At 40.3% G+C, this 144179-nt stretch overlaps 2 protein-coding genes across 2 annotated transcripts; one reads left to right on the top strand and one right to left on the bottom strand.

Annotated features, from left to right (window-relative positions):
• Positions 1 to 3317: 3317 nt before the first annotated feature.
• Positions 3318 to 18049, bottom strand: pdk2a (pyruvate dehydrogenase kinase 2a). The gene is made up of 11 exons (XM_063003077.1): positions 17858 to 18049; positions 12158 to 12299; positions 10928 to 10999; positions 10626 to 10810; positions 10167 to 10256; positions 8809 to 8886; positions 8481 to 8557; positions 8302 to 8400; positions 7362 to 7469; positions 6216 to 6329; positions 3318 to 5492 (listed from the first exon to the last, which is right to left on the bottom strand). The coding sequence occupies exons 1-11, from the start codon at positions 17973 to 17975 to the stop codon at positions 5349 to 5351; spliced, it is 1227 nt and encodes a 408-aa protein (XP_062859147.1). The 5' UTR covers positions 17976 to 18049; the 3' UTR covers positions 3318 to 5348.
• Positions 18050 to 25290: 7241 nt separating this feature from the next.
• tbkbp1 (TBK1 binding protein 1) lies at positions 25291 to 133660 on the top strand. Its single transcript, XM_063003763.1, has 10 exons — positions 25291 to 25620; positions 83718 to 83954; positions 96450 to 96575; positions 98569 to 98673; positions 101640 to 101787; positions 113424 to 113626; positions 116868 to 116929; positions 127526 to 127641; positions 130015 to 130817; positions 133337 to 133660. Exons 2-10 carry the CDS (start codon positions 83739 to 83741, stop codon positions 133466 to 133468), a joined length of 1911 nt encoding a protein of 636 aa, XP_062859833.1. The 5' UTR covers positions 25291 to 25620; positions 83718 to 83738; the 3' UTR covers positions 133469 to 133660.
• The last annotated feature ends 10519 nt before the right edge of the window (positions 133661 to 144179 follow it).

Here is a 144179-nt window from a genome sequence, read left to right as displayed (position 1 = left end):
CTTCTGCCGCTGTTTCTGGTTCAAAAGTGGCTTGACCTGGGGAATGCGGCACCTGTAGCCCATTTCCTGCATACGCCTGTGCACGGTGGCTCTGGATGTTTCTACTCCAGACTCAGTCCACTGCTTCCGCAGGTCCCCCAAGGTCTGGAATCGGCCCTTCTCCACAATTTTCCTCAGGGTCCGGTCACCTCTTCTCGTTGTGCAGCGTTTTCTGCCACACTTTTTCCTTCCCACAGACTTCCCACTGAGGTGCCTTGATACAGCACTCTGGGAACAGCCTATTCGTTCAGAAATTTCTTTCTGTGTCTTACCCTCTTGCTTGAGGGTGTCAATGATGGCCTTCTGGACAGCAGTCAGGTCGGCAGTCTTACCCATGATTGCAGTTTTGAGTAATGAACCAGGCTGGGAGTTTTTAAAAGCCTCAGGAATCTTTTGCAGGTGTTTAGAGTTAATTCGTTGATTCAGATGATTAGGTTAATAGCTCGTTTAGAGAACCTTTTCATGATATGCTAATTTTTTGAGATAGGAATTTTGGGTTTTCATGAGCTGTATGCCAAAATCATCAGTATTAAAACAATAAAAGACCTGAAATATTTCAGTTGGTGTGCAATGAATCTAAAATATATGAAAGTTTAATTTGTATCATTACATTATGGAAAATAATGAACTTTATCACAATATGCTAATTTTTTGAGAAGGACCTGTAGATCACCAGGGTATACACTATATGATGTCCAGTACTTGATGTCCTGAAATATGAGCTAAAGCACTTCATTGATTTCTCTTAAATGGTCAGTTCAGGAGTTAATCATGCAACACGTCATTAAACTGCAATTACTGAGAACTATTTATTGACCTTTGTTCTCTGTCTCTCTTCATAGACCTCTCATTTGGAAGGACTATCGCTTTTTCTTGTCTATTTTAGGAGTCCTAGTCAATGTATTTTTCCATCCAGTCACTGTAAGGCATCACGTTCTCTTTAATTCCTGTTACCCTTTTTGAACAAAGTTGTTTACTGGTGGAGACTACAACCTTTGCCTTACTGGGCAAACGTCCAGCATGTGACACTTTGAAATACAATTAGGCCTACCTCAGTACTCTAAGATATGGTGTATCAGTATTCATCTCTACCTAGATACTAGACCCCAATTTCCCCCATCCACCAAGAGTCAATAAACAAATAAACAATACAATAATTGTGTGCAAGCTTTTAACTATTTTGTGTTCATACTGTGAACCCTTCCCCTACCCCACAGCGGTAAAAACACATGCTGGAACCAGAGCTGGGATCTCGAATACATCGTAAAGAATCTCAGCTCTGCCTGCCGGCTAGGCCGAGCGGCCACATGAACAATGATTGGCCTGTTGTTCAGATATGGGCGGGACTAAGGATGGGGTCTCTCTCTCATGACTGGTGCAATTACGATCTCTGCTGGCTGATTGATGGCGCCTGCACAGAGATGGGAAAAGAGTGCTGTCAGGGTGTGTCTCTCCATAGACAGTGCTGAGCTGCACTGCACTCGTAGGTGATAAGATGCATACGGCATGCTGCCCACGGGTCGGAGGGGACGTGGGTTAGCTTTGTTATCCTCAATCAGAGCAGGGATCGGCATTGGTGGAGAGGAAGCATGACGCAGTCGGGCAATTGGACACGCTAAAAGGGAGAAAAAGGGGAGAAAATGCATAAAGAAAAAAAAAATTATTACAGATTTGTTTGTTTGTTTATCAGGATTTTAACGTCATGTTTTACACTTTGGTTACATTCATGACAGGAACGGTAGTTACTCATTACACAAGGTTCATCAGTTCACAAGGTTATATCGAACACAGTCCTGGACAATTTAGTATCTCCAATTCACCTCACTTGCACGTCTTTGGACTGTGGGAGGAAACCAGAGCTCCCAGAGGAAATCCACACGGACATGGGGAGAACATGCAAACTCCACACAGAAAGGACCCGGACCGCCCCACTTGGGGATCGAACCCAGGACCTTCTTGCTGTGAGGCGACATTGCTTAGCCACCATGCCGACCAAAATTACAGAACTGGGAATAAATTAAACCAGAAATGATTGAAAACACAGTGTGTATCACTGTTGCCTCACAGCAAGAATGTCCTGGGTTTGATTCCCAGGTGGATTCCCAGGCCCTTCTTGCTGTGAGGTGACAGTACTATCCTGTCATCCAAGTACTGACTGAGCCAGACCCTGCTTAGCTTCTGCGATCGGATGAGACCAGGCGTTCTCAGGAAGGTTTGGCCTTAAGGCACAGTATATTCCAAACTAAATATAAACAATAACAAAAAGTACATATTTGTATTGTCATTATGTCTGATAGTTTTTATAGTTTGATAGTTTTTAGTAGAATCTAAATGAATTGTTTGTAAGAATCCATAAAAAAAAAACAATGACTGGTCATCCAACTGTAAAATACTTAAGTTTAAACAGACAAATGTTTGTTGGTAATCATATGTTGATCTGTTTATAAAAACCCTTAGACACATTAGAATATAAAGTACAGTAAATTGCTGTTAAAAAGGCAAAAAAGCTGAATATCTGGAGAACAACATGCCCCCAGTCTGGATTTCCCCAATTAAAATAATCTGAAAGCACGACTGCTTTATCATTACATGTAATCAAGGGCGGCACGGTGGCTCGGTGGGTAGCACTTGCCTCACAGCAAGAAGGTCTGGGTCCTTTCTGTGTGGAGTTTGCATGTTCTCTCCGTGTCTGCGTGGGTTTCCTCCGGGTGCTCCGGTTTCCTCCCACAGTTCAGACATGCAAGTGAGGTGAATTGGAGACACTAAATTGTCCAAGACTGTGTTCGATATAACCTTGTGAACTGATGAACCTTGTGTAATGAGTGACTACCGTTCCTGTCATGAAAGTGACCAGTGTGTAAACATGATGTTAAAATCCTAATAAACAAACAAACCATGTAATCAATGGTAACATGATGGCTGGAGGGTGATAACACAGTATTTGACGTTCAGGCAAATGTAATCAATAAGGAAAATATGAAGGATCTTCATATATTTTATATTTTTGTTGGAAATGGTGAGGATGGGAGTAGTAATTGGTCATGTCTGAAAGACGCTTATAGTCCGGATTAAGCACCATCTGATTTCCACCTTTTTGGATGCTCAGAGAAGCTTTAAGGGGAAGATTTTCATGCGATGATGTGAAAGCAGCGGTGCAAAACATTTTTGCTGATGGCATTAAAAAGTTGGTACAATGCTGGGAAAAATGCATCTAAAAGGTGAATACAGTAGTGCTTAAACTTATGAAGAAGCAGGAAATAAATTGACCAGGCAAAAGATGCAATGAAATGTCATGTTTATTTCCATTATATTTTCATTTCTCAGATACAATGGAATTATATTTTATTACAAAATAGAACTCTCAGTCAACTTAAAAGTGTATACAAAATCAACCTGTATACAAAATCTAAACAGATGTAAAATGCACAACAAATCACACTTAAGGGTTTAAGATAATAATCAATGTTTCACACAATCACTTAAGTGTTTAAAAAGAAATCTTTTACTGGCCAAAAGTATGTTTAAATATAACATACAATAATTAAAAACATTAACTCATGAGAATTAGGCACAAGCATGAGAAAAATGTAATACCTTCTTATTAAATCACACATGTGATTCATGAATACTGAGGTTATCAGTTCTGGTCTGTGTATGTGGTCCTCCTCTATACTTAAATATAACTATTTGTTTTTTTTGGACATTTTTTTCATCCATCCTTTCATCTTAGTCTAATAAGATCCAGTTTTGGCATGTTTTTGTAGATATACTGTACTTCCTACCTAATATTACAATTAACAGGTACTAAAAATAACTGGAGAAAATAATATAAAAAATTATTACATACATTTTTGTGTACTAATTATTCTCCATTCTCAACCGTGTCAAGTTCAGAGCTCAAACACTGGTTTGGCACGCAATAATTGCAGGGCGTAAAGACATTCTTAGAAGTCCTACAAAAGACACTTTTGTTTGAAAGTTTTACAAGTAGGGTGGCACAGTGTGTAGCACTGTCGCCTCACAGCAAAAAGGTCCTGGGTTCGATCCCCAGGCGGGGCGGGGCGGTCCGGGTCCTTTCTGTGTGGAGTTTGCATGTTCTCCCCGTGTCTGCGTGGGTTTCCTCCGGAGGCTCCGGTGTCCTCCCACAGTCCAAAAATGCCCTATAGGTAAATGGGCGAGTGTATGTGTGTGTGTCTGCCCTGCGATGGACTGGTGCCCCGTCCAGGGTGTTACTGTGTGCCTTGCGCCCACTGAAAAAGCTGGGATAGGCTCCAGCACCCAACCCCCCCCCCACGACTCTGATTGGATAAGGGGTTAAAAAAGTGGGTGTGCGAGTCTGAAATTTGTTTTCGCAAAAGCGACACACAAGGAAAATGTCTGGTCCCGCATGACTAGTCCTGTTCAGACCTTTGGAACAAAACTGTGTTGCAGGATAAACGATGTATTATTACTTCATTATTTTAAACACTGTTTAGCTATAATCTATTTTCCTATAGTCTCTTTCAAGCTGCATGTAAATCTGTGCAAACGGTATTAAATTAGTACCTGCCGTTTACACACACACACACACACTTTTCCTAACTCATCCCTCTGCACACGCCCGTCTTTAATCAAGCTGCTTGAATACACCCCGACACTAATGTGTTATTTTGCTAATCTTCTGCACTCTTGGTTAGTAAAGCAGTTTGCACATTTTGGTGGATGTTATTAAGTTTGCATGTGCTTTCACCAAATTGAACCCACTAGCAGATCAGGGTCTGCATGAATGCAAGTCTGAATCAAGCAGTTGTAATGAATTCAAGTTCTTCTAATATACGTTCATAGACTGCCTTTGTATATTTTGTCTATTACCCAGGCGGTTTGTCTGTTAGGGCCTTTCTGTCTGCACCTTGAAATTTTCCCCTTTCAGATGTTACACACAGACTTCACCATCCAAACGGGCATCGTTTCACCCTCCGTCTGCGCGCTAACATATCTAGCAGCCCAAGCTTTCCCACACTTGTACTATGGCATAGCACCTTCTATTAAAGAGGCTCGTAAATTTCTTAACCTGGCCTCCTTTGCTGGCACTCTCACTAATGCATGCTCATTTTACAGATAACGCTGTGGCATAAATCAAAAACTGTTTATGTGTCATTATGATCTTGAAACAAAGCCATGGCATGCAGAAACTAAATCTATGAGAGACGATCTACTGCCGCTCGGTGAGTGTCTGGCTACGGGCAGACACTGTATTGCTCTCTCTGGTCCCAATGTGAGCAGACCAGTGCGTAAACTGGCTGTTACTGGAGTCAGGAGACTCTGACCGTTCATTTGCCCAGCCGGAACACTGCCAGGTCCAGCGGCTCTTTGCTGGGGACGCACCAGTCGTCTGCCTCCAGGCTCATCTTGTAGTTGCGCAGGGCTGTTTTGTTATATACTGGAAGCCTCTCCACAGAGTCGGTGGATAAAGCCTGCGGAAAACACACATTTTAAGGTGAAGTTGCACATGATGTTCTTTTTGGGAGAGCTACCTCAGGGTTCTGAACGTTTGTTTCCCTGCAAAAGGTACATTGGCACCTCTGAATTCCCTCTAGGCCTCAGTAAGTAAATGTGTGAGTGTTTCATGCCCTGTGATTGGCACCCTTTCCAGGGTGTATAGCTGCCCTGACCTGTTTCTTCAGAGCACTGAACCTACCGTGTGCCTGACCAGGATTAAACAGTTTGTATAAATAATTTATTACTATGATTATTTAAAAAATATTTAAATACACAGCGAGCCCACAGCATCAAATTTCCATTGGCAGATTTTGGTTAGATGTGCTCAAGTGACACGGTATTTAAAAACTCCAGCAGCTCTGCTGTGTCTGACCATGTCATTGTTACTGCAGTGCTGAGAATGATCCACCACCCAAATAATACCTACTCTGTGGTGGTCCAGTATGCAGAGAAACAGATGGACTACAGTCGGTAATTGTAGAATTTCAAAGTGCTTCTTTATGGTAAGTGGAGCTGATAAAATGGACAGTGAGTGTAGAAATAAGGGGGTGGTTTTAATGTTATGGCTGATCAGAGTAAATCATCCACTAAATGCTGTAAATCTCCATGTCTATGTTTACTATCTATTTACACCAGTCACCAGTGTGAGACAAGGCTAAACTCTGCCTATGTCATTTATAAAATAAAGATTCATGTACCTTAAGATGAATGACTGCATCAGTGCCATAGCCCTCCATAGAGTAGAGCTGGAGGTCTCCCTGGAAATACTTTGCATAGAGACGAGAGATTGGCAGCCCGTAACCGAAGCCAGCCTGTTGACAAAAGAAAAGGCGTTGAGTGCCATGGAGCACGTAGTAAAACAATGTGCACTGTAAATAACAGTGAGCAGAGTGTTGAGTGTGAACATTAGGTCTGTCGTTTATCATACAGATTCTACAACCTGTTTGTACTGCTTCACGCCAGGGTTCAGACCAGCTGTGCTTGATCTGTCAATCTTTTAGCATTGACTTCTCTGTGTGACCAAGTTTGGCTGGTAGGGGGAGCCCGGGACATAAGCACTGAGAATCACAGGACTGACAATTACCCTTGTGTCATGAGCGCTGTTTGGTCAGGTGTATTTTTTCTTACATATCGCGGCTTCTCAGCGCATTAGCTGGCATCCTACTTTCTCTTGAAGCTGTGATACCAAATCGCGGGGTTTGCTCTGGTTTTCGCTGACACATTGTCAGCATTCTGTTGTTTTCTTAAGGCTTCGTGAGAGGAAAACACTGGGAAAGTGGAATGCCCCAGTTAAGACTTGACAAAAACCACAAAAGGATTGGTAGAGGGTCCCGGGTGGTGCAGAAAGTTTCCATTCTGCCCTGCTTTTCGAGAACTTGGCTTGTGTAAGGGGGGTGTAAGTCCAGTTCTCATTACTAGGCTATCCCTGTTCTATCACCGTTCTCCGCAGCGGGTTGCGGATATTGTCTTTTGTTCGATTATTTCTATGTTACTTTGTATTTATTTCCCCATTTAGTAGGACAGTGGTAGCCTAGTGGGTAAAGCTTCAATCAAAAGGTTAAGAGATTGAATCCTGGCTCTGCCATGCTGCCACTGATGGGCCCTTGAGAAAGGCCCTTTTCTCCAGGGGCGCCGAACAATGGCTAATCCTGTGCTCTGACCCCAGCCTCCAAACAAGCTGGGATATACAAAGAAATTTCATTGTACTGTACACATGTACATATACTGTATGTACATATGACAAATAAAGGCTTGTAATTGAAAACTTGTAATTCTCTGTAGGGGTTCTATTTTCTTCTCTAATAAACGTAATACAAAAAGCTTTGAACTGAAGCCAGTCTTACCAGAGGAGCTCGCTGCTGGCCAAGCTGAGGAGTTGGAGCCGTTGAATACATATAGCTGTAAAGATTCTCCAGCTTCCTAAAGGGCACGCCCCCACCTCTGTCACTCATCTGTAAATACAAGGAAGAACATATTGGATTAAATAACAGCAGGTGTGTGGATCAGAAGTATAGTCGTATGTGAAGAACTTAGTTTAGATTTAGTGGGTCAGTAGAATTCTGAATGACAGATAGTATCTAAGAACATCAACCAAAGTCTATTGAGTCTATTACTGATTAATAAAGGTGTGGACTGGACACCAACACTGTATTGTGTTTAGATTAAGCATTATGCAAACCTGATATACACTTTACAGCCAAAAAGCTTGTTGGACATCCCATTACAAAAGCATAGGCATCAATATGGAGTTGATCCCTCAACCACCTGTTCCCCTGGGAAGGCTTTTCTCAAGAATTATGAACTTCCTAATTATGGTCCTGACAGTAATGATTAAGGAAGTTTGGGGCCTGTAGCTACACTAAAGTTTCAAAAGTATGTGGACACTTAACCATGGTGAGGTTGGACTTCCAATGTTAAAGCCATTAATTTGTATTAATGTGGAACCCCACACCAGCCCCCATTATGATTTTGCAGATTGCCTGTGGAAATTTGTACCCATTTGTTAAGGTTATGCACTGATATTTGATGAGAACGTTTGGCTCATACTGAATGTACCAATGTACCACCAGTTGGATGGTCTGTGAATAGGACGCTTGTTTTTCCATGCCCATAAGATCAGAGCACAGACACGCTGTAACGTACCCATCATCCCCATAATTTATTTAATATAATTGATTTGATACACCTGCTAGAAACGGAAGTGGATACAGCTTCAATTCTGATTCTCTTGCCATATTATGAACTCCTACAGAGCATTACATATAACAAATGATATCAACCAACCTTGATAGTGAGGTCCTCTCCGCCAATAGCAAGCATTACTTCAATAGGTGGCAGACTGGCGCTTTCATTATGGTTCTCAATGGTTGCCCGCATTGCATTCTAAGGAAAGAGAAACATTGTCGTCAAAATTGTTCCTTTTTTTGGTTTTAAAAGATGGCATGAGATAGGATAATGCTCACCTTAAATAACTCAAACAGAATATGGTAGAGATGAGAAGGCACATACACAATACTGATAGGCTCATTGCTGATGTTGACTGCATGACAAACAGAAAAAAGTAATATGTAATTATTTAACTTGTGTTTTTTTACTGACAAAATATTAATTTCATTGATATCAAGAGTCAATACAGTTCTGGTCAGTCTGTTATATTCAGTGTGTGCGTCATCTCCTGATTAGCAGAACTTGAGTAAACATGAACTGTAGAACTTTGACTTGTTTTGTACTCTGCTGAGAACTGTTATGTAATTTATTTATGAAATCAGCACATTGTAATCTCACACTCACTGTTGAGCTCTTGCAGCACCAAGTCGGGGGAACTGAGGTAATACTGGTCACAGAGCATCTTGGCACTCTCGAAGGCATCTAGATTTCAAAAACAATGAATGAATAGATTTAATGGAGTATTTTTTTTCTGTAAGCGAATTATTAGAAAAGGTCAGAAGTTCACATCCACAAATTATTTAAAATTATATACTGGAAATGGCTGATCATATGGATAAGAAAATGCAGGAACTGGGATCCATAGTGATTTACAGCTTGCTTAACTCTGTACAAGGTCACCCATATCCCAGTAGCTTTTAATTTACGGCCAATCTGTAATTAATATGACCATCCGGGCAAATTTGCTCTCAATATGAACTGTCAGTTGGGGTTTTCTTACCACACTTAAGTAAGAGACCATCATTTAATGTACTAACAACTGTCACTGCTGCAAAGGTAAATAAAATAAGGGTCTAAATAAACCACATTACTATTATTATTATTAACCAAATGTGTAATTTAAGTCGTTATCCTGTCATATATATCTTTTAAAAACCCATAATGAAGGAAACTGAAATATCCAAATGTGTCCCAATCATTAAACAGAGGAAGAAATAGCTACATAAATCAAATTCCAATTCTATTTTCCACCCAATCATCTTTTGGTTGGTGGACTACTCTCAGTCCAGCAGTGACGTGTTTAAAAACTCCACTCATACCAGCACAACACACACTAACACACCACCACCATGTCAGTGTCACTGCAGTGCTGGGAATAATCCACCACCCAAATAATACCTGCTCTGTGGGGGTCCTGAGCATTGAAGAACAGCATGAAAGGGAGCTAACAATGTATGTAGAGAAACAGATGGACTACAGTCAGTAATTGCAGAACTACAAAGTGCTTCTATATGGTAAGTGGAGCTGATAAAATGGACAGTGAGTGTAGAAACAATGTGGTTTTAATGTTATGGCTGATTGGTGTATTTCCCATTTGACCAGCCAGCAGAAGTAGCAACAATAAGGATGCCCCTCAACCACCCTTCCCCATTAGACACTGCCTGTCTGTGTCTGTATTAGCACAAGGTCAACAACACAGCGGAAGTTTAAAATTAAAAAAAGAAATTAAAAGGCCGAGGGAGACACATTTCCTCCTAGCAGGAACTTGTGGGATAGCCTTATGTGCCCTGCGCTTCACCCCATGTAAAGTACTAAGTCCCACTGGCTGTCTTCCAGTAACATTCATTGTTTTCCTACAGCTGGGTTCTATTCACTTATGTAACTATTAATTAAACAGCACACTGACTCATAATAAGAACATTTTAAACTCCTGACATAAGCCTTATTTAGAACCACATGACAGGAACAAAAATACACTATACCTTTTACAACATCAGCCACTTTGCAGTGAGGATCAATACAGCCGATAGTGTTGGGATGAACAGGATTTGTGGTGCCATCAAATATTAGAGCTGTAAGAAAAGAATGACATTTAAACGATTATATGAAACAGTTCTGATAATGACCCCCCATTTAATGCCTCATCTATTTTAAAATATGCAGTTTTACATTCTTAGCACAATTCATTTGGGGCCAACACACTGGGCAAGAAGGCAGAACCTATACAGTAAAACATGCTAATCACCACACAAACAGTATTCTAGCATGAATCAAATATTTAAATGAGCCCAAAGCTTCATACTCATAATTCGGATGATATAAAAAACAGCCTTTTTATCCTAAGAAGCTTGACGATTGTATTTTAATGTATCAAGAGAATACAAAACTAATGTAACAAATATATAATAAGATGCCTCCTGTGTGGTAGATCTGCTACTTACTGTGCTGGTTGATAAGCATCCGTATGGATATTCTACTCATGTAGAAACGATCTAAAAAGTACTGGATGTTCTGATTAGTAAGGGGGTCCTGACCGAAAACTTCTTTGTACTCAATCACACCCTGGGCCATCGTAGGTACAACGTCATTGTGTCTGTTCCTGATATTAACCAGTGCTTCTACAAACCTGAGGGTTAGAAGACATAAGATTGAAGACAATAAATAACATTCAAACCATGAATGAATAATGAGGGCTTGTTAGGTTTTAACTAGGATTAGATTTATTTAATAACACTTTACTTACTTTTCTAGAACTCTGTGATCTTCAGGACTTTTCTCCAGAAACTCAAGGATCTCTATCAAACTCTGAACATACCTGAGAATCAAGAAATGTTTATTTTAAACTAAGACCTTAAAAAAGGCAAAAGCAAGCACTGTATACTCCTCTATATACTGTATCTCATTCATGAAGAGAACGGGACCCTTATGAGACCCCCTGATCAGATGTAATTTGGGTGGTGGACCTTTCTCAAACATGGTGGTGTTGAGGTAGTGTGTGTTGTACTGGTATAAATGCATTTATGCCTTCTGGTCAATAGTCCAACAAACATACTGTTGTTAACACTGGTTGTAAACATACAGTTAAAGTTAAATTGTGCATTAAACTGATACTGTTTGTTATTCATTTTGGTTTCCTTGCCAGCACTGACCTTAAGATGCTTAAAATCCACACAACACTGCTGTACCTGATACACTACCATGATATTACCATGTACGTGTCATCGCAGTGCTTAGAATGGCCCACCACCTGAATAACATTTGGTCAGTGATGTTCCTATATATGGTTCTTTCCATGGATAGATGGATGGGTAACAAAGTATGACAGGAACAATGTTTACAGAGCAACAGATGGACTACAATGTGCAACTATATGGTAAGTGGAGCTGATAAAATGGACAGTGTGTAGAAACAAGTAGGTGGTTTTAATGTTATTGCTGATCAGTGTATGTAATTTTAATGTATTTAGAATGTTTATTTTGCTTATTCCGTCTCAGTATGTACCTTGCACCCTCAAAAGAAAGCATATCAGATCAAATACAACCGTTATTACAATTTTATATATTGTCACATTTTATAAAGTTATTGTATTGCTGCATATATGCCGAAAATGACAAAACATTGTAATAAGGACAAAATAAGTTGAAAGTGGAAAGCCTATAAATAGTTTTAAAATACATCCTGATGAGTGAGCTTTAGAAAAGGCATAAACAAGGATTCGCATAAGCAATAAAACCCTGTTGGAGGAGTTTCACAGTCCAACCCTCACAAACTACACAAAAGTAGGGCAAAGTTCACCCTCATGACATCACACGGCACTCACGCTGACACTGTTTGGCTCGGTTTCAGACAGAGCGGTGGACAGTTTACTACTTGTGTTAAACCTGTTCTACAGTATATATAACCCCAACGTCTGCAACGTCAGACCTAACAGAACTCTCATTAATGTTGTGATCTGGCGTGTTTTCTGACTTACCAGCTATGAACCATCTGAACAGATGGAGTGGTTAGTAATCTGTCGGGGAGTAAGTTGATCTCCTTCATGATGTTGGACAGACGCACAGGCAGCTCTTGCCTCAAGAAGACAAAGGAAGTTTTCTCACACGCATTGGTGGAACCTGGTTCATAACAACATAGGATTTAATAACAACAAGGTTAAGCAATGCTCTTTTCTCTCAGCAGATTAAACACATGGAGGAGTTCGGCTGGTATGGCTGCTCAATATGGAAAGAGCAATATATAGATAGCAGTTTTACTGCTACACATGGCAATGGGCACGTATCCAATGTTGACAAATCAACACTGAACATAATAATGTGACATGTAAACACAGGATCATGTGATACAACATCCAAAACAACATCCAAGTTGGGTCAGGGTAGCCACAGTTTACATCAATATAACAAGGCAATGGTAAGATTTAATCATACAGCCCTAACTAAATGGGTATTCTAATTATACGGATCCAATCTTTGATCATCCTGACCCCGTGTTTTAGGAAACTGTTGTTCAGTAAATTCTCCAGACTTAAACTGTATTGAAAACATATTAAAATGGTGTTTTATGAATTATATATGTTTAAACTATATATGCATAAAAGTCACTGCATAGAATCTAAATGACTGATTGATTTGAATAGTTATTTTCATTTTGCATTCTCAGAGTACTCAGAGTTTACCGATATCTTTCAGCCTGGCATGATAGTTTGCAGTATGGGAAAATTGTTACTCACAGCGTCACTGTTCAATAAATATTTACTTTAAATTAACTAGCTAGTAAATTAGACAAACTAATCAATGAACTAACTACCATATTTACCCAAAGTACACAATCTTCGATACAATATTAAACAAAGAAAAACCTTATATTGGGGCAAATTACATAATTACGATGCATTATGAGAATCACTGACCATTCTTGCCACCTTTTACTGCCAGTCTGTACAGTGTTTGCCAGCATTAAATAAATTTATCAGGGTGTCACAGCTGGTGGAATGGGTGCTGCACAGTACAGTGGGTAATGGGGACTTGGGTTTGATTTTGCATGGGTTTTTACCCATTTTTTATTTACTAGGATTTTAACCTCATGTTTTACACACTTTGGTTACATTCATGACAGAAATGGTAGTTTCATCAGTTCGCAAGTTTAATGTCAAACACAGTCATGGACAATTTTGTATCTCCAATTCACCTCACTTGGACGTCTGTGGACTGTGGGAGGAAACCGGAGCACCCGGAGGGAACCCACGCAGACATGGGGAGAACATGTCTGCATCTCTACAGCGGACAAGAAGAGACTGAACAAACTCATTAAGAGGGCCGGCTCTGTCCTGGGGAGCCCCTTAGACCCAGTGCAGGTGGTGGGAGACAGGAGGATGTTAGCCAAGATGGCATCCATGCTGGAGAACGAATCCCACCCCATGCATGAGACTCTGGCAGCACTGGGTAGCTCCTTCAGTAACAGGCTGCTTCACCCCAAATGTGTGAAAGAGCGGTATCGCAGGTCCTTCCTTCCTGCTGCTGTTAGACTGTATAACCAGCACTGTTCCAGAAAGATCACACACACTTTAAATCATTCATAACAATGTGCAACTTTCCCCATGTGAAATTATTACAGTGCAATATTTTTTCCCAAGTGCAATTATTTGTAATTATTTTTAGTTATTCTGACTTTTTTATTATTATTATTATTGTTACACATTGTACTTCTTATTGTCTATATTTTTTTACTGAGTGCTTTACTATCCGTTTGCTGCTGCAACAATGTGAATTTCCCCACTGTGGGACTAATAAAGGATTATCTTATCTTATCTTATCTAACATGCAAACTCCACACAGAAAGGACCCAGGGCCTTCTTGCTGTGAAGCGACAGTGCTACCCACTGAGCCACCGTGCTGCTCCACTGTGTCTGTGTGGGTTTATATCCAAGCACTCTTAGATAGTGAAAAGGCTGCTTTACATGCTTTACATTTTAGTTATGCTGTAATAATTAGAGCTGCCGGAGTCTAAAACTCTGTGTAAAACTGATATTTTTCTCAACTCGCATTTTACATATTTAACTACAGTTTCTGTTGTTTTACCCCGAGATCCTTCTGATGGAAACCTGTTTACCTGCGCCAGGTTAAGGAATGAAGTCGAGACTGCCGTGCCAACAACGCTGCTCCTGCCGGATGTGTCGGATCCTGGCGCGTTTGCACCAAGAATGTCAAGAACTCACTACAGACTTTATTACAGACTGGACTGAATAATAACTCTATTATTATTTATTTATTTATTATTGCTAGTTATAACTTTTAGTTCATTTGAATTCTGTTTGTATGATTTGTGTAAATCTTATTCATTTAAAGTATTCTCCAGACCACCCAAGGAGGACGGGTCCCTGCTGAGTCTGGTTCCTCTCAAGATTTCTTCCTGTAATTTTCAGGGAGTTTTTCCTTGCCACAGTCGCCCTCGGCTTGCTCAACAGGGGTTTTTGTATCTGTTGGTCCTGGATTTTGTGAAGTTGCTTTGAGACAATGTCTATTGTAAAAAGCACTATATAAATAAATTTGACTTGACTTGACATTGTCTCTGGTTGTAAATATTTGTAGTCCTGTGATGAACTCTCACCTTGTACAGTGTTTTCCAGCATTAAAATATATATTACATTTTCAGCATTTAGCAGACGCTTTTATCCAAAGCGACTTACAGGTATGATTGAACACAATTTTGAGCAATTGAGGGTTAAGGGCCTTGCTCAGGGGCCCAACAGTGTTGGGGCTTGAACCGGCAACCTTTTGATTACTAGTCCAGTACCTTAACCACTGAGCCATCACTGCCCTATATATCAGGGTATCACAGCTGGTGGAGTGGGTGCTGCCCAGTACAATGATTTTGCACGGGTTTTCCCACTTTTAAAAGCATACACATGATAAATTGACAGTGAGTGAATGAATAAGTGAATTAATGAGTGAATGTTTGTAACCCTGTGATGATTGGCACTCTGACCAGGTTGTACAGTGTATCACAAAAGTGAGTACACCCCTCACAATTCTGCAGATATTTAAGTATATCTTTTCATGGGACAACACTGACAAAATGACACTTTGACACAATGAAAAGTAGTCTGTGTGCAGCTTATATAACAGTGTAAATTTATTCTTCCCTCAAAATAACTCAATATACAGCCATTAATGTCTAAACCACCGGCAACAAAAGTGAGTACACCCCTAAGAGACTACACCCCTAAATGTCCAAATTGAGCACTGCTTGTCATTTTCCCTCCAAAATGTCATGTGATTTGTTAGTGTTACTAGGTCTCAGGTGTGCATAGGGAGCAGGTGTGTTCAATTTAGTAGTACAGCTCTCACACTCTCTCATACTGGTCACTGAAAGTTCCAACATGGCACCTCATGGCAAAGAACTCTCTGAGGATCTTAAAAGACGAATTGTTGCGCTACATGAAGATGGCCAAGGCTACAAGAAGATTGCCAACACCCTGAAACTGAGCTACAGCACAGTGGCCAAGATCATCCAGCGTTTCAAAAGAGCAGGGTCCACTCAGAACAGAGCTCGCGTTGGTCGTCCAAAGAAGCTGAGTGCACGTGCTCAGCGTCACATCCAACTGCTGTCTTTGAAAGATAGGCGCAGGAGTGCTGTCAGCATTGCTGCAGAGATTGAAAAGGTGGGGGGTCAGCCTGTCAGTGCTCAGACCATACGCCGCACACTACATCAAATTGGTCTGCATGGCTGTCACCCCAGAAGGAAGCCTCTTCTGAAGTCTCTACACAAGAAAGCCCGCAAACAGTTTGCTGAAGACATGTCAACAAAGGACATGGATTACTGGAACCATGTCCTATGGTCTGATGAGACCAAGATTAATTTGTTTGGTTCAGATGGTCTCAAGCATGTGTGGCGGCAATCAGGTGAGGAGTACAAAGATAAGTGTGTCATGCCTACAGTCAAGCATGGTGGTGGGAATGCCATGGTCTGGGGCTGCATGAGTGCAGCAGGTGTTGGGGAGTTACATTTAATTGAGGGACACATGAACTCCAATATGTACTGTGAAATACTGAAGCAGAGCATGATCCCCTCCCTCCGGAAACTGGGTCGCAGGGCAGTGTTCCAGCATGATAATGACCCCAAACACACCTCTAAGACGACCACTGCTTTATTGAAGAGGCTGAGGGTAAAGGTGATGGACTGGCCAAGCATGTCGCCAGACCTAAACCCAATAGAACATCTTTGGGGCATCCTCAAGCGGAAGGTGGAGGAGCGCAAAGTCTCAAATATCCGCCAGCTCCGTGATGTCGTCATGGAGGAGTGGAAAAGCATTCCAGTGGCAACCTGTGAAGCTCTGGTAAACTCCATGCCCAGGAGAGTTAAGGCAGTTCTGGGAAATAATGGTGGCCACACAAAATATTGACACTTCAGGAACTTTCACTAAGGGGTGTACTCACTTTTGTTGCCGGTGGTTTAGACATTAATGGCTGTATATTGAGTTATTTTGAGGGAAGAATAAATTTACACTGTTATATAAGCTGCACACAGACTACTTTTCATTGTGTCAAAGTGTCATTTTGTCAGTGTTGTCCCATGAAAAGATATACTTAAATATCTGCAGAAATGTGAGGGGTGTACTCACTTTTGTGATACACTGTATTCCTGCCTTGTGCACCAGTGTTTCTGGTTAGCACCCTGACCATAGTGGTGTGGATGAAATGAATGGATGAATAAACAAATCTAATGAATCGTATAAATCAAGAACCTCACGCTAATAGATCTAAAGGCATACAACACAAATATTAGGAGATATCAGTAGTGCAAAGTGCAGCGATTTTAACCCTTTGATGCACAAGCTAAGCAAACCCCTTCTAACGCACAACATGGGTGGAAAATGACCCATATTCATCCATTCAAGAATATTTTCATATGCACATTAGTCAGTTATTCATGTATTTACTGTCTTAGCTAATAAAAGCTATCTATACTAGAATATGTAAACAGCTAGCAAGCAAATAGTATTGGACATATTTAAGATTCAAGGGCCTAATCTTTCAAAAGATCAGTAAATATGTTTTTGACTACAAACACTTACAAATGTCAGTAGTTTCTGTCAAATTCCATAGTAAATATAAAAGGGTCATTTTTGACCCATGTTGTGCATTAGAAGGGTAGTGATACAAAAATGATTTTTATTAAAAAAGCAAAAAATATAAAACTGAAACAAGGATTTGTGATGATCAAAAACAAGTTAATTGAGGAATTCATGGAAGCTTGAATGACAAAATTAATTTATTGCAAAGATATAGAAAATAAAAACTCAGTTGGGTCACTTTTGAAAGGGTTAAGCGATATATCGTTCAGCTGTACGTGACGGTGTAGCCAACATGATGCAATCCTGCAGCGTATGGCCTGAATGAACCTGTGATCGTGGAAGTGTGGAGTTATTCACGTCTCTATAACTAAATTATTGTGGAATCATAATATTTAAAACAATGGGTACATTCACAACGCACATATGGACGATTTATATGCTATGAATGTATGTGTTTCTTTCATTTATTTCTCATCTTGCAACGCGGTGCGGATGTATTGCATCGATGCAGTGCATGTTATTCCTAGCTGCATTACATATCCATGGCTTCTGTCCACACTTTACAGTAAAAGCTACATTTTAAAAGCATGTTTTACTCACCGAAATCCAGAAATTGCTTCATGGATAGAGGAGACGGAGAGAATTTGGAGAAGTGCTCGATGTGATTAGGAACGCTGGCCAGAGCCGCATTCTTCATGATAAACCTGACGAACTTCATTGTGAATCTGTAATCAGTCTTCAGTTATGATCTGAGATGTATTGAATCTCTCAGTGTTTATAAACAGCGTGACAGGACACAGTGTTCAGTACTCCGGACCACCCGCTCTGTTCACCCCAAAAATGGCTAGAACCTGATCAAACCCGCAGCCAATCACAGCTCTCGGTTTGAAGTTCAAAGCCAGCGCGGTCCAATCAGACAGTAGGGCGGGATTTGTTCTAAAGAACGTTCATGAGAGGGGCTGTCATGCGTTTGAACATCATGCAACGCACGTAGTAGGTACACTGTGATCCATCTCCATGTAAACATCAGGTGTAAACTTACCATTATAAAACGGATAGTTCCGGTCCTAAAATCTGATTGGCTGAGCCGCGTTCGAAGCATACCTGTCAAGTTTTGGATTTAAAAATAAGGGAAATTTTCCGCCGTGCGCTTCGAGCCGTCCCACCAGCCCAACCGAGGTTCAGTATCCCTTACATTTTAAGACAGGTTTACAAGAAATCTAAAATAACCACCTGTGAACCACTTACAAACTACAATTAGATGATCAGAATCTGATAAGCCTACCTTTGTTGACACTGAAATGCTGTGGACATTCCTACATATGTAATTCTTATAATACAGCCTAAATGAAAACACAAAAGGGAATTGAAGCACATTTATTTATTTTACATATTTTCAGCATATATACACATTGCTTGGCTTAAAGTGAAACACATTTTATTTTCTTCTCCTCTTTAGAAAGGTAAATTCGATGTCCCATTTCTCTAGATATTTACATGCAGTCTTTACTTTTTTGGCAGGAATGCCCTCTCTCTCCTTGCATCCATCCATCTCTCCCTGTTCCAGGTTTGTTCCCGCTGTCCTAACCTCACGAGAACTGCCACTTGCAGCAGCGAGGTTAGTGACATTTCAGTTTGGAGAGGCACAGGAATGTTTTTTAAAATTATAATATAATACGGGAAATTTACGGGAAAATACTAATACGGGAGGACGGCGGGAAAGAGGGGTAAAATACGGTAGTTTCCCGGACAAAACGGGAGACTTGACAGGTATGGTTCGAAGCCGTTGTAAAATCTCCGATAAATAGCACACCTAGGACCACCTCACATCATTCCATATTAATACGCCACTGAATAGAAAAAGTTAATGTTATTTTCGCCCTCATGTTGCCTAGCCTGTTGAGACCGTGCATTACTGTTATGATTTTAGCACGGGGAAAGAAGTTTTAGGCACTCCGCTTCGCGACGTGCCAAAAACGTCATCCCCGTGCTAAAATCACAGTTATAAAACGGATAGTTCCGGTCCTAAAATCTGATTGGCTGAGCCGCGTTCGAAGCCGTTGTACACCTAGGACCACCTCACATCATTCCATATTAATACGCCACTGAAAAGAAAAAGTTAATGTTATTTTCGCCCTCGTGTTGCCTAGCAACACTGTTAATCGAACTACCTGGCGTCGCGGAAGAATGCTTTATTGTAAGTTTATACACAATAAATACATTTATGAATTAAACATTGTTGTATTTCTTGTATTTTATGTTGACCGCTGTTTTATAAAAGCAATAAGCCACTCGAGACCGTGCGTTACTGCTATGATTTTAGCACGGGGAAAGAAGTTTTAGGCACTCCACTTCGCGTCGTGCCAAAAACGTCATCCCCGTGCTAAAATCCCAGTAACGCACGGCCTCTCGTGGCTTATTGCTTTATTGCAGACTGTGTAACACGGGTCAGCACAGTGTATCCAGCTCCATATAAATGTCAGGTGTAAACTTACCACTGCAGTCTGTGTAACACGGGTCAGCACAGAGTAATCCAGCTCCGTATAACATCAGGTGTAAAGTTACCATTGCAGACTGTGTAACACAGGTCAGCACAGTGTAAACTTACCTTTTCAGACTGTGTAACACTGATAGGCACAGTATGATCCAGCACCATATAAACATCAGGTGTAAACTTACCATTGCAGACTGTGTAACACAGGTCAGCACAGTGTAATCCAGCTCCGTATAAACATCATGTGTAAACTTACCATTGCAGACTGTGTAACACAGGTCAGCACAGTATAAACTTACCTTTTCAGACTGTGTAACACTGATAGGCACAGTATGATCCAGCACCATATAAACATAAGGTGTAAAGTTACCATTACAGACTGTGAAACACAGGTCAGCACAGTGTAATCCAGCTCCGTATAAACATCAGGTGTAAAGTTACCATTGCAGACTGTGAAACACAGGTCAGCACAGTGTAATCCAGCTCTGTATAAACATCAGGTGTAAAGTTACCATTGCAGACTGTAAAACACAGGTCAGCACAGTGTAATCCAGCTCCGTATAAACATCAGGTGTTAATTTACTACTGCAGTCTGTGTAACACGGGTCAGCACAGTGTAATGCAGCTCCGTATAAACATCAGGTGTAAAGTTACCATTGCAGACTGTGAAACACAGGTCAGCACAGTATAATCCAGCTCCACATAAACATCAGATGTAAAGTTACCATTGCAGCTGTGTAACACAGGTCAGCACAGTGTAATCCAGCTCTGTATAAACATCAGGTGTTAATTTACCATTGCAAATTGTGTAACACGGGTCAGCACAGAGTAATCCAGCTCCATATAACATCAGGTGTAAACTTACCATTGCAGACTGTGAAACACAGGTCAGCACAGTATAATCCAGCTCCGTATAAACATCAGGTGTAAATTTACCATTGCAGCTGTGTAACACAGGTCAGCACAGTGTAATCCAGCTCCATATAAACATCAGGTGTAAACTTACCATTGCAGTCTGTGTAACACAGGTCAGCACAGTATAATCCAGCTCCACATAAACATCAGATGTAAAGTTACCATTGCAGCTGTGTAACACAGGTCAGCACAGTGTAATCCAGCTCCGTATAACATCAGGTGTAAATTTACCATTGCAGACTGTGAAACACAGGTCACCACAGTATAATCCAGCTCCACATAAACATCAGATGTAAAGTTACCATTGCAGCTGTGTAACACAGGTCAGCACAGTGTAATCCAGCTCCATATAAACATCAGGTGTAAACTTACCATTGCAGTCTGTTTAACACAGGTCAGCACAGTGTAATCCAGCTCTGTATAAACATCAGGTGTAAACTTACCATTGCAGTCTGTGTAACACAGGTCAGCACAGTGTAATCCATCTCCGTATAAACATCAGGTGGTAATTTACCAATGCAGTGTGTTTAACACTGGTCAGCATAGTGTAATCCAGCTCCATATACACATCAGGTGTAAATTTACCATTGCAGTCTGGTAGTTGGGCTTGAGCAATATATAAAATAAAAGCAATATATAACAAAAAAAAACATAAAGAATAAATATGTATAAATTTTAATCTTACTGACTTTGCCGACAGGACAGTAGTAGCCTAGTGGGTAGGGCTTTGGGCTATCAACTGGAAGATTGGTGGTTCAAATCCAGGCTCTGCTATGCAGCCACTATCGGGTCCTTGAGCAAGGCCCTTAACCCCGTGTGCTCCAGGGGCACCATACAATGGCTGACCCTGCAAAGAAAGAATTTAATTGTACTGTACACCTGTATATGTATTTATGACAAATAAAGTATATCTATCTTCTAAACCAGCAAAATGACAAAATGACCTCTTAAACCAGCATGGATACTTAGCTGAGAATTTAAAGAAACACCATCTTCACATGATCTGGAGTACTTCATATTTCAAGGAAACGGTCCTCATTTCTTTGGACCTATTGGCTACATTTAATATTGTGAATCTTTAATTTAATCCCTATGCTCTTGATGGTTTTCTTCATGGCTACAAGATCGATCATACCAGGAGAGGTCAGCACATCACAGATTTTTAAATGATTTTCACTGGAGTCAGTCCATGGTTCAATCCTGTTTTCAGATAATACCACACTAGGCCTAAGTCATTAGATCACATGACCTCTTGGGCCTATTCGACTTACTTCCATCCAGCAGCAAAAAATCTTATCAGTCTGTTTGTGCCTTTTGTAGGTTTTTTTTTTTTAGGACAAATCGGTTGTGTTGTACCTTCCAACAAAGAACTTCTCTATGCTGGACCTTTTAACCAGCGACCTTTTCTCTATCACTGTAGTTTGTAGAGCTTAGTATGTTGGTTCGACAATGGAGAACTGCCTCAGATGCCTCTGCAGATCAGTGCAGCTTTTCCGACTACATAAATAGTCAGATTTTCATATAGATCTTGTAGTGTTTCTTTGTCTTAGGGACACACACTTTATTAGCCTTATTTTTTTGCTATTTTTAAAGTTGAATACAAATAGCAGATAAAGATTAAATTAAAACTTACAGGGGAAAAAATAAAAGTACATTCAACACAGAACAATTAGATCACAATAAAATGAATAAAAAGCTGCCTGTCATTTTGAATTAATACATAAAAACTGGTAAAACTGGCCTTTCCCCCCAAAAACAATAGAAACCTTTTCTACTGTATTACTGAATGACCTATGTTTTCAGTTTTACTGTGGAGAGCAAAATTTTCCTCGTAATAGACCAAATCCATTCTTATATAAGTGCGTGCTCACTATGAGGCAGGTCAACTGAAGATAATTCATGCTCTCGCTGAGCAATCATCCAAGCATAACAGCCTGTATTGCTTACAGTCAGGTCTTAGATCAACTGTTCAGATGCTGGTACTTAAGAGAAAGAAGTTCTGTAGTTAATGTGAGTCTTTGTATATTAACGGTTGTATTACAGAAGCAACAGACTGATATTTATATAAGGGTGGCACAGTAGCTCAGTGGGTAGCACTGTAACTTCACAGCAGGAAGGTCCTAGGTTTGATTCCCAGATGAAGCGTTCTGGGTCTTTTCTGAGTGGATTTCCATGTGGATTTCCTCTGGGAGCTCTAGTTTCTTCCCACAGTCCAAAGACATGCAGTCAGGATAACTGGAGATTCTAAATAAGGATACTGTCCAGGGTGTTTCTGTGTGCCTTGCGCCCATTGAGAGCGACCCTGATTAGGATAAGCGGTTTAAAAAGTGAGTGAGTGAATGATATTTAAATATCCTAAATGGAAATATATACAAATACCCTAAATGCTACTGCAAGCTTTTGTTTCTAAGGCACTATGCTTATTTGTTATGCCTGTAGTCTTGATACCTTATTATTTGATTTTATTCTGTAGTAGCAGTGGCAGTAGTAGTTAAAGAAGTAGTATTAGCACCCCTATGTGGTCAATGTAGGATCAACACTCTTACCAACAATCACCACTTGCTCAGTTGCTCAGATTTAAAACAACATTATTTAATCAGATTATCGGGTGGCACAGTGGCCATTGGCTATGTCTAAGGGGGTTTGCTAAAGCCCTGCAATTGAATGGCGCCCTGTCCAGGCTATTCCACTGTGCTCCCGATGAAACTGGATCCGCCATGGTCAGCAGTAGCTAGAAATTAAATTAAATAACATGAAAAAATAAAATAAAATGTATATGATTATCCTCATTGTTACTATTATTATTCAGCTTACATGAGTTTAAAAATAAAAATAAAAAAGAATAATAATTAACAGGCACATACAGTACATTGAAACTTGTATGCGAACGCCCCCTTGTGGAGGGAATAAAATGTGTTGCCTGGGTCGCGTAAAAAATCATGGACAAAATGTGTGTTGCTTGAAAAAAAGTTTAAAAATACCCCTGGACTACCACACTAACCCCACAAAGTTCTAGCCCACAGGACACGACATACATATTAATTCTACTTGATAGAAAAAGCTGATTAAGTCCAGTACATTAAAATTTTAGTGAACCCTTTCTTTGAATTTCTTTTTTGGCCAAGCATCTTAAATTCTAGACTCATCAAAACTACTGTCACTTTAATTTCACTGTATCTACCAAAGCCTGTTGTGTTTCTGCCCTATACCTAAAGTCCTGGGTGCCGCTAGACCCACTGAACCCTGTCTAGGAGGAAGAAGTTATGAATGATTGAAAACATGCTCACATTTACATGAACTGCTTCATCCTGGCGAGAGCTTAGCTGGAAACACTAAGCTCAAGGCAGAAAGACCTTGGACATTAAGTCAGTCCATCTCAGGGCAACATACACTAAATCATTCACTTATCTATTCACATAGCACATAATCCACCTTTTGCTTGATTTTTTTTTAAACAGTGGGAAAACCTTGCAGAACTCTGTGACCTATATCAAGGATCAAACCAAATCTCACCTCGCTTCCCAAATGCATGCAGAAGGTCGAGTCAAGTCAAGTCAAATATATTTGTATAACGCCTTTTACAAAGAATATTGTCTCAAAGCAATTTTACAGAATCCAGGACCAACAGACCAAAAACCCCTGGTGAGCAAGCCGAGGGCAACAGTGGCAAGGAAAAACTCCCTTAAAAATACAGAAGGAAACCTTAAGAGGAAGCAGACTCAGCAGGGACCCCCATTCTTCTTGGGTGGCCTGGAGGATAATTTGAATAAATAGGATTTACACAAATCATACATACACAAAATTAAATTAAACAAAATGTTATAACTAGTAAACAAAGTAAACAATTGACGTTCTTCATTATTCAGTCCAGTCTGTGATAAAGTCAGTAAAGAGTTCTTGACATTTTTAATGTAAGCATGCCAGGTGTCCGTCACATCTAGCAGGAGCAGCATTTTTGACACAGCAGTCACGACCCAGTCTTCTACCTCAGGTTGATGTGTGTTGCCATTTAATGTATTGCTACTAGTGCAGCATGTAGTCCTGCCTTGCTTTTAATGTTTCTTGGTGGTACTGAACCCACTGTGATAATGACCATGTAAAAATTAATAAATAGGGAACTATTTTTGTTAAAGATAGGCGGATGTATGGAACAGTGAGAAGCTGTGGAGCAGGCAGTGTTAGCACTGGGAGTGTTGAGTTTGATTATTTCCTCCCACCTCCAGGAAACATGCAGAAGGTGGACTGGCTACTCTACGTTGCCCATATGTGTTATAGTTGGTAAGTTAATGGATGAGTGAGATGTCTTGCGACGGACTGGCACCTTGTGTAGGGTGAATTGGTGGATGATAAGGCAGGATTGTGTGTAATCTTTCCTCGTTGTGTAGCCCAGCGCAGGAACGCGCAACTAAACCGAACACACACTCGCGGGCGCGCACACACTATCATCACTAACAGCAGCATCAGCAGCAGGAATCAAACCCAGAGCTACCACGGGGTTCCTTCCCCCCACCTAAGACCTGGGGCCTGAACACCGATCGATGGCACACTGTGAGTATTTCAGGCTTTTCTGATGCTCCTCTGATTGCGGCTGCTTCTAGGTTTGATCAGAGCTGCATCACCAGCATCATCAGCATCACCAGCATCACCATGATCATGTGCGCACAGGAGCGTTACAGCGGCAGCCAGCGGCACAGCACAGCCATGTTGAACACACCGCGCTACTAAACCACCACGCCAATCATCAGAATCATCAGATCAGATCACATCCATGTTTTTAGATGCACGGAGAACTGTGGGGATTTTGAACTGTTAGATTGATCTGTTGGCTTGGATTGAATCCGACGCATCCATCCACTAAAAGCAACCGCGAACGGTTTGAGTATCAGCAGCAGTTCAGCTCAGTACTTCAGCCGATGGAATAAACTGCACGCAATGGAGATCACCCCATCTGAAGGTAAAATCTCGTCGTAATACGACATGATTATCTATCATTAGATCTATCAGTTGATCCTGGTGATGAAGCAGTGTGTGGGTTGTAAGAGGAGAATTCTACATGGCTGGTTTGATTTGTATTGCGCAAGTTTCTCATCAGCGTCCCAAACATCATCTAACATTTTGTGTTATATTGTATACAAACAGGGTTAAACAAACTACTTAAAAATGACTATCTTCTACAAATGGTTTTATTTAAGTTTTGTGTGCTTTACATTCTGTTCAATGTACACGTTTATTTTGTATTTGGATCATTTTTTATTTATTGAAAGCATTATGCGAAATTTTATTCATCTTGATCATTATTTTGGTCAAAATATTAGGACCATCCAAAATAACAATTGGTAGTTATTCAAAGTACATGTTACATGCAAAAGATATGATCAGGCGTAAACACTTAAATGCCTTTGATGAGCCAAATTTGTATGGCCAGAAGACTGCATTGAAGCATCTCTGAAACAGATGCTTGGCCGGGAAGAGTGCCCACCAACAGTGGTTTGTGCCACTCAACCATCAACAGGTTGTTGGGGGACCAAGACTTCCCAGAAGACATAAAGCCTATGTTGTCTAGTTCAGACTAACAGAAGGGTTATTGTGGCTCAAATTACAGATTTTAATACTGGTGATGAGGTGAATGGACAGTTGTAGCCTAGGGTTAAGGTACTGGACTAGTAATCAGAAGGTTGCTGGTTCAAGCCCCACCACTGCCAGGTTTCCACTGTTGGGTCTTTGAGAAAGGCTCTTAACCCTCAATTGCTTAGACTGTATACTGTAAGTCGCTTTGGATAAAAGCATCTGCTAAATGCTGAAAATGTAAATGAATGTGTCACATCAAATAGTGTATGGGACTGCTTCGTTGCAGATCAGTTGTCAAAGTTTGTTTTTTATTTTATTTCTTTTTCATCAAATGCTTTATCCTGGAATCCTGATCAAGCAGAGCATGAACACACAAAAACTGATATCTGTTATTCACAGAAGTATTCAGACTCATTGCTTTGGCACTCAAATGAGATGTGTCTAGAACTTCAATTGAAGTGCACCTGGGTCTATAAAACAAAGTCATAAAGTCTAAAGAACTGTCTGTGGATGTCCATGATCATATTGTGTTAAATAATACATGAGCAAGGATACAAGGCTTACAAGAACAATATACTGTACAAGGCTTTGAGTGTTCCCATGACCACAGTGGCTTCAATACTTGTGCATTGGAAGCTTGGCACATGCTTGAATCTTTAGAGAGTTGTCCTGATAAGTTGGACATTGAGTGAGAAGGGCTTTAAAAGATCTCCAAAGTTCTGTGCAGAGGTGCAAAGTGTTAAATGGACACCCATTTATGCAGGACTCCATAAAACAGACCTTTATAGTACAAGACAGAAGCCACTGATCTCCTGTTCCTGTACGTAAATGAATGTATAAAGATAGGTGGATGTATGGCACAGTGGAAAGCTGGCAGTGTTAGTAATGGGAGTCCTGGATTTGATCATTTCCTCCCACCTTCTAGAAACATGCAGAACTGGCTACTCTACGTTGTTCCTAGGTGTTATAGTTGGTAAGTTAATGGATGAGTGAGTGATGTCTTGTGACGGATTGGCACCTTGTGTAGGGTGAATTCCAGTGTAAATTAATGAATGAGGGTGGTTGATGTTAAATTAGACCTTTATAGTAGAATACAAGAGAGAAGCCACTGTTAACTAAAATGCATATGACTTTCCACCTAGTTTGCTACCCTAAGCATGTAAAGATCATGAGGTAAAAGATTTTCTGGCTAAGCTTCTAAGCTTGATTGAATCTGCTATGAATAATGCCACAAACTACCCATATCCAAGTGTGCGTTTCCAAGAAGACTTGAAGCTGTAATTGCTGCCAAGTATTGAGTAAAGGGTCTAAGTACTTTTGTAAATTAGAGGTTTTTGACTAAAAAACCTCTAGAAGCATGTTTAACTTTTCATTATGGTTAAATTCACAGTACATGCACAACACAAGTTGTTTTAATAGACAAATCTCCTGTTCCTGTACTTTATTATACACTGATCAGCCATAACATTAAAACCACCTCCTTGTTTCTACACTCACTGTCCACTTACCATATAGAAGCACTTTGTAGTTCTACAATTACTGACTGTAGTCCATCTGTTTCTCTGCATGCTTTGTTAGCCTGCTTTCACCCTGTTCTTCAATGGTCAGGACCCCCACAGAGCAGGTATTATTTAGGTGGTGGATCATTCTCAGCACTGCAATGACAATGACACGGTGGTGGTGTGTTAGTGTGAGTTGTGCTGGTATGAATGTATCAGACACAGCAGCGCTGCTGGAGTTTTTAAATACTACTCAAATGTCCACTCACTGTCCACTCTATTAGACACTCCTAGTTGGTCCACCTTGTAGATGTAAAGTCAGAGACGATCGCTCATCTATTGCTGCTGTTTGAGTTGGTCATCATGTAGACCTTAATCAGTGGTCACAAGACGCTACCCACGGGGCGCTGTTGGCTGGATATATTTTTGGTTGGTGGACTATTCTCAGTCCAGCAGTGGCATTGCTGTGTCTTATCCACTCATACCAGCACAACACACACTAACACACCACCACCATGTCAGTGTCACTGCAGTGCTGAGAATGATCCACCACCCAAATAATACCTGCTCTGTAGTGGTCCTGGGAGAGTCCTGACCATTGAAGATAGCATAAAAGGGGGCTAACAAAGCATGCAGAGAAATAGATGGACTACAGTCAGTAACTGACTGTATATTAACATAAATATTGTCTTTTAAAAATGTTTGGATCAAATACTACTTTTCTAAATACAGATATTTTGTTATTACCTTACACTGTTCATAAAACACGCTTCACCTGTGAAAAAAAAGATTGGCAGTTTACCCGAGTTTTTTGTGGTCATCATGCTGTGCAGGTTTGTGTTGGTGTTTTTCCTTTTTCTCCAGTGGTGTATAACCATCGGAGAAAAGTGTGGGAAAAGCATTTGTGCTGTCACCCTGTCGACTGGAAATCACATATCACTTCACACTGATCCACAATAATATTGACAAAGAAACTACCAACTGTGCCAAGTGAATATGGACCATTTTTTTTGCAGTTTCGCTAGAAATCAAAACACTTGAGGAAGGTGCCAACTGCCAAATATCCCAAACTCACATTATCGCCATAGCCCGATGCATTTTGGTTGAGCGCATAGCCACTGATGCACCGCTGCTTTCACATCATCATCACATAGAAATCTTCTTCCCCTTAAAGCTCCATTGAGCATCCAAAAACGTGGAAATCAGATGTCGCTAAATCCGAACTATAAGCTCTTTCTCAGTCTCCCAGACATGACCAATAACTACTCCTCCTACCCTCACGTCCTTTCTGTGTGGAGTTTGCATGTTCTCCCTGTGTCTGCGTGGGTTTCCTCCTGGAGCTCCGGTTTCCTCCCACAGTCCAAAGACATGCAAGTAAGGTGAATTGGAGATACTAAATTGTCCATGACTGTGTTCGATATAACCTTGTGAACTAATGAACCTTGTGTAATGAGTAACTACCGTTCCTGTCATGAATGTAACCAAAGTGTAAAACATGATGTTAAAATCCTAATAAACAAAAAAACAAACCAACCCTTACTGTTTCCAACCAAAATATAAAAGTGCAGAAACTTTTGAACATTCCTCGTGTTTGGGATTTTTGTTATTTGTGCATTTAAATTGGTTTGTTCAGAGGCCGCTCAGGTGGCACAGGCGGTAAAAAACACTTGCTGTAACCAGAGCTGGGATCTCGAATACATCGTATCGAGTCTCAGCTCTGCCTGCCGGCTGGGCTGAGCGTCCACGTGAACAACGATTGGCCTGTTGTTCAGATAGGGGTGGGATATTAAAAGCCGGATAGGGACTCTCTCATAACTAATGCAATTACGACCTCTGCTGGCTGATTGATGGCGCCTGCACAGAGATGGGAAAAGAGTGCTGTCAGGGTGTGTCTCTCCGTACACAGTGCTGATCCGCATTGCACTCGTCAAAGTGTAGGTGACAAGACGCATACGGCTGCTGCCCATGTGTCGGAGGGGGAGTGGGTTAGCTTCGTTCTCCACAATCAGAGCGGGGATCGGCATTGGTGGAGAGGAAGCATGACGCAATCGGGCATATTGGACGCACTTAAAGAGAGAAAGTCATTATTTATATCATAGCTTGTTGGTTTTGTTAGATTTTTTAAATTTCTTATTTGGAGATTGATAGCAAACCAGAAGCTGATTTTTCAGTTGTAAATTGTTCAGTTGTAAAGAAAGTATCTAAAGCAAAACTATTTTTCATGGTTGTTTTTACTCAATTGAATAAAATTTTCCTCGCACAGTTTCTGTCGTACTGCAGGTCATGTTTTTTGCTGTTATAGTCAAAGCTTATTTTTCAGGTGTAAATTATTGACAAAGAAATCTAAAGCATGGTTGTAACATCGCTGCTGTAATGTTAGTCGTGTTTTGTGGTGTTATGTTGTTTTAAGTGCTTATTTATGATGCGTGACTCGTAGACTTTACTTTCCTGCTCCTGTATTGCTCAGGCCAGGTTTTTTTTTTTTTGTAGCTAGTGAAACAGCTGGGAGTTGGTCTCTGTGACAGATGAGCGTGAGTCATTTTACACGGAGCTTGCTGTTAAAAAAAACAACTAAAAAACAAAAATCAGAATGATCTTAGGCAGAATAATTAACATGAGTCATGGATGCTTGTGAATAATTTAATGCTGCTGTATGTTTTTAAACAAACCACTGAGGGTTAAAACCTCACAAATTAGACACCAGAGATGAAATATGACTGAGTAAAAGTATATTGCAGAGGTGACGTGTGGGGTGGGAAATCGTCACGAACACAGTGTGATGCATCACGTCCAACATTGTATTACTTTGGTAAAGGCAGAAAACGATATACAGTACAATGTCTATGTCACATTTGCATATAGAAATACACTACATGGGCAAAAGTATTTGGACAACTGACCATGATCTAACTTTTACAGCAAATGGTATTAAAATAGAGTGACATCTATGTAATCTTTTCAGCTACACAGAGTCATGCTGGAACAGAAAAGGGCCTTTCCCAATTGTTGCTGCAAAGTTGAAAGCATATACACTGATCAGCCATAACGTTAAAACCACCTCCTTGTTTTAACACACTGTCCATGTTATCAGCTCCACTTACCATATAGAAGCACTTTGTAGTTCTACAATTACTGACTGTAGTCCACCTGTTTCTCTACATGCTTTGTTAGCCCCCTTTCATGCTGTAATTCAATGGTCAGGACTCTCCCAGGACCACTAAGAGTAGGTATTATTTGGGTGGTGGATCATTCTCAGCACTGCAGTGACACTGACATGGTGGTGGTGTGTTAGTGTGTGTTGTGCTGGTTTGAGTGGGTAAGACACATGAATGCTGCTGGAGTTTTTAAACACCTCACTGTCCCTCACTGAGAATAGTCCACCAACCAAAAATATATCCAGCCAACAGCGCCCCATGGGCAGCGTCCTGTGACCTCTGATGAAGGTCTAGAAGATGACCAACTCAAACAGCAGCAATAGATGAGCGATCGTCTCTTTACATCTACAGGGTGGACCAGCTAAGAGTGTGTAATAGAGCGGACAGTGAGTGGACACGGTATTTAAAAACTCCAGCAGCGCTGCTGTGTCTGATCCACTCATACTAGCACAACACACACTAACACACCACCACCATGTCAGTGTCACTGCAGTGCTGAGAATGATCCACCACCTAAATAATACCTGCTCTGTGGTGGTCCTGGGAGAGTCCTGACCATTAAAGAACAGCATGAAAGGAGGCTAACAAAGCATGTAGAGAAACAGATGGACTACAGTCAATAATTGTAGAACTACAAATAAAATAAAGATAGAATGGACAGTGAGTGTAGAATCAAGGAGGTGGTTTTAATGTTATGGCTGATTGGTGTACATACTTTATTAATCCCTATCAACCAAACTCAATTGTAAAATTTCACCAGCCACATTAAGGTATGATTACTGCCAGACCTCTAGCAGGCTAGAAAGTCTCAAAAAGCAGAACATGATGCCTTTGTCTGATGTGAATGTCATTGAAAGTCATGAAAATCTACCAGTCTAAAAAGGTTACAAAGCCATCGCTAAGGCTGTGGTGAGAGCCATTATGCACAGATGGAGAAAACTTGGAACAGTGGTCAACATTATCCGGAGTGGCTGGATTACCAAAGTTTCACCAAGAACGCAACAAAGACTCATCCAGGGTGTCACAAAAGAACCCGGACAAAAATCTAAAGAACTGCAGGTCTCACTAGCCTCAGTTAAGGTCAATAAGCACGATTCCACAATATGAAGGACAGTGGATATATATTACATCCTTTGGAGAGTTGCAGGGCATGAACCGCTGCTAACTGAAAAGAAAACAAAGACATCTAGATGACCCCAAGGTCTTTGGGATAATATTCTGTAGACTGATGGGTCAAAGGTGGAACTTTTTGGAAGACTTTGGTCTCATAATATCTGGCCTGCATTACATTTCACCATAAAAACATTCAACACATACCAAAAGTCAACACATTAAATTTGGATTAATTGACTTTCTAAACTTTGACTTCTTTTTTAACAGCTTTACTTGATTATCGTGCACTTGACGTGCAGAAGTGTTGTCATATTGCCTGTGTGAAATACTGAGCCAATTTGAGACTAATGTAGACTAATCCTGACTTTTGGCCTGCAGCTAATCAGAATTACAAAACTGGGTCAAAACAGTCTTTTTTTAGGAATTTACTTTTAATTATGATCTAGTGTTTGACAGTCAGTATTTCCCAGAGATTTAAATATGCTTATTTTTATGGCCTTATGATTTTTATTATGCTGAGAACACAGACGTGTGTAACAAAGATCTGAATCATAAAATAGCATTTTTAATTTAAGCATGGATATGTGCAGAAATGTGCAACTGGGATTGTTAAAATTAATACATGTTAATACCAGTTTTAATTCATACAAGTTTTAAACAACATAAAAATATAAACTCTAGTCTAAAAAAACCTGCAGTTTCAAATTGAATGGCCTCACATGACCTGTATAGAATAGGGAAATGTGTGTGTTTACAGTGTGTGAGTCACATTCAAGGTACCCTTAAGGCCTCCGCATACTTCCTGCGAAACTAAGTTCGCGAGTGTTGCACGAAGCCGAACGCGCCTTACAAGCTGGCATACTTCCAGCGGTTTCGTTTCTGCTCCACAGCTGCAGGTGACGCTGTGATATTTATGATGTTAAGTTCCATGACTACCGAAAACCGATGGCTGCGTCCGAAATTGCATACTTAAACAGTACGTACTAAATTAGAGGCAGTGCGCACCGCTCGTCCGGTACAGAACTAAGCTCTTTAAGTACGCATGTGTGCTGTGTTTGCATACACAAAAATGGCTGCCCAAGTAGTAGATTATCCGCATACTTTTCACATAGTAGCTGCGTCCGAAATCGCATACTTACAGAGTACGTACTAGATTAGAGGAAGTACGCACCGCTCGGCCGATAAAGAAGTACGCGCTTTCAGTACAGAAGTGTGTAGTATGCACGCAACACCCCTACGTACTACGACAGCCATCTTACCAACGTCAAGTGATGACGTGAGGACGTGATGACGTAATATCACCATAGTTACAGACCACGTGCCCATTACAAGCCCCACTCGCCAAAAATTTTGGATATTTATCGTCTTTTTGCGCTAATCATAACGTTATTTAGGGTTGTACGCAATAATAACATTTTTATTTTATTTATCTTACTTACACTTGTAAACAGAGGACTCTCCGTTTTCCGCCATCTTTCTTGTTTCCTCTTTCGCTTCGAACGCCTAGTTGAATTATGGGATACATTAGCGGACCGAAAGTGTGCATCATTTGCATACTCAAACATGGCTGCCCAAGAAGTAGGCCATCCGGGTACTTCTCGCGTACCTTTTTATGTATACTATGTATTCGGACATACTAACCGCTATCGCGTACTGCTTTCGCGTTCAATTGAGTATGAAAGTATGCGATTTCGGACGCAGCTAGTGTTTAATGAATACTACGTATTCGGACACACTACCCACTCCTGTGTACTGTTCAGTGCGATTTCAGACGCAGCCGATGGTCACAGTTGAGACGCTCCTCAAAATCATCCATGTTTGTTTTCATGTCACGCCTCTTTTTTACCGACCAATCACAGGCGTTGTTGAGGAGTGTAGTCGTCCGCGGAGTTCGCCCAGCTTTCAGCTTTCAACGTTCGAAGCCAGGCGAACGTTGTCTCCACATGCCTTTAGTGACATGTACCAATACAAATAATGTTGGTGTACTAGCTGTAATGAAGTAAGGACCAGGTACCTTTATTAGCTCATTTGCTCATGATGTATAACAAAACACAGTTGTATTTACAACTGTGACATGCAAAACCAGCAAACCAAAGCACCTAAAGCCATTATTCTAAAGCAGTCAGCAGTTAATCCATCTTTTGGAAATTTTGGCAGGGGTTCCAGTGTAACCCAAACTCCCAACATAAGACAGGAATGCACCCTGATTCCTGATTCCTAGACAGGTGTTACATGACACAACTGGACACATTCAACATTCAGAATTTATAAATACAAAGGAGCAACACAAAGAGCAAAGCAGGCACAACAGACAAGGTACACCAAAACCACAACTGGGAACTCCCTTTGCTAATGGCTAACCTGGGGCTAAACACAGAACAGGTCCTTTATCTAAACTAGTCTAACCTAAACTAGAACAAAACAGAACATGCTAAAACCTACACTAACAGCTAATACCAAGTTCACACTACACGACTTTCCAAGTCATCAGGTCGCTGTACAGTTCACACTACATGACTGGATCTCTTGTAATCGGGAGTCTTTCAAGTCGGTGTGTATTTCACACTACACGACTGATCGGTGATTGGGGGTACGCCATCTATCACCAACTGGAATCGCAGGCGAGCTTCTCTGGTCTCCCAAACTACGTTTTGTCACGAAAACAAACGCGAGATGTGACGAAAGGTTTAATGATACCACATCCAAAATACACGTCAACACGTAGCGAGCAAAAGTTTGTGCGCTGATGTGCAGCGTAAAAGCAAGGAGGAAAAATAAATGAATCTGAGTGGATTTTGCTTGGATTGTTCTATAGTGAGTTGGAGGTTAATAAATATTTTTTGCACTGCAGCGTTGGTGTTTTGTAGAGAACGATAAGGTCAGAAATACTTGTGTGTGTCGATGTATTCTGATATAAATTATATTAAGCCCCTGTACCACCTTTTACACACCTCCCCTGCATTTCCCCTCACATCATATCTTGTGTTCTCATTGGCTGTTCGACATAGCACTCATTGCCACTCGGCCAACTCAGTTCAGATATCTGACATGCTAGAAATCTCGATTTGGATCGAGTTGTTGAACAGTTCACACATAACAATCGAGAGCCGAGTTTCGATCGCCGAGCAAACGCCGAGTTGCTCCCGAGCCGGCAAATCCAGCGCCGACCAGTCGGCGAGCGAAGATCAGGGCAAGAGTCGTGTAGTGTGAACTAGGCATAAGCTAACTAAACAGAATACAGACCAGAGCCATGGCAGACAGACTAGCAACAAACAGCACAATCACAATAATTAACCAGGAAAGACTGAACACAGGCGGTTATACGTGTATACTGGATAATCATGACACAATGGGAAACAGCTGGGAATCATAATTACAAGGAACGAATCAGCGGAGAGGGACGGACACAGAAGGGGTGTAACAAAACCAAAACATCGAGTCCATGTGCTCAGAGACTGAGTGACTACATGACAGCAGGATTACAAATTTATTTTATAATTTATAAAAAGCATTCTAATAAAAAGACAGGACAGGTTTTTTTTAAATACAAATAAAATATAAATCATACTGATTGGATGTTTGATGTTAAAATTAATAATCCTAAAAGTTCAAAGCAGGGATGAAGTGTAAATAGATGTTATAAGCTCACCATGATCACATATGGCATCACAACTAACAAAAAGATAGCATTTGGCAGCACAAAACATGGCAGCAGACCAGAGCTGATATCTTGAAATCAGTGTGCTACCAACAGACCAGGTGCCTATACAGACTTTGATTGGCTTGTCCTAGGATGGGAATACCAGAGGGGACTGCTGCAATTACGACTCCTGCTGGCTGTTCCATGACGCCTGTCATACAAAATACAATAGAATGAATAAAAATGCCTTTATTTGTCATATATACACTGATCAGCCATAACATTAAAACCACCACCTTGTTTCTACACTGACTGTCCATTTTATCAGCTCCACTTACTGACTGTAGTCCATCTATTTCTCTAAATACTTTTTAACCTGCTTTCACCCGGTTCTTCAATGGTCAGGACCCCCACAGGACCACCACAGAGCAGGTATTATTTAGGTGGTGGATCATTCTCCGTGCTGCAGTGACACTGACATGGTGGTGGTGTGTTAGTGTGTGTTGTGCTGGTATGAGTGGATCAGACACAGTGGCGCTGCTGGGGTTTTTAAATACCATGTCCACTCACTGTCCACTCTATTAGACACTCCTACCTAGTTGGTCCACCTTGTAGATGTAAAGTCAGAGACGATCACTCACCTATTGCTGGTGTTTGAGTTGGTCATCTTCTAGACCTTCATCAGTGGTCAAAGGATGCTGCCCACGGGGCGCTGTTGGCTGGATATATTTTTGGTTGGTGGACTATTCTCAGTCCAGCAGTGACAGTGAGGTGTTTAAAAACTCCAGCAGCACTGCTGTGTCTTATCCACTCATACCAGCACAACACACACTAACACACCACCACCATGTCAGCGCTGAGAATGATCCACCACCCAAATAATGCCTGCTCTGTAGTGGTCCTGGGAGCCGTAAAATGTGATGACAGCTCAGCAAAGAAGTTGGTCTAGGTATCTGAACCATGTTTTTGATTTTCCACAAGCATCGTTTGCAATTTAATTAGCTTAGCTTGCTGCAAGATGTGATATATTTGTGCTTTTTAAGCGCAGTTTGAGATGTAGACAGCAGAAAGAGGCATACTGGTCAAAAACGTATTCCTAAATAACTTATCCTGGATCAGGTTTAATAATGTATGCCATGAAAAGACTCTTAGCACCGCTTCATTAATGTGCTCTGCTATATTAATGATTTCTGATTCACTTTGTCATCTTGTATCTCATTATATAAAATAGCACTGGACTGTATTTTATCTGTCTCAAATGATCCAAATGATTATAATTTTTATTTCAGCTTCACATTATAATCACTTAATGATTTTTAAATGAAGTCTCAGTATCAGGCGTTTTATTGTGCGGTCATGCTTTGAATTTGACTTCAGGGTCCTGTGTGATACTGTCCATAAATGGATACAAGAATGAAGCCATAATGCTCCTGCTTTTTTTTGTCCATGTAATAAGTAACAACAGGAGTCAGATTTCATGTATCTTATCTACTCAATCAACCAGTTTACCACATGAAATTGCAAATTGGGTTAAATTTTACTAGCCACTTATTCATAAATTGGGCGGCATGGTGGCTCAGTGGGTAGCACTGTCGCCTCATAGCAAGAAGGTCCTGGGTTCGATCCCCAGATGGGGTTGTCTGGGTTCTTTCTGTTAGGAGTTTGCATGTTCTCCCCGTGTCTGCATGGGTTTCCTCCCACAGTCCAAAGTAGTGCAGTCAGGTTAATTGGAGATACAAAATTGTCCATGACTGTGTTTGGCATTAAACTTGTGAACTGATGAATCTTGTGTAATGAGTAACTACAGTTTCTGTCATGAATGTAACCAAAGTATAAAACATGACGTTAAAATCCTAATAAATAAATAAATAAATAAATATTCATAAATACAGTAGACCCTGGAGTTACGAACCGTTTACCATATGAACATTTTGGGTTATGAACGATCTTTTTCAACTTAACGTACTATCAAATTTCGGTCCGCAAGTTTGCGAAACATGTGACGTCACGAACAAGTTGACTCCGACCGTCTCTCTCTCTCTCCATATATACACAGTGAGCGGACGGTTTTCTTTATATTTTGTAAAATTCAATATTAAAATGGCCCCAAAGAAGGTGCCGAGAAAGCACAGTGGTAAGAAAATGAATCTGTTACTATTTGTTGTTGTATAATTAGTCCTGCCAGTAGCTGTCACTGTGTATCAGACAGAGGGACAGTTAGTGAGAGAGAAGAAGGAACTCGGCTGAGTAAAATATTCTTTCTTTCGTGCAATTACACTTACAAAATACAACACTATTGAAATAAAGAAGGAGATAATAGAGAAATATGAGTTAGTCATTTCTGGTAGATACATTTTATAAAAAAAAGAAGGAAATGTATTATGGTGTATGGTAACAGCACACATACTGTACTGAAATGTGATGTGTGTGTCGGCTTAAAAACGAGACAAAGGGGTGGACACACACGCAGAGATTAAACAAAAACAAAGGATTTATTAATAAAACAAACTAGGCAAATATGGCAAACTAGGCAAACATGGCAACCAAGGCAAAACTAGGCAAACATGTCAAAACAAAGAGCTAGCGTAACAAGAGCTAGCGTAACAAGAGCTAGAAACATGGCTAGTAAAAAGAGCTAGAAACATAGCTAGTAAAAAGAGCTAGAAACATGACATAACATGATGTAACAAGAGCCAAAATAGTAGTCAAATAATTCCCAAAGTCTGTGCTCCAGCGCACCTCTTAAATAGAGGGCAGCTGGAGCTAATTAGTTATGGGGAACCAATCATGAGAGGGGGTGTGGCAGGAGACAGAAGGCTTGTTCGAGATGAACTGCGCCTCGCCTTGGTGGTCAGCGAGAGCTGCCGGTTGCAGTTGGGGGAGGAGGTTAAAAGAAAGCCGTCAAGTCGGACAGTCGCCACCTGCAACCCACGTGAGCTACAGCGGATCTCGCGGCGTTTGCGTTCTGCGTGGCTGATGAAGTGAATGCAGTAGAAATCGATCTGCTTTTGCGTGAAATCGAACTAAACATTCTTGATCATTGAGCAGGTTAAGCCCAGCGTTTGTTTTCCAAATCCATAGTGGTGAATTAAAGATGACCATAAAGTGTCAAATTAAGTTTCTGTAAATAAATATAGTTTTACTCATCATTCATTTATCTTGTAGATTGTAGATTGAAAAAAAAGAAAGAAAAGTTCTAACAAACATGTTATCAAACATATATTTATGTTAATGAATAGATTTAAATATCTGTCCACAACAATTTAAATAAATAGACCTAAACTAAGTAGCCTATTTTTCAAGACTATTGAAACATTTCACATGAAAACGTAAGAATACATAATTCCAAATATATGGTTTGTTCAAGGTAGAATCTGTGAATGTGATAAACAATGTAAAAGTGTTCCAAAAATAATTAGATGGAAATTATAAAGTGCACTCAATCAAACCTTAATCATTATGGTTGTGTATATGGTAAATAGACTGCAATTATATTGTGTCAAAGTGGCTTAAAGTCCAAACTGTCTATATCAGGGGTCATCAAACTACGGCCCGATGCTTTAATTTGACCGGCCCCTTTAACCACTGCAGCAATACATGTTGTCTGGCCCCTGTTCATCTTCGAACTCACAGTATTATAGCGGGGGGGAAAAATAACAGAGGAAAATTGGCATGAGGGGAGTGATTGGCGCATCAATAGAGAGATGAGTGACCGCAGCCACTGAACTGTGTTGCAAAGTGGGATTTTGTTATGAAAATCCTTGTGTCCTGTGTTAATTTCATTAAAGCTAATGCTCTTAACTACAGGCAGCAAGGAATTCTTGTCTGAGCTGAAGATGTGCTTTACTGAGATCCGCTGGCTGAGTCGGGGCGAGTTTTGAAATGTTTTAACGACCTGCTCCCGGAGATCGATGCATTTATGCATCCAAAATCAAAACTCAAACACATTGTTTAATTTTTATGCTTCTCTTTCCATTGCTCCCCGATCTCAATAAAACATGCACTCAAAGTAACTACCGTTTTCGACAGCATCTACTTCTGTGAGCAGACTTTTTCGAAGTTGAAACACCTTAAATCTCCAACCAGATCCAGACTCACTGATCAACATTTATTAGCTATTATGACTGGCAGTAACAAATATGGAACCCGACGCTTACTCTCGTCAGGCAAAAGTAGGCTCACAGTTCACACTGATTTTTTAAGGAAACACTGTATGAGGTAGGATAATGGAAATTATTGAAATAAATAAAATTTCTGCATTATCATTATGAACTACAATTATACAAAGCCCAGACAATACATCCAGTATACATAGTAAATAGCTTTTTTGGGTGTGTTTACTATTTCACCTGCGGTCCGGCCCCCCGAAACACTGAAGAGCAGTAATCTGGCCCTTTGGTTAAAAAGTTTGAGGACCCCTGGTCTACATAATTATTTTGTCTACGTAAGGACTTAATCACATTTACCCTTCTTTAGGCTTGTTCCAAAAACACAACATTTTGTAGAGGATGTTGTCCCCCTCTATAGGGGGACAACATCTAAATTCTCAGAATTTAGAGGTCATTTCAGACTCACCAAAGGACAAGTGGAGGTACGTAGAGTATGTGGAAGCCACATAATCATCCAGATGGTTTCAATGTTATCATGATAACCGTCTTTTCTCTCACTTACTATTTAGGATCTTATAAACACGTTTGGCCCTGTCTATATGAATCCACAGCAAACAAAATTGCCACTGACAAAGAGTGTCCTAGCCTGTCTATGGACACTGTCGAACCAGGAGTCATATAGGGGTATTTCAGACCGATTCAGTATCACAAAATCCACTCTTGCCAAACATCTCCATGAGTTTTGTACTCTGGTAAATACACACATGGCACACCACATTTCCTGTCCTTTAGGACAAACCCTGCACAATTCTTTGTTAGGCTTTCAAGCAGCTGGATTTCCAAACACTATCTGTGCAGTAGATGGATGCCACATTCATATTCAGAAGCCACACTGTGACAACCCCTTGGCATATTTTAAGAGGAAACAGTTCTATTTTATCATTCTCACTGGATTTCTGAAAGCAAAGTTTAGGAGACTCTGATGCCTGCACATGAGGAATGTCCAGTCCATCAGCTCAGCAGTGTCAGCTTGTTGCATTCTACACAATGTTTGCTTGGAGCCAGGAGACCAAGGTGATTATGTGCAGGATGAAGAGAATGATGAACAGCATTCACTACAACCTCACAACCAAGATGCAGTTTATTATAGAGACATAATAAAAAAAATGTTTTGTGTCATCTTTAACTTTATGCCTGTTGGAGATCATTTTATGTTCAACTTGCTTAACTGTTCACAGTAACAGTAATTGTGACCGGGGTGCCCAAATGTTCGCACACCACTGTATTTTATAGATGCATTGTTAAACAGTATACTTCAGTATGCTCACCGATGTGCCCAGTATGAGTCACTAATGAATAATGTGGTTAATAAGTACATTGTACAATTGTGTAGAAGTTTGTGCTTCTTCGAGCATGGACACATCAGTTATTTAGGCATTGATGATGAATAGTGGCTGTGGTTTATTGAAGATGAATCTCTTAACACAATCATCATCTGAACAAGATTGTTTTGTTCTTCCAGAACAGCTTACCTTCTGACCTTGGTTCTTGTAAAGAAACATGACACCATACTCATCCACACATTTTTATTCATGTAGCATTTTTAAAATGTTTACAAAGTTTACAGAGAAGAATGAAAAATAAATCAAAGTGTAATAGTAATAGTGGTAATAAAACAGTTAAGATATAAAATATTACAGCAATTCAGATTGCTTTATATTAATAAAATTAGAAGACAAGAACCATCAGAAGTTCTAGAAAAACATCAAGATAAAAAGATCTGTTACATTAAAGAAATATCAGGTAGCCTACTTGAGTCTTTTCATGATATGGAATGATAATTATGACATATGTTGCAATTTGTACGAAAATAAACGGTCATGCTACTAGAAAGCATGATAGTATTTCGCACATATCGGGTCTTTAAGACAAATAAACTGAGATTCACATTTTAGAATGAAACGAAACAACCGCCAGAGGATTCAGCGGAGCTTCTAGCCAATGAGGATTAAGCTCTGTCGTCATCAAGCCGTCTCTCAGGCAGCGCAGCCCGTGGAGAGCAACTGCAGCGACCGGTTCCGCCGCCTGCAGCCGCCGCGCTCTCGCGAGATTATAACCAGTCTGTCATCGTGACGCGCAGGTGGCGCCGACGCAAGTCGGACAAAAAAAACTAACCGGCATGCACCGTACCGAGCCAGGCGGCGATCGGTCTGCGCAGCGCCGGGTTAAGTCGAACAAGCCTAGAGTGTTCTCCTGGTGAGAGAGGGGTGTGGCACCTAGGCACACTCAGAGCCGTAGATAGAGAGAGTTGCGACACTCCTTGACCTCGCCGCCACGCGGTCACGTGGTTCAAGTAACCCTCAATAGTTCCAAACAAACCCGGCGCTGTCATGTTCTCATATGGGACAGGCAGCAGTAAATGAAATATTAAATGGTAAATAATAAACATTTTTACAATTTCTGGGTATTTTCACCTGCCTTTACATTTACTGCATCTGCTTTAATATCAATTTGGTATATGAAGTGGAAGATTGATGTTTATAATGACTTAATAGGTCGTTCTTGTTAACACACAGTACATTATATTAGCATACATTACATAATGCCATATCATTAAGTAGTAGAGACAATATACAGTATAGACATTAAAGTTTTTTATGTTTTGTTTTTTACATAAACTGATCTCCCTTCACTTTCCCGAGGATTCATAATAATAATCATTTTGGTTAAACACTAAGCCATGTGGCTGGATTCATAAGGTTTACCTGCACTGAATGAACAGATTCATAAACACACTACCGTACCAATACCTTTAACATTATAGTGCAGGTACATGAAAAAGCATTCATTCATCTCTTATTTCATGAGTAAGTAATAATTTATTCCTACATGTAATACATGAATTAATTCATAATTAATATGCACTAGTTCATTTTGTCTAATGTAAGTGGTGGACAAGGTACACAAACCATGTAGTTGAGTTAAAGTAGAGATATCCGAGGTAAAATATTACTCCAGTAAAAGTAGTAGTAAAAGTAAAAATACTCTTTACCTCCACTAAAGTACTAAAGTATTTACCTTCAAATGTACTTAAGAATGAAAGTAAAAGTAGCATGATTTATTATGGCTCTGATGTTTTATTATCATTTCTGTAACAAGACTCTTGATTAATCAACTTTTAATTAATCAATTTTAGGTGAAAAGACTCTAGTGTCAATAATTTAGCTTAGCTGACTAAGCTAAATTCAGTTATACCTATTAATTAAGATAAACATGTAACATTTAGTGCTGAGCAAATGCTAAACAATAACAGTATTAAGTATATTAATGACATTAAATTCATTCTTTTTTTAAAACAAAGCAACATACAGCTAAAAATGTTTGATAAGTAGTGGAAATGAATGGGGCTCTATGGGATGTTTGGAACTATACAGAGCTCCACAACCCGGAAGCTGCACAGAAAATATGTCCCGCCCCCTTTCCAACGGTTCCCTATCCGCTTGTTAAGTCGTGACGTGTCGACCTTATGAAACGTCACATCCGGGTCCAAGTTGGCTGAGAGCCCTCGTATTTTCAATATACCACAGTGCTGTGTCCGAGTCGGAAAAAAACTACCCAACTGTCTTTCTACCGCTTTTCTTGCAATTAGATATCATGAAGTAATATTTTTGTTCATAATTTAATGTAAACTGTCAAATTGTATATTCATTACACGTGTTTCAAGCTGTTTTTAATTTACATGTAATATGTTCATATAATTTACATGTGATATCCTGGATTTTTGATTTTTATAAGCTATAAGCTATACTGATTAAAAGTAAAACCAAAGAGTCAGAAATGTCAGTTTTCATGTAATGAATTAAAAATATGACCGCTTACCTCTTGATGAGTTGACATGAAATTAAATAATGACATGAACTAGTGTACTGCACATCTTGTCTATATATATATATATATATATATATATATATATATATATATATATATATATATATATATATATATATATATATATATATATATATATATATATATATATATATAAAAGACCTTTTCTCGTCCAGTTCGCTATTGAGAAGGACTAGAAGTTTATGACTCGTGTTTGTAAACCCAATTTCCAATGACAGCGACACAGAGTTCCATAAGTTTTCCACAAACATTATTTATTTTAACTTTCTTCTTAAATTGGCTTATCCATTAATCCAAGTTTCTTATAAAAACAAAATAAAAACTCAATATGTTCGCAATTGGCGTATAACAAACAAAACTACGGTAAAAAATCTATTGCTCCGCGTCCTCTTTCTTTCCGTATATTTTATATATATTTTCCGTATATAGAGCCAATACAATTCTGCCCTCTTAAGGGCTAACCAAAGAGGACTAATGAATAACAGCATACATTGATTACCAGGAAAAATTATCAATAGTTAAAATACCAAGTCTCCACTTCAAATAAGTATTATTTAACCAAACAGGAAATATTTATGACAATAAACATAGAAAATTACAATTAGTGCAATATTGCTTTTACAATATATATAAAAAGGTTCAGAGGTTCAGCCTTATCTTATCTTATCATATCATAGTTGTTTGCGTTTGGACCCGGAAATGGTCCGAACGTCACGTGTGACGTCAGACTTAACAAGCCCATGGGAGTGTCGCCACTCTGTTCTCTCTACCGCTCTGGGCACACTGGAGCACACAACGGCTCCAAAAGTGACAGTGTGTTTTATGTACAGTATAGAACTACTGTGTATTGTTTATTATTGTTTATTACAGGAATGTCTATTCTAGGGTTGGGCGGTATGACGATATTACCGTATACCGCGGTATTCAAAAATGGTGACGGTATTCAAAAATGGTGACGGTATTTTTTTAATGTGAAGCGCCGAATTTCTGCTTCAGGTTTACCTTGAAAACTGAGACTTTAGGACATGCGCGCATCCACAGTAAGGGAGGGGTGGGAGGGGTGGGAGGGGAGGCGGTTGGAGCTAGCTGATTGGCTGTAGGGTGCTTACTGGTGATAACACAGAGAGACGAGTGAAGAGCCACACTGACACTGGCTAGCATTAGCTGTGAGCTAACAAGCAGAAACTGAAAAACGGCTCGTCTTTTAATTTTTCAAAATCAACATTTTTTTTATCAGTTCAACCGGAAATGAACACAAGCGCGTGCATGCGCGGACATGTACTTATTTACTAAATATATCTTCAGTGTAAATCGAGCACAAGTGTTGAGAAAAAGGAGCAAACAGTAATAATAACGTTACGCCCAATCCGCTGTTCTGACTCTTGTCTGCCATAGATTTTCCTGCCTATGTAAGAACTATTTTTTCCTAAATAAAAGCGCTATATTAAGAAAAAAGAACGTCTCACCTGTCGTGTAATGTGAATTATAAAATATATTGTCTGGCCCTTTAAGAAAGTGAGGCGCACTATAGGGCGTAGGGAGCGAGTGTGTAGGGAAGAGATCGGATTTGTACCGTTTCCGTGCTCGTGTTTTGCACGGAGCTTGTGTGACATGTAAAGTAGCGTTCTCGTTAACCACTCAAATGTTTGGACTTTGAATTATTTTAACATTATTTTACATCACCGTCATCGCAACATGAACATTTACATTCATATTTTTTGTTACGGTATAGAACTTAATTCTGGATTACAGGCATAACTAATCGTACACGTTCATACACTTAAGAAATATCTGTAACTATAAACTAAGCAGTTAACTTTTGAAATATATTGAAGTGTGTTGCCTGCTGTTATTCTGTTTTGTGTGGGCAGAGAGAGATTACAATGCCAAAATGTTGTGTTAATGTTTGTGTTAAAGTGTAATCGATACACATGCATTTATACTTATGCGTATTTATTATAGATCAGACAAGATAAGCAATGTTTGACGTTCAGATTGTTAAATCTTTTTATAATAAAACATTGAAATATTGTAATTACACTCAAGTGTGTACACTGTAAAGTTTGTCCGCGACACAACCCCCCCCCCCCCCCCCCAATACCGTATACCGCGGTATTTCCTGAAGACGGTATGAAAATCGGCAATATCGCCCAACCCTAGTCTATTCTATAATTTAAGATTTAAGGAAAAATATATGTGTTTTTATAACAAAAAAAAGACCATTTAAGACATTAGAAAGGTTAGGTAAGGGGGTGGTTTGGGAGCTCTGGCACAGATTAATTCTATTATTTCAGGTTTAACTAACGAACATTTTGACTTAAGAACAGCCCTTCGGAACCAATTAAATTTGTAAGTCAAGGGTCTACTTTAATAGATTGGGTTTGATGGTATATCTGTTGTATTGAATTGGTCCTGCAAGTTTAACTGCATTGTCCAAAACTTTAGTCCTTCGTGTTTTATCTAGTCAGTTCTGAGCTACCCTTAATGCTATTGCAGTGAATAACATTGTAGAAAATTGTGCTTACTATAGTAGTTTTGTCCAAGACTTGACTGGCCTGCCCAGAACCCTGACTTTAGGTCCATCTAGCACCTTTATGCTCAATCAGAATGCCAGCAGTAAGCCAGGATTTATCACCAAACACCAGGGCATCAAACCCATATTAACACCTATGGAAATCAGATGTTTGGGTAGTGGGTGCCCACAAATGTTTGGTCATGTAACATGAAATGAACCTGAACATAGTTATAGAATAATAATAACCATAGCAACCACCTTGTAGAAGGTGGGTGAGGTAAAAAAAAGAAACCCTGATATAGTTTCATAATTAAAATATTAAGTACAAAATTTAAAGTTGGCACGTGACCATGGGTGAGCTTACACCCTCTGAATGTTCTTCTCATAAAACAGTTATCTTGTAGATAAGCAGCCTCTTATTAAAATGATTAGAAACAAAACTCCTGGCACGTTGTTGTAAAATCTCAGCTCTGCTATTAGTTGGCTGGGCGTCCCCTAGCAGGCACAAATGGCAGTGCCTGCAGCAGACAAATCTGGACAGTAGTCTAAAAAGAGGGTGGAGTCTTCAATGCTGTGTAAGGAGCCTGGTTAGTAGCCCGAGGTGTCTGTACATAGGTGGAGGAACGTGAAGAAGAGCGTGTGACTCTCCGTGAACCAATCCACCAAAGTATGAGAGGGGTTAGTGGAGTGTGGATGAGTCAGGGAGAACATGAGTCAGGCTAATATACCCTCATCTGACGCGATTAGGGGCCCCAGCAGCGGAAGACTAATTGGTTGCGCTAAATTGGGAAAAAGGGAGAAAGTGCATAAATAAAAATAGCACAAAACGGCACTTTCTTTCTCACCGTTTCAGTTTTCTTTTGCTTTTAGTAGGTGTCAGTTTACACGAATTATGAAAGAAATGCTAAAAAAACAATAACATGTTCAAAGGAATAGATTTAAGGGTGTTTGTCAGCCGTAAGCCTCTCCTACCTACATGTCAGTGGATGATACACAAACAAGAACCTTTACAAACCTAAATTTGTAAAGGCACTTCTGATAAACACCTTGCCAGTGAGTCTAAAAAGGGGAAGGAAATAACCACAGGAAATCAATCACAAACAGAAACGTTGAATGTGTTGCTTCTCACAGACCACAGGGTCATTGAGCCTGCTCTTGACTGTTTGAGCTGGGTCGCCTGGGTATTTAAAGTGCCTCTGCTGAGGCTGATTGATTATGGCAGTTGTGGCTGTTTGGCAGGAAGCTGGCAGCCTTTTCTAATATTGGAGAGCTGGAAAATATATGAGTGCCGGTTCTGAGCAAATTGGGGCTTTTTTGGAATGGAGCTCTATGTGCTTTTTCATAAAAGCAAGCAGCTCCAGCCTAGAACAATATATCAGTGAGGGAATATTTTTGTTTAAATATCACCCCAGAATGTCTGTGTGAAATTTCCCATGTTCTCCCCATCTACCTAGATTTTCTTCCCACGTTGGGGGTTTACTACTATGTTTAAAAAACAAGCTGGCAATCTAAGTCTTATTTAGACCTGCCAATTCACCTACTGGCATTCTTTGGTAGAAAACTGGAGTAACCAGAGAAAACCCATGTAGACATGGTAAAAACACATACCAAACACCACATAGACAGATACCAGAGGTGAGAAAGGAACCTAAGAACCCTTCCTTCCACCTTTCTTTTCTTTTCCTGCCCGGCTCTGTCATGTCCTCTCCTCCCTGACGAACTTACTGGCCGACTGACTGACTTTAAAAATATTAGATGCACAAAAAAGTCCAACAGTGTTTATTCAAAAGCACATGTATTTATAGGTAATACATTCTATAGGCAATTCAGAAACTGGCACTGTAACGTTTTAGGGCTAGACGAGTCAAGTCAAGTCAAATTTATTTATATAGCGCTTTTTACAATAGACATTGTCTCAAAGTAACTTTACAGAATCCAGGACCAACAGATACAAAAACCCCTGTTGAGCAAGCCGAGGGCGACAGTGGCAAAGAAAAACTCCCTTAAAATTACAGGAAGAAATCTTGAGAGGAACCAGACTCAGCAGGGACCCATCCTTCTTGGGTGGCCTGGAGGATAATTTAAATAAATAGGATTTAAACAAATCATACATACACAAAATTACTTTGAACTAAAAGTTATAACCAGCAAAAAAGTTATTATTCAGTCCAGTCTGTAATAAAGTCTGTAGTGAGTTCTTGACATTCTTGGTGCAAAAGATGAGACAAGTGGGGGCGGACACACACGCAGAGATGTATAACAAAATGTATTTAATAATTACAAAAGAAATAAGATGCAATACAGGTTTGCACAAGACAAAACACACACACATGAACTAAGCTAAATGCTAACACTAATCTAAACATACATGAATAATTCTAAATCTACGCTAATGCTAATCACTAAACACATGAGACCTTAACTCTAAGCCAGGCTCAGGGTGAACATGAACTTGACTAAGGCAAAGAGCATGAACAAGACAAGAGCATGAACAAGACCAGAGTATGAACAAGACCAGACCATGAACAAGACAAGAGCATGAACAAGACAAGAGCATGAACAAGAACAGAGTATGAACAAGACCAGAGCAGGAACAAGACCAGAGCAGGAACAAGAACAGAGCATGAACAAGACAAGAGCATGAACAAGACCTGAGTATGAACAAGACCAGAGCATGAACAAGACCCGAGTATGAACAAGACCCGAGTATGAACAAGACCCGAGTATGAACAAGACCAGAGCATGAACAAGACAAGAGCATGAACAAGACAAGAGCATGAACAAGACAAGAGCATGAACAAGAACAGAGCATGAACAAGAACAGATTATGAACAAGACCAGAGCAGGAACAAGACCAGAGCATGAACAAGACCAGAGCAGGAACAAGACCAGAGCATGAACAAGACCAGAGCATGAACAAGAACAGAGCATGAACAAGACCCGAGTATGAACAAGACCTGAGTATGAACAAGAACAGAGCATGAACAAGACCAGAGCATGAACAAGAACAGAGCATGAACAAGACCCGAGTATGAACAAGACCAGAGCATGAACAAGAACAGAGCATGAACAAGACCAGAGCATGAACAAGAACAGAGCATGAACAAGACCCGAGTATGAACAAGACCCGAGTATGAACAAGACCAGAGCATGAACAAGAACAGAGCATGAACAAGACCAGAGCATGAACAAGAACAGCGCATGAACAAGACCCGAGTATGAACAAGACCTGAGTATGAACAAGACCAGAGCATGAACAAGACCCGAGTATGAACAAGACCTGAGTATGAACAAGACCAGAGCATGAACAAGACCCGAGTATGAACAAGACCAGAGCATGAACAAGAACAGAGCATGAACAAGACAAGAGCATGAACAAGACCCGAGTATGAACAAGACCAGAGCATGAACAAGAACAGAGCATGAACAAGACCAGAGCATGAACAAGACAAGAGCATGAACAACACCAGAGCATGATGAACAAGACAAGAGCATGAACAAGACCAGAGCATGAACAAGACCAGAGCATGAACAAGACAAGAGCATAAACAAGACAAGAGCATGAACAAGGCCAGAGCATGACCAAGGCCAGAGCATGACCAAGACCAGAGCATGAACAAGACCAGAGCATGACCAAGACCAGAGTATGAACAAGACCAGAGTATGACCAAGATGAGCAAAACCAAAACAAAATAAACAATAACAGGTCAAGTCAAAATCAAAATAACATGAGCAAAGAACTAACTGACATGACAAAGGCGAACCTAACCGACATGACAGAGTCAAATAGTCTCAAAAAGACTCCTCAAAATGCCCTGAGCATTTTTAATTAACAGGAGACCAATCCTAGAGAGGGACGTTAGCTTCAACCTGAAAACTGAAAACACTCTAAACACGTGCTCCCGGAGAGAGAGAGGGGCGTGGCACATGCACAGATGCTGGATTCATGACAGGCAAGGAAATTTAAAGTGTGTGCGTTAGATTTTTAAACAGGCAGAGCAAATGGGAAAAGGTGTGATTTACTGGAGAAAGGTGGTCTCTAATCGATCAGTGTAATAACATGGCTGTAATACAAAATATGCAGATTGATTGTAGCTTAACCATTATTCACATTGACCTTTCCATCCAACTACCCTTATGCTGCTTTTGCAGTGATTATTCATCTTGGGCACCAGCGTTCAGTCTTCTGTCCACAAACTGAATGCAGGTCATCAGCAAGATTGATCTAAACTAAAGTTTCACATTGAACACTGTTGTTTTGGGAGCTGTAATAAATTATGCCTGGACAATAGGTGTCTCATAGTCAGATAGAATGATTAGAATAGAATGCCTTTATTTGTCATTTATACAACAGTTAGTTCCAACCTTACAATCTGATTGGTTGAGAAGCGTTCTAACTGTGCTGATATTTGTGATAACAGCACAGCCTTTTCACACCACAACTGTACTACTCCGCTGACGCGTTGCCAGTAACGACAAGCTTCATGCACACAAGCCGCCGGTTGTTTCAGGTCTGAGGGCTCGTTAAAAAGCTATTGGAGACCCACACTAGCTGACAGGAAAAGGTGGAGTGCAGTCCTCAGTGCAGAACATGACCCAGAAGACACAGTACAGAGGCCACCAGCGAAGCAAGCCGGACTGTTTGATGCCGATGCACATCTTACAGAGCAGCCTTTTTTTTCTAATTGCACAATGAACGGAAGTGTGCAGATTAACATATACAAATAACGCAATAACTCTAATAAATAACTGAATTCTATCTTTTAATTCTTAATTAACCCTTTGATGCACAAGCTAAGCAAACCCCTTCTAATGCACAACATGGGTGGAAAATGACCCATATTCATCCATTCAAGAATATTTTCATATGCACATTAGTCAGTTATTCATGTATTTGCTGTCTTAGCTAATAAAAGCTATCTATACTAGAATATGTAAACAGCTAGCAAGCAAATAGTATTGGACATATTCAAGATTCAAGGGCCTAATCTTTGGTTGTCTTTCAAAAGATCAGTAAATATGTTTTTGACTACAAACACTTACAAATGTCAGTAGTTCCTGTCAAATTCCATAGTAAATATATAAGGGTCATTTTTGACCCATGTTGTGCATTAAAGGGTAGTGATACAAAAATGATTTTTATTAAAAAAGTAAAAAATATAAAACTGAAATAAGGATTTGTGATGATCAAAAACAAGTTAATTGAGGAATTCATGGAAGCTTGAATGACAAAATTAATTTATTGCAAAGATATAGAAAATAAAAACTCAGTCGGGTCACTTTTGACCCAGGTTGTGTATCAAAGGGTTAATATTTTATTTTTAGCTTTTTCTCCTTTTCCTTTTATCTTCGCTTTGTCACAATGAGCTGCGTAGGTTTCCTCCGGGAGCTCCATTTCCTCCCACAGTCCAAAGACATGCGAGTGAGGTGAATTGGAGATACAAAATTGTCCATGACTGTGTTTGACGTTGAACTGATGAATCTTGTGTATCGAGTAACCACCGTTTCTGTCATGAATGTAACCAAAGTGTAAAACATGACGCTAAAATCCTAATAAACAAACAAACAATCTTATTCAGAAATTTGCTCAAAGTCACTAAAGTGTTATTTTGGGTGTATGCTTTAGGTCATTGTTGTGTTGATGGGTGAACTGTTGCTCAAGCCTTAAATTAAGGATATTTCTATATTTGGCAACTTCCATCCATCTCTCTTACTAGTCTCTGTGTACCTGCTGCTGAGAAGCACTTCAATAGCATGATGCTGCCACCACCATGTTTTACTGGAATACTGATTTTAGCAAATTGATGTGAAGTGGCTCTTTATTTATTTATTTTTGGTTTTTTTTGGTTCATGCTTTTCTGCTCAAAGAGTTTCATTTTCGTCTTATCAGACTAGAGAATTTCTCCTTGTCACGTATCCAGCCTGTATGTGCTCCTGGAGTGCTCCTAAGTGACATGCCCCTCTCTTAAAGCACATTTTTGTAATGTTTGTATTCAGTGGCAAGCCAACGCCCCCCTTAGTATGATTGGTCTTCTGCTGATTAACCACAGCTGCACATCATCCCAGTCAGATTGCTCATGGCATATAAGGGTGCAGCTGTGGCTCAGTGGCTTGGCATTTGTTATTATTGCTCCTGTCCATTTGCTGTTGTCCATGTTTAGTCAGTCAATGTTCTTTGGTAGCCTGTGTTAGCTTAGGGTTTAGGTTTAGTTAGGTTCATGTTTCATGTGTTTAGCAATTAAGTGTTAGCATTTAGCATAGGTCTAGTGTGTCTTGTGTTGTTTAAACTTGTCTTGTGTAACTTAATTAAACAGTATTAGAAACATCTCTGCGTGTGTGTCCCCCACTCTTGTCCCGTCTAGCCCCAATTCGTTACATTCCTCATGCTACCAGAGTTCTTGCAATTCTATTAATTTAAAATCAAGTCCAAAGCACTGTAAACTATACAAAGTCAAGGGGTCTAAAAACTTCACATATTCACTGTGTATCTATGGTGAAGACAGAGTATTCTGGCTCATATTGGGAAAGCATATGTGGTACTTCATAAAGGACTTTGTACTCAAGGAAAATCAGGTTACCCACTTGCCTGGCACTCTGCTGGACCTTGAAAACTCCCTTAGGTTGTCCTAAAAATAACCAACAATTACAGCAAAGCTCGTTCCCTATGCTTCTTCTTCTCCTTTTCCCTCTCTTTTTCAGTCTCAGTCTGGTAGACACTATTGTTGACAGAGCTGCCATCAGATGGATGATGAGTATTGTTAACATGTCTGACATTTCTGCTTATAAAGACCGTATTTTACCGTATTTTACCGTATTTTACCGTATTTTATTGTATTTTTATCGTTTTTCGTTTTCATCTTTTTACACACCTTGTGGATCTATTTCTTTTATGTTACTTTTGATACTTTTATTTGTGCTTTTGATACTTTTTGTTCTTTCTACTGTACATCGCGTCTGCGGCCGGTGGTGAACGGTGGATGAGTTTTCCTGGGATCGGCACGATGTTGAACTATTCCGTTGACCAGCTGAGGAAGTTCAACAACTGCACTACTCCATCGTGTATTTCAGTCATCAAACAGCTTGGACTCCTTCGCCGGCCTCGTTATATTCACAGGGGCTCCCGGAGAAAGCTTGTTTATCTTCGAAACGGTAACGCTATTCCATCCTTCTGGTCAGCCGTGCGCACTGTCGCTCCGCAAACACGTCATCAGAGCGCTGCTGCCTTGCACACCAGTAGCGGTGTAGTCTCCATGACAACGCTGTCCACGGAGTGGGATGGGAAACGCGGAGTGGACTTAGCAAATCTCCGTTCTCTTCCTCGTTCCTCACAGCCAACTACACAACAATACCACTTGAAAATGGCATTGCTTAATGTTCGTTCACTCAACACAAAAAGTACTGTACTTAGTGAATTTATATCTGACAGTGAACTAGACTTTTTCTGTCTCACTGAAACTTGGCATAAACCCTTGGATTATTTTACGTTAAATCAGACCACGCCAATGGGATACTCGTATATTGATGAACCTCGTATGGAAGGGCGAGGTGGTGGTGTTGCTGCAGTCTATAGGGATGATATTAAAATAACCACTTTGTCTTTTCCTGCTGCTCTTTCTTTTGAACACCTGGCTTTCAAGTTGTCAGGGCCTACTCCTCTGGTCACTGCTGTAGTTTATCGTCCGCCAAAGCCAAACGCTTCCTTTCTCTCTGATTTTTCAGATTTTTTAACCCAGCTTAGTGCCCTCTCATCCTCTGTACTGCTTATGGGTGATTTTAACATCCATATTGATGACAACAACTGTAAATTTGCCAGGGAATTTTTGGAATTGTTACAGTGTTTTAATTTCACACAACATATACATTTTCCAACTCATAAAAAAGGTCATACTCTTGACCTTGTCTGCTCTACTGGTGTCCTAGTTCATCAGCCGTCCAGCCATGACCTTACTGTCTCTGATCATTTGACAATCATCATGGACATTGAGGTCACTAGGCCCATCACTAGAGCTAAACGTAAAATATCCTTCAGGAATCTTCAATATATCTCTCCCTCTGCTTTCTCAGATTCTCTTGTTAAAAAGATGTCTGTCTGTCCTGTACTGTCTAGTAATTCATCTGACCTTGTCGATTACTATAATGACATACTCGCCTCATGTCTTGATGAGCTGGCTCCTTTGAGAACCAAATTTGTTTCATTTAGTCATTCCGCACCATGGTACACAATTGAGCTTCACCAAATGAAATCCCGTAAACGCCAGCTTGAAAGACTTTATAAGAAAACCGGTCTAACAGTACATTATCAGATTTATTCTGATTATCTTCAACATTACAAAGACGCTCTTACGGCAGCCCGATCCACTTACTATTCCGAACTCATACATGCTGGATCAACAAATCCTAAGACTCTCTTTTCCACAATAAATAAACTTCTCAAACCAGTTGACAATACTACCAATTCCTTTACAGTTGACAAGTGTAACTCTTACCTCTCATTTTTTCAAACAAAAGTTGAGAATATCCACAATTTTCTGACAGTTTCCCCTGTCATCTCTGTTTCTCCGCCTATCTCATCTCAATTTATTACCCAGCCTCTGTCTCAGTTCTCACCTGTGTCTCTTTTGGACCTATCTGAGATCTTAACAGGGATGCGAAGCTCCACTTGTGTTTTGGATCCTGCTCCATCAAAACTTGTTAAGGGTTGTTTTCCAGTTATCTCATCACTTATCACAGAGATAATCAATTCCTCTCTTAGTTCTGGCTCAGTCCCTCAATCACTCAAATTGGCTGCTGTTACTCCCATACTTAAAAAACCTGGACTTGACTCTAACATTATGAGTAACTTTCGGCCCATTTCCAATCTTCCATTTCTGTCGAAAATACTGGAACGTGTTGTTGCCTCACAGCTCAAAGATCACCTAAATTCCAATAATCTATTTGAATCATTTCAGTCTGGTTTCCGCCCCCAGCACAGCACTGAGTCAGCCCTCCTCAAAGTCACAAATGACCTTCTTCTTTCCTCAGACTCTGGACAAATTAATATTCTCGTCCTCCTTGATCTTACTGCAGCTTTTGACACCATTAATCACTCCATTCTTCTGTCCCGCCTTGAATCCTCTGTCAACATCACTGGTACTGCCCTTTTGTGGTTAAGGTCATATCTCATAAACAGACAACAGTTTGTTAATATCAACAATTGTAGTTCTGCCATTGCTCCACTGTCCCAAGGCGTTCCCCAAGGCTCAGTGTTAGGTCCCCTTTTGTTTATTCTTTATATGCTCCCCCTTGGTGACATCATACGTCGGCATGGTTTACATTTCCACTGCTATGCTGATGATATTCAGCTTTACATCTCCTCCAAATCCATTAATACTGAACTTCACTCCACTCTGACAAATTGCATCACTGAAATGAAATTGTGGATGAAAGCTAATTTCCTCAAATTAAACTGTGAAAAATCAGATATGATCATCGTAGGTCCTACAACCCTGGCAAAAACCACAAAAAATTTTCAAATTACCATTGATAATGACACTTTGTCTCCGTCTTCTAACATCCGAAATCTTGGTGTAATTTTTGATAGCAACCTCTCTTTTGACCGCCATGTAAATCACATCACCAAAACTGCTTTCTTTCATCTAAAAAACATAGCACGTCTACGTCCATCACTCTCCTTTTCTGCCGCCGAAACCTTGATTCATGCTTTTATTACATCCAGAATTGATTATTGCAATAGCATCCTTTATGGTACATCTAACAAAATCCTAAAAAAACTTCAGTATATCCAGAATTCAGCTGCTCGCCTCCTTACTCATACTCGCTCCCGTGATCATATTACACCTGTTCTACAAAAACTTCATTGGCTTCCCGTTGCTCAACGCATTCAATTCAAAATTCTTCTATTCACTCACAAAGCTCTCCATAATCAGGCCCCATCCTACCTCACCGACCTGCTCCATCAGCACATTCCCTCCCGTAGCCTTCGCTCTTCTGAGGCTAACCTACTGTCCATACCCTCTAGGACCAAGCACCGGACCTGGGGTGACAGGGCCTTTTCCATAGCTGCTCCATCTTTATGGAATGCTCTCCCCAAACACCTACGAGATTGTCCTGACCTGTCCAAATTCAAGTCACTTCTCAAAACTCATCTATTCAGAGTGGCATTTAACTTGTAACAACACAAAATAAATGCTTTTATTTTTGCTATTCTTTTTAATAGTTTTTATACTTAGATCACGACAGAAATGTGAAGTCCTAGATCCTAAAACTTGTAAAGTTTTCAGTTTCCTGATTGCATGTAAATCTGTCCTGTTTCTGTCTAATTTTAAGAAATTGTTCTATATTTGTTGTTCTCTCTCATAATTTAGCTAATTTTTAATGAACTGTCTTATGCTGCTCTCTTTGTTTTTATCTTAATTATTCTTGATGTTGATGTACTATTTTGATTTTGTACTATGATTTGTATGGTGTATGTACGTATTTGTTTTGATTATTTGTCTTATGTAAAGCGTCTTTGAGTATCTTGAAAAGCGCTATATAAATAAAATGTATTATTATTATTATTATTATAAACCAATGCAGGCTGTGTTCAAATCCTCAATAATAAGCTGAAAAGAGATGAACATGTTATCAGGCTGTAGCATCAGACAGCTTTGCGCTCGAGTCTGCTTAAATGAGAATGCAGCTAAAGGAAATTGCTTTACCACAACAAAAGAGGCTGATATCTGTGGAAGTCATTGCTTCAGCACCAGATGACAAAAAGTGGACTGATTTTAATGGAAGAGTACTATATGTACTAAAGTATTCAGACACCAAGGCCGCTTCTAATTTTTTTGAGTAATGTGCTTCAGCCACAACAATTGCTAACACATGTAATAAATTAATTATATAAAGGAAATTATATGCTTCCAACTTTGCAGCAACAATTTAGGGAAGGCCCTTTTCTGTTCCAGCATGACTGTGCCCCTGTGCACAAAATAAGGTTTATAAAGACATTAAGAAAAGCTTTAGAAGTTATAGTTTAGGTCTAACTGGTCTGCACAGAGCCCTGGCCCCAGCCTAACTTAACAGTTTTGGAAATTAATTGAGTCTTTCTTGACTAACATTAGTGCCCAGCCATAAAAATGCTCAAACATGCTTAAGGCTTGTGAGAAGCCTTGTCAGAAATGTGGCTGTTGTTATAGCTGAAAAGATCACAAAGAGGTCACTCTGTTTTAATACAGCTTGAAATGGGATGTCCAAACAAGCTCATGGTCCGATGACCAAATACTTTTGGGCATATTTATTTATAAGGATTTTAACATCATGTTTTACACTTTGGTTACATTCATGACAGAAACGGTAGTTACTCATTACACAAGATTCATCAGTTCACAGGTTTTAATGTCAAACACAGTCATGGACAATTTTGTATCTCCATTTCACCTTACTTGCACGTCTTTGGACTGTAGGAGGAAACTGGAGCTCCCAGAGGAAACCCATGCAGACACAGGGAGAACATGCAAACTCCACACAGAAAGGACCCGGACCGCCCCACCTGGGGATCGAACCCAGGACCTTCTTGCTGTGAGGCGACAGTGCTACCCACTGAGCCATTGTGCCGCCCCTTTTGGGCTTAGTGTAGCTCTTATTGCAAATCAGAGGGGAAAGTACACCATGACCAGTGTGTAGGGATATAGGCATAATTAAGGCATTTATGTCGGAAATTATTCAGAAAGCATTTAGAATTATTGGCAAAGCTCTCCCCAAAAGTCAAAATGTCTATGAGAATAAAGTTGAAATATTATGGCCAAAGAGTGTGCAGCCGCCGTAGGTTTGTCAGTTCAGAGAAGCACGGGTCTCAGTACCTGGATCGGCACCCAAGCGCTTAGGGCAGCCTCCAATTATTTTACTTGATACACAAAACTTATTCTGTACAATATCTGGACATTATGATGTGATAAATGATTGTAAAATGATTATAATTCTAAATTGAAATGTTATATGCCGGAATAATACTTGAAACGGTCACATTAACGGACTCATAGTAGATTATACTTTAATGCTGTACATCTGTACATCCATAGCTTTACATGTATATATTGAACAGATGGTGCTAGTTTTATGTAAGATTTACATAAGTTAATGTGTGTTTTGTATTTAATGTGTGTTAAAACTGTGAGGAACTATATGCACCCAAGATTTTCACTCACCTTTCACACCTGTGTTAATGTGATGTGGCAATAAAAGTGAAAGTGACTTTTTTTGGGTGGTTGTTTGTATTGTACGCTTCCATCCTCATGACATGATGACTAAACCGGTCAATGCAACCATTTACAGCAATGCCATACGGCTACGGCTTCAGTTTATCGTATGAGCCCATTAGGCTCGGTTGAATTTGAAGTACTGGCGCCGACGAAGACAACGAGTGCACCGGTGGTTCACGTTCTTCTAAATAAACACAGTTTATTGCAAAGCCGTTTCAGCGTCCTTACACTAATAACAAACTGGTGCTGATGTGCAGGAGATCGAGGATTTCTTTATTTGTGAAACCAATACAAAATTATATCTTTACCAAATCATGAACGTCCCTCATTTTAACACAAGGAGGTTGCCATGGCCATAATATTTCAACTTTAATCCTGAAATCATTTAGACTTTAATCTCGAAATCGAAACTTAAAAGTGTTTTTCTTTAAAATGGCCCTAATACGCCGTCATACTTTTCCCCCTCTTCTTATTTTATTTTATGCATTTTTCTCCCCTTTTTTAGTGCATCCAATTGCCCGATTGCGTCATGCTTCCTCTCCACCAATGCCGATCCCTGCTCTGATTGAGGAGAACGAAGCTAACCCACGCCCCCTCCGACACGTGGGCAGCATGCCGTATGCATCTTATCACCTACACTTTGACGAGTGCAGTACAGCGCAGCACTGTCTACGGAGAGACACACCCTGAGAGCACTCTTTTCTCATCTCTGTGCAGGCGCCATCAATCAGCCTGCAGAGGTCGTAATTGCATTAGTTACGAGGAGTCCCTATCCGGCTTAATCCCACCCATATCTGAACAACAGGCCAATCGTTGTTCATGTGGCTGCTCAGCCTAGCCGGCAGGCAGAGCTGAGGGTCGATACGATGTATTCAAGATCCCAGCTCTGGTTCCAGCATGTGTTTTTACCGCTGTGCCACCTGAGCGTCCCCTCTTCACCTTATTCACATTTATTTTATTAATGTCCATTGTTTTTATTGTTATCTTTTACTCATAAAATGATTTATTTTCATTTTCATCTTCCCCCCCTTGTTTGTGACTTTACTTTTTTACTGCTATTTTTCATTTCCTTTATTTTCTTTAGCTTTGTCATATCCTTTCTCGTCTTGTGCTTTCATTTGTTTTATATTTTGCTCTCCTGCATTTAATCCTTTTTTCTTTAACAAGCACTTATTCATAGTACTTTTCGCTTTCGTCTCTTTTGTTCTCCTTTTGCTCTACTTTTCTTACCTTTTCTTTCCTTTCCATTACATGACATTCCAATTTTTCTTGTCTATCATTTTCTTTTTGTTATGCTCTATTTTCTTTTCTCTACTTGAGTGCATATTTCATAAGTGTGGTGGTGTGATAAAGCGTTTTCTTCCTCCCTCCTTTTCAATGTTCTGGCTCACTGTTTGTCCTTGCTTTCTATGACGTCAATGCCTGGTTGTCACTGAGTCTTTTTGTGGCGTGAACACAAAGACACATACTGTATGTCGTTTTGTTTAGCGCAGTACAACGGTAAATGTGCCCTGTTAACTTATATAACTTTTTCTCCTGATCTGTCTGAGGGTTTGACTGACAGCAGTCTTGTTTAGTGCAGAACGTTCAGCCAAGGACACTTAGGTTATTTAATTTGTGTAATGGAACACTGCATCAAAACACACACACACACACATGCCCAGTGAAGAGCAGTCTCCCCCCCCCCCCCCCCCCCTACTCAGTCCAGTGTATCACATTATTAAATCTGCCCTAACATGTGACAGAATAATAAACTGGCATTGCAGACTTTCCTCTGATGTCTGAGCTGATCATTTATGTAATGACTCCACATGAATAAAGAGCTTATTATTTCTGTATGCTAGCTGAAAGTAATGAGTCGTGCCCACCATACTATAGTACAATATCGAGCACATTATCCTCAGCATGCTACTTTTTTTGGATGCACCAGCAGCACTGAGCTTGAGTAAATTTATTTGGATGTGATGAGTGTGTGGGGGTACAAGTGAGTGTTTGTGCTTGTACGTGTGACTTTTGGCACTCAGTATTATGAGATTACATAAACTGGTTAACATTAATAATGTTAACAGCAAGTGTTCTTTCATACGCTTAAATATGATTTTTTTTCTTGCCATCATTGCAGCTTCTTGCATCACATTTCTGTTAACTAAATGCATGATACAAACAAAGCAAAGCTGTAAAATATTAAAACTTAAGCAACAAGTCAATTGTTTGCGAACGTGGGTAGTAATGTGACACATTTACTTCATTACGTCTGGATACTGCTAACTTCCACCGACTCTGTAAGTCTTTTCTTATTACACAACCATCAACCTATTATGTGCTTCCTCAAAGAGATGTTAAAGCTGCTAATACTTTTTACTTTTAGTATTTTAAGGACAGGATTTCACAGTCCTCCTGTCAGTCACGTAAGGTTTACTACTGAATAGTGCTGGATTGATATAACTTTTTTATGTCTGATACCGATACTGCAAATTGAGTATCTGCCAATACTGATACCAATCCGATACGTCATTTCTCCTCTCAAACAACTAAGCAGTAATAATACATGTCTCAATGCACCATGGTTAAACTAGCTATCTAAATAACAATGCTCAGACTGTGAAACAAATATTCTAAAGGAGTAAATACAGAACCTACAACATCACACTTACGCAAAACTTCTGTTTTTATTATAAACACAGAACATTTAGCAGCATTTTTGGTTTCACTTACGTTCGAGCTGTTGCTCACGTGACACATCTTGCCTTACGGCGCGTCGTTCAAAGTATCTACAATTGGAAGATGTGGATGTCAATTAAAAGCGATGGACCAATAAGAACTGACGCAGAATTGAGATTTTCCCTTAAAGTTCTGTCACGTTTTTAGATTATTAAACCCTGCTGGATTTTGAAGAGGACATCTGTGGCTAAACTGGAAACGGTGTAGTTTGGTTTATTTCATAACACTAATGGATTAATCGTTGAGGATGTGAGAGATCTCCAAGCCGGGATAAGATAGGGTTTCTTTATCTCAGGTGAGCGATTTATCATTTATAAAGTGATTTTTATTGTGTTTAAACAGTGTTTTTAAATGTGGCAGTGGTAGATGATTTTATTGTGTTTAAACAGTGTTTTTAGATGTGGCAGTAGTAGATGATTTTTATTGTGTTTAAACAGTGTTTTTAGATGTGGCAGTAGTAGATGATTTTATTGTGTTTAAACAGTGTTTTAGATGTGGCAGTAGTAAATGATTTTATTGTGTTTAAACAGTGTTTTAGATGTGGCAGTAGTAGATGATTTTATTGTGTTTAAACAGTGTTTTAAATGTGGCAGTAATAGATGATTTTTTATTGTGTTTAAACACTGTTTTAGATGTGGCAGTAGTAAATGATTTTATTGTGTTTAAACACTGTTTTAGATGTGGCAGTAGTAGATGATTTTTATTGTGTTTAAACAGTGTTTTAGATGTGGCAGTAGTAGATGATTTTATTGTGTTTAAACAGTGTTTTAGATGTGGCAGTAGTAGATGATTTTATTGTGTGTAAACAGTGTTTTTAGATGTGGCAGTAGTAGATTATTTTTTTAAATGCTAAAAGTTTAAGTAGATCAGTGTGTTTTAATTTCTGAATGGCTGTTGCAGATGAGTTGTAGATCAGTGGCACATGTTAATGATGTCATCAAGATGCACCTTGTTACGACAGTTGCCGAGTGAGCTGGCAAAAAACGGCACTCTGTTGGAACGTATCTTCATGTGTTATTTGCTTTACACACAAACAATGGCCTTATTTACATTAAGTGTTATTTACATTAAGTGTTATTTACATCAAGCAACAGTATTGGATTTGATTACACGTTTTTTTTGGAGTTAAGGGCCTTTGTGGGACTATAAATGAACTTGCAAATGGAACCAGGCTATCCCACACCTGCACTTCTCTTAATCTTTTCATTTTATTTTAACAAATGTGTTTTATTTGGGTCTAATTCACCTACTGTAATAATATAAACACATTAAATATTAACAGGCGAACCTTTGATATAGTTGCCAAATGACAAGGTGATTTATCCCAATTGAACCTACTATATATCATTCCTTCCACTGTATGTATAATGTATCTATAAATGACTGACACATTTTCATGGCTGATTAGTGATCCTTTACACTGCAGTGCCTATGACAGTAAAATTCAGTGTTATGTAGCTTTGATGGTGGTTGTAGGCAGCTGTAGTATCAGTGCCTGTGTTACTCCCACTCTGTGGTAAAAATACTTGTTCAGTTTTGCACCGTGACTCTGGTCGGCCAAACTGTGCAGAAAGGTCCTCCTACACAATACACTGATCTGGGTGGTAAAAAAAAGCTGGGATGAGCCTGTCACGCTTGAGATAAACAAGTAATGCAGAGTGGTTTCTGATTGCCGGATGATTAAGTTATTTCATAGGCTGTGTGTTTAATGAGGTTAAAAAGTAAATCTTGTGTCACTATTAATATCATCAAGACTTCAACAGGCTGGATGAAGACTCACCAGTGGATAAAGTGCCTCATTATCTAATTTTGTCTCCAAGTGAACCCCACTCTCTTTATGATATAGTATGAGTAGGGCCCTACACCGATCAGCCATAACATTAAAACCACCTCCTTGTTTCTTCACTGACTGTTCACTTTATCAGCTCCACTTACCATATAGAAGCACTTTGTAGTTCTACAATTACTGACTGTAGTCCATCTATTTCTCTGCATGCTTTGTTAGCCTCCTTTCATGCTGTTCTTTAATGGTCAGGACTCTCCCAGGACCACCACAGAGCAGGTATTATTTGGGTGGTGGATGATTCTCAGCACTGCAGTGACACTGACATGGTGGTGGTGTGTTAGTGTGTGTTGTGCTGGTATGAGTGGATCAGACACAGCAGTGCTGCTGGAGTTTTTAAACACCTCACTGTCACTGCTGGACTGAGAATAGTCCACCAACCAAAAACATCAAGCCAACAGCGCCCTGTAGGCAGCTTTCTGTGACCACTGATGAAGGTCTAGAAGATGACCAACTCAAACATCAGCAATAGATATGCGATCGTCTCTGACTTTACATCTACAAGGTGGACCAACTAGGTAGGAGTGTCTAATAGAGTGAACAGTGAGTGGACACGGTATTTAAAAACTCCAGCAGAGCTGCTGTGTCTGATCCACTCATACCAGCACAACACACACTAACACACCACCACCATGTCATTGTCACTGCAGTGCTGAGAATGATTCACCACCTAAATAATACCTGCTCTGTAGTGGTCCTGTGGGGGTCCTGACCATTGAAGAACAGGGTGAAAGCAGGCTAAAAATGAATGTAGAGAAGCAGATGGACTACAGTCAGTAATTGTAGAACCACAAAGTGTCAAAACACGGATGAGAATTTTTGTCTTTGAGATCACTGGGTGTTTTAGGTTTACATTCAACTATTATGGTAGGCTGTTCTGTGTATTATAACTTCCATTTATTCTATCATTTAATTTATGAGTGTAATTTAATGGCAGCCGTGAAATGTGGCACTTTTGTGTAAATGTGTAAAATCTGTAATAAAAAAAAATTAACCAATTATATAGTATTAGCTAATAAATCTCATTTATCATTTTACTGGTCCGGTGCCATCCAGAAACTGAAGGAAGAAGGATCCTGGACATGGCACTAGTCTATCACAGGGCAAAACACACCCATTATACTACTAACTAATACCTAAAAGTAAGTTAGAGAAGTCTACCTGCTGCATGTTATTTGAAAGTGGAAGGAAATTGGATTACCCCTACACACAGCTGGGACCGCATACAACGCTCAGTCTAACTTAAAATCTATTGTTGGGTTTATGGCTGGCCCCAGATCAAAACAGTAAGACTGTGTTGCTGTGTTTTAGACCTACATTAGCATTACTGCCTCAAGAGTGTAATTGCAAGCTGAAGAGCAGCTCCATTCAAGTTTCCTCGTGATTATTTAGATCCTAAGTAGAGACTTTGATGTTATTTTTGTCTCATTTTGCTTCTTTATAATTTACATTTGTAGATTATATGCAGTCTCTTCTTAGTGGTGCATTTGTTCTGTACTGAAGCCCCTCTAAACTCCAAACCCTATTTTCAAAAATGTCGGTACATTTTGTAAAGTGCAGTTAAAACAAGAATCAGTTCTTTTTTAACCTAAATCTGACTTATGTTATGGAAAAATTAGATATTATGAATATTAGTATTTTGCTGCTTGTGCATCCTTATGTGGCTGCTTAAGATGTGGCTGGAAGTCTAAGATACAGAGATAAGCAATGTCAGTCATTAAGCTGTCATAAAGCTGTTGCAACTAGATAAGACACAACACTTAGCACAGAATGGAGGTTCCAAAGTCCAAAGTCCAACACCCAATGTGTAGTATAAAGATATCTGTTCCTGGTTTTTCAGCTAAAACACTGCTGTAGGAACCCACAATCGTGCCAATAAAAAACTCGCACATAAGTCACACACACAGCGACTTCAGACTCGACTCATGACTCATGAAAAAAATGACTCGTAAACAACAAGAGTCCCTAGCACCAGCATGTGTTAACATTAGTTACGTGTGACAATTCACTTCATTGAAACATTTTCGTTCAAAAACCTTTGGATTGGAATTTCACTTAAAATGGTGGAATATGCTACAGAATGGAACGCTCCTACAGCATTTTTTTTTTTTTTTTTAATATAAATTTTTACCCCTTTTAGCGCATCCAATTGTTCAATTAGCATCAATCTCTGTCTATGCCGAACCCTGCCCTGACGGAGGTGATTGAAGCTAACCCGTATCCCCTCCGAAACACGAGCAGCAGCCAGATGCATCTTTGCCACCCACACATTGACGAGTTTGGCGCCACCTAGCGTTGCATGCGGAGAGACACACCCTAAGGGCACCCTCTCCCATCTCTGTGTAAGCGCCTCCAATCAGCCGGCAGAGAACGCAATCGCATTCTGACAGAAAGAGACCCACATCCGGTTCTTTGTCCCACCCCCCACATGAGCAACCGGCCAATCGTTGCTCATATAGCCACTCAGCTTCGAACCGGTAAAGCAAGGCTGGATTCGATACCACGCTCTCAGAATCCAGCCCTGGTTGCAGCGCGTTTCTTTTTACCGCTGCGCCACCTGAGCGGCCTGATTTTAATTTTTAGTAAGAAATGCTGTTATTTGCGTTCACACAGATGATGTGTCAATGAAACGCTTGATTGGCTTTCTAACGAGTTAGTGTTTTACTTCACAACCCAGAAAAGTTTGGAGGTTTTTATATATGCACACATTTACAAAATAACAGATTATATTCGTAATGGGACAGCACGTGGTTATAAATTTAATAGCATCTGGAAGAACATAAGCTAAGGTAAGCAGTGGTTATGATTTTTTTTGCAGTTTTGGATTTTGGCCGCTGTGCCGTGATTTATCACGCGCGTTTGTTTTGCAATGAAAACAAAACGTATCAGTTTAAGCTTTTAACTGGTACCTTCTTGTTACGGAAGTTACATTCATTTGCACAATGACTAGGAAAGTAAAACGGCAAAATACAGTTGCTAATCTGTTGTTGTTTTTTATCTGAACTTACATATTATTTGTTTATTTCTACGCTACATTTCCAATATATGTTTTTTTTGTATATCATATTGACTCGTGACTTGACTCGGACTCTAGTCTAAAGACTCGTGACTTGACTCGGACTCTAGTCTAAAGACTTGTGACTTGACTCTGACTCGTATTTTGTGACTTGTGAACATCTCTGCGGTAATCTTTGTTCTCATTTATCATCTCGCCTCATTTTTCCACGACACTTACAAAAATAAAAAGAGATGATTTCATTGTCCTACTTAATTCTATTTTGCAAATATAAAAAAAATAAAATTGAATGCCTGCAACACATTCGAAAAAAAGCTGGGACAAAATGTGGACACTGTGAGATCACCTTTCCTATTAGATTAATTGTTACAGTTTTACAAGTGAAATCTTCGCCTGTTCTTGTTTAATACAAAGATATCAGTTGCTCAACACTCAAACGCTGTTGTCAGATTCTCCTCGTCATGAACCACCATTCATTTTGCAAGGGAAGAAGTTCTGGACTGCAGGCAGGCCACACAAGCGCACACACTCTGTGTCTACAAAGCCACACTGTTGTAAAACATGCAGAATGAGACCGGACATTGTGTTGCTGAAATAACCTGGAAAAAGACTCACCTTTTTGGCAGCATTTGTCTCTAAAATCTCAATATATGCCTCCTCATTAATGGTACCTTCACCCCCGCACTGATGCACCCCTATACCATGTCTGGATGGCCCTTTAGCATGGAAAACTAGATGTCTAAGCTAAAATGTGAACTCATCTGACCACATCACACATTTCTACTGTCTTTTGTCCATTCTAGATAAGCTCAAGCCCCTAGAACTCAGCAGCATTTCTGCATAGAATTAAGATTTGGTCTTCACCATGTGTGTGCATGCCTTTGAGCTGCCAGCGGTCACTTTGTCACTGCACTAATGTGTTACCTTATCTGCAGGGTTCCTAATGGGCATCACAGCATCTCCTATCACCTGCACCTGCAACCCGTTACTAGACTTCTTACTCCATCAGCTTATAATTAGCACTGTACAGTTGTACAGATTACAGTTGTATGATAGGCAGCAGACCAATTATCCACAAATCCACAATACAAAAAATAAACAGCATTAGATCGCTGTCAGAAAGTCTGAATTTGGTGTTTAATAATAAAAAAAAAGAAAAACCCTACAAACAGGAACTATATTAATAAAAGGACAAATGAGAATTTGAATGACAAATTCTGAAATGGCTCTAATGGCTTTCTTGTTATTTTTCATAATTTTTATGATTATTTGAGAAACTAATACAGATCCATATACACTGATCAACCATAACATTAAAACCACCTCATTGTTTCTACACTCACTGTCCATTTTATCAGCTCCACTTATAGAAGCACTTTGTAGTTCTACAATTACTGACTATAGTCCATCTGTTTCTCTACATACTTTTTTTAAACTGCACCACCATGGTATAGGTATATTTAGGTGGTGGATCATTCTCAGAATTAACTGAGAAAGCTCGAACCCAGAGAACGTGACAAGGGTTTTCTGAAGTACTCCTGAGCCCACGTGACAGTTTTGACAGTATTTCCAGATTTCCTGAATCTTTCCACAATATCATGTATGGAAGAAGGTTGAAGACCTATATTATTTACATTCTTGCTTTGAAAAATGTTCTTTTTGAAGTAACTGACAATTCTCTTGCAAACTTTAGTGCAAACTGGTGAACCACAACCCATCGTGGCTTGCAAATACTGAGCTTTTGGTAAATCCTCTTTTTTCTGGATCTTCCTTTTAGTGTTATCAGTTCACCTGCTTATTGTCGTGGTAGCAATTGGTGTGGCTTGAATTTCTGAAATAATTAGGAGGCGTGTCCACATACGTTTGGCTATGTAAATTAGCTATTAATAAAAGTATGCACAGTAAGAGAAGCCATGTGTTCTTATCCTCGAAGAAGCCCAGTTGGTTCAGACGCTTGCTCTTTTAATTTCTGACAAATTGCGATCATTATTACACTAGCTGTAAGATTTTTTTTAACAAGCCCACTGTTCTGAGACTTGCACATATAGATTTAGTTAGGAGAGCACAAACCCACACACAATCTGCTTCTATTAACATATGCATCACGCCATCCTAACCCCAAACACTGCGCAGATTAGCACTGCTTAAAAATAAATCCACCAGACCATATTCATTTCTGGTTGGCCAGCAGAATCCAAGATAACAGGCTGAGAATAGTCTGAGAATATGGCTAATCTCTTGTAACATACTGCAGCTAAATCGTATCCATATGGTGACTCACTCATGCACCACTGATTTTATTGTAGAACACTTACACAACAGTAGTTCCAACTACGCAATTTGATTGATTTAAAAGTTTTAAATCTTGTTCTGATGTCTAGTACCAGCTTTTTAATTTATTTTTATTTATAATTCAACCAAAACTGGATCACACTGCTGACCATCTGTTGCTAAGTAACAGTAACATCCCTCGAAACTTGGGTGAAAACATTTTAAACATCAGTTCAAACACCAAATAATGGATGGATTTAGAAGTGTAACTTGTTTAACTTCAATGTGTATTCAGAAAGAAGTGTGACAAAGAAGTGTTAATTCAATACCAGTCAGTGCCCATTGCCATCTATCAAGCACATGCACTCTGTCAGGCAGCACGGTGGCTCAGTGGGTAGCACTGTTGCCTCACAGCAAGAAGGTCCTGGGTTCAATCCCCAGGTGGGGCGGTCCGTGTCCATTCTGTGTTGTTTGCATGTTGTCTGCGTGGGTTTCCTCTGGGTGCTCCGGTTTCCTCCCACAGTACAAAGACATGCAAGTGAGGTGAATTGGAGACACTAAATTGTCTAAGACTGTGTTTGATATAACCTTGTATAATGATTAACTACCTTTTCTGTCATGAATGTAACAAAAGTGTAAAACATTAAATTTAAATTAATTTTGCCCCCTTCCAGACTTTTTTAAATGTATTGCAGGCATTAAATTCAAAATTTGTTTAGCTTAGCAAAACACAAATACTACAACCCCAAATCAGAAACCCTCAGACGTCACTGCATCAAGAACCGCCACTCAACAATAGCTGATATAACCACCTGAACAAGGGATTACTTTGGCAAACCTTTGTCAAGCACTACAATACAGAGTTACATGCACAAATGCCACTGTGCAACTTTACTGTGCAAAAGAGGAGCCTTATGTAACCATGTCCAGAAGCGGCATCGACTTCTCTGGGCTCGGAGGCATCTACGATGGACCATCACACAGTGGAAACGTGTATTGTGGTCAGATGAATCAGCATTCCAGGTCTTTTGGGGAAAAAAATGGACGCTGTGTGGTCCGAAACAAAGATGAAAAGGACCATCCAGACTGTCATTAGCAACAAGTCCAAAAGCCAGGGTCTGTCATGGTATGGGGCTGTGTCAGTGCCCTTGGCAAAGGTCATTTACACTTCTGTGGTGGCAGCATTAATGCAGAAAAGTACATTGCGATCGTAGAGCAACATGTGCTGCCTTCAAGATGTCATCTTTTCCAGGGAAGTCAATGCATTTTTCAACAAGACGATGCAAAACCACATGCTGCACACATTACAAAGGCATGGCGGGTACAGGTACTGGACCGGCCTGCCTGCAGTCCTTACCTGTCCCCAATAGAGAATGAGTGGAGAATTTTGAAGCGAAAAAATGCGACAACCCCATACTGTTTCACATCTTAAGACGTGTTTGCAGGAAGAATGTGTCAAAATAAAAGCTGAAACACTAAATCACTTGGTATCCTTGCTGCCAAAACATCTTTTAAGTGTGGTGAAAAGGAATGGCAACATTACAAAGTGGTAAATGCTTTACTGAAATGCAGGAATGGATGTTTATTAATAAATGAAATGAAGTTGTGCAGACAAAACATGAAATATCTCAGGTTCATCCTGTCTGCAATCAAATAAAAGTCAAAGTAAATGTAAGAAACTGTGTTTTTTTTTTTTTTTTGCATTTTTCATGTCGTCCCAACTTTTTCTGATTTGGTGTTGTAATTCACTCACCTAAAACATTAAAAATAATTTCCTGCTACTTTTGTCAGTTAAATAAAGGTTCGGGAGACTTAACAAATTATAACATTGTTTTCATTGCATGTTTAATATCCCAACTGCTTTGTGTAATGTTTTGTCAATCTGCAGCTTTCACTAAAACATTAATTCTTGTAATAAATGTGTTTACTTTCGTTTAGGATCACTAGTTTATAGACAAATTGCAGGCTTAAATTTAATACAAATGTCACAGACCGTTAGTGTTGAGTGTTTATGTGCGGCAGCTTTGATGTATCACACAGTGTCACTGTACATCATCATCAGTCATTTCTCACTAATGTTCTCTTAATGTAGTCACTTTGTAAATGAGTCTCTGAGCTCTATATACTTATCTGGTGGACTCTGACTGTGTATGAAGCTATTTGTAATTTGTCAGCGCTAAATATACCTATTATTATGCTACATGATTTGTAGCTATATGCAAGATTCAATTTTGTCCCCTCTAGTCTTATCCCATTTTTAAGTGACGGGTATGTTTAATCAAACCAGTGACTAAGCTTTAACAAAAACACTGAATATATTATCTTTGTTTAATAAAGAATTAAAGGATTGTAGCTCATAGATGATTCATTATATGAGAACAGTTGTATTAAGGTCCACAAGAGATCCATTCAAAATAATTTGATATATGGCCAAAAGTTTGTGGACACTTGACCATGAACTGTTTGTACATCCCATTCTATAACCATAAGCATTAATATACACTGATCAGCCATAACATTAAAACCACCTTCTTGTTTCTACACTCTGTCCATTTTATCAGCTCCACTTACCATATAGAAGCACTTTGTAGTTCTACAATTACTGACTGTAGTCCATCTATTTCTCTACATACTTTTTAAACCTCCTTTTACTCTGTTCTTCAATGGTCAGGACCCCCACGGGGCCACTACAGAGTAGGTATTATTTAGGTGGTGGATCATTCTCAGCACTGCAGTGACACTGACATGGTGGTGGTGTGTTAGTGTGTGTTGTGCTGGTATGAGTGGATCAGACACAGCAGCGCTGCTGGAGTTTTTAAATACTGTGTCCACTCACTGTCCACTCTATTAGACACGCCTACCTAGTTGGTCCACCTTGTAGATGTAAAGTCGACAAGAGACGATCGCTCATCTATTGCTGCTGTTTGAGTTGGTCATCTTCTAGACCTTCATCAGTGGTCACAGGACGCTGCCCATGGGGCGCTGTTGGCTAGATATATTTTTGGTTGGTGGACTATTCTCAGTCCAGCAGGGACAGTGAGGTGTTTAAAAACTCCAGCAGCATTGCTGTGTCTTATCCACTCATACCAGCACAACACACACTAACACACCACCATGTCAGTGTCACTGCAGTGCTGAGAATGATCCACCACCCAAATAATACCTACTCTGTAGTGGTCCTGGGAGAGTCCTGACCATTGAAGAACAGCATGAAAGGGGGCTAACAAAGCATGCAGAGAAACAGATGGACTACAGTCAGTAATTGTAGAACTACAAAGTGCTTCTATATGGTCAGTGGAGCTGATAAAATGGACAGTAAGTGTAAAAACAAGGAGGTGGTATTAATGTTATTAGTGTATATAAACATATAATATAATATTAAATACTATAAAAATAGTATAAAACCCTTTCCAGGAGTTAATAACTCTACCCCCCAAAAAACAGCATTGTGGGAATGCACTGTTATCACTATGCACTCCCACAAGGTTATTCTGCCATTGACTAAACCTAGATCTGTCTATCATATTGTCAAATAGTGAAGTGTGAATCATCACTCCATAAAGCAGGTTTCCACTACTCTAAAGTCCAGTGGCAGCATATGTTACACCACTCCAGCCAGTGCTTGGCATTTACGTGGTTCAGCACTTGCCGTTTCTGCTCATAGTTTGTAGCTGACCCCTTTGTGGCTGATCCTTTTATACCACAAATAAAAAGGGGGGCATCCAATGACAGTCAGTGTAAATCTACTGAGCTCTGTAGCAATATAGCTGAAACATCTGAATACTGTCACGGTGGGGCTAAGGACTAGACAAAGACAAGACAAAGGGGGCGGACACACGCAGAGATGTAGGGCAAGATATTTATTAAAGAACTAAACAAGGGAATGACAAGAGTATGGAACATGAACTAGGTACACGGACTGGGAACACGGACTGGGAATATAAACTAGGGATACAGACTAAACATAGGTTAGGAACATAGGCTAAACACAGGCTAGGAACACTGGCTAAACACAGGCTAGGAACACTGGCTAAACACAGGCTAGGAACACTGGCTAAACACAGGCTAGGAACACTGGCTAAACACAGGCTAGGAACACAAACTAGGAACTGACTACAAACAAGTGCAAGAAACATAGAGCAAACCAGAGTCCAAAGAAACCAAAGTAATCACCTAGGAAGTCCAACACAAACAAGTCAAAAATAACCACCATAAACCAAAATAACCCCTGCCAGCCTGTTCCTCAGCTCTCCTTTTTAAACTGGTCCCTGATTAGGAACAGCTGGGGCTGATTGCTCAGGGGGACCAATCAGGAGTGAGGCATGGTAGGAGTGAGTGTGCTCACGGAGAAGAGGGGCGTGGCACATATGAGCACACCAAGGCTAGCAGTGTGACAGATGCCCCTCCCAAAGGCACTACACCTGGAGTGCCTTAAAAAACAAAAACAAGGAGGTCCTGGGCCCTGCGGGGTAAATTTGAAGTCATTAAAAATGTCCTCAGGCAGGCATGACAAAAGTTCAGAAGCGCCGTCGGTGGGTGCTGATAAAGAACCAGGAGCACCTTTGGAGACAGGAGTGCCATCAGGGGGCACCGACTCTGGAACAAGAGCGCCATCGGAGGGCGCCAACTCGGGATCAGAAGCACCATCAAAGGACACCAAATCTGGAACAGGAGCGCCATCAGGGGGCGCCAACTCAGGAACAGGAGTGCCGTCGGAGGACACCAACTCTGGAACAGGAGTGCCGTCGGAGGACACCAACTCGGGAACAGAAGTGCCGTCGGAGGACACCAACTCGGGAACAGGAGTGCCATCAGGGGGCACCAAATCGGGAACAGGAGCGTCGCCGAGGGACGCCCATTCGGGAACAGAAGTGCCATCAGGGGGCACCAACTCGGGAACAGGAGCGCCGTCGAGGAACGCCCACTCGAGAACAAAAATCAACTGCGGTGAGCCTGGCGAAGCGGCTTCGGGAGTCAGCTGCGATGAGCCTGGCGAAGAGGCTTCGGGAGTCAGCTGCGGTGAGCCTGGCGAAGAGGCTTCGGGAGTCAGCTGCGGTGAGCCTGGCGAAGAGGCTTCGGGAGTCAGCTGCGGTGAGCCTGGCGAAGAGGCTTCGGGAGTCAGCTGCGGTGAGCCTGGCGAAGAGGCTTCGGGACTCAGCTGCGGTGAGCCTGGCGAAGAGGCTTCGGGAGTCAGCTGCGGTGAGCCTGGCGAAGAGGCTTCGGGAGTCAGCTGCGGTGAGCCTGGCGAAGAGGCTTCGGGAGTCAGCTGCGGTGAGCCTGGCGAAGAGGCTTCGGGAGTCAGCTGCGGTGAGCCTGGCGAAGAGGCGTCCGGAGTCAGCTGCGTGGACCCTTGAGAAGAGGCGTCCGGAGTCAGCTGCGTGGACCCTTGAGAAGAGGCGTCCGGAGTCAGCTGCACAAATCCTTGAGAATCTCCTTGATTCAGCTGTGAGGACTCTGGAGTGGTGTCCAAAGTCACTTGCGAAAACACTGGAGAAACGTCAGTCAGCTGCGAGGACCCTGGAGAGGCGTCCAAAGTCAGCTGCGAAAACACTAGAGAAACATCACTCAGCTGTGAGGACCCTGGAGAGGCGTCCGAAGTCAGCTGCGAAAATCCTTGAGAAACTCCTTGAAACAGCTGTGAGGACTCTGGAAAGGCGTCCGAAGTTAACTGCGAAAACACTGGAGAAACGTCATTAATCAACTGCACACATCCTTGAGAAACTCCTAAATTAAGCGGTGAGGACCCTGGAGAGGCGTCCGAAGTCACTTGCGAAAACACTAGAGAAACATCACTCAGCTGTGAGGACCCTGGAGAGGCGTCTGAAGTCACTTGCGAAAACACTGGAGAAACAGTACTCAACTGTGAGGACCCTGGAGAGGTGTCCGAAGTCACTTGCAAAAACACTGGGGAAACGTCACTTAGCTGCGAGTACCCTGGAGAGGCGTCCGAAGTCAGCTGCAAAAATCCTTGAGAAACTCCTTGAAACAACGGTGAGGACCCTGGAGAGGCGTCTGAAGTCACTTGCGAAAACACTGGAGAAACAGTACTCAACTGTGAGGACCCTGGAGAGGTGTCCGAAGTCACTTGCAAAAACACTGGGGAAACGTCACTTAGCTGCGAGTACCCTGGAGAGGCGTCCGAAGTCAGCTGCAAAAATCCTTGAGAAACTCCTTGAAACAACGGTGAGGACCCTGGAGAGGCGTCTGAAGTCACTTGCGAAAACACTGGAGAAACGTCACTCAGCTGTGAGGACCCTGGAGAGGCGTCTGAAGTCACTTGCGAAAACACTGGAGAAACAGTACTCAACTGTGAGGACCCTGGAGAGGTGTCCGAAGTCACTTGCGAAAACACTAGAGAAACGTCATTCAGCTGCGTGGACCCTGGAGAGGCGTCCGAAGTCAGCTGCAAAAATCCTTGAGAAACTCCTTGAAACAATGGTGAGGACCCTGGAGAGGCGTCCGAAGTCACTTGAGAAAACACTGGAGAAACGTCATTCAGCTGCGAGGACCCTGGAGAGGCGTCCGAAATCAGCTGCGAAAACACTGGAGAAACGTCATACAGCTGCGAGGACCCTGGAGAGGCGTCCGAAGTCAGCTGTGAAAACACTGGAGAAACGTCATTCAGCTGCGAGGACCCTGGAGAGGCGTCCGAAGTCAGCTGCGAAAACACTAGAGAAACGTCACTCAGCTGTGAGGACCCTGGAGAGGCGTCCGGGGTTAGCTGCGAAAACACTAGAGAAACATCACTCAGCTGTGAGGACCCTGGAGAGGCGTCCGAAGTCACTTGGGAAAACACTGGAGAAACGTCATTCAGCTGTGTGGACCCTGGAGAGGCGTCCGAAGTTAGCTGCGAAAACACTGGAGAGGCGTCCGAAATCAGCTGCTTGGACCCTGGATATGCGTCAAAAGTCAGCTGTTTGGACCCTGGAAAGACCGGACTCAGCTGCGAAAACACTGGCGAGGCGTCCGGAATCAGCTGCTTGGACCCTGGATATGCGTCAGAAGTCAGCTGTTTGGACCCTGGAGAAACTGGACTCAGCTGCGAAAACACTGGAGAGACGTCCGAAATCAGCTGCTTGGACCCTGGATATGCGTCAGAAGTCAGCTGTTTGGACCCTGGAGAAACTGGACTCAGCTGCGAAAACACTGGAGAGGCGTCCGAAATCAGCTGCTTGGACCCTGGATATGCGTCTGGGAACACAGACTGGGAACACGGACTGGGAATATAAACTAGGGATACAGACTAAACATAAGCTAGGAACATTGGCTAAACACAGGCTAGGAACACTGGCTAAACACAGGCTAGGAACACTGGCTAAACACAGGCTAGGAACACTGACTAAACACAGGCTAGGAACACTGGCTAAACACAGGCTAGGAACACAAACTAAACATAAGCTAGGGACATTGGCTAAACGCAGGCTAGGAACACTGGCTAAACGCAGGCTAGGAACACTGGCTAAACACAGGCTAGGAACACTGGCTAAACACAGGCTAGGAACACTGGCTAAACACAGGCTAGGAACACTGGCTAAACACAGGCTAGGAACACTGGCTAAACACAGGCTAGGAACACAAACTAGGAACTGACTACAAACAAGTGCAAGAAACATAGAGCAAACCAGAGTCCAAAGAAACCAAAGTAATCACCTAGGAAGTCCAACACAAACAAGTCAAAAATAACCACCATAAACCAAAATAACCCCTGCCAGCCTGTTCCTCAGCTCTCCTTTTTAAACTGGTCCCTGATTAGGAACAGCTGGGGCTGATTGCTCAGGGGGACCAATCAGGAGTGAGGCATGGCAGGAGTGAGTGTGCTCACGGAGAAGAGGGGCGTGGCACATATGAGCACACCAAGGCTAGCAGTGTGACAAATACACGTAATAAATAACAAGTCAGGGTTTTTTGAATCTGAGATCTGTATGATCTATGCTTATTTATTAATTTTTTGTTAATTATCTTACATTAAAACTAATTTGTAGGTAATTATATTCCAAGAAATTGGACATAAGTTACAGGTACCTTCCAACAAAAGACAGTCTTGTCCCATAATGCTTACTAAAATTGGAGAATATAAAGCCAGAATTTTAGACTCATAGATTCTCTCGTGATATTTTCCCTTTCATCCCAGCCCTAAATGTTTGGGTCAGGGGATGACCTGTGGAAACAGCTTGAGTCTGTAGCCATCAATCCATTTTTGTCATACTTTTGATGTATATTTTGTACCATTATCCTTCTTAAAGATCATCCACAGCCCAGTCTTTGCTTCTTTTTAATCTATGGTGTTTTATAAAAAAAAGATAATCACATTGGTCATCTTCTGGGTGCACAAACTGTACAATGTGATGATGTAGAACCCAATATCCAGCTGTGCCTGCATGTTCTGCCTTGATTCTCAGCTCAGATAATATATCACTTCTGTATTTTAGTCACCCTACTTTTAGGTAATGCAGCAGTAGTAAGATGGATGCAGGTCTTCTATTAGCATTTTCCATAATTCCTTAGACCATAAATATGATGTCTGAGGGTATGACTGGCCAGTGCAGAAAAGAAGGTAGGTAGGTAGGTAGGTAGGTAGGTAGGTAGGTAGGTAGGTAGGTAGGTAGGTAGGTAGGTAGGTAGGTAGGTCGGTCGGTCGGTCGGTCGGTCGGTCGGTCGGTAGGTAGGTAGGTAGATAGATAGATAGATAGATAGATAATACATCTAAATAGATAGACAGACAGACAGACAGACAGACAGGTAGATAGATAGATAGATAGATAGATAGATAGATAGATAGATAGATAGATAGATAGATAGATAGATAGATAGATAGATAGATAGATAGATAATACATGTAGATAGATAGATAGATAGATAGATAGATAGATAGATAGATAGATAGATAGATAGATAGATAGATAGATAATACATCTAAATAGATAGACAGACAGACAGACAGACAGGTAGATAGATAGATAGATAGATAGATAGATAGATAGATAGATAGATAGATAGATAGATAGATAGATAGATAGATAGATAGACAGGCAGACAGACAGACAGGTAGATAGATAGATAGATAGATAGATAGATAGATAGATAGATAGATAGATAGATAGATAGACAGACAGACAGACAGACAGACAGACAGACAGACAGACAGACAGACAGACAGACAGTACACCAGGGTGGCAGTTTATGTCAGGCCAACAAAGACTTTCACCCAGAGGTAATTCTTCTTATGCATGTTTTATCTGTATGTTTCTTAGAGGTGAGAGGAAACCAGAATACACAAAGAAACCTACTCAGACATGCAAAACAGACCTCCTGAAATCAAACCCCCTGAACCCTACTACACCAGTCGACTCCTTAAATGCAAGGACATTACCTTACTGTTCTTTACCTACATACTTTAAATTATTCTCAGCAGATGAGCAACTATCCTCCCTGTTTCTGTGCACATCCTGCTAAGCCATGCCTGAGCGAATGTATCAGTATGTGTGTGGGAGTTCTTTTGGATTACCCCTGAAGGAGAGAGAAGCACGGAGAAAGAAATAGATAAATAGAGAGAAGCTGGCCAGGGATTTTTTTTTTGTACATATACAGTACAATACACACAAGTTCCTGAAAATAGTTTGCTAAGCACAGTGTAGCTGACTCATTTAGAGTGCAGTAAATTCTCCTCACACCTCCGAACTGTCAGGTAGTTAGCCTTGTTTTGACATTAGCCTGCACATGTTGATTTGGGTCGGCTTCCAGGCTGGGGTCAATAAACAGAAGCCAACAATATTGAAGGATTATATATAATGAGCTGACCATGTCGTGCTCTGAAGCGCACAGAGGCATGAAAGGGCACTGGAGTATATATACACACCACGACACTGCAAGGTGGTGCTAGGATCTAAAGGAGGGGTGGAGGTTAGGTTTATTTTAAGGGCTATTGACCAATCAGGGGCCCTTAAAGATGATACCATATAAATATTTAAACGGTAGTCTCATGCACTTAAGGGTCGTGCAGCAATAATCCAGATTGCCATATTTGCATTACAAAGCCATCACAAAACAGACTCAGTAGATGAGTTATTTTAAAACTACACTATATTCGCTCGTCTGCCTTCACACGCATATGAACTTAAGTAACATCCCATTCTTAATCCATAGGGTTTAATATGATGTCGGCCCACCCTTTGCAGCTATAACAGCTTCAACTCTTCTGGGAGGGCTTTCCACGGGGTTTAGGAGTGTGTTTATAGGAATTTTGACCATTCTTCCTGAAGCACATTTGTGAGGTTAGACACTGATGTTGGACGAGAAGGCCTGGCTCACAGTCTCCGCTCTAATTCATCCCAAAGGTGTTCTACCGGGTTGAGGTCAGGATGCTGTGCAAGCCCGTCAAGTTCTTTCACACCAAACTCACTCATCCATGTCTTTATGGACCTTGCTTTGTGCACTGGTGCGCAGTCATGTTGGAACATGAAGGGGCCATCCCCAAACTGTTCCCACAAAGTTGGGAGCATGAAATTGTCCGAAATCTCTTGGTATGCTGAAGCATTAAGAGTTCCTTTTACTGGAACTAAGGGGCTGAGCCCAACTCCTGAAAAACAACCCCACACCATAATCCTCCCTCCACCAAACTTTACACTTGGCACACTGCAGTCAGACAAGTACCGTTCTCCTGGCAACCGTCAAACCCAGACTCGTCCATCGGATTGCCAGACAGAGAAGCGTGATTCGTCACTCCAGAAAACATGTCTCCACTGCTCTACAGTCCAGTGGCGGCGTGCTTTACACCACTGCATCCGACGCTTTGCATTGCACTTGGTGATGTAAGGCTTGGATGCGGCTGCTTGTCCATGGAAACCCATTCCATGAAGCTCTCTATGCACTGAAGGCCACATGAAGTTTGGAGGTCTGTAGCAATTGACTCTGCAGAAAGTTGCCGACCTCTGCACACTATGCGCCTCAGCGTCCGCTTTGTCATTTTACGTGGCCTCAGTCGACTGTGGAATATTTATTAGCAAGGAAATTTCACGACTGGACTTGTTGCACAGGTGGCATCACGGTACCATGCTGGAATTCACTGAACTCCTGAGAGCGACCCATTCTTTTACTAATGTTTGTAGAAGCAGTCTGCATGCCTAGGTGCTTGGTTTTATACACCTGTGGCCATGGAAGGTATTAGAACACCTGAATTCAATGATTTGGATGGGTGAATGAATACATTTGGCAATATAGTGTATGTTAATTTTTAACATATGTTTAATTAATTAAAAAAATTAAAAATGCCCAAGGCAAGTTGGATATTCCACTAGCACACCAGCTCCGAGATTTTGAACACCCCGGTTCGAATCTCAGCTCTGCTTCTGGTCGGCTGGGCACCATCTAACAGACACAATTGGCAGTGCCTGTAGCAGACACAAATTGGTCACTATGTCTTCTGGGTGGGGAAATGATCGGACTATTTGGGTGGGGTCTTCAATTTTAAAGTTATGTTAATTTTAAAGTTAATTTTAATTAAAACGCTGTACAAGGACCCTGGTTAACAGACCGAGCCTCATGTGAGAATCCGAAGCACGGGTGTATAAAAGGGGGACTGTGCACACGTCAGAGGATGCGTGAGTAGCAATATACCCTCCTCGAACACAATTGGGGATCCACAGCAGCAAAAGACAAATTGACTATGCTAAATCGGGATATATATGCATAAATAAAAAGAAAAAAATTGCCAAATAAATAACACACGCAATTGCTTGCTGCTACTTTAGTTTATCAAACAAACCAAAATATCTTAACCCTTTTTGTCGAACTTTGCCTTATTTTAGGTCTTCATTTCTGTGTGCATAAGCTGGAGAAGCACAGTTTGGGTTTTGCCAAATGATTGATGTGGCAGCTCATTAGGCTCAAGTGGCAGTTCTATACATAATAAATTTTTTGCACAGAATATGTACAAATTATTCTTTAAACTGAAAGTGACTAGCGTAGCACATCTAGTCCTAATTTTTGGACCATAGTATACTCTAATTGAGCTTAGTGCTACTTACCTACAAGCGACTCTAAACCCAGGATTGCAATTATGTATTAGGTATCCACAGTATTTTACAGGATGTCTGCATTTTTAACATTGTTTTGGCTAAACTGGAGTGGTCTGGCAATGATAGATTGTTATAGATCCTAATGGTTCTGAAAAGTACTGTGAGTTGAGTAAATGTGCAGTTCACAGCTGTCATTAGAGCCAAGGAAAGCATAATTAATCACAAACAACTTACAAAAGTGCGATGCTCATGTCCTTGGTGATTTTCCTTCTAATGGCTGTAAACCAAAGAAGAAATACAGACACATGTGGCTTTTTTGTTCATTACTGTCTGCATTCTCAACCTTAAAAATGAAGCATAACTATTAATCTGTATACTGGCTACATAACTAACATGCAAATCAGTTAGAGCCTTACTTATTGGCTTAAAAAGGCAAAATTGGGCAAAGTGAAATGCTATGCTTTGCTTTTGTTTACAATAATACTATGGTAACAAAAAAGTTGATAACAATAGATCATAACAAGCCAGTTTACTGTGTCAAGATGTATAAAATTGACCCACTACATGAAAATATAAAAGTAAAGTAAGTTATGATGATCTATGTGTAATGCCTATTAATACATTATGATAGTTTGTGTTCCATAAAGCTGAAGTTCATTAATGCATTTTAAATTAATTAAATCTAGATTACTAAACATAAAAATCCCAGTTCCGTTAAAGGTTGGGACATTCTGTAAAATGCAATAAGAATGCAATAACAAAAATCAGTATGTCTGTATCTGTTTTTTCTTTTTTAACTACAGTGGTACCTTGTAATTCAACGTCCCCTAAACTCAAAATCTTTGAAACTCAGCGCCCTTCGTCAAGAAATTTGTACCCTTAAACTCAACATTTCCCTTAAACTCAACGTGTTCAGTTTGTTTTTTTAAAATGTATTTATTTAATTTCAAATTAACAATGAACTTTGTTCAGTGCTCGGCGTGAGCGGTGCCGTAAAACGTCATCAAGTGTGAATATGAGATGAATCTGCATTTGTGTGGAATAGCTGTCAAATACAGTCTGAAAGCGTCCACATGTATCTGTGTTTAGCTGGATTTTTCTCACTGTTTCACTTTTAAACTTGTGTTATAGCTCAGGGTTCTGAGAAATTGTAAGAATCAGCTTTTTATTTCAGTGTTTTTATATTATTTTACATAATTATTTACATATTATTTTACATAAAGCCTAAAATATATGCAGTTCAACAGGACCATGGAACACATCAACAGGTTTCCCATACATCCTTATGGAAAAAAATACCTTGAAACTTGTCTTCGTCTTCGAAACGTCTTTTAAACTCAACGCCACTCCCAGACCCAACTGACGTTGAGTTTCAAGGTACCACTGTACATTGATTATTTGTACTTGTGGAAGTATCTAAAATAGATGATTTTAATATTATAAAAAAAAACTAGCATTAATTGCTAAAGCTGGACAAAAAGGTACACAGGTAATGTCCTTAATGTCTGTTTATTTTTCTTGCTGCTTGTCCTACATTAAAAAGACTGATGCGTAGTTGCTAGGAGATGAGGTCAGCTCTTTAGTTGCAGGATGATGTACCTGAGATGCCTTGCAGCCCATCTCGAGCTTACCCTTTAACCTTATTGAACATTTGATACACTCTCTTAAAAATGACTGGACCCGAGGAGCTGTGTGTAACATTGTTGTGTGGACGTTAGCCAAGCCATTGTTATTAATGAAACAAGACTGACCTAAAACAAAGATGTTCACTGTATAAGAGAAGCTGCTCTGACACCAGGGACATGATCCAGATTGTGAATTATATACATCCATGCTAAAGATGAGCTCATATTTTCCAGGGTGGTTGGCAACTAGCAAATTAGATGCATGTGAGAACCTTGCTAAAAAGGTCTGTCAGATTGCAACCATCTCCAGTAACTACTGTGGTCATAATTTATTTCCTAACTACTACAAATAATCTCACTCACTTACAGTGTTTTACAATTTACCGTTTCAGCCAAAAACTGGTACAACTGAGAATTTTGTTTTCTGCAGTTGCTGATTAGACTTTCCCAACAGTGCCCAGTTTTAGACCATTCTGGAAGTTCTCTCATTTGCTTTGTTTAGTTCATATTACAGGATCATAAGGTCTTGACTGTAACTTGGCTATTCCAAAAGACACAACAGTCATAATGCATCGGTTTTTGTCAAGGTATGGTTAACTAACCCAACTTGTGTATTATTGTGTATTATCTGCATTGGTCTGGATAGAATTTAATGTCATTGTTTTCTTAATAATTGTAAGCCATCCATACCCTGCTACAGCAAAACAGATTCAAACCATGAGTTTTGTGTTTTTTTGTATTGGAGCAATGTTTGATCTGTGGTGTTCTGCACTAGTAATTTGAATTTGGGTCCAACCACTGTCAAGCTGTCAAATATAGTAAAATATATAGAAGATAAAAGATATAATAATTCTAATAACAATAAGTGTCTGCTAAAAATGTACATGCCGTAATGTACCCTTCATCATGCTTTACCATTTTTAATTAGTGTGTAGTGCTCTCTTTAAAAAGAAGCTGGGTGTAAACACTACACTACAAGTACTGACTGTAGTCCATCTGTTTCTCTACATACCTTTGTAACTTGCTTCCACCCTGTTCTTCAATGGTCAGGACCCCCACAGGACCACCACAGAGCGGACCACCACAGAGCAAGTATTATTTAGGTGGTGGATCATTCTCAGCACTGCACTGACACTTACATGGTGGACGCTGCCGACGGGGCGCTGTTTGCTGGATATATTTTTGGTTGGTGGACGATTGTCAGTCCAGCAGTGACAGTGAGGTGTAAAAACTCCATCAGCATTGCTGTGTCTGATCCACTCATACCAGCACAACACACACTAACACACCACCACCATGTCATTGTCACTGCAGTACTGAGAATGATCCACCACCCAAATAATACCTACTCTGTAGTGGTCCTGTGGGGGTCCTGACCATTGAAGAACCAAGTGAAATCAGGCAGAAAAGGTATGTAGAGAAACAGATGGACTACAGTCAGTAATTGTAGAACTACAAAGTTCTTCTATATGGTCAGTGGAGCTGATAAAATGGACAGTGAGTGTAGAAACAAGGAGGTTGTTTTAATGTTATGGCTGATCGGTGTATTTTATGCTTATGTAAAATAATGGGGTTGTTTTTGACACTTATACACATAAAATAACACAAATATAATATAAAAACACTGAAATAAAAAGCTGATTTCTACAATTTCTCAGAACCTCGAGCTGTAACACAAGTTTAAAAGTGAAACAGGTGGAAAGGTTTGCCTACTTTTTATTAATGATTAATCAGTTCTTTATAAATTGATCATTTAGCCAAACTTTTTTTGCAACTATACCTTATTTTATGTTACTCCCTCTTTATTCCAGGCTAAGAAGGAGCAGTGAGTAATGGAGTCTCTGTTCGGAGGGGAGCTGGGACTGCTGGGCAGCAGCGAGGGCTTAAAAGAGGATGGCTGTTGGGCAGGTTCGCCCCTACCTGAGGACATGTATTCAGCCTCGCACTTTGCCCTTATCAGCGCCTACCAGGACATCAAGACCCGGCTGGCCGGCCTGGAGAGGGAGAACACCGACATCAAGAGGAAGCTCAAGCTCTATGAGATAAAGGTAAAGCATTAAAGGAAGAAATGTCACTGATTTAACAATTCCCTGTACCTGGGATTTTAAATTGAGTGATTACATGGTGTGAGGTTCCGATTAACCCAGAAGAGCAACTGTGATCAATGAGAACTCTGATTGGCAGGATAAATGAGCAGACACATTGATGCTAAGGGGTTGACCTCCTTGCGGGGCATTAATAATATCTCTTGGGAGGAGACGTAGCTTTTTACAAGCAATGCCTAGACCCTGACTTGTTTTATAAGGGCTTTATTTATATCCTGTCTGGCATGCAAGCTTGGCAGTAAATAAGCAATTCTTCCTTGGCATAATGATGGAGATAAATGTATACATAAAATATTGTAAATACATTTTATATGGATCAGAGACTTGTCACCCAGACAATGACCATTAATATGTACTGTAGCTTGTCTAACCCTTGATGCTTTAACCACCCTTACATCTGACAGCAGGAACATGACTGTAGACCGTGTTGGTTAAGGAAGCAGGAGTGTTATGCAGAGAACCTAGAGGTGGACATTAATGATGACAAACCCTAGGCCACATATTAACCTCATGTTTAAATCATCCTAACAGGTGGTCATGCTGGAGCTGATAATCCCATGTGAAGATCTTATGGGGAATGCCAACGAATAAAACGGTGCTAAAAATTCAGACCTGCTACAGACAGGCTGTACGATGCCATATTAGGGCCACTGTAAAAAATATTTTTATGTTTTGATTTCGAGATAAAAGTCGAAATATTATGAGCATAAAGTCGAAATATTATGAGCATAAAGTCGAAATATTATGAGAATAAAGTCGAAATATTATGAGAATAAAGTCGAAATTATTTTGAGATAAAAGTCGAAATATGAGAATAAAGTCGAAATATTATGAGAATAAATTCGAAATATTATGAGAATAAAGTTGAAATGATTATGAGAATAAAGTTGAAATATTATGAGAATAAAGTCGAAATGATTATGAGAATAAAGTCGAAATATTATGAGAATAAAGTCGAAATGATTATGAGAATAAAGTCGAAATATTATGAGAATAAAGTCGAAATGATTATGAGAATAAAGTCGAAATGATTATGAGAATAAAGTCGAAATGATTATGAGAATAAAGTCGAAATGATTATGAGAATAAAGTCGAAATGATTATGAGAATAAAGTCGAAATGATTATGAGAATAAAGTCGAAATATTATGAGAATAAAGTCGAATTATTATGAGAATAAAGGTCGAAATATTATGAGAATAAAGTTGAAATATTATGAGAATAAAGTTGAAATTATTTTGAGATTAAAGTCGAAATATTATGAGAATAAAGTCGAAATATTATGAGAATAAAGTCAAAATATTATGAGAATAAAGTCAAAATATGAGAAAAGTCGAAATATGAGAATAAAGGTCGAAATATTATGAGAATAAAGTCGAAATATTATGAGAATAAAGTTGAAATGTTATGAGAATAAAGTCGAAATCATTTTGAGATAAAAGTCGAAATTATTTTGAGATTACAGTTAAAATGATTATGAGAATAAAGTCGAAATATTATGAGAATAAATTCGAAATATTATGAGAATAAAGTTGAAATGATTATGAGAATAAAGTTGAAATATTATGAGAATAAAGTCGAAATGATTATGAGAATAAAGTCGAAATATTATGAGAATAAAGTCGAAATGATTATGAGAATAAAGTCGAAATGATTATGAGAATAAAGTCGAAATGATTATGAGAATAAAGTCGAAATGATTATGAGAATAAAGTCGAAATGATTATGAGAATAAAGTCGAAATATTATGAGAATAAAGTCGAATTATTATGAGAATAAAGGTCGAAATATTATGAGAATAAAGTTGAAATATTATGAGAATAAAGTTGAAATTATTTTGAGATTAAAGTCGAAATATTATGAGAATAAAGTCGAAATATTATGAGAATAAAGTCAAAATATTATGAGAATAAAGTCAAAATATGAGAAAAGTCGAAATATGAGAATAAAGGTCGAAATATTATGAGAATAAAGTCGAAATATTATGAGAATAAAGTTGAAATGTTATGAGAATAAAGTCGAAATCATTTTGAGATAAAAGTCGAAATTATTTTGAGATTACAGTTGAAATGATTATGAGAATAAAGTTGAAATATTATGGCCAAAGAGTGTGCAGCCGCCGTAGGCTTGTCAGTTCAGAGAAGCACGGGTCTCAGTACCTGGATTGGCACACAAAAGCTGAGGGCAGTCTCCAATGCGCATTACTGTGGTTATCTAATAACCCCCGATTATTTTTGGGTGGTTGTTTGTATTGTACGCTTCCATCCACATGACATCATGACTAAACCCGTCAATGCAACCATTTATAGCGATGCCACACAGGGTGGTGCACATTCTTCAAAATAAAGACAGTTTATTACAAAGCCGTTTCAGCGTCCTTACACTAATAACAAACTGCTGATGTGCAGGAGATCGAGGATTTCTTTATTTGTGAAACCGATATGAAAGTATAACTTTACCAAATCATGAACATCCCTCACTTAACACAAGGAGGTTGCTATGGTCATAATATTTCGACTTTAATCTCGTAATCATTTCGACTTTATTCTCAAAATCTAAACTTAAAAAATATTTTTCTTTAAAGTGGCCCTAATACACCATCGTAGGGCTGAAATTCTTAGTGCATACCCTTTTAAAAGGCTGTAGGAGGTTTGGAGCACACAAAGCACACAACTCTAGATAGTTGTGAATCATGAGGGTCGAACCTTATACTGCAGGTGTTACTTGTTACCAAGTCAGAATCTAATCGACTCTGGCTGGGTCCTCTGGGTCAGGATGTCTGATGTTAAAAGAAATGAAGCATTCAGGGTACATTCCTGATGAAAAGTCGTAGCGCCACGAAAATAACAGAAATTCACTTTCTTTCTGGGAAAAGAGCACTAGTGATGTTCGGCACTGAGGTGTTCTAGTTCACTTTGAAGTTGTTGAACAGACTCAAGGTCAAAGCCAATACAATAAAATATAATAAAATAAAAATTATGGTGATAAATGGCTGGATGCTTGATTTTATGCACTGAATGTATTTGCAGTGGGTAGCTTAAATACGTAGATACATTTAAAGAACAGTTTACTTCCCAGTAACACAGTTACACAAAGCTTCACATCATTAAAAAACATTATAAGAACAGTAAAACAAGTGTACACATTGAATTACATATAATTATTATTTTCTCTCTATACACCGATTAGGCATAACATTAAGACCACCTTCCTAATATTGTGTTGGTCCCCCTTTTGCTGTCAAAACAGCCCTGCAACTGCGATGCACTGTGTATCAGAACCAGCAGTAACTTCTTCAGCAATTTGAGCTACAGTAGCTCGTCTGTTGGATTTTACACTTTTCCTTCCTTGGACCACTTTTGATAGATACTGACCACTGGAGACCGGAAACACGCCACAACAGCTGCATTTTTGGAGATGCCCTGACCCAGTCGTCTAGCCATCACAATTTGCAGAAAACCATAGCAGCCAGTCTTCATGCAAAAATCAAGAGTTGAACCCAGGTCCTCAGAACTCATGTCCCTGTGTCACACCCTCTTTTTTTATTATATTTATGCATTTTCTCTCATTTTCTCCCAATTTAGCATAGTCAATTTGTCTTCCGCTGCTGGGGGATCCCTGATTGCAGTCGAGGTGGGTATATTGCTGCTCACGCCTCCTCCGACTTGCGTGCAGCCCTTAGCGAAACCCTTTCTCACCCATGCATTCTGCACAGGCGCCTCTCTATTTGCTAATCAGGGTCCTTACACAGTGCTTGAAGACCCCACTCACATAGTCCGGTCATCCTGCCCTAGCAGAAACGTGTCTGCTGCAGGCACTGCCAATTATGCCCGCTAGATGGCGCCCAGCCGACCGATTGCAATGCCGAGTTTCGAAATGAGGAGTTCAGAATCTCGACGCTGGTATGCTAGCGGAATATCTTGCTGCGCCACATGGGTGCCATCACACCCTATTTTTAATCGCAGGCATGTGCTACTACAACTAATATTATAATTAATATTTATTTATTTACCTACAGTAACCACTTTATCAGGCAATTCAACTTTTGTAAAGAAAATCTCGCTTCTTTATTAGATTGGACTCATTGTCTTTGGCTTTATAGATTATTTTTTGGGATAAAAAGTTTAAATTAAGCACCAAACGTGATTTTATAATATCTTTGCATTTATTCATTACTACTTAATATGCTTTGCTATAAATAAGCAAAATGTAAATTAATCAACTGATAAAAATGATCTAGAAGTTATAAACTTTTGGCTACTTACATTTCAAATACATGCTCCCTATATACTTGTGCATCATTCCTATACCTCCTTACCTCAGTGGACACAATAGTGCATCTTGCTTACCATGTGTAATTGGATCATTAATCTTCCTGGTGCTGTTGTAGTGCTGGACTGACAAAGACTGCTGCACTCAGCACTGCCAGATGACCATGATCCGCTCTAACCTCTTCCCTAGAGCATTTAGTCCACCCTTATTGTCTGATGCTGCAGTCTGGCTGAAATGTTAAGGTCTCAGCACATGTGCTTACAAATACCCTCATAACTGGTGCACATCTGAAAACATAGGGAAGACAGTTTCATGGAGAATACATGATTTTGCAATGCAGGTCAATATAAGAGGTTGCTCCATTTATAGCTCCTTGAGTCATTCGAGGCTCAGCAGGTGTACGTAGGTGTGAGGAGGAATGTTACCGAACACCAGCTGTTATCATGGCATGCTGCTCTCCACAGATACTGCTCAGCACTAAACTAAACAATACAAACATACAGTGTATCACAAAAGTGAGTACACCCCTCACATTTCTGCAAATATTTTATTATATCTTTTCATGGGACAACACTATAGAAATAAAACTTGGATATAACTTACAGTAGTCAGTGTACAACTTGTATAGCAGTGTAGATTTACTGTCTTCTGAAAATAACTCAACACACAGCCATTAATGTCTAAATGGCTGGCAACATAAGTGAGTACACCCCACAGTGAACATGTCCAAATTGTGCCCAAAGTGTCAATATTTTGTGTGACCACCATTATTATCCAGCACTGCCTTAACCCTCCTGGGCATGGAATTCACCAGAGCTGCACAGGTTGCTACTGGAATCCTCTTCCACTCCTCCATGATGACATTATGGAGCTGGTGGATGTTAGACACCTTGAACTCCTCCACCTTCCACTTGAGGATGCGCCACAGGTGCTCATTTGGGTTTAGTCCATCACCTTTACCTTCAGCTTCCTCAGCAAGGCAGTTGTCATCTTGGAGGTTGTGTTTGGGGTCGTTATCCTGTTGGAAAACTACCATGAGGCCCAGTTTTCGAAGGGAGGGGATCATGCTCTGTTTCAGAATGTCACAGTACATGTTGGAATTCATGTTTCCCTCAATGAACTGCAGCTCCCCAGTGCCAGCAACACTCATGCAGCCCAAGACCATGATGCTACCACCACCATGCTTGACTGTAGGCAAGATACAGTTGTCTTGGTACTTCTCACCAGGGCGCCGCCACACATGCTGGACACCATCTGAGCCAAACAAGTTTATCTTGGTCTCGTCAGACCCCAGGGCATTCCAGTAATCCATGTTCTTGGACTGCTTGTTTTCAGCAAACTGTTTGCTGGCTTTCTTGTGCGTCAGCTTCCTTCTGGGATGACGACCATGCAGACCGAGTTGATGCAGTGTGCGGCGTATGGTCTGAGCACTGACAGGCTGACCTCCCACGTCTTCAACCTCTGCAGCAATGCTGGCAGCACTCATGTGTCTATTTTTTAAAGCCAACCTCTGGATATGACGCCGAACACGTGGACTCAACTTCTTTGGTCGACCCTGGCGAAGCCTGTTCCGAGTGGAACCTGTCCTGGAAAACCGCTGTATGACCTTGGCCACCATGCTGTAGCTCAGTTTCAGGGTGTTAGCAATCTTCTTATAGCCCAGGCCATCTTTGTGGAGAGCAACAATTCTATTTCTCACATCCTCAGAGAGTTCTTTGCCATGAGGTGCCATGTTGAATATCCAGTAACCAGTATGAGAGAATTGTACCCAAAACACCAAATTTAACAGCCCTGCTCCCTATTTACACCTGGAACCTTGACACATGACACCAGGGAGGGACAACGACACATTTGGGCACAATTTGGACATGTTCACTGTGGGGTGTACTCAGTTATGTTGCCAGCTATTTAGACATTAATGGCTGTGTGTTGAGTTATTTTCAGAGGACAGTAAATCTACACTGCTATACAAGCTGTACACTGACTACTCTAAGTTATATCCAAGTTTCATGTCTATAGTGTTGTCCCATGAAAAGATATAATGAAATATTTGCAGAAATGTGAGGGGTGTACTCACTTTTGTGATACACTGTACATTCACCCAATTCTCCATACCAAGGGATAGATTTAATTTAAACATTAAATGCGTACGAGGTGGCTCCTCCACAGCTTGGTTGTAATGGTCTTTTCAGTTTTTGAGCTCCTGAACACACCGATCAGCCATAACATTAAAACCACTTCCTTGTTTCTACACACATTACCATATAGGAGCACTTTGTAGTTCTACAATTACTGACTGTAGTCCAACTGTTTCTCTGCATGCTTTGTTAGCCTCCTTTCATGCTGTTCTTTAATGGTCAGGACTCTCCCAGGACCACTACAGAGTAGGTATTATTTGGGTGGTGGATCATTCTGAGCACTGCAGTGACACTGACATGGTGGTGGTGTGTTAGTGTGTGTTGTGCTGGTATGAGTGGATAAGACACAGCAATGCTGATGGAGTTTTTAAACACCTCACTGTCACTGCTGGACTGAGAATAGTCCACCAACCAAAAATATCCATCCTACAGCGCCCCGTGGGCAGCATCCTGTGACCACTGATTAAAGTCTAGAAGATGACCAACTCAAACAGCAGCAAGAGATGAGCGATCGTCTCTGACTTTACACTTTCTACAAGGTGGACCAACTAGGTAGGAGTGTCTAATAGAGTGGACAGTGAGTGGACACAGTATTTAAAAACTCCAGCAGTGCTGCTGTGTCTGATCCACTCATACCAGCACAACACACACTAACACACCACCACCATGTCAGTGTCACTGCAGTGCTGAGAATCATCCACCACCTAAATAATACCTACTCTGTGGTGGTCCTGACCATTGAAGAACAGTGTGAAAGCAGGCTAAAAAGGTATGTAGAGAAACAGATGGACTACAGTCAGTAATTGTAGAACTACAAAGTGCTTCTATATGGTAAGTGGAGCTGATAAAATGGACAGTGAGTGTAGAAACAAGGAGGTGCTTTTAATGTTATGGCTGATCGGTGTATAATTTTTATTGTTTTGTTTATTTGATTTTGAATTAGTTTAATTGCCACAAGTTAATTAAAGGACAAGAACTAAGCCATAAGTAAAAGGAACTGGCTAAAGATCTCTGGGGCTTCGATGAAGCTAGGCAAAACCGTAAACATTCCTAGGGTTTGGGAGATAAAAAAAGAGCCCTTACTAAACTAGCTCCAAAAGTCATGTGCAGAAATGTGGGAACTTGTTGGAACAACAACCATTCATGCAGTACTTCATGTATTAGGGCTTTATAGTAGAGTTGCAAGACAGAAGCCACTGTTGAGCAAATGGCATATGACTGTCCTCTTGGTGTTCGCTAAACTGCCTGTAAAGGACTTTGGCAACATTAAAGAAAAAGTCTGATCTGAGTTGAAAAGTTTAAACTTATTGGGCAGAACATCAAGCATCATGTCTGGTGAAAAACAACAAATGCACATCATCTGGCTGACATCTTCTCAGCTGCTGGAACAGGATTGAAGATTGCAGATTGAACCCAAATACAGGAACATCCCTAAAGAAAACCTCCTCTAGAGTGCTTGCGGACTCAGACTGGGGCGTCAGTTTACTATTCAACACAAAAATGACCCAAAGCATGCAGCCAAAATAACACTTGGGTGGGTAATTTTCTGAACATGCCTGAGAGAAGAAGAAGCCCTTTAATTGCCATATATACATATACATACAGTATGTACAGTACAACGAAATTTTTTCTTCGCATATCCCAACTTGTTTGGAAGCTGGGGTCAGAGCGCAGGGTCAGCCATCATACGGCACCCCTGGAGCAGAGAGGGTTAAGGGCCTTGCTCAAGGGCCCAACAGTGGCTGCATGGCACAAACCCTATCAAGTGTCTGTAGAGAGACCTTAAGATTGCAGTTTACAAATGCTTGCCATCCAGTCTGATAGAGGGTAAGAGCTGGTGCCACGGAGAATAGGAAAAGCTTGTAGAGAGGAATCCATGAAAACTAGCAGCTGTAATTGCTGTCACTGTACATCTACAAAATATTGGAGAGTAAGTACTGTTGTGAATAAGATATCTTGTTTTTTTTAACTATTAAAACATGTTTTCACTTTGTTATTATGGGTGATTATGTGTAAACTGATTAAACATGTAAACAAGGCAATAATATCTATTTAAAATCTAATCAACAGCACAATAGTGTTCGAAAAGCCAAGGGATCAGGGATCTGAATACTGAATACTTAATTGATCTTTTGCCTCAGCAAGCTACATTATTATGAAAATACTGTAGTCTCTTTAATAATTGAATTACTAAGTAGTTTAATTTTAAAAGCAACCTGTTTTACCTGCCCCTGCTAGCCCTACAGGACTGGATTGGTCCAACAACATTTTTTGTATGAATTTTTACAGTTCTCATCTTAATCTAGTCATGTCAGGTTACCCGATTGCATTTCGCTTCTTCTCTACTGCTGCTAACCTTTACTCCTGTCTAAGGAGAGCCGTGACTAACACACACCTCCTCCGACATGTGTGCAGTAGTCGAGTGCATCTTTTCACCTGCACGAGACAAGTTAATATGGGGCTCAGTCTCGCTTACAGAGTCATGCACTGATCCCATTATCCCTCGCCTCTGATACAGATCATTCCGTGTAGGTGCCCAGCCTGTCTGTAGCAGAGCTAAGATTGAACTCACGAGTTCAAGCTGCCATAACATGTTTTAGTTCTGCGCCACCTAATCACCCAGTACCAAGAACCATTTTGAAGCCAACACCTCAGTTACAAGAATGTAGAACTTAGTGCTCTTAATTCTAAGAGTTTAATATAGGGCTGGCACCGATCTGATACTCTGTATCGGTCCGATATTGGCCCAAATCACTGGATCGGATATCGGAAGGAAAAAAACGTGTAATCCGATCTGATACTGTTGCTTAATTTATATAACACAATGTAAATAACACTTAATGTAAATAAGGCCATTGTTTGTGTGTAAAGCAAATAACACACAAAGATACATTCCAACAGAGTGCCGTTTATTGCCAGCTCACTCGGCAACTGTCGTAACAAGGTGCATTTTGATGACATAATTAACATGTGCCACTGATCTACAACTCATCCGCAGCAGCCATTCAGAAATTAAAACACACTGATCTACTTAAACTTTTAGCATTTAAAAAAATAATCTACTACTGCCACATCTAAAAACACTGTTTAAACACAATAAGAATCATCTACTACTGCCACATCTAAAAACACTGTTTAAACACAATAAGAATCATCTACTACTGCCACATCTAAAAACACTGTTTAAACACAATAGAAATCATCTACTACTGTCACATCTTAAAACACTGTTTAAACACAATAAGAATCATCTACTACTGCCACATCTAAAAACACCGTTTAAACACAATAAGAATCATCTACTACTGCCACATCTAAAAACACTGTTTAAACACAATAAAATCATCTACTACTGCTACATCTAAAAACACTGTTTACACACAATAAGAATCATCTACTACTGCTACAACTAAAAACACTGTTTAAACACAATAAAAATCATCTACTACTGCCACATCTAAAAACACTGTTTAAACACAATAGAAATCACTTCATAAATGATAAATCACTCACGTGAGATAAAGAAAACCTATCTTGTCCCGGCTTGGAGATCTCTCACATCCTCAACAATGAATCCATTAGTGTTATGAAATAAAACAAACTACACCATTTCCTGTTTAGCCACTGACGTCCTTTTCAAATTCCAGCAGGGTTTAATAATCTAAAAACGTGACAGAACTTTAATGGAAAATCTCAACTCTGCGTCAATTCCAATTGGTCCATCGTGTTTGATTGACATCCACATCTTCCAATTGTAGACGCTTTGGACGACACGCCGTAAAGCGAGATGTGTCACAAATTTTAAATGTTTGTATGGTGCTGTTAAACAAGCCAAAAATGCTGCTAAATGTTCTGTGTGTAAAAGTTAAAATAAAAACAGCAGTTTTGCATAAGTGTGATGTTGTAGGTTCTGTATTTACTCCTTTAGAATATTTGTTTCACAGTCTGAGCATTGTTATTTAGACTAGTTTAAGTATCAGATTGGTATTGGTATTGGCAGATACTCAATTTGCAGTTTCGGTATCGGAAAAAAAAGTGGTATCGAGCCAGCCCTAGTTTAATATATTCTTTATTAATATTTTTTAACCATGGTTATTCAAAAGATTCTGTTAAGTATCAATGCTCTTGTTAAAAAATATCACATTTGTCTTATTTTGCTCAGAGCTGTCAAACAGTGCAACATGAGTAAGCATGATAAGACTGTGACTGGCCAGTTGCACAATCAACTCCCACTACAAGTCACACTTTTGATTTATGCATTCTCATCTTCTAGGTGGGAAAGGACTGTCAGTTTCTAACACTGTTGAATTGATTCTTTAGTACTTTTTATTTCTCTCTTAACCCTTTGATGCACAACCTGGGTCAAAAGTGACCCAACTTTTTTATATTTTTTATTTTCTATATCTTTGCAATAAATTAATTTTGTCATTCAAGCTTCCATGAATTCCTCAATTAACTTGTTTTTGATCATCACAAATCCTTATTTCAGTTTTATATTTTTTGCTTTTTTAATAAAAATCATTTTTGTATCACTACCCTTCTAATGCACAACATGGGTCAAAAATGACCCTTATATATTTACTATGGAATTTGACAGGAACTACTGACATTTGTAAGTGTTTGTAGTCAAAAACATATTTACTGATATTTTGAAAGACAACCAAAGATTAGGCTCTTGAATCTTGAATATGTCCAATACTATTTGCTTGCTAGCTGTTTACATATTCTAGTATAGATAGCTTTTATTAGCTAAGACAGTAAATACATGAATAACTGACTAATGTGCATATTAAAATATTCTTGAATGGATGAATATGGGTCATTTTCCACCCATGTTGTGCATTAGAAGGGGTTTGCTTAGCTTGTGCATCAAAGGGTTAACAGAAGGACATTTCAGCCATAACATTAAAACCACTACCTTGTTTCCACACTCACTGTCCATTTTATCAGCTCCACTTACCATATAGGAGCACTTTGTAGTTGTACAATTACTGACTGCAGTCCATCTGTTTCTCTGCATGCTTTGTTAGCCCCCTTTCATTCTGTTCTTCAATGGTCAGGACTCTCCCCGGACCACCACAGAGCAGGTATTATTTGGGTGGTGGATGATTCTCAGCACTGCAGTGACACTGACACGGTGCTGGTGTGTTAGTGTATGTTGTGCTGGTATAAGTGGATAAGACACAGCAGCGCTGCTGGAGATTTTAAACACCTCACTGTCACTTTCTGGACTGAGAAGTCCACATCCAAAATTATCCAGCCAACAGCGCCCCGTGGGCAGCATCCTGTGACCACTGATGAAGGTCTGAAAGATGACCAACTCATACAGCAGCAATAGATGAACAGTTGAACAGTCGTCTCTGACTTTATATCTACAAGGTGGACCAACTAGGTAGGAGTGTCTAATAGAGTGGACAGTGAGTGGACACGGTATTTAAAAACTCTAGCAGTGCTGTTGTGTCTGATCCACTCATACCAGCACAACACACACTAACACACCACCACCATGTCATTGTCACTGCAGTGCTGAGAATGATCCACCACCAAAATAATACCTGCTCTTTAGTGTTCCTGTGGTGGTCCTGACCATTGAAGAACAGGGTGAAAGCAGGCTAAAAAAGTATGTAGAGAAACAGATAGACTACAGTCAGTAACTGTAGAACTACAAAGTCCTTCTATATGGTAAGTGGGGCTGATAAAATGGACAGTGAGTGTAGAAACAAGGAGGTGGTTTTAATGTTATGACTGATCAGTGTAAATATTAATATTATTTATAAATATTAATACTTGGAAGTGAAGTTTAGGTGTTAACATACTTTTACATGATGTTGCTGTATTTAAACAAAAACAATATATCACAATGTAAATTATGTCATTAATTGTCATTTCTTGTGTTCCCTTTCCTGATTTTTTTTATTGTTCTTCTAAATCAATAAAAAAGTCTCTCTAAATATGTGTGCTCACAACTTTCAACAACACAGTTAATAAAAGAATACACTAAGTGACCTCTAATCCTGCCGTGTGTGCAGTTTCCCATGATCAGTGACTTTGGCGAGGACAGGAATTCCTACTGCTCGTTCGAACCCAAAGACACGGCCCTTCTTCAGTCTGAGAACGGCAATCTGCAGCAGAGAATCAACATCCTCACTCATGAGGTCAGTGGAGAGGTTTCTTACATAACACAGCTCCTTTTATCCATCGATCCAGTTTTTTTGGCAGATGCATTAACTACGGAACAGTTCACAGCATCCTCGAGCTTCTTTTTGTTGTGGGGATGTGAGGAGACGATCGTAACTCTGTTCGCCTGCTGCATCTGAGCTTGTTGACTTCTGGAGCCTCTCAATTAATGATAGCTGTTATGTGTTTCCATAGCTACCCAGCCTCCACCTCTCATTTCCTCCAGCATTTCGTGAGCCAGCATCTCTCTTTCTGGCATCGCTTCTTATGCCTGGCCCACTTTCTCTGACATTCGTTATTGTGTGACTCTCATTTTACAACCCCCCCCCCGCCGACTGCTTATGTACCAATTTTCTTTGCTTTTATTTGTTCCCTTTTACTTGTATTTCTGCACATTTTTACTGCAAAATGGAACTGTACTGCAGTGTGGGGTTCGATTGACGACTGTGGTTACTGTGTTGTGCTTTATTACTATTCTTAAGGTCAGAATTGTACACCAGCTATGAAGTCCCATCAGCCTACTTTGATAACACTGCCTGTTCAAACTTGAGAGCCTGAGCTCTCAGTGGTGGTGGGTTGGCGCACTGAAGCACGGCGCCACCAAACACCCAAGTGGCAGAATCCTACAGGGAACTTTCACACATATGGAGGAACATAATATTTTCTGAGGTTTTAATGGCAAACAAATTGGTCCAGCACAAATATGACCGTAAAAGCATAGTTTTACCTCCTCTGCCAACCTTCCAGGACTTGTACACACCAAGAACCCTGGATACAAACTTTTTAACCTCCTACCCTATGGCAGGCGCTACAGAGCCCTACTTACAAAATCCAAAAGACACCAAACAGACATTTTTCCCCAAATGCCATTAAACTTAGTAATAACAAGAACTAACCTGTTGTTTACATGCCACACTGCACTTTACATACATAATCAGCCATAACATTCGATTTGTTTCTACACTCACTGTCCATTTTATCGGCTTCACTTACCATATATACGCACTTTGTAGTTCTACAATTACTGACTGTAGTCCATCTGTTTCTCTGCATGCTTTGTTAGCCCCCTTTCATGCTGTTCTTCAATGGTCAGGGACCACCACAAAGCAGGTATTATTTGGGTGGTGGGTCATTCTGAGCACTGCAGTGACACTGACATGGTGGTGGTGTGTTAGTGTGTTAGTGTGTGTTGTGCTGGTATGAGTGGATAAGATACAGCAATGCTGCTGGAGTTTTTAAACACCTCACTGTCACTGCTGGGCTGAGAATAGTCCACCAACCAAAAACATCCAGCCAATGGCGCCCCGTAAGCAGCATCCTGTGACCACCGATGAAGGTCTAGAAGATGACCAATTCAAACGACAGCAAAAGATGAGCGATCGTCTCTGACTTTACATCTACAAGGTGGACCAACTAGGTAGGAGTGTCTAATAGAGTGGACAGTGAGTGGACAACTCCAGCAGCGCTCCAGAGCACCATGTCAGTGTCACTGCAGTTCTGAGAATGATCCACCACCTAAATAATACCTGCTCTGTGGTGGTCCTGTGGGGGTCCTGACCATTGAAGAACAGGGTGAAAGCAGGTTAAAAAGGTATGTAGAGGAACAGATAGACTACAGTCAGTAACTGTAGAACTACAAAGTTCTTCTATATGGTAAGTGGTGCTGATAAAATGGACAGTGAGTGTAGAAACAAGGAGTTGGTTTTAATGTTATGGCTGATCAGTGTATACTGATTTATACTGTAATTTCACAGCCGAAAAGCAGTTCTTTGTGTGTGCAAAAATACCTGATGTATTCATCTTCAGCAACTGATTCTAATTAAGGGAGTAGCTGGTCTGATGCCATTTGGATGTAACTGGGCACAAAGCAGAAATCGAACAGGATGCCAGTTTATCACAGAGCAAAATGGAAGGAATTAATGTTCTCAGTTATTAATTCTGTGTGTTGTGTGCTTTCGGTGTGACGCCCAGCTTCAAAAGAGCAAGGAGAGAGAGGAACAGCTGGAAGACGTTATCCAGGCCTATGAGAAGATTCACATGGAGAAGAACAATCTTCAGAGAGACCTGGACAAAATGGTGAGACCAAAATACGAAGCTTACTAAAACATTCATGCAAGGTGACAGTCTTTACTCGAAAAGCTGGGCTAATTTTGGCACCGGATACCACTGGCATGAGTTATAAGTAGCCCTAACATCTGCTCCGAGACTTTTTATAACCAGGTGCCTGTTTGATTAATCTGCACCATGGATGGCTCCTAATTGGAAGAAGCCAAATAATTTTGTTCTCGGATCGCTGTGCTAACACTGCGGAGCAATAAGTGGCACTTTTAAGATCTGATGCTTCTTAATTTTTGATGTGCAATAATACTGTCAATACTTTTAATTAATGCATCACAAATGGTTTAATATTTGGTTTTCGCCAAAAGGCCAGGTTTTGAAAATTACACAACGTGAGCGTAGAGCATCTGTGCCTCCTGCTATGCTCACACAATGAGCTATCAGCTGTTGCATTTTTAAAATCTAACTGCTTGATTTTGGCATAATTAAATTAATCGTTTGACCAAAAAACAAAAACACTTCCTTCTTATTTTACATTTTAAACAGTGGATTGAATTAAATTTTTATTTTCTTAATACATATAGCGGGCGGCACTGTGGCTTGGTGGGTAAGACTGTCGCCTCACTGAAAGAAGGTCCTGGGTTTGATCCCCAGGTGCGGTGGTCCGGGTCCTTTCTTTGCAGAGTTTGCATGTTCTTCCCGTGTTTTCGTGGGTTCCTTCCGGGAGCTCCGGTTTCCTCCCACAGTCCAGTCCAGACACTAAATTACCCTATAGTTGAATGGGTGGGTGTGTGTGTATGTGTGTCTGCCCTGCGATGGACTGGCACCCCGTCCAGGGTGTTACTGTGTGCTTTGCGCCCATTGAAAAGCTGGGATAGGCTCCAGCACTCCCCTGCGACCCTAATTGGATAAGCGGTTAAGAAAGTGAGTGAGTATATATATATATATATATATATAGCCTGTGTTTAAAGTTGTTTCTAATGAAGTCAGTGTTTAGTGATTGAGTTTTACTCTGAGGTGGTTCTGACGGAAACCTGTTTACCCACCCGGGGTTGTCAAGACTGCTGTGCCAGCAATGCTGCTCCTGCTAGATTTGACGGAAACCTGCCGTGTTCGCACCAAAAATGTCAAGAACTCACTACGGACTTTATCACAGACTGGACTAAATAATGCAGAACTCAATTAAGTTTTTTGCTAGTTATAACTTTTAGTTCAATATAATTTTGTGTATGTACACTATATTGCCAAAGGTATTCACTCACCCATCAAAATCATTGAATTCAGGTGTTCCAATCACTTCCATGGCCACAGGTGTATAAAACCAAGCACCTAGGCATGCAGACTGCTTCTACAAACATTTGTGAAAGAATGGGTCACTCTCAGGAGCTCAGTGAATTCCAGCGTTGTACCGTGATAGGGTGCCACCTGTGCAACAAGTCCAGTTGTGAAATTTCCTCACTACTAAATATTCCACAGTCAACTGTCACTGGTATTATAACAAAGTGGAAGCGATTGGGAATGACAGCAACTCGGCCACGAAGTGATAGCCACGTAAAATGACAGAGCGGGGTCAGCGGATGCTGAGGCACATAGTGCACAGAGGTTGCACAGAGTCAATTGCTACAGACTTCCAAACCTCCAAAGATTAGCTCAAGAACAGTGCATAGAGAGCTTCATGGAATGGGTTTCCATGATCGAGCAGCTGCATCCAAGCCTTACATCACCGAGCGTCAGATGCAGTGGTGTAAAGTTGCCCTCAAGTGTAAAGCTTGGTGGAGGGGGGATTATGGTGTGGGGTTGTGTTTCAGGAGTTGGGCTCGGCCCCTTAGTTCCAGTGAAAGGAACTCTTAATGCTTTAGTATACCAAGAGATTTTGGACAATTTCATGCTCCCAACTTTGTGGGAACAGTTTGGGGATGGCCCCTTCCTGTTCCAACATGACTGCTCACCAGTGCACAAAGCAAGCTCCATAAAGACATGGATGAGCGAGTTTGGTGTGGAAGAACTTGACTGGAGTCCGGATCTCAACCCGATAAAACACCTTTGGGATGAATTATTGTGGAGACTGCGAGCCAGGCCTTCTCGTCCAACATCAGTGTCTGACCTCACAAATGCACAAATTCTAGAAGAATGGTCCAAAATTCCTATAAACACAGTCCTAAACCTTGTGGAAAGCCTTCCCAGAAGAGTTGAAGCTGTTATAGCTGCAAAGGGTGGGCCGACATCATATTAAACCCTATGGATTAAGAATGGGACGTCACTCAAGTTCATATGCGTGTGAAGGCAGACAAGCGAATACTTTTGGCAACATAGTGTATGTCTGTGTGTAAATTCTATTCATTTAATTTATCCTCCAGGCCACCCAAGGAGGAAGGGGGTCCCTGCTGAGTCTGGTTCCCCTCAAGGTTTCTTCCTGTATTTTTAAGGGAGTTTTTACTTGCCACTGTCACCCTCGGCTTTCTCAACAGGGGTTTTTGGTCTGTTGGTCCTGTAGTCTAAAAGTTGCTTTGAGACAATGTCCATTGTAAAAAGCGCTATACAAAAAAAATTGACTTCACTTGAGTTTTCAGCCAAGAACATGGGGGCAGCACGGTGGGTAGCACTGTCACCTCACAGCAATAAGATCCTGGTTTGATTGCCAGGTAGAGCAATCCAGGTCCATTCCTGCAGGAGCTTTATAGAGACCTTACTAGGTTTTCAGACAGACCCATTGTCTCAAAGCAACTTTACAGCAAAAACAAGACCAGCTGATCCTACTGGCTTTTTGCTTTTTTTGCCCCTAATTTAAATTACAGTTCGAAACACCCTACACTTTAAAAAATCTTAATATTTTAACCAAAGGTCATTAGGCAGCACCTCTGATGAAGCATATAACACAAGTTTTACTCAGTTCAGGATTTACTCTGTTTGACCTTTATGATCTGCCTTTTTAAAGCATCTTTCAATCTTTCTGTTTTTGATGTCTCTTGTGCCCTGTAACCCAGACGTCTCTGGTGGAGAAGCATGTGGAGCGCATTCACAGTCTTGAGGCAGCCCTACGGCAGCGAGATAATTCACTGCACAAACTCAACACACAGCTACACAGCAAAGACATGCAGTACCTGCAGTTACACGCTAATCCAGAGACACACAGTAAGTCTTTCTCATTGTTGATGAGCTTGTGCTTCAGCTGGTTTGTTAAATATGCTTTTTTTGTATGTACAGAAGCGTACAGAGAAACAAAACTCACATTTGTAGTTGCCAACTGTATAGTGAAAAGTTTTGTTTTCACATAGTTGCTGTCATAACTTTTGCGACACCTAATTAAGGCTTTACTGTTACCAATATAAGTAAAAAATCTTGAGAAATTTTAATAAGAACTCAAAGCTTTGATGTCAACATTGTACATTAGGTAATTGCAGTCATTTAATTGCTGAGAAAATCAGTCACAGTCTCTGTACACTGATCAGCCATAACATTAAAACCACCTCCCTGTTTCTACACTCACTGTCCATTTTATCAGCTCCACTAACTATATATAAGCACTTTGTAGTTCTACAATTACTGATTGTAGTTTCTCTACATTCCTTTTTAGCCTGCTTTCACGCTGTTCTTTAATGGTCAAGACCCCAACAGGACCACCACAGAGCAGGTATTATTTAGGTGGTGCATTCTCAGCACTGCAGTGACTATGACATGGAGGTGGTGTGTTAGTGTGTGTTGTGCTGGTATGAGTGGATCAGACACAGCAGCGCTGCTGGAGTTTTTAAATACCGTGTCCACTCACTTTTAGATGCTCCTACCTAGTTGGTCCACCTTTTAGATGTAAAGTCAGAGACAATTGCTCGTGTATTGCTGCTGTTTGGGTTGGTCATCTTCTAGACCTTCATCAGTGGTCACAGGACGCTGCCCACGGGGCGCTGTTGGCTGGATATATTTTTGGTTGGTGGACTATTCTCAGTCCAGCAGTGACAGTGAGGTGTTTAAAAACTCCATCAGCATTGCTGTGTCTTATCCACTCATACCAGCACAACACACACTAACACACCACCACCATGTCAGTGTCACTGCAGTGCTGAGAATGATCCACAACCCAAATAATACCTGCACTGTAGTGGTCCTGGGAGAATCCTGACCATTGAAGAACAGCATGAAAGGGGGCTAACAAAGCATGCAGAGAAACAGATGGACTACGGTCAGTAATTGTAGAACTACAAAGTGCTTCTATATGGTAAGTGGAGATGATAAAATGGACAGTGAGTGTAGAAACAAGGAGATGGTTTTAATGTTATGGCTGATCAGTGTATGTAGGTATTAATGGAGAAATATAGGATCTTAAACTTGAGGATGCATGCAGCAATTCAGTATAAAATATTGTGGAAGAATATTGTATTTACCTTAAAGTGAGCTGAAAATATTATCCTGACAATTGTGGAAAAGTCATTTAGAACCCTATTTAGAAGATAAGGTGGTATTTAGGACATAGTAGCTCTTAATGATTTATGTGCACCCTGATCTAATGCTACTTGTAATTCTCAGTATATTTGGTATTCTTGCTCCTAAATTAATTTATCTATTTGTATCACTTCTTAATGCAGTTCTTTGTTGGGTATTACACAATACATGACTCATTTCAGAAAATTCCAAACATGCTGAAAACATCAGGGACTTAATGACTGATCTGAGACTGTAGAATTTGGGTTACTGTGGTGGGATGGTGCACACTGTTCTAATAAAACCAGACAGATAAATCAAACGATCGTGGATAGGGCTCAAGGACTTTAATGAGGAAATGAAGTGCGAACAAGTAACCAGAATCGCAATGCAAGGCTGATCCAAAAGAATAGTCAAAACAACAGGCAAAAAGTGGAACATTGATAAGCAAAGACAAAATTAGAAGGCACGATATCCAAAAATGATAACACACAGGAAAGCTGATAGAACTAGGACACACTCAAGTACGCACTACATAGAGTTTGCAATACTTCACAATAATACAAACACAGTGTAGTGTAGAGGCTATGAGTGGTGACTTACTGTTGTAATGTGGGGCTCATGAGGTGGACCTGATTGGTTGCTTCAATCAGTGTCATGTGGCCACCCGCTGACTTTTGGGATACGTAGTCCATAACAGAGTTGAAAGATTCAAAGGAATCAACAAAGAGAGTCAAGAGAGAGGACTCAAGGCTGTAGTCATGAATTGAACGTTGGGGTGGACCAAATCTACCTTGTTGGGTTGGTTGTGGACCTGCTCCTCTAAGACATTACTGGCGTGTGTGTATATATATATATATATATATATATACAGGGGTTGGACAAAAAAACTGAAACACCTGTCATTTTAGTGTGGGAGGTTTCATGGCTAAATTGGACCAGTCTGGTGGCCATTCTTCATTAATTGCACATTGCACCAGTAAGAGCAGAGTGTGAAGGTTCAATTAGCAGGGTAAGAGCACAGTTTTGCTCAAAATATTGCAATGCACACAACATTATGGGTGACATACCAGAGTTCAAAAGAGGACAAATTGTTGGTGCACGTCTTGCTGGCGCATCTGTGACCAAGACAGCAAGTCTTTGTGATGTATCAAGAGCCACGGTATCCAGGGTAATGTCAGCATACCACCAAGAAGGACAAACCACATCCAACAGGATTAACTGTGGACGCAAGAGGAAGCTGTCTGAAAGGGATGTTCGGGTGCTAACCCGGATTGTATCCAAAAAACATAAAACCACGGCTGCCCAAATCACGGCAGAATTAAATGTGCACCTCGACTCTCCTGTTTCCACCAGAACTGTCCGTCGGGAGCTCCACAGGGTCGATATACACGGCCGGGCTGCTATAGCCAAACCTTTGGTCACTCGTGCCAATGCAAAACGTCGGTTTCAATGGTGCAAGGAGCGCAAATCTTGGGCTGTGGACAATGTGAAACATGTATTGTTCTCTGATGAGTCCACCTTTACTGTTTTCCCCACATCCGGGAGAGTTACGGTGTGGAGAAGCCCCAAAGAAGCGTACCACCCAGACTGTTGCATGCCCAGAGTGAAGCATGGGGGTGGATCAGTGATGGTTTGGGCTGCCATATCATGGCATTCCCTTGGCCCAATACTTGTGCTAGATGGGCGCGTCACTGCCAAGGACTACCGAACCATTCTGGAGGACCATGTGCATCCAATGGCGGTGCCGTGTATCAGGATGACAATGCACCAATACACACAGCAAGACTGGTGAAAGATTGGTTTGATGAACATGAAAGTGAAGTTGAACATCTCCCATGGCCTGCACATTCACCAGATCTAAATATTATTGAGCCACTTTGGGGTGTTTTGGAGAAGCGAGTCAGGAAACGTTTTCCTCCACCAGCATCACGTAGTGACCTGGCCACTATCCTGCAAGAAGAATGGCTTAAAATCCCTCTGACCACTGTGCAGGACTTGTATATGTCATTTCCAAGACCAATTGACGCTGTATTGGCCGCAAAAGGAGGCCCTACACCATACTAATAAATTATTGTGGTCTAAAACCAGGTGTTTCAGTTATTTTGTCCAACCCCTGTATATATATATATATATATATATATATATATATATATATATATATACAGTATATATATATATATATATATATATATACAGTGTATCACAAAAGTGAGTACAGCCCTCACATTTCTGCAAATATTTTATTATATCTTTTCATGGGACAATACTATAGAAATAAAACTTGGATATAACTTAGAGTAGTCAGTGTACAACTTGTATAGCAGTGTAGATTTACTGTCTTCTGAAAATAACTCAACACACAGCCATTAATGTCTAAATAGCTGGCAACATAAGTGAGTACATCCCACAGTGAACATGTCCAAATTGTGCCCAAAGTGTCAATATTTTGTGTGACCACCATTATTATCCAGCACTACCTTAACCCTCCTGGGCATGGAATTCACCAGAGCTGCACAGGTTGCTACTGGAATCCTCTTCCACTCCTCCATGATGACATCACGGAGCTGGTGGATGTTAGACACCTTGAACTCCTCCACCTTCCACTTGAGGATGCGCCACAGGTGCTCAATTGGGTTTAGTCCATCACCTTTACCTTCAGCTTCCTCAGCAAGGCAGTTGTCATCTTGGAGGTTGTGTTTGGGGTCGTTATCCTGTTGGAAAACTGCCATGAGGCCCAGTTTTCGAAGGGAGGGGATCATGCTCTGTTTCAGAATGTCACAGTACATGTTGGAATTCATGTTTCCCTCAATGAACTGCAGCTCCCCAGTGCCAGCAACACTCATGCAGCCCAAGACCATGATGCTACCACCACCATGCTTGACTGTAGGCAAGATACAGTTGTCTTGGTACTTCTCAACAGGGCGCTGCCACACATGCTGGACACCATCTGAGCCAAACAAGTTTATCTTGGTCTCGTCAGACCACAGGGCATTCCAGTAATCCATGTTCTTTGACTGCTTGTCTTCAGCAAACTGTTTGCGGGCTTTCTTGTGCGTCAGCTTCCTTCTGGGATGACGACCATGCAGACCGAGTTGATGCAGTGTGCGGCGTATGGTCTGAGCACTGACAGGCTGACCTCCCACATCTTCAACCTCTGCAGCAATGCTGGCAGCACTCATGTGTCTATTTTTTAAAGCCAACCTCTGGATATGACGCCGAACACGTGGACTCAACTTCTTTGGTCGACCCTGGCGAAGCCTGTTCCGAGTGGAACCTGTCCTGGAAAACCGCTGTATGACCTTGGCCACCATGCTGTAGCTCATTTTCAGGGTGTTAGCAATCTTCTTATAGCCCAGGCCATCTTTGTGGAGAGCAACAATTCTATTTCTCACATCCTCAGAGAGTTCTTTGCCATGAGGTGCCATGTTGAATATCCAGTGGCCAGTATGAGAGAATTGTACCCAAAACACCAAATTTAACAGCCCTGCTCCCCATTTACACCTGGGACCTTGACACATGACACCAGGGAGGGACAACGACACATTTGGGTACAATTTGGACATGTTCACTGTGGGGTGTACTCACTTATGTTGCCAGCTATTTAGACATTAATGGCTGTGTGTTGAGTTATTTTCAGAAGACAGTAAATCTACACTGCTATACAAGTTGTACACTGACTACTCTAAATTATATCCAAGTTTCATGTCTATAGTGTTGTCCCATGAAAAGATATTTGCAGAAATGTGAGGGGTGTACTCACTTTTGTGATACACTGTATGTTAGCCCCCGTTCATGCTGTTCTTCAATGGTCAGGACCACCACAGAGCAGGTATTATTTGGGTGGTGGATGATTCTCAGCACTGCAGTAACACTGACATGGTGGTGGTGTGTTAGTGTGTGTTGTGCTGGTATGAGTGGATCAGACACAGCAGCTCTGCTGGAGTTTTTAATTACCATGTCCACTCACTGTCTACGAGTCTAGACACTCGTACCTAGTTGGTCCACCTTGTAGATGTAAAGTCAGAGACGATCGCTCATCTACTGCTGCTGTTTGAGTTGGTCATCTTCTAGACCTTCATCAGTGATCACAGGACGCTGCCAACACTACTGGCTGGAAATTTTTGGTTGGTGGACTATTCACAGTCCAGCAGTGACAGTGAGGTGTACATCAGCATTGCTGTGTCTTATCCACTCATAACAGCACAACACACACTAACACACCACCACCATGTCAGTGTCACTGCAGTGCTCAGAATGACCCACCACCCAAATAATACCTACTCTGTAGTGGTCCTGGGAGAGTCTTGACCATTGAAGAACAGCATGAAAGTGGGCTAACAAAGCATGCAGAGAAACAGATGGACTACAGTCAGTAATTGTAGAACTACAAAGTGCTTCTATATGGTAAGTGAAGCTGATAAACCGGACAATGTGTGTAGGTGGTTTTAATGTTATGGCTGATCAGTGTATATAAATATATAAACCTAAAAGACTGGACTAAAATTGCATAGTATGCACTCGACAGTGTACATACAGTTCCTCAAGGGACCCTGAGTGGAACCTCATCTTTACTTCAAACAAAAGTAAATGCAACTCCATACAATGTTAAATGCAACAAAATAATAGTACACCTTATAATTGCTTTTTAAAAATGTTATTTCAATCTCATTATCCACAAAGTTTAATCAGTTCATCTGGACACAAGTTGTTGTAGAGATACGTTTTGCTACTCAATCCAAGTGACTTCTTCAGTCTGAGCTGGTGGTGAATAGCCCAACCTCTTCTGGCCAGGACTCCACGGTTTACACTCACCTGCAAGCCAGTGGCCACTCATTTAATGATGACGATGCGCAGATCCTTGACAAGGAGAAACGCTGGTTTGAACGGGGAGTCAAAGAGGCCATCTATGTGAAGAGGGAACTACCATCTCTGAGCCGGGAAGGGGGCCTGAGAGTACATCTCTCACCATCTTACAACGCCGTAATAGGAGCTATACCCCAATCATGTGTGAAAGGCACACATGGCCATTGTAATTAATGGTCATTGTGATTTGCATATGAACCTGATCACCGGTTCCATTGTTATGCAATGGGCGGTGATCAGTCGTTATGCAAATCGGCTGCATATAAGGTTGGGGTACCAGCTCAGACTGAAGAAGACACTTGGATTGAGTGGCGAAACGTATCTCTACAACAAACTTTTGTCCAGACGAACTGATTCAACTTTGTGGATTTGTGTACCTGGATTATTGAGCATACATCAAGAGGTTCAATCTCGTTAGCTCACCTTTTTTGTAACCAGTAGGGAAAATCTATGAACTATGAAATCTAAGTGCAAAAAACTCAAGAGCTTCAACTACAAAATTCTTGGAACTGAAGGGCTTTTCAGGGCAACAAACAAACATTTTGCTCTACTACTTTAACGCTCTATTTCAGCCTATTTTTACTGTTAAATTCATGTGTTATTATAAGTGTGAAACTTTGCAGCAGCTCCTAGAAGGAGTAAATGTAGTTCTTTCTAGCCATGTTCTTGTTTTTAATTACATGGTGGCACATCTTCCCATAGTCATTAATTTCCTAAAAGCCAGGAGAAAAAAAGAGAAGCTTACAGATCTGCACCAGCCATAAAACTTTGAATCTGAACTTTATGCTGTAGGAGGAAAATTGTCCCAAAAATTGACCTATGCTGTGCAATTAAGAATTTTCTCCAAGGTTGCACATCACTGTGTACAATATTGAAAATATTATTTGGCAGAATGCGTGTGAACTGAAGTGGAGGCAAAGGAAAACGTGTAGAACTGTGTGGGTGTGTGTGTGGGCGTGTGGTGGTTCATGCTCGTTTATTGCTGAACCATCATAATAGGCGACTGCTGAAGGACTGTTTCTTTCTGAGCGGCTGAATCAGAGCGCCCACGCTGAATGAGAAGTGCAGGATGTGCCTGCCTGAGTCTTCCATCCTTCATCATCATCAGGACCACAGCGTCATGCCTGGCACGATGAAATGAGGAGGCCCTGGTGGCCTGCTGCTTTCTATATGCCACATACTTAAGCTTTGCAAAAGCGACTGTGTTTCTGCACCACAACCCAAGTGATTACACTCACAAAATCAAGTAATAACATTTTTTTCATGTAATATCTACCTACCCACTGCATTTGTGGTTTAGCAGAGTCAGATAAGATCTCATAAGATAGATGTGGGCGGGAACAAAAACATATTAGGCTGGAAACAAATGCAGGTTCCCATTTATAAGCCAGTCCTACGCCTTGAAAAAAACAAAACTCTTTCAACAACAGCAGCTGCATCCCAAAACATCTACTGCACTAAAGTACACTGATCAGCCATAACATTAAAACCACCTCCTTGTTCCTACACTAACTTTCCATTTTATCAGCTCCACTTACCATATAGAAACACTATGTAGTTCTACAATTACTGACTGTAGTCCATCTATTTCTCTACATACTTTTAGCCTGCTTTCACCCTGTTCTTTAATAGTCAGAGCCCCCACAGGACCACCACAGAGTAGGTATTACTTAGGTGGTGGATCATTCTCAGCACTGCAGTGACACTGACATGGTGGTGGTGTGTTTGTGTGTGTTGTGCTGGTATGAGTGTATAAGACACAGCAGCGCTGCTGGAGTTGTCCACTCACTGTCCACTCTATTAGACACTTTTACCTACTTGGTCCATCTTGTAGACGTAAAGTCAGAGACGATCTCTCATCTATTGCTGCCGTTTGAGTTGGTCATCTTCTAGACCTTCATCAGTGGTCACAGGACGCTGCCTATGGGGTGCTGTTGGCTGGATGTTTTTGGTTGGTGGACTATTCTCAGTCCAGCAGTGACAGTGAGGTGTTTAAAAACTCCATCAGTGCTGCTGTGTCTGATCCACTCATACCAGCACAACACACACTAACACACCACCACCATGTCAGTGTCACGGCAGTGCTGAGAATCATCCACCACCCAAATAATACCTGCTCTGTGGTGGTCCTGGGAGAGTCCTGACCATTAAGAACAGCATGAAAGGGGGCTAACAAAGCATGCAGAGAAACAGATAGACTACAGTCAGCAATTGTAGAACTACAAAGTATTCCTATATGGTAAGTGGAGCTGATAAAATGGACAGTGAGTGTAGAAACAAGCAGGTGGTTTAAATGTTACTGCTGATCAGCGTATTGTAGAGTAAGTTAAAGTGTTTGAAAAAATGCAGGTTTCACATGAGTGGAATTATCTTTGTCATCTACTATAATATAAGCAAATAGATTTTTTTGTAATTTTCTAAGTACAATACTGCACCAAGCTTCGAGGTGGGGCCGGATCAACCATGACGCTGACCAGTTTGAAAGGGTTGGTGAAAATTAATGAATAAATGAATTTAATTTGTATTATTGCTTCAATTCCTTTTTTGCCTTGTAATGGTCACTACAAGCTTAAAAGAATCAAAGACCTATTCAGTGTTTGATGTTCTGATGGACATCAAACACAATAAAGAGACTCACATTGCGGCTGCTTTGAAAAAGATCTGTTAATATTGTGGGGTTTTTTTTGAGGTGAGTTTTTGTAAAACTGCATCTGTGAGTGAAGTATAATGATGAAAGTTTAATAATTCAGTGTGTACCAAAGGCCTTAGTGTTCATTCAATTAAGCTATGATTTTTTTTATAGTTTTGCCACTTAATTCTTTCTTTCAGAGTCGCAGACACTGATCAGCCATAACATTAAAATCACCTCATTTCTACACTCACTGTCCATTTTATCAGCTCCACTTACCATATAAATGCACTTTGTAGTTCTACAATTACTGACTGTAGTCCATCTTTTTCTCTACATACCTTTTTAGCCCGCTTTCACTTTGTTCTTTAATGGTCAGGACCCCCACAGAGCAGGTATTATTTGGGTGTTGGATCATTCTCAGCACTGCAGTGACAATGACATGGTTGTGGTGTGTTAGTGTGTGTTGTGCTGGTATGAGTTGATCAGACACAGCAGTGCTGCTGGAGTTTTTTAATACTGTGTCCACTCCTACCTAATTGGTCCACCTTGTAGATGTGAAGTCAGAGACGATCGCTTATCTATTGCTGCTGTTTGAGTTGGTCATCTTCTAGACCTTCATAAGTGGTCACAGGACGCTGCCCACAGGGTGCTGTTGGCTGGATGTTTTTGGTTGGTGGACTATTCTCAGTCCAGCAGTAACAGTGAGGCGTTTAAAAACTCCATCAGCATTGATGTGTCTTATCCACTCATACCAGCACAACACACACTAACACACCACCACCATGTCAGTGTTACTGCAGTGCTAAGAATGATCCACCACCCAAATAATACCTGCTCTGTGGTGGTCTTGGAGAGTCCTGACTATTGAAGAACAGCATGAAAGGGGGCTAACAAAGCATGCAGAGAAACTGATGGACTACAGTCAGTAATCGTAGAACTACAAAGTATATGGTAAGTGGAGCTGATAAAATGGACAGTGAGTGTAGAAACAAAGAGGTGGTTTTAACGTTATGGCTGATCGGTGTAGATTGCTTTTCTAGTCATGTTAATCCAAATAAAACAGGGCAAACAAACTGATTAGCAATATATAAAGACCATGTGTGGTTTTACTTTTCAGTGTGCTCAGGCTTTACTAGAGATTAGATTGAAAAATGTTACTTGATCGGTTGAATCTTTGTTTCTATGCAGATGGTGATGTCAGAATTTCACATAAACAATGTAAATGTCTTCAGATTGAAACTGCAGCTGGTGGTAAACATTGGGCCCTAATTAGAAATCAAGCATTGCTAAAATGCTACAGCCTGTCTAAGTATTATTGCTGACTATGTGCATCCCTGAATGTGCAGCTGACAAAGCTGCTGCAAATCCATAAATCTTCTTAGCATGGCCATAAATTAAAGAAAAATGTTTCAAACATACTGAAATTAATGCCACATACATTATTCTAAAAGCAAAGGGGAATCCTGCCCAGTCTAATACTGGTCTGATTGTGTTTCTGATCATGTAAAAAAAGTAAGTGAACCAGTTGATTACTAATAAAAATGTGGTATACATTTAGTCACAATTATAGCAAAACAGTCTGACTAAATTAAAAACAAAGAGTTGTACTGATCACGTATTTATTGAGCACATTCGGTAAACAATCAGATTGCAGGGAACAAAACAGGTGAACCGCTACACCAACTAGGCATAACATTATGACCACTGACAGGTGAAGTGAATAACACTGATTATCTCTTTATCACGGCACCTGTTAGTGGGTGGGATATATTAGGCAGCAAGTTAACATTTTTTTCCTCAAAGTTGATGTGTTAGAAGCAGAAAAAAGTGTAAGGATTTGAGCGAGTTTGACAAGGGCCAAATTGTGATGGCTAGACGACTGGGTCAGAGCATCTCAGATCAGTGGATCATTCTCAGCACTGCAGTGACACTGACATGGTGGTGTTGTGTTAGTGTGTGTTGTGCTGGTATGAGTGGATAAGACACAGCAATGCTGATGGAGTTTTTAAACTTCACTGTCACTGCTGGACTGAGAATAGTCCACCAACCAATAATATATCCCGTGGGCAGCGTCCTGTGACCAGTGATGAAGGTTTAGAAGATGACCAACTCAAACAGCAGCAATAGATGTGCGATTGTCTCGGAGTTTACATCTACAAGGTGGACCAACTTGGTAGGAGTGTCTAATAGAGTGGACAGTGAGTGGACATGCTATTTAAAAACTCCAGCATTCCACTCATACCAGTATCCACCACCTAAATAATACCTGCTCTGTGGTGGTCCTGACCATTAAAGAACAGGGTGAAAGCAGGCTAAAAAAAAAAGCATGCGGAGAAACAGATGGACTACAGTCAGTAAGTAGAACTACAAAGTGCTTCTATATGGTAAGTGGAGCTGATAAAATGGACAGTGAGTGTAGAAACCAGGAGGTGGATTTAATGTTATGGCTGATCGTGTAGAATACTAGTGTACTACATAGCACAGTAACAAAACATTGGTGGTGTGCAACTTACTATAGAGGTATGCAGTATGAAACACAATATGGTGATTTAATACAGGTTTGCTGTTCTGGCTGGCTGGTAATGTAGTATATAAACCTCTTTTGCCATTTAACTTTACTTTCCAGTATACTGAAACCAGTCAATCCAATATAGGAGAATAAAGTAAGTAGCCTACTTGTCTCCCATTGGATAATAATATGCTGCTTATTTTAAAGCTGTGACTGATCTGTGTCACATATTTGCTATGTAGATTTGTTATTTTTGCGGTCAGTTTGGGTAATTACCTTAAAAAATGCTGTCTGCTGTCTCTTTTTTACTAATTCACCTTGGGTGCTTCTGTACTTTGTCCACACCAGGGTTAGACTGCCCAGCTTTGACCTTGCAGAGCTCCCGTAGTCTGGACACCCTGTCTGATCTTAAACTGCAGCGGCTGGAGGCGGAGCTAGAAGGGGCGCGCCACGAGGCACAGGGGGCTTGTCAGCGAGAGGAGGAGCTAAAGGCTGAGTGTGAGAGACTGCAAGAGGAATTAGGAGAGCTTCAGAACAGCCAGAGACAACGGGTCAGTACAGTTACTGGTCAATTAATAGGTTAGGAAAAAAGGGCCAATGACACGATTTCTACCGTGCCACAGTCAGCACAGTCCATCAGCCAAAATGTTTAGGGCCTAAATGTATTTTTTCTTGTTTTGCACTTGACCTTAAAGGATAAAAATAACATATTAGGACCTAAGTTGCATTTGGGTCCTAAACTGTCTTACTTGCTAATCAAATCCATTTCAGATTTAAAAAATTGGACATTTATCGTGTTAAAACATAAACAAGAACTATTTATTTTGACGGACATCCTTTATAAATTTGACCTTACGTCTGTGACTTGTTACACTCACTCACTCTCTCTCTTAACGCTTAACCAGAGCGGTAGAGAGAACAGAGTGGCGACACTCCCATAGGGAACCGTTGGAAAGGGGGCGGGACATTTTTTTCTGCGCAGCTTCCGGGTTGTGGAGCTCTGAATAGTTCCAAACATCCCATAGAGCCCCATTCATTTCCACTACTTATCAAACATTTTTAGCTGTATGTTGCTTTGTTTTAAAAAAAGAATGAATTTAATGTCATTAATATACTTAATACTGTTATTGTTTAGCATTTGCTCAGCACTAAATGTTACATGTTTATCTTAATTAATAGGTATAACTGAATTTAGCTTAGTCAGTTAAGCTTAATTAATGACACACGAGTCTTTTCACCTAAAATGAGTTGATTAATCAAGAGTCTTGTTACAGAAATGATCATAAAACATTAGAACCACAATAAATCATTATACTTTTACTTTCATACTTAAGTACATTTGAAGGTAAATTTAGTTTAGTACTTTAGTGGAGGTAAAGAGTATTTTTACTTTTACTACTACTTTTACTGGAGTAATATGTTACCTTGGATATCTCTACTTTAACTCAACTACATGGTTTGTGTACCTTGTCCACCACTTACATTAGACAAAATGAACTAGTGCATATTCATAATGAATTCATTAATGTATTACATGTAGGAATCAATTATTAATCACTCATGAAATAAGAGATGAATGAATGCTTTTTCATGTACCTGCACTATAATGTTTTTGGTACGGTAATGTGTTTATGAATCTGTTCATTCAGTGCAGGTAAATCTTATGAATCCAGCCACATGGCTTAGTGTTTAACCAAAATGATTATTATTATGAATCCTCAGGAAAGTGAAGGGAGATTAGTTTATGCAAAAAACTTTAATGTCTATACTGTATATTGTCTCTACTACTTAATGATATCGCATTATGTAATGTATGCTAATATCATGTACTGTGTGTTAACAAGAACGACCTATTAACAAGTCATTATAAACATCAATCTTCCACTTTATATACCAAATTGACATTAAAGCAGATGCAGTAAATGTAAACGCAGTTGAAAATACCCAGAAATTGTACAAATGTTTATTATTTGCCGTTTAATATTTCATTTACTGCTGCCTGTCCCATTTGAGAACATGACAGCGCCGGGTTTGTTTGGAACTATTGAGGGTTACATGAACCACGTGACCGCGTAGCGGCGAGATCAAGGAGTGTCGCAACTCTCTCTATCTACGGCTCTGCGCTTAACCAATCAGGGTTGGATGGGGGGGGGCGGAGCCTATCCAAGCTTTTCAATGGGTGCAAGGCACACAGTAACACCCTGGACGGGGCGCCAGTCCATCGCAGGACACACACACACACACACGCACACACACACACAAAATTCACCTATAGGGCAATTCAGTGTCTCCAATTAACCTGACTGCATGTTTTTGAACTGTGGGAGGAAACCAGAGCCCCTGGACGAAACCCACGCAGACACGGGGAGAACATGCAAACTCCACACAGAAAGGACCTGGACCGTCCCGCCTGGGGATCGAACCCAGGATCTTCTTGCTGTGAGGCGACAGTGCTACCCATCGTGTGACTTGTTACAATACAATTCATATGTGCAGTTATTTATTTAAATGTTATTTTACTCCTGCTGGGTGACCAGCAGCTACTTTATTAACACATTTACAGTGTAAATCTTCCCAGGACCAACATCAGTCCGAGGAGCACAGCCTTGATTTTTACCTTTACACCCTGTACAGTGTTCCATGTTCTTCCTGTGTCTTTGTGTTTTTCTTTCTACTTCCCAAAACATGCTGATAGTGTGCATATTGTGAAGAGTAAAGTTTTGTTTAGCATCCAGTGTTTTAAGTGGCGCTGAATCCACCCCCAATAATCCCCCCACACACACAACCTGAGTGACTAATGTGTGATGTAACGTGATGTCAATCTTGTTTTATTTTTTCTTTAAGTTAAAATTGGATATACAGTTTAGTAAAGTAATGTTTAGTCTTTTCCTTTATTTGCTTTTCTTCTATTTATGCATACCTGCTTGTGATGCAAACTTGTTTCTAATTGTTAAAGAAATGCTATATAAATTAGGACTGATCAGTGGAACATTCTGGAACATGTGGGTCTTGTTATTTGATATAAAGGTAACAAAGTATTTCACAGTAAGAACATCATATTAACACTTAAATCTGGCTGATGTAGAGTATTGCTGTGGTGATGCTTTGCTGTTTTAAGGCATGGGCAACTTTGTATAACAAACAATCATGTCAACCAGTCAACAGATGGTCAGACTGGTCAGATTTGGTTTCAGATGTTGCCATCAAGAAAGACTCGTTAGTGTTTGCCAATCAAGCGTTTCATTGACACATCATCTGTGTGACGCTGCAAACTACCCATTGTGTGTGTTGCAGGTTAAGACGGCCGGAGTGTTATTAGAGAGCAGAAAATGACACGATCAGAATAATGTTGGATCATACATATATATAGTTGTCACACGTAACTAATGTTGCTGACTTTTGTTGTCCACAAGTCATTTTTTGCGAGTCACGAGTCAAGTCCGAGTCATTTGAAACGAGTCGAGTCTGAAGTCGCTGTGTGTGCAACTTACGTGCGACTCGGACTTGAGTCGCAGACTCGAGTCCCCATCTCTGGTTTCAGGTTTTTGAAATTGACTTACGTTTTTGCATAATTTAATGTGATAAATACAGAAACAATAAGAAAATGGTTTAAGGGCTAATGAAATTAAGAATAAAGCATAACACCAAAGCTTCAGACACTCTGCAAAGTTCTCTACGTAAAGGTGTGGTTTGTGCAGTACATCAGCTGTTTTTTTCCAGGCCTGGAAGATCTTTAGCCCCACGTTACAGTTACAGGCTATGCTATATGTTGTTCTTGTGTTTTTGGTGCAGGAGGTGAGCTCCACTTGTGCCCAGTGTGACGTGGAGTGGATAAAGAAAGTGGGAGATGAACAGTAAGTAACTACAATTCTTCTTTATAGTATTTGCTGTGATGTAGTCCAGTTTGCTCTTATTTAAGTTTAGTAAAATTATTAAACAGCTTTAGTCATGCACAGCGTTGACAGATATACATAAAAAATAAGGCTGAGCAGTAGGGGGCGGTATAGGGTTATGACATATGTAAGTCTTAAACCACCAAGCTGCTACCAGTGTGGTTTTAACAAATAATGTTTCTTTTATGATCATGCATGCACTGAAAATGCTTTAAAAAATGTTTCCCTAATCCCCCACTCTTCATTCTCCTTTACATTACAGCAGAAAACTGGCTTTTTCTCAGTGTAGATGGAGATATTGTAAGAAAACTGAAAGTACGCATAAAGTACGTGCAGAGATGTGTAGTTAGAAACCCACTCCTTTTCCACCTCACTCACCTCAGAGTTTCATCATTCTTAAGCTTCTCTTTCTGAATCGCACAGTGAGTTCTTGTAAGTGCTGGCATTTAATGTAAATGCCCAAAGGCTGCTACCAAAATACGCTTTGCTGGTTGGCAGTTATTTGTGTTTCTTTAGAAATTTTACATTAAGTGATTTCCTGTCACAGTCGGTGAAAGTACAAAGTTTTGGTAAACTTTTTATGACCTTGAAATAGATAAACTGAATAAATCACAGCAACCCTGTCATTATCTGTTTAATAAGGAAAACTGCTGCAGATTTATCACTAATTTTTCATGTACGATATTTCATGGACATGTTAAGCTGTTATATCAGCAATTATTAAACTTATTAAAAAGTTTGTTTGTTTATTAGAGTTTTAACGACATGTTCTACACTCTTTGGTTACATTCATGACAGAAATGGTAGTCACTCATTACACAAGATTCATCAGTTCACAAGGCCATATCGAACACAATCATGGACAATTTAATGTCTCCAATTCACCTCACTTGCATCTCTTTGGACTGCGGGAGGAAACCGGAGCACCCGGAGGAAACCCACACAGACACGGGAAGAACATGCAAACTCCACACAGAAAGGACCCGGACCGCCCCACCCGGGGATTGAACCCAGGACCTTCTTCCTGTGAGGCAACAGTGCTACCCACTTAGCCACCATGCCGCCCATTAAACTTAATACTAAACAACTTGAATTAATCTCCTAAGTAAATGTATCTGAGTGTGTATATTGTGGACACCTGGCCAAAGGTTTGTTGAGCATCCCTTTCTAAAACCATAAGGATTTAGAATACCTTTCAAGGATGCAAGGATTTAAATAAATAAAAATCATATACGCCTCATTTACAGTGTTTCAAAAAATGTCAACCCAAAACCTGTTTTAACATAAACAACGTGTCACTAGAATCAGTTTGACTGGCATCTTCATTTTTAAATCATTACAGTTTAGGCCTATTATACATTTTATTAGGCCTTTATGTACATTTTTATGTTAAGTAAGGTTAGCTAAATAAAAGGTGGTGTACACCTATTTCAAGGTCTTGTTTATTGAATTTAAGATCTGACTGGGCCAGTGAAGAACTTCAGTTTATTTTATTTTACCTCCCATTTTAAGCACAATAATTAATCCTGACCAGACTACAAGTGCCTGCTGCTAAAATATTTCCATAATGTAATGTTACCATATTTTATACAGTGACAATTGGGAGGATTAACTTTATTTATTAGCTGACTAACTCCAACTGTTGTTTTGTTTTTTTTACCTCTTTATGAGGTATAGTAATAAAATATCAATTAGGAGGGTCAAATAATTCGGACCATGAGTAAGGACAATGTGCTGGCAACTGGCTGATGTGCCTAGTTAGATTTACATTAGTCATACAATTTAGAAGAAACAGTTTCTCAGACTAAAATTTTTGTCTTTTTGTTTTACTATTTTATAACAGACAACTGAGCCTTAATGCATGATGCATTTGCATCCATTTGAAGATCTGTTCTTCTCTATGAATAGATTTTTGGCTTAGACACATTGATTAATCCTTATGAAACAGCTAATTCACACACACACACACACACACACACACACACAGGTGCTGACTATTAACATACTGTGTGACTTGGCCAGGTATGTTGTTGCATAACAGTTAAGCATGTCTTTAAATCGGGTTATAAATACGCTTCCCAAACCCTGTGTTCTTAAATGTTGGGACATTCAAATTGAACATGTGATCCGGTTCACTTGGGTTGGTTCAGTCACTTGTACTGACATTCTGATTGCGATTGATTTACTGCATGAAAATGCATCCAAATATCACTTTTCTTCCATGCACTCATCTTCTGTAAATAAATCCTTCTCTCTTAATTCTCTTGGCACCTCACACTTTTCTTGTCAGTGACACTTTTTTCTAAGTGGAATCTTGATCATGCGGGAGAGGGAGGTGGACTCACCTACCAATCAGATGGGTATATTAATGGGTCAAGGGTTTAAAATTACCATGGGGGCTATGATACTCCGTAAGTGGTACAGTACTAAAGTAGCCTGTAAGTATTTGCATTTTAATAATAATAATAAAACTATATTTTGCTTACAAGAAAATATGCTGCATTACTGATCTATACCTTGACTACTGATAATAATAATAGCATGTGCATAAAATCAGCCACATAAACACCAGTGTGTTTAACCGCTTGTTTATTGGAAAATTTAATTACTTAGATTCACGGACTGGAGTAAAGTCGGTTCAGCCAAATCATCTGAGTGCGCGGTGTTTCGGTGAGTCTGCTCACTCGCCTTGTGTACTTAGCGGCAGCCAGAGGACTCATAGGATCCGGGTTAATTGAGATTTTGGACTCGTGATTCCTGATTCAGTACAAAGATTTGAATCATTAACCCGGGTGATTCAGGAACCGCCCAGCTCTAGTACAGAAGGAGGCTTGGCATTGTTTTGGTTAAATACCCATGGATTTTTCAAAATCCCAATATACGCCTTAATGTACCTTCAGTCACCCATAATGACAGCACTGATACAACCCCTTACCATGACAGATTAAAACCTTTTGCTGGGTTTGAAGATTAGGGGGTGGCATAAGGTGGATTGTCTGTATATTTCCGTTAGAAGTATTTGACATTGTCTCATGCCAGAACCAATTGTATGATGACAGCTTATCATTAACCATGCACCATTTTGTTTTCTTTTTTTTTGCATTTTCCTCCAATTTTCCTCCCAATCTAGTTGTATCCAATCACCACATTGCATTTTGCTTCCTCTCTACTGCTGCTGCTGTTAGACATGACTGATTCTGAGCCCATATGAACTCGTCTTGTGCAGGTTAAAAGAAGCATTCGGCTACTGCACACGTGTCAGAGGGTTGTGTCTTAGCCATGAATCAGTCTCCATTATTGCACTAAAATATATGGACTGTGGTTTGGGATTATGAAAAATTGAGAAGCTTAAACTGAATTTACCTAAACAATTTGTTATTTATATATTATTAAAAAAAATGCAAGCTATGCAGCCTGACAACATCTGTCAGTACCAAGTAAACAAGTATTCTATGTTCTAGTTTCCATAGCAAAGGTCGGCTACAGCTCATGCAGCCAGCTTTTGTGTGCCTACCCACACATACATTCAGTCTCAGAATCATCAATATACTTTCAAAAATGCTATGACACACAGGCCTGCCCACTCACATGTACTCTTAACACATATCCAGGTACATACACTATACATGTGGGGGTCCTAATGTTTTTGTTTATCAGTGAAAACAGTAATACTCTATAAATACTTAGTAATACTTTATAAATTCTCATGACTAATGACTAAGAATTCATCCTGCTTAAATCTGAGATTAGCCTTTATATTATTTACATTTTCGGCATTGAGCAGTACTGTGTTTTGTCTAAGCAATTGAGGGTTAAGGGCCTTGCTCAAGGGCCCAACAGTGGCAACCTGGCAGTGGTTGGGCCTGAACCAGCAACATTTTGGTTACTAGTCCAACACCTTAACCACTAGGCTACAACTGCCCTACTCTTGGTTTGCAGGTGTCTCTTCGTAATGGTGGAATCACTACCGCTCACTTTGAAACGAACAAGGCCTGCAATCCCAATTCTAAGTCACTTTCTTTATAAGCCAATAATGTGCCAATTCAACTATTTGAACTTCAAATTACTGTTCCGTGTTTTCCCCATTTAAAGATGGCTCACACTGTGTTTCGCTGGAGTCCAGAGCCCTAGAAATTGTTTTGTAACTCTTTCCTGACTGATATATTTAAAGAACTTTCTGTTCATTATGGCATACATTTGAAAAGCAGAGCAAGTGGGCCGCTCAGGTGGCGCAGCTGTAAAACACACTAGCACACCAGAGCTGACATTTTAAACTCTTTGACGACCAAATTGGGAGGGAAAATTGGGAAAAAAATACAAAAAAAGCAGAGCAAGCTAAAAAGCTGAGATGATGTGGGGTTTGTATGTTAACTTTTGAATTCTGGGGTAATGTCTACACCAAAAGCAAACAGCATTAAAACCAACAGTTCATTTGACAAATTTGACTTCCAGCCTCTTAACACTACTGGAAGTGGAGAGATTTGTTAGATTCATGCCAAATAAAGATATTTTGTTTTATTGGCCTGTATTCTGTACTGGTTTAGGAGGCATAATGAGAAGTCCTGCTGATTTGATTAATTGACATTAACAGCATTTAGCAAAGGCTTTTTGTCCAAAGCGACTTACAATTGTAACTGATTACAGTGCAAGCAACTAAGGGTTAAAGGTCTAACAGTGGCAGCTGTGACAAGCAACCCTCTGCTGATGACTAGTCCAGTAAATTATAATGTATATGTGGTCCTATTTGTGCCTCCCACACACACTTTGGTAGGTTCATCCTCTATATCATTAATAGTTGTCTTGTATACTGTCATCATTTAAGCTTGTTGTATGCCATTTTACACATTTAAGAGAAGATCACACATTCAGGGGGATGGTGTAAGGTGTAAAAGTAGTGCGTCCGAACTGAGAGTTTGACAAAAGTGTCAGCAGTGTTTGTGTGTGTGTGTGTGTATTTGTGCTAAAGTGTCTGTGTGTGTGCTGAAGTGTGAAAAGTCACACATTACCTTAAACATTAATCAGTGTGCCTCAGAGGTCTTTGTGGTGTCTATCCAGTGGCAGTGTGTTGCGTGTTCTGGCTACTAGACACCTGTAGAATTGTTCAGGTTGGCATAGAGTGGCTTAAATGGCCTGATCGGGGCATCATGGACACCACGGTAAGAATAATCTAATGCTTCAGGTTATCAGTCAGCATAAGGGTTGATTGCTCTTTGTATTTGGTTTGTCTTGTTGGGATTAGCACTGTAAAGTAGAATTCATTTGTTAAAAGGTTTATTTATTTATTTATTTATTTATTTATTTAAATAAAGGTCATTTGTAAAACAGTCAGCTGTAAGAAATGAAACTGCATGTCTTTCAACTGTAAGACTAAGCTTCAGATGTTCAGATTGTTCTGCAAATGCTTTGCTGCACTTTCCTCTTAAGGTTCAGCTTTAGCTTTGTCCATTTGTCACACATTGGTGGTTTTTGGTAGATTTTAACTTCCTTATTAAAAATGAAATGCTTCTGTTGGTCACATCCTCTGCCCCCGGGACTTCGTCCTTCTCTTTTTTTTCTCATGCACCACATAGAGGTTTCTGGTAAATTATTTATACAGTACATTGACACATTTTTTGACACGCAGATCATTTTAACTTAGCTTAACTACATTTACAAAGCTACAGAGCATTTTTAACCTTAAAACTCTCAAAGAAATCAAATCAAATGAAAGGCCAAATAAATATTAATGCAATTGAAAACGGGTGGTGTTGCTGCCTCAAGTTCCTGCTTTGATACTCAGTGGTGTATAGTAACAAAGTATTCATACTAGATTAATAAGTTAGAATACTAGATAAATAGATTGGTGTTTAAACACGTTACTGCGCAGATGCAAACATGTTTTCTAAAAGGGATCAGAGTGAAGCACGTCTTTCACACCGATCAAAGATATGGAAGTATCAGCATTTCAGAAGCTCCCCGTCCAACACACTGATGTAAGTTGAGAATGATTAACAAAGTAAAGCCAAAGCATCAGTGTTTTATTATTGTTATTATTAGCATTAACATTGTTCAGATATCTAGCTACCATTTTCAATTACATTCGAACCACAAATACGTTTCACTAAATTTGTTTGTAATTAATTCAGTGTCGAAATGAAGACACACCCATCATTTTTAAACACCCACCTACAGACAGATATTTCCTCAGATAACTTCTGTATTACACCGACAGAGGAAACATTCATGGTGTTGAGGAACATGCAGGTCTTTAACCTTTTAATGGTCTCAAAAAGAACTCCACCAACTTGTTATGGATGATTTTTCAGCTGCTGACTTCAAGTTGACATAAAAGTTAGAAATTGTGTTTTCTTAAAGTAAGAATACCAATATTTTTGAGTTTAACACATGCCAGTCAGGGAGTAGATACGGCCCAAAAAGATTATTTAAATACAGCTTATTTTACCCAAATATTTCGATTTAAACTTATGGTTGAGCTTTAAATTAATTCTGCCAAAATTCAGTGGTTTTGGTGGTTGAGATGTATACAGACAGTATCAATGACTTGAATGTACAACCCAAATAATTAAAAAAATTGGACAGTATAGAAAATGCAAATAAAATAGATGCAGTGTTTCTTACATTCACATCGACTCTTATTTCATCTTTTATGAACCAAAAATATTTCATGATTTGTCTGGTCAACTTCATTACAATTCTTAACATACACATACATGCATTTTTAAGCCTACAACACATTCCAAAAAGGTTGTAACAGGGCAATTTAGGGCTCGTAATAAGGTAAAAAAAAAAAAAAAAAAAAAAAACTCAATAATGACCTGATTTCAAATAGGTGATGTGAACAGCTGATTATAATCATTAATAGGCACAAATCATGTTCAGATGGAAGGAAGAAAAAAGGTTGTTGAAGTGGTTTACAGGCTTAAAAGAACAGTCTTAATAAATGATTGCTTCAGTTTATACTAACAGCATTTACTTTTACTTCTACTTTCAATACTTAAGTACATTTAATATCAAATTACTTTTAATACTCAAGTACATTAAACATCAGATACTTTTACACTTTTACTCAAGTAATATTCTAAAAGGTGACTTTTACTTCTATCAAAGTACAAAGCGGATTCCAAAAAAGTTGGGACACTAAACAAATTGTGAATAAAAACTGAATGCAATGATGAGGAGATGGCAAATGTCAATATTTTATTCGTAATAGAACATAGATGACAGATCAAAAGTTTAATCTGAGTAAATGTAACATTTTAAAGGAAAAATATGTTGATTCAAAATTTCAGTGTCAACAAATCCCAAAACAGTTGGGACAAGTAGCAATAAGTGGCTGGAAAAAGGAAATTGAGCATATAACGAACAGCTGGAAGACCAATTAACACTAATTAGGTCAATTGACAACATGATTGGGTATAAAAAGAGCTTCTCAGAGTGTCAGTGTCTCTCAGAAGCCAAGATGGTAAGAGGATCACCAATTCCACCATTGTTGCGCAAAAAGATAGTGCAGCAATACCAGAATGGTGTTACCCAGCGTAAAATAGCAAAGACTTTTAAGTTATCATCATCAACCGTGCATAACATCATCAAAAGATTCAGAGAATGTGGAACAATCGCTGTGCGTAAGGGTCAAGGCCGTAAAACTCTACTGGATGCTCGTGATCTCCGGGCCCTTAAACGTCACTGCACCTCAAACAGGAATGCCACTGTCAAGGAAATAACAGAATGGGCTCAGGAATACTTCCAGAAAGCATTGTCAGTGAACACAATCCACCGTGCCATCCGCCGTTGCCAGCTGAAACTCTACAGTGCAAAGAGGAAGCCATTTCTAAGCAAGCTCCACAAGCTCAGACGTTTGCACTGGGCCAGGGGTTATTTAAAATGGAGTGTGGCAAAATGGAAGACTGTTCTGTGGTCAGATGAGTCACGATTTGAAGTTCTTTATGGAACACTGGGACGCCATGTCATCCGGACCAGAGAGGACAAGGATAACCCAAGTTGTTATCAACGCTCCGTTCAGAAGCCTGCATCACTGATGGTATGGGGTTGCATGAGTGCTTGTGGCATGGGCAGCTTGCATGTCTGGAAAGGCACCATTAATGCAGAGAACTACAGTATGTTCAGGTTCTAGAACAACATATGCTCCCATCTAGACGTCATCTCTTTCAGGGAAGACCCTGCATTTTTCAACAAGATAATGCCAGACCACATTCTGCAGCAATCACAACATCATGGCTACGTAGGAGAAGGATCCGGGTACTGAAATGGCCAGCCTGCAGTCCAGATCTTTCACCTATAGAGAACATTTGGCGCATCATAAAGAGGAAGGTGCGACAAAGAAGGCCCAAGACGATTGAACAGTTAGAGGCCTGTATTAGACATGAATGGGAGAGCATTCCTATTTCTAAACTTGAGAAACTGGTCTCCTCTGTCCCCAGACGTCTGTTGAGTGTTGTAAGAAGAAGGGGGGATGCCACACAGTGGTAAAAATGGCCTTGTCCCAACTTTTTTGGGATTTGTTGATGCCATGAAATTTTGAAACAACATATTTTTCCCTTAAAATGATACATTCTCTCAGTTTAAACTTTTGATCTGTGATTTGTGTTCTATTCTGAATAAAATATTAGATGTTGGCACCTCAACATCATTGCATTCAGTTTTTATTCACAATTTGTTTAGTGTCCCAACTTTTTTGGAATCCGGTTTGTAAATTTCTGGTAAGATACTTGTACTTTTACTCAAGTATGGCCTTCAGGTACTTTATACACCACTGTTGATACTGAGCCTAGGTTATTATCTTGAACTATTATCTTCGGCTTGTTCTTTCTAAGTGGGCTATACATCTAACTACTTAAATGAACCTTAATTCAAAAGTGTGAAAAATGCATAAAATGAGCTTGCGTTTGTGTAGCTACCAACTCATAATTCTCCCTATTTTTTCTTATCTGACACCACTGGAGGTTGATATGAGTGTAAAAGTGCTACTTTATAGCAAAGCCCCGGTGGTTTGTGTGAAATTGGTCTGAGTGTGATCAGATAAAGCTGATATGATGACATATGGAATTTCAGTCTGCCACAGCTTTTCGTGCACAGTTCTGTTTTTGATTTTGATCAGTAGACATGTCATGTGGGGAAGAATCTGCTGTCAATCTTCAGGTTAGAACAGAAATGAGTGGTAGATACTGATTCATTTTAGAATATTCATAAACATGGTGCACTGTACGGAGTGATTTATGCATACAGTAAAAGAACCCTGACTTCTTGAAACTGCAATTTCATCCATCATAAAAAACATAATAGACATTCTGCTTTGGCACTCCAGATTGTGTGCAGATGCATCCTATTTGAGTGGCATGGTGGTGCTGTGTGTAGCGCTGTTGCCTCACAGCAAGAAGAGCCTGGGCTTGATTCCCCCAGCTCTTTCTGTGTCCGTGTGGGTTTCCTCCAGGTGCCCCGGTTTCCTCCCACAATTCCAAAGACATGCAGTGGTCAAAAAAATAAAAAAATTCAGTAGTCCAAAGAATTGTGGATCTCTGTGATCAGCTTGTGGCAAGGCATAGAACCGGACCGGGATAAATCAGTCATTGTCGCCAAAGGGAGCCATTAGAAATTGCCCTGAGTGTGTGTCCTGTGATGGACTGGCAACCTGTCAGGGGAGTTTCCTGCCTTTCACCCAACAAATCAGACCCACTGTGACTGTAGCCAAGAAAAAAACAGACAGTGAATGAATCAATGAATCCTGTTTGCTTTAATTATCACTGAGATGTGTCTTGAACTGATCTGACATCAACCTGTTGCAGTATACACCGATCAAGCGTGACATTATGACCACGTTGTTCCCCCATTTTGCTGCCCCATATGCAACAAACTGCGATGCACTGTGTATTCTGACACCGTTGTATCAGAACCAGCATTAACTTCTTCAGCAATTTGAGCTACAGTAGCTCGTCTTTTGGATCGGACCACACAGGCCAGCCTTCGCTCCCCATGTGCATCAGTGAGCCTTGGCCGCCCATGACCCTGTCGCCGGTTTACCACTGTTCCTTCTGATAGATACTGACCACTGCAGACCAGGAACACCCCACAAGAGCTGCTGTTTTAGAGCTGCTCTGACCCAGTTGTCTAGCCATTACAATTCGGCCCTTGTCAAACTCGCTTAAATCCTTATACTTGTCCATTTTTCCTGCTTCTAACACATCAGCTTTGAGGATAAAATGTTCACTTGCTGCCAAATATATCCCACCCACTAACAGGTGCCGTGATGGAGATAATCAGTGTTATTCACTTCACCTGAAGTCATAATGTTATGCCTGGTCGGTGTAAATTGTTTTGATTTAGTTTAAAATGTACAAAATAGCACAAACTAAGGTCTATAGGGGCCCACCATGCAGTGTCAGGACAAAACCATGCCAAAAGGTCCAAAGAATTGTCAATGGATCTTGTGGTCAGATTGTAGCAAGGCATAGAACCTGACCAGGATAAAGCAGTCATTGTCACTTAAATTGTGCTGTGATGACATGGTATTTGTATATTTTTTTCTGTCATACTCCCTTATAGAGTAAACCTGGCCCTGGCCTACACTGAGCTAACCGAGGAGCTCAGTAGACTCCAGGCACTGAGTGCCAAGCAGACCGAGATCCTGAGGAAGGTCTCACAGGAACCGACCAGTCCAGGTACAATACATTCAACATTATTTTTCATATAATTTAAAATGTCAGAATTGATGTACATTGTCTCACTGGGTTGCCAAATCATGTGGTATGTTTTTCCATCAGCAGTGCACTTAATTAGAATTCCAAACAGAAAGACACCTTGCGTGCAGTACAACCAAAAAATGCCGTTTGCCTTTCAATAATGGAAACTAGTTCAAAAGCAGAAGCAGATACAGATAAAAAAAAAATGCTAGGTAGTAGTGATGATTCCTGTACATTACTGATTGCTATCTGTTCTTTGCAGGAAGCCTCACATATGCCATCAACAGACTGAGTTTCAATTGTTACTTTTTAGTTAGAGCTAAATGAATTTTCTTGATTACACCTTATTCATGTAGGAGAGACTGACGGTTCATTTACATAATTCAGTCAAAACTGAAAAGTATAAAGGTCATGATTAGAATCAAGGAAATAAACGGTGAGGGGCTAGATCACCTAGACTTTATTTGGAACAGAATGATGAGCATTAAAAGAGGAAACACGAAGAAAAAAAGGAAGTAATTAAACACATCAGCGTATCTTTAGACAGCCGTGTGTTTTAAAATGAATCATGCTAAAGACAGATCATGCTTTTGGCTAATGTAGTGTTTTTTCTGTTGTTGTTGTGCACCTGAAGTAGTGATTTTAAACTGAAAGTAATTGTCACAGAGTAAAATATAGTTAAACTGACCACCCTGTTAAAGATAATTGTGTGTTTGTGTGTGTGAATCTTTGTGTGTGTGAAACTCCACTATTGCACCATACATACTATATCATATCGTAGTATATTATACTGTATTATATTATGCTATACTATATTTTGCTATCATATTTTACTATATTGTACTATACTATATTATACTAGACCAGGGGTCAGCAACTTATGGCACACGTGCCAAAGCTGGCACATGAAGCACGTTTGCCTGGCAAGCTGATTGGTAAGAGTAAAAAAAAAAAATTATTTCATGCTCAGGGCTGCGCCTCATTAGTTGGATCCGTCCTTACACCCTCTATGCCATATGCGCACTCCCAACACCTTGATTAACCTTAACAGGCATAAATTACTCCACCTTAATCGCCTCCGCCTATCGACTATGGCCAGTTAAGGTGGGGTAATTTATGCTAGTTAAGCTTAATCAAGGTGTCGGGAGTGAGTCAGCTTTCAATTTTGTGCAAACTTAGTATAGCATGGCTGCTAAATGCACAAAAGTGGATGTTTGTTCAATTCAACAAGACTGGACAGATTTGACAAAGCACCAAAGCTCATTTAAGGATGATGCTGACAAAATGGAAGCAATTTCAAGGTACAAGAAACAGACGTGTGTTCTTCAAAATTTAAGCCATGGTAAAAGTTCACCTCATATACACCACAGATGGAAAATCTTTGCAGAGAAAGTCAGGGACAAGGATCACACTGACATGTAAGATTAATTAACTGATTAATTGGTTTATGTCACATACATAACAATAGTTTGTTTTATATGACTGATGTATTCCATGGCACACTTAGTACTTCATCTTAAATTTTTTTTTTTTATCGGCACAGAGTACAAAAAAGGTTGCCGACCCCTGTACTAGACTATATTAAACTTTTTATATTATACTACATATTAAACTAGACTATATTATACTATATGTTATTATGCTATATCATACTATACTGTTTCTCTTCCACTTTAGCCAGTACTACAATCAGACAGTAGGTGTAAATGTGGCAGATAAACATTTGGTCCTCCCTTCTTCAGACATGGCCAATTGTGTCAACAGACCGCCCCACTAGCGTAATAGGTTCAACTATTGAGTGTTTTAGTGTGTTATTTTAATCACATCACTGTTGTAGAGTATATGTAATTTTTATAATTTTAGTTATGTCTGGAAAAAAATGTGATATACCCCAAAGCAAATTTTTTGTTTGTGCCACAGAATATATAGAAGTACACTAAAATGTATGTCAAAATAGGGCCCTTATCTATCTGTTATTTCAGCCCTTTCAGCTATAGCAATTTAGCATGCTGGTAAATTCTGGTAGAAGCTAATTAGCATAGTTTGCACTGGTTTTGGGCAAAGTAATAGAATTTTAGTTTTGAGGTCTTATTCAATAAACTATAATGAATTTTAGCATAGCATCACTAGTAAATCTATGACATCTTTATATCCTCTAACTATAATTTTACTCTTATGATGTGATGACATTTGACACCCGCATTTGCTTATGGAGACACTATGGGTATAAACTGGTAAATATTGGTATATATTAGTATATATAGAAGCAGTATGACATAAAACTGAGTAAATGATGCAATATGTTACATCACATCAATAATTGTTGTATTTCTGTCCTATTTCTATGTTTAGTTCAACGGCATTCTCCTGTGCCTCATCAGAGGCACTCACCTGTTCCCCAACGGCACTCCCCCATCCACCAACGCCATTCCCCCATTCAACAACGCCATTCCCCTATCCAACAAATCCATTCCCCTATCCAGCAGCGACGTTCCCCTGTGCTTCAGCGTCTCTCCCCGGACATGCACCGTCGCTCACCCCTGGCCGAAGTCACCAATGGCCCAGCGTCATACACCTGCAGACCTGCCACCCAGCACCTGAGGGCCAGCTTCCAAGGCCGCCGCAGCTACTCAGAGGTTGCCGACCCTTCTGCCTATCAGCGCCCACCACGCTTTACCCTCGACCCCGTATCCACCCTGCCAAAGCCCAGGCCCTATGTTGACAGCTACCACAAACAGCATCAACAACAACAACAGCAGCAGCAGCACACCCATATCCTGACCCAAAGACAAAGCTCGCAGTCTGGAATTCAGGCAATGGGAGGAGAGGTTAATATGACGGAATCCCCCAGACACTCCAGAGATCTCTCTTTTCAGCATGCAGAGTTATCGCATTTGCATTACGAGTCTCAGCGTAGTCCATCACCACTACATACCCCTTCCCAGGCTCCCCATTCTTCAGACGAAGAAGAAGAGTGGACCTGTCCTCACCCAATTAGTCCCCCGCGAACACTGGGCACTTCTGGTCCTGCCTCAAGCATGAGAGGCCCTGCTTCTTGTTCTGCCTTTCCTATCCCAGCACGCACCAACACCTTAAGCTGCCACTCACCTGGTTACCTGCATGCGGAACACGCCCAGTCCTGGCCTTCTATTAATGTAAGTAGGTAGTCTGGTTGTAAGTAGACTATCAGTTAAACCTTCTAATCATGTACATTGTCAGTCTCTAATTACTTTTAGATCAATAAAATGAAACCACAATATGACCATAATCAAATATCATTTAAATTAATCACCATTCTTATCATAGCAGTAACATTGATGTTGTAATGGAAATATTGTGTATGATGTGTGGACATAAATGACATGAGGTATTACATACAGTGGTTATTGCAACACAGATCAGCTCCCACATGCACAGTGTGCACGGATCAGACTCTAGCTTTGAATCAGTGGTTTATTTTTTACCACAAGTTGGTGTGGGTTGGTGGACTGCTTTAACCCAGCAATAGCATTAAATTGTTCGGCAATGTCAACAGGCAATGTTGCTGAACCTGATACATTTATGTCAGTTGATCACCATCTAACCTGCCACTACCATTAATGTATCGTTGCAGTGCTGAGAAGGGTCCACAAACCAAATCATACTTAATTAATGATAAGACTATGTGGCTGACAAAATTACAAATACATAAACGGACCTGGCATAACATTATGACAGGTGAAGTGAATAACACTGATTATCTCTTTATCACGGCACGGTTAGTGGGTGGGATATATTAGGCAGCAAGTGAACATTTTATCCTCAAAGCTGATGCTTTTTTTGTTTTTATTAGGATTTTAACGTCATGTTTTACACTCTTTGGTTACATTCATGACAGACACACGGTAGTTACTCGTTACACAAGGTTCATCACTTTTCAATGTTATATCGAACACAGTCATGGACAATTTTGTATCTCCAATTCACCTCACTTGCATGTCTTTGGACTGTGGGAGGAAACCGGAGCACCCGGAGTAAACCTACGCAGGCACGGGGAGAACATGCAAACCACACAGAAAGGACCCGGACCGCCCCACCTGGGGATCGAACCCAGGACCTTCTTGATGTGAGGCGACAGTGCTACCCACTTAGCCACCGTGCCACCCTCAAAGCTGATATGTTAGAAGCAGGAAAAATGACAATTTGACAAGGGCCAAATTGTGATGGCTAGACGACTGGGTCAGAGCATCTCCAAAACTGCAGCTCTTGTGGGGTGTTCCCGGTCTGCAGTGGTCAGTATCTATTAAAAGTGGTCCAAGGAAAGATCATAGGCGGCCATGTCTAGCATCTGTGGGATGTGCTGGACATACAAGTCTGATCCATGGAGGCCCCCACCTCACAACTTACAGGAGTTAAAGACTCTGCTTCAGGGGTCTAGTGGAGTCCATGCCTCCAAAATGTTATTGTATTGATGGGTTACCAATTTAAAGGGTTGAATAGTGATTGTTGACTATGTGATGTTTAAAATGCAAGGCCATAATCATAAATATTGGGAGGCACATGCCCCCCCCCCCCCCCCAATATTCAGATACACTCAAATGCCCCCCCCCCTTAATATAGTGATGTAAAAATTATAAATAAACATATTTCTTTCTCTAGCTTTGCATAATGTTACAAACCATCAGTGTTATCAGTTGTTGAATTGCAGGGGCGGCTCATTCCTTAGGGCGATCGGGCGATGCACCACCAAAGGGCGAAAGGGAAGAAATTTTTCTATCATAGCTGTGACTGTTCTGGAGTCTGTCTTGCCCCTGAATATCGTAGTCCAATCAGCATCAAGTTGTGTTCCGTACAGTACCGGCCCTTTTGGGGCGATTTCAGTCTGACTAAAAATCGCCCTGGATTGCTCTCATAGACTCATGTTAAGGCACTTTTTTCGAACTGCAGGCACTGCAATACAATCTTAATGGGTTCCGGGAGGACTAGCACTTACGTTACACACACTGGTGTCGCGATCTCGTCACCATGACTACCATTACCTCAGTTCGGAGCAACTCCATCGTGTCACTAAGGGAAAGGCCATTCAATCAGGATAAATTAGCAACTTAAGAATTAGGGCCACCCAGACCAAATTTAAACATCAAGTATCTACAAAGGGGGGAAAATCATATAAGTTAGAAGTAAATTACAAGTAAGTAATGTAATTTTTAAATTGTGAATTGTGATTGCACTTATTGTATCTCCCCAATTGTTTAATTATACTTCTTTATTCATTGCACATCAGCCCCGATGCCTATCTTTATTCTGGATCTGCTGCACCTAAAATAAAATGCTATCTGATGAATTGTTAATTGTGAATGAAATTGTTAGGGTGAAGGCTTTACTTAATTTTAAGATTAATGGTAAAACTGGTCTTGTTATTTGTGAGGGTAAAATGACAGATGACTTAAGATGTTAATTATTTAAGCTTTAACAATTGCCCCCTGCCCTAAGAGATTTGGCAAAAATGGTTAAATTGGCAAAAATGTTTAGAATGGCAAAACCCTCCAACTCCAGATTTGCCCCCCACAATATTCAATTAATAGCTGCATCCTTGCAATGTTTTATTAATTGATTGAAACCCCTTATTACTTACTGTTAAAGCCAGTTATTTGCAGTCATATACTGATATTTGGGTTCTTTGTTTTGTCTGCAGCTCTGGATTGAAACAGAGGAGGAGACTGATGTAAGGAGCTGCCCGCTGTGCCAACTGATCTTCCCTGACGGTTACCCTGACGATGCTCTGATCAAGCACATTGACTCTCACTTGGAGAACAGCAAGATCTGACACCACAATCACAGTCACACTTCACCTTACTGTCCTTTAAACCCATATTAACAATCATTAACAGCTTCTGCAGGTTTAGAGTGATTGCTGTAGAAAAAGGGTGGGGCGGGCCAGCTGAGGTCAGATCCTTATAAATTGAAGACCATAGAAGGAAATATAACACTGCACAGTGTGAGGTTATATTTATAATACCACTGGGAAATAAATATTTTTTTATAAAATGAGGTCAGATATGTCTAAAAATAGACTTATTATGACTAACTCTTTGGTAGGGACAATATAACTGTCATCCGTAAGCGTGGCATTCGTTTGGTTCCAGATGAACCAGATGATAAACACATTAGGTGAGGGGCTGTGCATTAGCAGCCCACAGATCTGACCCCTGAGTACATTGTTACTGGCCCTTTTGTTTTTACCAACAATATTTGCATTAATGACTATTCAAGCAGATGCATCTGTCCTGCCCTTTTGTCCAGCATGCTTGATTAGCTATCCTAGCTACTCTGTCTGCTTTGTGTCACTAATTTAACAAGCAGGAAAAGTTGATACTAAAAAGACATTTTAATAAATAGAAGACAGTAAGCAAGTATGATTCCTGTACGTTTACAGTGCAATTAGTTAGTGAAACAGATTTTCCCTGGGCTCTGATGCACAATGGGTGTGTTCGAAAACCTAGTGAGCTGCCTTGCTGTCTTACTGCCTACATAGGCAGCTGCCTAAGTAGAGAGGATTCTAATAAGTCATTGACTTATAAGGCAGGTTATTCGAACCCGCTACTCAGACAGCGATTCCATCAGTTTTCGCTAACTAATACCTAGTTTACATTACATGACTGGAGCAACTCGGCAGCAAAAGGGGGACCAACAGCTCGGGAGCAACTCGCGTTCGAAACTCGGCTATCAAATGCTACGTGTGAACTACTCAACAAGTCGATCCGAGCGGCTCACCGAGCCCTCAGCGAGTTATATATCTAGCCTGTCAAATATCTGGATCTGAGTTGCCCGACTGGCAATGAGTGCTATGTCGAACAGCCAATGAGAACGCAAGATACAGGGTGAGAGGAAACTAAATTTTAAGATACCTTATTAGTGAGGATATTAAGGCATCTAGGATTTCGAACAGCCTACTTCTCGGGAGCGCGCGTAGGATGATGTAAAATGCTGGCTCTGTAGAGAGCACACTAGGTTTCAAAACACATCCATATTCAGAAGCTATCCTTGAATCTGTGGTTCCTCATCGAGTATCTGGCCCCCTGATACTTAGCCCTGCTGTCTGTGATAGTTTTTCACTGTGCATACCAACGTGTTTGTTTTAAACTATACCTCCCATGATGCTTTATTTTTTATCCCATGGCATGGCCATACAGGCATATCATTTAAGGAAAAGGAGAGTGATTGAAATTCAGGACTGTCTGAATTTAGTGATGACGGTGTCCTGCAGGGCGGGACATCACAGCCATTGCCAATAAAGTACCTGTTTATTAGTGGGTCTGAATTTCAGCACTTTAAACCAATTCAATTCATCAAGTTTAGTTTTCCGAATTCAACCCCTACTGAAGCAAGAAAGAATATACAGATTTTACTTATTTTTAACACGATCAAATATCACACTTGATAGATTGGTAGAGAGGCCTTAACATAATTATTCATAAATGTATGTAAAGAAAAACATAAAAAATCTATATGTATAATCAAAATTGCTTCTATAATTTGTCTTCCTGTGTACAAAATCATTTTATATTAATGTGTAAACTATATATACACCGATCAGCCATAACATTAAAACACTGTCCATTTTATCAGCTCCACTTACCATATAGGAGCACTTTGTAGTTCTACAATTACTGACTGTTGTCCATCTGTTTCTCTGCATGCTGTTGGCCTCCTTTTATGGTGTTCCTCAATGGTCAGGACTCTCCCAGGACCACCACAGAGCAGGTATTATTTAGGTGGTGGATGATTCTCAGCACTGCAGTGACAATGACATGGTGGTGGTGTGTTAGTGTGTGTTGTGAGTGGATCAGACACAGCAGCGCTGCTGGAGTGCTGGAGTTTTTAAATACTGTGTCCACTCACTGTCCACTCCATTAGACACTCCTACCTAGTTGGTCCACCTTGTAGATGTAAAGTCAGAGACGATCGCTCATCTATTGCTGCTATTTGAGTTGGTCATCTTTGAGATCTTCATCAGTGGTCACAGGATGCTGCCCACGGGCGCTGTTGGCTGGATATATTTTTGGTTGGTGGACTATTCTCGGTTCGGCAGGGACAGTGATGTGTTTAAAAACTCCATCAGCACTGCTGTGTCTTATCCTTGTCCTCATACCAGCACAACACACATTTGCACACCACCACCATGTCATTGTAATTACAGTGCTGATAATGACCCACCACACAAATAATACCTACTCTGTGGGGGTCCTAACCATTGAAGAACAGGGTGAAAGCAGGCAGAGAAATAGATGGACTACAGTCAGTAAATGTGAAACTACAAAGTGCTCCTATATGGTAAGTGGAGCTGATAAAATGGACAGTGAGTGTAGAAACAAGAAGGCGGTTTTGATGTTATGGTTGATTGTGTGGTTTCTTTACCTGTGTTAAGGCTAATGTGACCTTACTGTTGTGTTTCTAAATAATTGTAATATAAATCCTAATAAAATAGTTACAAAGCAGCAGCCCTTCCTATACAAAACTCAGCCTATAGGAAATATTTTCTTATACTGGTTCCAGTATCTAATACATAAGAATTGAAAAAAACATTATGGATTCATAAGCACTGATTTAAACAATCCAGCTTTAACACAGATATTACAGAACTTTTGACTTGAGCTTTTAAAGATGATTTTTTTCTGACCAAACCACAAAACTGTTTTATTACAGATGCTTTATTGTCTGCTCTGTAAATGTACCTTATCTGTATTTCAAATTATTTAAGTGTATTGTAATAACATGTAAAATTGATGTATATAGATAGGTCTTTTGGAAGCTCAAAGGAGAGATGTTGTTTTACTGACTCAGGATGTAATTGTTGGATTTTGCTAATTGCTAATCACACGCATTGCTTTAATTCTACCCTGGAGGCCACGGCAGAAAATACAGTGCAACATGCTTATTAGCTACTTTTCCGGCTACACCTTTCTGTGTGCGTCCTGTACTGTATCGTGAATTCTCTTCTCAGTTTTTAATTACCTGTGTGCATAGTCAGGATGCTAAATATCCCAGTGACCAAATTACCGAGCTACAGTGTATCACAAAAGTGAGTACACCCCTGACATTTCTGCAAATATTTCATTATATCTTTTCATGGCACAACACTATAGACATGAAACTTGGATATAACTTAGAGTAGTCAGTGTACAGCTTGTATAGCAGTGTAGATTTACTGTCTTCTGAAAATAACTCAACACACAGCCATTAATGTCTAAATAGCTGGCAACATAAGTGAGTACACCCCACAGTGAACATGTCCAAATTTTGCCCAAATGTGTCGTTGTCCCTCTCTGGTGTCATGTGTCAAGGTCCCAGGTGTAAATGGGGAGCAGGGCTGTTAAATTTGGTGTTTTGGGTACAATTCTCTCATACTGGCCACTGGATATTCAACATGGCACCTCATGGCAAAGAACTCTCTGAGGATGGGAGAAATAGAATTGTTGCTCTCCACAAAGATGGCCTGGGCTATAAGAAGATTGCTAACACCCTGAAACTGAGCTACAGCATGGTGGCCAAGGTCATACAGCGGTTTTCCAGGACAGGTTCCACTCGGAACAGGCTTCGCCAGGGTGGACCAAAGAAGTTGAGTCCACGTGTTCGGCGTCATATCCAGAGGTTGGCTTTAAAAAATAGACACATGAGTGCTGCCAGCATTGCTGCAGAGGTTGAAAACGTGGGAGGTCAGCCTGTCAGTGCTCAGACCATACGCCGCACACTGCATCAACTCGGTCTGCATGGTCGTCATCCCAGAAGGAAGCTGACGCACAAGAAAGCCCGCAAACAGTTTGCTGAAGACAAGCAGTCCAAGAACATGGATTACTGGAATGCCCTGTGGTCTGACGAGACCAAGATAAACTTGTTTGGCTCAGATGGTGTCCAGCATGTGTGGCGGCGCCCTGGTGAGAAGTACCAAGACAACTGTATCTTGCCTACAGTCAAGCATGGTGGTGGTAGCATCATGGTCTTGGGCTGCATGAGTGTTGCTGGCACTGGGGAGCTGCAGTTCATTGAGGGAAACATGAATTCCAACATGTACTGTGACATTCTGAAACAGAGCATGATCCCCTCCCTTCGAAAACTGTTTTCCAACAGGATAACGACCCCAAACACAACCTCCAAGATGACAACTGCCTTGCTGAGGAAGCTGAAGGTAAAGGTGATGGACTAAACCCAATTGAGCACCTGTGGCGCATCCTCAAGTGGAAGGTGGAGGAGTTCAAGGTGTCTAACATCCACCAGCTCCGTGATGTCATCATGGAGGAGTGGAAGAGGATTCCAGTAGCAACCTGTGCAGCTCTGGTGAATTCCATGCCCAGGAGGGTTAAGGCAGTGCTGGATAATAATGGTGGTCACACAAAATATTGACACTTTGGGCACAATTTGGACATGTTCACTGTGGGGTGTACTCACTTATGTTGCCAGTCATTTAGACATTAATGGCTGTGTGTTGAGTTATTTTCAGAAGACAGTAAATCTACACTGCTATACAAGTTGTACACTGACTACTCTAAGTTATATCCAAGTTTTATTTCTATTTCTAGTTGTCCCATGAAAAGATATAATAAAATATTTGCAGAAATGTGAGGGGTGTACTCACTTTTGTGATACACTGTATAAGTGAGAAAAGTAGAACAGAACGATCACATCTGTAAACCCCAGAAGGATTAATTATGTACCCAGACATAGCCACATTTACACACTGGTTCCTAAAAAGCTAGAGGAGAGTTCCCAGTATGTGAAATAAAGTCTCAGATCATTAAAGAATACTGAAGGTTATAGCAAACGCTACACATTTTATATCACTTTATGAGGAAGCCAAAGAATATACACTGATCAGCTATAACATTAAAACCACCTCCTTGTTTCTACACACATTGTCCAGTTTATCTGCTTCACTTACCATATAGATGCACTTTGTAGTTCTACAATTACTAACTGTAGTCCATCTGTTACTCTGCATGCTTTGTTAGCCCCCTTTCATGCTGTTCTTGTGTTCAATGGTCAGGACCCCCACAGGACCACTACAGAGCAGGTATTATTTGGGTGGTGGGTCATTCTCAGCACTGAAGTGATGCTGATATGGTGGTGGTGTGTTAGTGTGTGTTGTGCTGGTATGAGTGGATAACACACAGCAGCGCTGATGGAGTTTTTAAACACCTCACTGTCCCTGCTGGACTGAGAATAGTCCACCAACCAAAAATATAACAAGCCAACGGCGCCCCGTAGGCAGCGTCCTGTGACCACTGATGAAGATCTCAAAGATGACCAACTCAAACAGCAGCAATAGATGAGAGATCGTCTCTAACTTTACATCTACAAGGTGGACCAACCAGTTAGGAGTGTCTAATAGAGTGGACAGTGAGTGAACACGGTATTTAAAAACTCCAGCAGCGCTGCTGTGTCTGATCCACTCATACCAGCACAACACACACTAACACACCACCACCATGTCCGTGTCACTGCAGGGCTGAGAATGATCCAACACCCAAATAATACCTGCTCTGTGGTGTTCCTGACCATTGAATAACAGGGTGAAAGAAGGTTTTAAAGGTGTGTAGAGAAACAGATGGACTACAGTCAATAATTGTAGAACTACAAATTGCTTCTATATGGTAAGTGGAGCTGATAAAATGGACAGCGAGTGTAGAAACAAGGAGGTGGTTTTAATGTTATGGCTGATCAGTGTAGATATACAGTCCACTCAACCAAAGACACAAAGTTAAAAAGATCAGTTATGCAACTGTAAGAAGAGGTTTGAATTGTCTGCATTTCTGCATTAATTATTCATAAATGTGGTCTGATCATGAATCAGAAGAATAGACTTAACACATTCTGCCTAAACTAATAACACATCCAGTTATACTTGTCATGTTATAATTGAATACGTTGTCAAATCAGGCACTCGAGTGGTGCAGCGGCCTATTACGGTCTACTGCAATCTAGGTTTGAATGTCAGAAAGCCAGGTGTCTACACCGATATTTGCACCATCCTTTTGTTATTGTACCTAGATGTTTACACCAAGACAGCAGAGTAGAGCTTTCTACTATGCTTATAATCACTTTCTTATAACCAACCCCCCCCCCCCTTTTCTCCATCTTTTAGCGCATCCAATTTCTGCCCGTCAATCATCCTCTCACTAATGCTGGTCCCTGCTCCTGATTGGGAAGGACGAGGCTGCTCCACACCCCCTCTGACACGTGCACAGCAATCGAACATCTTATCACCTACATTTGACGAGTGCAGTGCAGTACAGCGGCTGTGTACTGAGAGCCACACCCTCTACCGCACTCCTTTCCCATCTCAGTGCAGGCGCCACCAACCAGCCAGCAGAGGTCGTAATCGCATTAGTCTGACAGAGTCCCCATCTGGCTTAATCCCGCCCCTATCTGAACAACAGGCCAATCATTGTTCATGTGGCCACTCAGCCTCAGCTGGCAGGCAGAGCAGAGATTCGACACGATGTATTCGAGATCCCAGCTCTGCTGAACGTGTGTTTTTACCGCTGCGCCACCTAAGCGACCATAATCCACTTTCTTAAAATCACTGTGTTTTACAATTGCTTTCTCCACCTTGTTTTACATTTAGAAATAAGGCTTTAGTGTTGGTGTGCATTAGCAGTTCTACAAACAAAGGGTGCATTTCTGCTGAAAACTTCACTATTCATCTTTTGCACTTTTCTATTAGCCGCCTTTTTTCCTTTCCTAATATCCTTGGATTCCTTATAGCATTTTTTTGTTGTGCTCCTAGTGTTATCTTTGCAGAGCAGCCACTTCTAAGGGGAGAGACTAATACAACTAAATCAGTTAATAAACAACAAACAATATTTCCAGCCAATTTGTATTACTGTAGAATAAGGAACTCTGTGGTGTTTAGGCTTTTTTAACCTTATGCATAAGTAGAAACAATATATGACAATTAATTAAAAATTTTGGATTAAGGCATTGCAGGGTACCTCTGCAAGCAACACCCTCAATCCCATTTCAGTAACTGTAACGCCTGACAGTTTATTTATTTATTTATTATTAGGATTTTAACATCATGCTTTACACACTTTGGTTTAATGTCAAACACAGACATGGACAATTTTGTATCTCCAATTCACCTCACTTGCATGTCTTTGGACTGTGGGAAACCGGAGCTCCCGGAGAAAACCCATGCATACACCGGGGAAACATGCAAACTCCACACAGAAAGGTCCCAGACCGTCCCACCTGGGGATCGAACCCAGGACCTTCTTGCCGTGAGGCAACAGTGCTACCCACTGAGCCATGTAGAACTTTGCGCTGATGGCGTTCATCTGTTGGCATGAATGGAGAATGTGTTTAATTGAAGTTCTTGATCTACAGAATGGTCAAGTGGGGGCCTGGTCTCCTTTTAGCAAGTATGTATGGGTCAATTTGGTGTGTCCTATGCGGCATCCTGCGTATATATACATTGTTCCCATCGTTTTTTGGGTACTGAGTTTTATCCGTTTTTATGGTAGGGTGGATCTGGTAAAGTTTGTTGGTGGTATGAGTTTCCTATTCTTTTTGCCAGGCTGCTGTAGTGAATGCTTTCATAATTGGTTTAAGATCGGATGGTGGGTAGGAGCATTGTTGGATTGTGGATGTTATCGTTACTTTGCTGTCAAGTGGGCTTGTTCATTCCCTTTAAGGCCACAGTGTCCTGGATTCCAGCAGAACTTTATGTCATGGCCACAGCTTTTTGTGCTTCTAGTGTCATCTTTGCAGAGTACCCACTCCTAGGGGATTAACAACATAAATAAACTTCCTTTATTTCCAAAGAATTTGTCAACATATTACGAACAATGAAAATTTATGGTTTAATGCATGGCTTACATTAATAAATAATTTCTTTGGAACAGGGCAGGGAACCTCTGCAAGCAACACTCTCAATCCCATCTCAGTAATCGTAACACCTGACAGTTGGAGAAATGTTCTGGCCTGGATGTTATTGTTTGGTTAACTTTTAGCTATTAGTTAAGGCAGAGTGTGTTTCTCTATTATGACTGTGAGTACTATAATCACTGTTATGGTGATGATTTATCTGCATGAGTAATGAATGTAGAAATAAGATAACTCAAGAGTTCAGAAATGTGTCCTTGCTTTTGTGTAGCTTGATTGTATATTGTAAACAATGACTATTGTCCCTATATGTAAAAGCTAAAGTGCACTGCCTGACATATGCTTCCAAATCTACACTCTGGACTAAGCATGCACAGTCTCGACTACCTAATCACACTCAACCCATGTACATTTAAATCTCCCCCCAAACCTGCAGTGTAGAAACAAAGCAACATGTAAGCCACTGATCACAAAGAGTTTGCTCAGGAGTTATTTAAAGAGCTATTTATAATATTTCTTACCCTTAAACCTTCTCTGCATCTACTCTACCCCTGTAGGTTGGTGTGTAACTACTTTGTAATATTCTTAAATAACTCAGTGAATTAGACTTTCTGACTTTCTGACCGTTTAAATAATAATTTACAGGGATAAGGTGATCACTCGCCAAATTAGTGAGAGCAGAGCGAAGCAGAGCAGAGGGAACACTACTGTGGAATAATTATAGAAATATTTTGTGATAGCAATGAGAGACCTCAGAAATGTATTTAAAAAAATCTACAAAATGTTGTGTGTTCTGTTTCTGTAAATACTATGGTAAATAAAGTAAACCTGCACTCATTTTGCATTTCTCTTTTTAATTGATGTATGGATTAATTGATATAAGTATAAGGTTATATACAGTCATGTGAAAAAGTTAGGACACCCCATGAGAACCTTGGTCTTTTTGAACATATTTAAACATTTGAAAAAAAAAAAAAAAACTTTTAAACTGTAAAACGTAATGAACAAAAATGGAAATTTATTGTGAGGAAAAAGTTAAGACGCCCTATGTCCTAATAGCTGGTATTTTCCCCATTGGCTGAAATAACCTCAATTAGACATTTCCTATAACCATCTACCAGTCTCTGACATCGACTAGGAGAAAGTTTTTCCCACTCCTCCATGCACAATTTCTTCAGCTGTGTGAGGTTTGAGGGGTTTCTTGCATGCACAGCCTGTTTCAAATCACCCCACAGCATCTCAATATGATTATTCCTTCATTTCTTTCATTGGAGCCATTCCTTGGTGGATTTACTGGAATGTTTAGAGTCGTTGTCATGTTGCATGGTCCACCTCCGCTTCAGCTTCAGTTTTTGGACAAATGGTCTTACATTTGCCTCAAGCACCCTCTGATACAGTGAAGAATTCATTGTGGATTCTATAATGGAGAACTTGCCAGGCCCTGCTGCTGAACAGCAGTCCCAAACCATGACATTTCCACCTCCATGCTTCACAGTTGGTATGAGGTTCTTGTGCTCAAATTCTGTGTTTGGTTTGCACCAAACATGTCTTCTGTTACTGTGCCCAAATAATTCAACTTTGGATTAATATGCCCAAAGCACATTGTTCCAGAAGTCCTGGTCTTTGTCTAGGTGTTCTCTGGTGAACTTTAGTCTTGCCTTGACTGTGGCAAGAGCTACCTGTAGGTCCCGTGATGACATTGTAGGATTATTGGAGACTTCTTTACACATCTTGGGTCTGCTCTTGGGCTGAACTTGCTAGGACGGCCTGACCTGGCCATGTTGGCAGTTGTTTTAAATGTTCTCCACTTGTAAATGATTTTCCGGACAGTGAAATGGCTGATTTTTAATTGTTTTGAGATCTTTTTAAATCCCTTCCCAGACTCATATGCATCTATAACCTTCTTTCTGAAGGCCTCAGAGAGCTCTTTATATCTCACCATGGTGATACCACTCACTTCAACAATCAAGAGCAAACCAAACTAATGTCTGAGGTTTAAATAAAACTCCAATGTCCTTTAACGATGGTCTAATCATTGCAGCTGATGTGGTGCACCTGATTCTAATTTTAGACATTTTAAGTAGTAATTAATGTGGGGGTGTCCTAACTTTTTCCTCACAATCAATGTCCATTGTTGTTCATTCCATTTTACAACTTGTGTTTAAAAGTAATTTTTAACATTTCTTTTGTTTAATGATATGTGCTCCATCTCTCAATACTGTTCAAATGAAGCTCATATGTTTAAATATGTTCAAAAACACAAAGGTTTTCATCGGGTGTCCTAACTTTTTTACATGACTGTGTGTGTGTATATATATATATATATATACAGTATATATATACAGTATATATATATACAGTATATATATATGGTTTGGGAACTGAGGACTTTATTATTCTTCACTATTATTCTAGATTCTATAGTACATTTATTAACATATTATTATAATATATTTCATTGATTTATTACTTTCTGCTTTTACTTACTCTATAGTAAGCCAAATGGCTTATTAATTGCTACTCATCTATTACCAACGCTTTATGTTTTGCTTATTTTAGTTGTTTCTTGTTTTCTGTCTCACACACACACACACACACACACACACACACAGGGTTATATGTGCTATACAGGATGACCCGCCCATCCGCTGTACAAA

Source organism: Trichomycterus rosablanca, chromosome 10, assembly GCF_030014385.1.
Source record: "Trichomycterus rosablanca isolate fTriRos1 chromosome 10, fTriRos1.hap1, whole genome shotgun sequence".
In the NCBI taxonomy this organism is placed as follows: Eukaryota; Metazoa; Chordata; class Actinopteri; order Siluriformes; family Trichomycteridae; genus Trichomycterus; species Trichomycterus rosablanca.
Note: the sequence above shows the minus strand (reverse complement) of the source record. Positions and strands in the feature narration are given on the sequence as shown.

Excerpts from the sequence above, each read along its gene's own strand:
- pdk2a (XM_063003077.1), bottom strand. The coding sequence starts at position 17,975 with ATGAAGTTCGTCAGGTTTATCATGAAGAATGCGGCTCTGGCCAGCGTT. Across the intron at positions 11,000-12,157 it reads GTTCAGATGGTTCATAGCTG|GTATGTTCAGAGTTTGATAG; the intron begins GTAAGTCAGAAA and ends CTTGATTCTCAG. Across the intron at positions 8,558-8,808 it reads GGTGCTGCAAGAGCTCAACA|TCAACATCAGCAATGAGCCT; the intron begins GTGAGTGTGAGA and ends TTTGTCATGCAG.
- tbkbp1 (XM_063003763.1), top strand. The coding sequence starts at position 83,739 with ATGGAGTCTCTGTTCGGAGGGGAGCTGGGACTGCTGGGCAGCAGCGAG. Across the intron at positions 83,955-96,449 it reads TCAAGCTCTATGAGATAAAG|TTTCCCATGATCAGTGACTT; the intron begins GTAAAGCATTAA and ends CCGTGTGTGCAG. Across the intron at positions 113,627-116,867 it reads AGAACAGCCAGAGACAACGG|GAGGTGAGCTCCACTTGTGC; the intron begins GTCAGTACAGTT and ends TTTTTGGTGCAG.